This window comes from Cololabis saira, chromosome 16 (genome assembly GCF_033807715.1).
Source record: "Cololabis saira isolate AMF1-May2022 chromosome 16, fColSai1.1, whole genome shotgun sequence".
In the NCBI taxonomy this organism is placed as follows: Eukaryota; Metazoa; Chordata; class Actinopteri; order Beloniformes; family Belonidae; genus Cololabis; species Cololabis saira.
Genome location: NC_084602.1, coordinates 39787518 through 39931696, shown reverse-complemented (window position 1 = coordinate 39931696; position 144179 = coordinate 39787518). Strand labels below are relative to the sequence as shown.

At 44.1% G+C, this 144179-nt stretch overlaps 5 protein-coding genes across 12 annotated transcripts in view; 3 read left to right on the top strand and 2 right to left on the bottom strand.

The window, feature by feature from the left end:
* Positions 1 to 37377, top strand: part of numb (NUMB endocytic adaptor protein) — an 80181-nt gene extending 42804 nt beyond the window's left edge. Inside the window, exons 2-11 of one of the 4 annotated variants that reach the window (XM_061744072.1) lie at positions 6555 to 6685; positions 11565 to 11639; positions 23307 to 23339; positions 25157 to 25231; positions 27110 to 27250; positions 29594 to 29798; positions 30762 to 31049; positions 33408 to 33548; positions 35063 to 35248; positions 36509 to 37377. In XM_061744072.1, the coding sequence (XP_061600056.1) occupies positions 6560 to 6685; positions 11565 to 11639; positions 23307 to 23339; positions 25157 to 25231; positions 27110 to 27250; positions 29594 to 29798; positions 30762 to 31049; positions 33408 to 33548; positions 35063 to 35248; positions 36509 to 37215 (1977 nt within the window). In that variant the 5' untranslated portion in view covers positions 6555 to 6559 and the 3' untranslated portion in view covers positions 37216 to 37377. The remainder of the gene's footprint in view (positions 1 to 6554; positions 6686 to 11564; positions 11640 to 23306; positions 23340 to 25156; positions 25232 to 27109; positions 27251 to 29593; positions 29799 to 30761; positions 31050 to 33407; positions 33549 to 35062; positions 35249 to 36508) is intronic. The other 3 variants (XM_061744073.1, XM_061744075.1, XM_061744076.1) reach the window with 3 other exon arrangements.
* Positions 37378 to 43141: 5764 nt separating this feature from the next.
* exd2 (exonuclease 3'-5' domain containing 2) lies at positions 43142 to 53586 on the top strand. The gene is made up of 8 exons (XM_061743221.1): positions 43142 to 43237; positions 44254 to 44697; positions 45209 to 45465; positions 46287 to 46413; positions 48167 to 48492; positions 49718 to 49824; positions 50010 to 50514; positions 52702 to 53586. Exons 2-8 carry the CDS (start codon positions 44281 to 44283, stop codon positions 52916 to 52918), a joined length of 1956 nt encoding a protein of 651 aa, XP_061599205.1. The 5' UTR covers positions 43142 to 43237; positions 44254 to 44280; the 3' UTR covers positions 52919 to 53586.
* Positions 53587 to 59191: 5605 nt separating this feature from the next.
* si:ch211-168d23.3 (BRD4-interacting chromatin-remodeling complex-associated protein) lies at positions 59192 to 81477 on the bottom strand. Its single transcript, XM_061743346.1, has 15 exons — positions 81399 to 81477; positions 78207 to 78379; positions 76623 to 76668; positions 76482 to 76524; positions 76279 to 76344; positions 74031 to 75497; positions 72355 to 72573; positions 66793 to 67004; positions 65919 to 66274; positions 64406 to 64509; positions 64263 to 64324; positions 63933 to 64081; positions 62910 to 63004; positions 62689 to 62791; positions 59192 to 60696 (listed from the first exon to the last, which is right to left on the bottom strand). Exons 3-15 carry the CDS (start codon positions 76661 to 76663, stop codon positions 59939 to 59941), a joined length of 3675 nt encoding a protein of 1224 aa, XP_061599330.1. The 5' UTR covers positions 76664 to 76668; positions 78207 to 78379; positions 81399 to 81477; the 3' UTR covers positions 59192 to 59938.
* A 5470-nt stretch (positions 81478 to 86947) lies between these two features.
* LOC133462519 (enhancer of rudimentary homolog) lies at positions 86948 to 93236 on the bottom strand. Its single transcript, XM_061743799.1, has 4 exons — positions 93134 to 93236; positions 90160 to 90247; positions 88213 to 88333; positions 86948 to 87089 (listed from the first exon to the last, which is right to left on the bottom strand). Exons 1-4 carry the CDS (start codon positions 93134 to 93136, stop codon positions 86984 to 86986), a joined length of 318 nt encoding a protein of 105 aa, XP_061599783.1. The 5' UTR covers positions 93137 to 93236; the 3' UTR covers positions 86948 to 86983.
* Positions 93237 to 95276: 2040 nt separating this feature from the next.
* Positions 95277 to 119217, top strand: psen1 (presenilin 1). Of its 5 annotated transcripts, none has more exons than XM_061743036.1 (11): positions 95277 to 95388; positions 97897 to 97982; positions 102721 to 103040; positions 107742 to 107883; positions 110250 to 110317; positions 110408 to 110628; positions 110707 to 110805; positions 113244 to 113336; positions 113415 to 113585; positions 117317 to 117435; positions 118978 to 119217. In XM_061743036.1, exons 2-11 carry the CDS (start codon positions 97947 to 97949, stop codon positions 119131 to 119133), a joined length of 1425 nt encoding a protein of 474 aa, XP_061599020.1. In that variant the 5' UTR covers positions 95277 to 95388; positions 97897 to 97946; the 3' UTR covers positions 119134 to 119217. The 5 variants fall into 5 exon arrangements, with proteins under 5 accessions (XP_061599020.1, XP_061599017.1, XP_061599019.1 ...); XM_061743033.1 differs by having other exon boundaries at positions 102718 to 103040; XM_061743035.1 differs by having other exon boundaries at positions 95357 to 95384; positions 102718 to 103040.
* Positions 119218 to 144179: the final 24962 nt, after the last annotated feature.

Genomic DNA, 144179 nt, shown 5'->3' with positions numbered 1-144179 from the left:
GCTGCGGATCACCAGCCCGGTGAAGCTGCAGGCCCAGTCCCCCCCTGGTCCAGTCCCCCCCCCCCCCCCCCCCGGTCATGTGACCCGGTCTGGAGCTGGAACCACCGCTGGTTCTCACCGTAGTCCGACCCGTTTCCAGGGTTTAAAGTTTGAAGATGAAAAAGTTCATCTTTGTTTATCACCCGTGTGTATAAGAAGAACTGGAGCCCGTGATGTCATCACGTAGCCCCGCCCCCCGAACATCAGTGGTTTGATCCCGTTCAGGACCGGCAGATAAGAGCTTCACCTCAGGAACATTAGCCGCTACACTTTCGCCGCTCGGGTCATCGGCGTGTTTGATGCAGCTAAGTGGCAGCATATGTACGGCGGCGAGGGTGCAGTGCATGCTGGGAAATGGCTCTCTCCAGGATTAGAGACTTTTTAATCCCCCAGATCCTCCTCAGCTCAGAAGTTGCCGGTTCGAGGAGCCGGTCACGTGGTCGGGGTCAGAGGTCAGCGGGTCCTGGTCCTGGTCCTGGTTCCCGGTCCTGGTCCTGGTTCCCGGTCCAGAGTCCCGGGCAGACCTGACACCGGGCAGGGGGGGGGGGGGTAAACCCACCGCTCACTTCTGGTTTCCATCAGCAGCTTTTAATTGGCTGTTTTTCTTTAATCCTCCGCCGAAGCCGAGACGCCGCGGTGCTGCTGCAGATCTGGAGCTCCGGTGTTTCAGATAAACGTCTTTAAAACTCAAACACAACATTTGAAAAGAACAGCTCTGATCTTTATCCCGCTTAGATCCCAGAAACGATAGATATTGAGACGACTATGAGGACTAGACCTCAGATGTTTTATCGTGCAGCAGGACCAGGATGATGGTTAATTCTCTGGTGTTTCTTCCTTTTATCAGCTGGAGTTGGTTTTGGACCTGAAGGTTCTGGTGTCCTGGCAGGTCGGCGGCAGAATCTGAGCGTTTCTTAAACTAATCAGGTCACAACAGATTTAATTCAGGCTCGACTTTAAACTGAGATGAGATGAGAGGAGCAGTACCTGCCAATCACCGATCACAGCCTGAAATCCATAAATTCGTCAACTTTGTTCTCTCATGTACAACACTGACGTCTTATTATTAGGTGTTAAAATTAGGAGATGAGAAAGTATCATGAATTGACTGTTTTGTTGCAGACTGATATTTCACTCTAGAGATTCTTAGAGACGACTTGGACTCAGCAAGTTGTAAACTAAACCCTAGTTTTCCTGTGGAAAAAGGTTTTAAATCTTAAAATACTATAAAAATAAAACTGAATTATGAAAGCTTTAGTGATGTGACCCAGGAAACTCTTGTGAGTGAAATAGGGCTGGGCGATACGGACCAAAAGTCATATCTCGATATTTTCTAGCTGAATGTTGATACTCGATATATATCGATATTTTTTCTGTGCCATAATTGGGGTTTCCCCCAAAGCATTATAGCATAGCATCTCTGTTAGCATCTCTGTTAGCTTCTCTGTTAGCATCTCTGTTAGCATCTCTGTTAGCTTCATTTTTTCTGAGGCAAACCCTTAAAAAAACAGTCAGTTTTAATACAAAGCCTCGTGCCAAATGTCACACAGGTTCCTTTATTAACAGAGGTCTGCACAATATCAACATGTATAAAACAAATGAAATAAAAATAAACTGCCTGCATATATAGAATAAAAATGCTTCTTGAATAAAATAAAACAAATATCCCTTTCCTGCATAACAATTAGATTAAAATACACTGTAATTAATACAATGTAGACAGTAACAGGCAGACTTTTCCACTGAGGTTGACAGTTGTGCAAATAACAAAACATTTGTGCAAATCTCAAATAAAACATTCAAGTCAATTTGTCACAAAATAAGCTATATCAAAATCATAAAAAAAAAAATTACATTTTTTTAAATCGATATAAACGATATTGTCTCGTACCATATCGTGTTTGAAAATATATCGATATATATTAAAATCTCGATATATCGCCCAGCCCTAGAGTGAAACTCTTCACACCAGAACTCCAGATGTCCCTGGTGAAGCGACTGATAAGGCTGTCGTTCTGGTGAGGGTTAGTGAGGGTTAGTGAGGGTTAGTGAGGGTTAGTGAGGGTTAGTGACGGTTAGTGAGGGTTAGTGAGGGTTAGTGAGGGTTAGTGAGGGTTAGTGACGGTTAGTGAGGGTTAGTGAGGGTTAGTGAGGGTTAGTGAGGGTTAGTGAGGGTTAGTGAGGGTTAGTGAGGGTTAGTGAGGGTTAGTGAGGGTTAGTGAGAGTTAGTGAGGGTTAGTGAGGGTTAGTGAGGGTTAGTGAGGGTTAGTGAGGGTTAGTGAGGGTTAGTGAGGGTTAGTGAGGGTTAGTGAGAGTTAGTGAGGGTTAGTGAGGGTTAGTGAGGGTTAGTGAGGGTTAGTGAGGGTTAGTGAGGGTTAGTGAGAGTTAGTGAGGGTTAGTGAGAGTTAGTGAGAGTTAGTGAGGGTTAGTGAGGGTTAGTGAGAGTTAGTGAGAGTTAGTGAGGGTTAGTGAGGGTTAGTGAGGGTTAGTGAGGGTTAGTGAGGGTTAGTGAGGGTTAGTGAGAGTTAGTGAGGGTTAGTGAGAGTTAGTGAGGGTTAGTGAGGGTTAGTGAGGGTTAGTGAGAGTTAGTGAGGGTTAGTGAGAGTTAGTGAGGGTTAGTGAGGGTTAGTGAGGGTTAGTGAGGGTTAGTGAGGGTTAGTGAGGGTTAGTGAGGGTTAGTGAGGGTTAGTGAGGGTTAGTGAGGGTTAGTGAGAGTTAGTGAGAGTTAGTGAGGGTTAGTGAGGGTTAGTGAGGGTTAGTGAGGGTTAGTGAGGGTTAGTGAGGGTTAGTGAGGGTTAGTGAGGGTTAGTGAGGGTTAGTGAGGGTTAGTGAGGGTTAGTGAGAGTTAGTGAGGGTTAGTGAGAGTTAGTGAGGGTTAGTGAGGGTTAGTGAGAGTTAGTGAGGGTTAGTGAGAGTTAGTGAGGGTTAGTGAGAGTTAGTGAGGGTTAGTGAGGGTTAGTGAGGGTTAGTGAGGGTTAGTGAGGGTTAGTGAGGGTTAGTGAGGGTTAGTGAGGGTTAGTGAGGGTTAGTGAGAGTTAGTGAGAGTTAGTGAGGGTTAGTGAGGGTTAGTGAGAGTTAGTGAGGGTTAGTGAGAGGGTTAGTGAGGGTTAGTGAGGGTTAGTGAGGGTTAGTGAGGGTTAGTGAGGGTTAGTGAGAGGGTTAGTGAGGGTTAGTGAGGGTTAGTGAGGGTTAGTGAGGGTTAGTGAGGGTTAGTGAGGGTTAGTGAGGGTTAGTGAGGGTTAGTGAGAGTTAGTGAGGGTTAGTGAGGGTTAGTGAGGGTTAGTGAGGGTTAGTGAGGGTTAGTGAGGGTTAGTGAGGGTTAGTGAGGGTTAGTGAGGGTTAGTGAGGGTTAGTGAGGGTTAGTGAGAGTTAGTGAGGGTTAGTGAGGGTTAGTGAGGGTTAGTGAGGGTTAGTGAGGGTTAGTGAGGGTTAGTGACGGTTAGTGACGGTTAGTGAGGGTTAGTGAGGGTTAGTGAGGGTTAGTGAGGGTTAGTGAGGGTTAGTGAGGGTTAGTGAGGGTTAGTGAGGGTTAGTGAGGGTTAGTGACGGTTAGTGACGGTTAGTGAGGGTTAGTGAGGGTTGGATGTGACTGTAAATCAGGGGCCACACATCCTGGTCCTCCAGGGCCGCTGTCCTGCATGTTTTACAGGTTTCGCTGCTTCATTGCACCGTGATAAAAGTGACTGTGTCGTTAACAGAATTGTGCAGACCTGGATGACGAGCTGATGACGATGATTAATTAGAATCAGGTGTGTTAAAGCAGAGAAAACACGCAGGACACCGGTCCAGGGCCAGGGTCGGTGACCCCTGGTCTGGTCTGGCTCTGATTTCATCAGTGACATATTTACCACTCGGCGGCTGATGATCAAGGCTTATGAATCCATTACCTCAGCATGTAGTTCTGTAGTTTTCCTGCTGTTGCTGCTGTCGTTTCTAGGTCTCTGTTACAGCTGAGTTAGTGCTGATGCTGCAGCTCCTGCTCTTTCTTTGAAAACTCAATATTCTCCTTTGAGTGAGAAACTTTCAAATGTCTTATCAGCTTCGTTGTGTTGAAATTCTTTAGTAACATTCCTCCTCCAGGAATCTGCTTTGCAAACTGCAAGTTTGTTGTCCTATTTGGACGTTGTAAAACTTCAGTGTTGATACTCTGTAGAGTCTGCCTGCTAGAGACCCGGGTCTGGGATGTGGGAATTGATTGATTTTTGATTGAATTGTTCATTTTGAACACATAAGGAAAAAAATATAAAATTTTAAAACAAATTCAAAACATACAGAAAAAAAGCAACAACAACAAAAACGTAATACAAACAGGGAAAAAAAGTTAAAACGTATTTAACCCTGCCCCTTTGTTACCTCTATTATAAATTAAACATCAATATTAATAATAAATAGCTGCTAATTTACCTATTAGGCTACAGATTTTCCCATTGGTTGAGCCTTTGCACCTAACCAGCTAACAAACACAATCTTTCCTTAACATAACTCCTCAATCAAATAACTGCCCAGAACTTCCTTTTTGTACCGTTTTTTAAATGGGTTTATATTTGTACATATATGTATATATTTGCTTCAACCCATCACCCAACCCATTCCATAGATCCACTCCAACAACTGAGATACACACGCTTTTCCTTTTAGAATAAACACATTGTTTTTTTAAATTACATTTTCCTCTTAAATTATAACCCCCTCCTGTCACAAAACATTTTCTGTAAATTGCCTGGAAGTGAATCAGTTCTCGCTTTGAATATGATTTGTAAAGTTTTTAGTTTGACAATGTCCCAGAATTTCAACACATGCGACTTTAAAAACAGTGTGTTTGTGTGATCCTTATAACCTTATAATTATTATATCCTTATAACCACATTGTGAAGTATCCTGATTGCTTTTATATATATAATTGCTTATATATGTGTTGCCCCAAACTTCCACACAATAATCCAGATATGGAAATACTAGTGATCAATACAGAATGTTAATGTTAATTAACGCGCCGGCGGTGGTTTGTTATAAATGTCATCAGATCGAGCTGCTCTGAACTATTTTGAGCATTATCGGCCGATCCTGATCGGTTAATTGATCGGTGAAGGACCGGCAGGACCGGCGGTGGATCGGTTGGTGGTTTGGTCGGCCGCAGGTCCGAGCTGTCGTCCTCTCAGAGGCTAGATCCTTCAGCAGGTTGATGTGGAGGTGATGGGAGATTCACTCACTTTTTAAAAGATTTCTGTGGCCTTTATTGGTGAAGTAGGGGACGTTCGGGGGTGTGGGGGGGGCAGACCGGGACTTGAACCTGCGCCGCCTGTACGAGGACTCCAGTCTCTGTTCAAATGTGTTAAGATGTCCTGCAGGTCTGGGATCAGGTCTGGGATCAGGTCTGGGATCAGGTCTGGGATCAGGTCTGGGATCAGGTCTGGGATCAGGTCTGGGATCAGGTCTGGGATCAGGTCTGGACTTGAAAAGAGCCGTCACAGTTTGACCCGTCTCTAGACTTGTAGTTCTCCAGACCACTTTGTTGTGGTCCTGGTCTTGTCTCGGGTTTCTGGGTCTCGGACTCTGATAACTGAGAGTCCGTTTCATCAAGGTGACAGAATCTGGTGATCAGCAGTTCTTCCTCTGGTTAATGAACAGTTTTGTAAACTATTTGTATTTTGCATCTGATTTAATGTTTTGGTGCGTCTGCATGTGTCTGTATTTAATTACAGTTTTGTGTTTATAACGGCCTCGTTTGAATAAATATATGAATAATATTTGCACATCGTTGTGATTGATTAAGCATCAGGTTCCTTTCAATGATGCTCATATACGGTGTAATCTGATTACTATAATGGTAAATAGTCAGTTCGTTTACAAGCAGCAGTTCAATCGGATTCCTGATCGTATAAGACATCGTTCGGACTTTTAAACTGCATGTAAACACCTCAATCCGATCTACTTCGGACATTTAATGATCGGATAGCAACACCTAGATAACTCGTTCACAGTTGGAATGTTAACGCCATGTATACGGAGACATCGGATATTGCACTCTGAGCAGCTGGAGAATTTACTCTGGGGCGTTTCCTTCCTTCCTTCATTCCTTCACCCGGAAGTGAAAGGAGACGGCGCATGTTCAATAGTTGTTTAAACACCTTTTAAAAGGTTGTGAAAGAGATGCAGAAGCTTCATCAGGAACTGGAGTCAGATCAAAATAAAGTGGAAAAATATACGGAAGGCGTAACGTTGGTGCCAAACAAAACAGGTCAACCGGAAGTGGCTCTTTGTTGAAATGGTTACCATGGTTACAGCGCCACATAGCGTCACAGAGTCAGCCATGCTCTGGACATTTATCCCATTCTCTGAACAGCAGGTAAACTCAGACAAGTGATTGGGTTCTGGATGTTTATCTGATACAATCAGAAATACGATGTCTTTGCTGCATGTAAACGTACTGAATGTCTCTCTCCCTGGTCTGGTCTGGGTTTAGGGGGTCTGGACTAGTCCTGGTCCTGGTAATAACCGGTTCTTCTCTCCTACAGCGATCATGAACAAGCTCCGGCAGAGCTTCCGGAGGAAGAAGGACATCTACGTCCCCGAGTCCAGCCGGCCGCACCAGTGGCAGACGGACGAGGAGGCGGTGAGGGCCGGCAAGTGCAGCTTCGCCGTCAAGGTGAGAGTCGCTCCTGCACCGCATGATCAGGTAGACCGGCCAGGTTCTGGGGAAAGCAGAACTTCTCCTGGTTTTGGCAACAACAACCTCCAGTTGTGCAAACAGAAGTGCAACGGTCCGCTTCCTCTCAACACCCGGGTCCAAGGCCCGGCTCTCTCCGGGGGGGTCCACTAGTCCCTCCACCTAGGTGCGTTTTCCACCAGTGGGGGATTCTGGTTAGTTTTTAGGACCCGGATCCGGATTTTTGGACCACATCCAATTGTGGGCGTGGACTTTTGATTGGCAGCTGGGTGACTTTGATTGACAGGAGTTAGTTAGTTCCTCTTTATTTCGGTCAATCACAAGCATAAAAATCAACAAGCAAGATAACAAACATTTACAGATTTTTCTTTGGTCAACATGGTGATTATTTTGACCAAAAAGGTCTGGGCTTGAAGCATAAAGCTTATACTGCCCACCTTTTAACATAATAGAATATACAAAAAGAACAAAAGAAGTATCATGAGGTTACACAAAATAATAATAATAGTAATCAGTGTTTCCCCTACCATTATATAGGCCTGGCGGGGCCGCCAGGCCAACGAGACCCCCTGCCAGGCCTAAAAAAAAAATCAATGATCATTTACGTTTAGGAGCCTCTGCAGCTGTTTTGTTCTGCAACGTGAGTCAACCTGCTTCGTTGCCTAGTAACGATGCTAGTAACGCTGCTGAGAGCGCGGGAATATTATTATACATTATGGGATGTATAGAGTTTGTAGCTAGCTAACTATGGCGCCGGCCAAAAAAAGAAAAAAATATCGCGGGCAACAGACAACATGATATAAAGAAATGTTTCTGCAGGTACGTGTTTGTGTTTGCATGAGACGCTGCAGGGAAGCGTGAAGGAAAACACAGCCCGACCACACACCAGGCGTCCGCGGGGTCCTAGCGCCAGCCATGTATGAGCGTCTAGGCTGATTTATGGTTCTGTGTTACACCAACGCAGACTTACGGCGTAGGGTACGCGGCGACACGCACTGTATGTTGCGCGTCGCCGCGTACCCTACGCCGTAGGGTACGGCGTAGGGTACGCGGAACCATAAATCAGCCTTTACCGTCGCTGACAACGGTCCGACTGGTGACCCAGTAAAAAACAACGCATTTAAACATCTGGCTGGGATCCCGAATCGCTTAATAACCATAAATACAGCCCTTGGTTGTAAGCAATAATGATGAAAATAACACAGACAGTAGATTGTCTTTCCACTAGAACCACTAAAGGTTCATTTTTTCCCCAGTCAAATGCATGTAACTCTGTTATAACAAAACGGGAAAAAAAAAACTTCTACAATGTTTAAATTATTTACAACTGATATGATACTGATAATCTCATTGTGAATAGGGTTGTTTTGTGGCATATGTCGTCAGCACAAGCAGCCGTTAAAAGAGGACCAGAGGGTTTTCATAGAGATCCCTCTGAAATATCTAGAAAAGATGTGCTCAATGCTCATATGGGTCAGACCTTTCAGGCCCATGACACTCTGGTTAAAGGTTAGATTAAGCCTAATTATTTCATTGAAGTGATATCATTCAGCAATATAGGCCTACAATGATTTTTAGTGTAAACTTTGTTATATTGCTACATGTCCAATATGCCGTCCCACGCGCCTCGTCTGGTTAGGATTTTTTTGGTGGTACCACCGGGCCTGAAAAAAATTCTAGGGGAAACACTGATAATAATAATAATAGCTGTAATAATAGTAATAATAAGGATAATAATAAGGAGGTGGGCGTGTTCAAGCCAGTACCAGGAAGAAGAGACCACGTGGTTCCTGAAGTCCCGCCCTGCTGCTCCAGAAGGACACGCCCACCTCCTGTCAATCAAAGTTAGATGGTTAGATCACGGAGGAGGAAGTGATGACACAGAGTACAGTACCTGTCCACATCCGTGGACAGAATGTCAGGCAGGGGCCCACCGTTGCAGGGGTTGCAGGCAGGACCTGGTGCTTCGGGGGATCGACCTGGGACGGTCAGGAGGAGTGAGGTGCTGCCCCTGGTGGTGACCCGCTATGCCACATCCCAGCCTGTTGTTGGGCTCATTCTGGAGCGGTAGTCAGAAACTGGGTTCTAGACGGGTCCAAGATCCAGATCTGGTTCTGATGTGTCTGGTCTCGGCTGTGAGGTTAAGCTGTTTATGAAGTTTGTAAACGAGTCCTCTGTCTCTCCTCCACCTCCTCCACCTCCTCCACTTCCTCCTCCTGACCTCCTGCTTAGTTCCTGCTTCCTCTCATGAACCACAAGCGTTAGTTCACCAGTTTTCAGCATCTTCCTAAATAAAGTTTAAAGTTTCCAGGCCCGGTACCTGTAAAGGTTCTGGTTCTGGTCCGTGAGAGACCTGCAGCTGCAGCTTCATTGTGAGACTGCAACCTACCATGCTGCCTAAGACGCTGCTGCAGTGAGACGTCTGTCCTGCATCTGCTCGTCTCGCCTCTTCCTCGCCACCACCGCTGCTGCTGCTGCTTCTGCTTCCATGTCGTTGCCGCCGGCAACGTCTCCTCCCGTCTCCTCTCGTCTCCTCTCATCTCCTCAGATTGTCTCACATCGTCTCACGTCTCCTCAGATCCGTCTCCCTGGGAATCCCAGGGTTCCGTGCGTGTGCACAAGGGGAGTGTATTGTGATTCCACTGACTGATGTTTCGTCACGCTCTATAAATAGCTGGGGGGTGACGGCGTCTGCAAGGAAAAGGCAAGGACTTCCTGTCCGGCACGGCCTGGACAATAGATTCTGAGGAGGTCAAGAGAGGGAGAGGGGGAAGAGAGAGAGAGGGAGAGAGAAGGAGGGAGAGAGAGTTACGGCGTGAATCTTGGACCAGATGAATCCATCACCGCCGGCGTCTCCGTCACTCGTCAAGGTCGTCACCGCGTCACCGCGGCGTCGCGCCAGCAGGAATTACATCATCCCCAAAGACTCTGAAAGTCATGGTTTCCTGCTTTACCTCAGAACTGAACCGGTCTGAACTGGTCGGGACGTAAACGCCAACTCGTCGTCTTAGATTTGACCCACAAACTTTGAATTCTCCTCCCCCGGTTTCTTGGTTTACGGCGAGGTCGGCGCCGCGTGTCCCGGACGGGTCGTCCCGACCCCCCCGGCGTGCGAGCTTCCTGACCGTCGTGGGGAGATAGAGAGAGACCCTGAGAGGACGAGGACGTAAACACAAACTTCTGGGGAGGGAGGGGCTGGAGGGGGCGTGGCCTCGTCATGAGGGGGCGGGGCCTGGAGGAGCTCAGGTGTCGGGGAGCCGGAGGAACCAGTTGAGCCGATCAGGAACAATCCAGGGGTGAACGCCCCAGAGGAGGAGGAGGCCCGGGCCCCGGGGGGGTCAGGCGCCGGTCACAGCCCCCCTCATCACTACTACCCCACCATCCTCCCTTTGGCCCTTGAACTGAGTGATAAGATGCAGCAGGGGGGAGTTCTGCATCATCAGCAGTCGGTTCATGAACCTGTTTTAAAGTCGGTTTGTTTTCAGGTTTAAAGGCACAAAGTTCTGCTTTCACACCTGAACCCCCCCAACCTGCGGGTTTCCTCCGGTCAGGGAGGGACAGAATACACCAGTGGTTCTCAACCTTTTTGGGGTCCCTGCAAATTTTGTGATATATTCTTCTTTGTAAAGTCTCTTTTTTTTAATTTGATGTAAAACAGGTAACAATACAAATGCGCAAAACAAAAACGCATACAGGTACAGGACAAGAGGGGACACTAGAAAACGTAAGGGCGCTATATAAATCCAAGTCATTATCATTATTATTATTAAAACAAATGAAACAAACAGACAAACGAAACAGTACAAAAAAACAAAGTCAATGTTTTTGGTCCAGTTTCTTCTATGTGGCCGTGTATGTGTCTCTCTTCGTGTTTGTTTTCTTTTTCTTTTCCGAAGGCTGAGTCGTCTATGTCCTGAACAAGCTGCCTTTTTATTTTATACAAATCGTCGTCTACTTCTTTTCTACTTCTTTTCTACTTCTTCTTTGTGTTACTGTTTGTCGTGTTCATCTTTGTTTGTTTTTATTTTTAACATTATTTCAATTTGTAGCGCTAACTTGAACTTTGCAGGTTAATGAGTTTCCCCTGACAGCTTGCTGCAAATATTTCATAATAAAAGCATTTTGAAGAAATTAAGGGGGCTTATAATTAGACGGATGCAGATGGTGTTACATTTGTATGACCTTCAACGACGCAAACTTTAAGATTTAAGATTTCTTATTAAAATACAACGAATTCCACTTGTGAATCAGAATCATGTTTATTTGTCCAGGTCAGGTCAGACAAGACATGGAATTTGATTCAGTTGTTATCGCTCACTCTAGTTTACCTAGTTTTACCTCTCAGTAAATAGGTAAATGGGTAATAAACAATGGCAGCTCTTATTAACATATATACAATTTTTAAAAAGTGAAAGGTGCAGCAGAATGAGGTAGATATGATTATTGGAAGGAGAAGAGAAAAAGAGAAAAAAGTCATGTGACGCTCTGTAGTTTAAGTAGATAAAGGTCTCTATCACATTTTTAAAATCTATTTCTATAAATGTCAGAGGATCTTTTTTATACATTTTATTATCATGGACCTTCTGCAGTTCCACCACGGACCACTAGGGGTCTGCAGACCCCCGGTTTAGAACCAGTGGACTGAACCGTCGGGTTAGTCACAGCTGAACTTCTCTCTCTCCTGATTGCTGATTGGTCCGTTAACGGCACCGGGGTCTCAGACCTCGACCTGGTACCGGGTCCTGGTCTCTCTAACGTCCCTCTCTTCTCTGCAGTACCTGGTCCAGTTCTGGGTCTCAGACCTGGACCTGGACCCGGGTCATGTGTTCCGGTTCTAACCTCCCTCTCTTCTCACCAGTACCTGGGCCACGTGGAGGTGGAGGAGTCCAGGGGGATGCACATCTGTGAGGACGCCGTGAAGCGGCTCAAGACGGTAGGTGGAGACTAGAACTAGAACCCTGACTCTCCAGGAACTAAACCCCCCTCTCTCTCTCTCACCCCGCGGGGCCACGCCTCCTCATCCCTCATCCCTCTACATCCTTCCTTCCTTCCTCATGGAACGTCATGTTTCCTGGTTGCTGCCAGTTATCAGTGAGGGGCTCCAGCCAAACCGGCCCTGACACGTACCGGGTCCAGGTCCTGGGTGGGCGGGGCCGGGCAGGAGTGGGTGGGGCTAGTCCTGGGTGGGCGGGGCATGTCATTAGTGGCGGGGCCAGAGTCTGAGGCTCCCTGAGCCACCAAAGGTGGTGGAACCGCCGACAGGTTTCAGTTCCACCTGGAACTCTGACGGGAACTGATGAGATCTTTAGGATTCCACTTCCTGTTTCTAATCTTTTTCTAAAGCTTAACGACTCGGTTCTGTATTGATTCTCATTTGAAAAGAAAAAAAGGACAACAAAAGGTCGATTAGCTTCACCAATATATATATATATATATATACACGTTTTTAATAATAGTGAATTAAATATTTTATCTGTAGGAATTAACAAAATACAACATAAATGATTCTGTGGCAATTCCACCAGAATGTACAACATTTTGCACAAGCTTTCATTGTGAGACTGCAACCTACCATGCTGGACCAGCATGCACCTTTTTAAAATGAACTGATCACTCAAAGATAAAATTATGTCAGCCAACACAGTCAAGTCAAATCCAATCAAACTGTATTTTACAAATCTGCGACCCCTAAACCTGACGAAATATCCACTTCCCTGTTATCTTTCTAACTGAAATGTAACCAGACTTTCAGGCGTTTGTGTCGCTCGGTCGCCGTGGTTACGGTCGACTGCTACGTGCATCATTAGAGCCAACTGGACCCGAAAAGGGAATCAAATGATTCCAAGGGATTGAAACACTGGGAACCGGTTCTGAACAAGAACCGGTTCAAGATTGCCATCCCTAGATGAATGTGACTGTGGAAAACCGCATCCAGAACACAGAAATAATAAAACATGAACACATACTGATCAATACTAAGAACCTCCTGATGTAGGATTTAAAAGTGCTGCACTTGATGAACTGATGAGGATTAACTTGATTAACTGTTCAGGCCTCCGGTCATGAAACCAGATGTTCTGGTCTGGATACAGCTGTGTGCAATGCCATGAGGGAAAGACATAAACGTAGAGAAGTGAAACGTTATAAAGCATTTCCTGGATTATTCTGGGTCTTCAGCTGAAAACGTTGAACCTTCAAGTCCACGACAGCCCAGTTGGGACGAGACCGGAGCAGGACGGTCTGTTTTTGAAGGGTCCAGAACCAGGTTTGGAGGAAATCAGAAGACCCACTATCAAGCACGGTGGTGGAGGTGTGATGATGTGGGGTCGTTCTGCAGCGACATTGATATGAGACGCATTAGCGGGACCTTCAGGGACTACAGCTATGAACTGAAGCTCCGCCATACAGGTCACATCTGGATCTACAGGCTGGTTTTCGGTGCCGGTGTTCTGTCCATCCATGCTACCCGTCCAGATCTGCTACTTTGTGGTTCTGTGCAGTCGATTTTCAAAGTTTGATTGCCACGCCCATAATTTCTCGCATCCCTTCGTTCCATGCTGCTTTTAACGGTGAGGAACATCCTCAAAATCCCTAAGAAGATATATATTTATATATATACAAGCCAGCAGAGATCATTCTAGATGCTTCCCGTGCCCGGATTTCTCCTTTTCTCTCAAAAAATCTGTCTTACCTGAATGCATTAAGTGACAGGAGCATTATTTGATAGGATGTTACTGGACTATCAAATGATGCTACCCCTGAAATATTGATTTAAAATAGATAATACTGGATGTTGAGTATTTAATCCTTCAAAATAAACTACCCATGACATGAATTGCATTACACTTTTTGAACATTACACGATAAAGAGAAAAAAAAACAATTCTATCGCTTTATTTGATATTCATTCAGTCATTCACCTTTATTTAACCAGGCAGGTCATTAATAACATTCTTATTTACAATGACGGCCTGGCAAGAGACAAGGAAGTGGTTTAGGGAGTAAAACACAGTAAAATTGAAGCTCTTACAAAAGTAGAAAACCATTAGGTAGCATTTTTTATGTATTTTTATTTATTTTCATTTACATTTACATTTAAAAGTAAAGTACATTTAGGTAGCATTTTTTATATAGGGTAGCAAAAATCTATAGACACTATCGGTTTATGCGGCAGAAACATTTTTCGACGAAGCAGCAGAAATGGACAGAACACCGAGACTCGGTTTGACCTGAATGAGGGAGGCGTGTTTGTTAGGCTGGATGTTTGTTGATTGATGGTTTCTACACTAAACCTGGGATAAACAGCAAACGTGCACAGCGTCATTCATCTACATCTAACACCGTAGCTTCCTCTGGGCCGGTCCTACGAGGCCACCGGCACCGGCGCCGCCTCCTCCCCCCTTGGCAGCGAAGGGAGGAAACCTGTGAAGGTTTTACAAAGACGAGGAGAAACGGAGGATATAAATATCCTGGAGATGAGACGGGGGCGGGACACGGATGAGTCACGGCTCGATGCTCATCAGCTCCGTCGGCTTCTTCCTCTCCGTCACCGTCGGTGCTGCGATCAGGCGTCCTCGGACCACGATGGACCCCCACCATCCCCACACCGGGACGTCCCCCTGAACAGATCCCAGTTCTGCTGGATCCCAGTTCATCCTCACTGAGTCTTTAACAGGATGACTGGCTTAAATTAGCGTCAGTACAGTTATCCCAAGAACCAGTGGTCCATGGACATTAATATTTGGTACAGTTACCAAGAACCAGTGGTCCATGGACATTAATATTTGGTACAGTTACCCCAAGAACCAGTGGTCCATGGACATTAATATTTGGTACAGTTACCAAGAACCAGTGGTCCATGGACATTAATATTTGGTACAGTTACCAAGAACCAGTGGTCCATGGACATTAATATTTGGTACAGTTACCCCAAGAACCAGTGGTCCATGGACATTAATATTTGGTACAGTTACCAAGAACCAGTGGTCCATGGACATTAATATTTGGTACAGTTACCCCAAGAACCAGTGGTCCATGGACATTAATATTTGGTACAGTTACCAAGAACCAGTGGTCCATGGACATTAATATTTGGTACAGTTACCAAGAACCAGTGGTCCATGGACATTAATATTTGGTACAGTTACCAAGAACCAGTGGTCCATGGACATTAATATTTGGTACAGTTACCAAGAACCAGTGGTCCATGGACATTAATATTTGGTACAGTTACCAAGAACCAGTGGTCCATGGACATTAATATTTGGTACAGTTACCAAGAACCAGTGGTCCATGGACATTAATATTTGGTACAGAAGAACCTGTGGTCCATGGACATTAATATTTGGTACAGTTACCCCAAGAACCAGTGGTCCATGGACATTAATATTTGGTACAGTTACCCCAAGAACCAGTGGTCCATGGACATTAATATTTGGTACAGTTACCCCAAGAACCAGTGGTCCATGGACATTAATATTTGGTACAGTTACCAAGAACCAGTGGTCCATGGACATTAATATTTGGTACAGTTACCAAGAACCAGTGGTCCATGGACATTAATATTTGGTACAGTTACCAAGAACCAGTGGTCCATGGACATTAATATTTGGTACAGTTACCAAGAACCAGTGGTCCATGGACATTAATATTTGGTACAGTTACCCCAAGAACCAGTGGTCCATGGACATTAATATTTGGTACAGTTACCCCAAGAACCAGTGGTCCATGGACATTAATATTTGGTACAGTTACCAAGAACCAGTGGTCCATGGACATTAATATTTGGTACAGTTACCAAGAACCAGTGGTCCATGGACATTAATATTTGGTACAGTTACCAAGAACCAGTGGTCCATGGACATTAATATTTGGTACAGAAGAACCTGTGGTCCATGGACATTAATATTTGGTACAGTTACCCCAAGAACCAGTGGTCCATGGACATTAATATTTGGTACAGTTACCAAGAACCAGTGGTCCATGGACATTAATATTTGGTACAGTTACCAAGAACCAGTGGTCCATGGACATTAATATTTGGTACAGTTACCAAGAACCAGTGGTCCATGGACATTAATATTTGGTACTTTACCCCAAGAACCAGTGGTCCATGGACATTAATATTTGGTACAGTTACCCCAAGAACCAGTGGTCCATGGACATTTATATTTGGTACAGTTACCCCAAGAACCAGTGGTCCATGGACATTAATATTTGGTACAGTTACCAAGAACCAGTGGTCCATGGACATTAATATTTGGTACAGTTACCAAGAACCAGTGGTCCATGAACATTAATATTTGGTACAGTTACCAAGAACCAGTGGTCCATGGACATTAATATTTGGTACAGTTACCAAGAACCAGTGGTCCATGGACATTAATATTTGGTACAGTTACCAAGAACCAGTGGTCCATGAACATTAATATTTGGTACAGTTACCAAGAACCAGTGGTCCATGGACATTAATATTTGGTACAGTTACCAAGAACCAGTGGTCCATGGATATTAATATTTGGTACAGTTACCAAGAACCAGTGGTCCATGAACATTAATATTTGGTACAGTTACCAAGAACCAGTGGTCCATGGACATTAATATTTGGTACAGTTACCAAGAACCAGTGGTCCATGGACATTAATATTTGGTACAGTTACCAAGAACCAGTGGTCCATGGACATTAATATTTGGTACAGTTACCAAGAACCAGTGGTCCATGGACATTAATATTTGGTACAGTTACCAAGAACCAGTGGTCCATGGACATTAATATTTGGTACAGTTACCAAGAACCAGTGGTCCATGGACATTAATATTTGGACATCAATCCAGTTTCCTGATATTTATATGTACTTAATTTCTACGCCGGGGAAATACACGAAGCAAAGCTTGAAGGGATACAAAAGTCTTGACGCTTGGTCCGACTTCAAGGCAGGATTTGTTGGTGAAATTAAAGTGATGAGGACACCAAACTTTATGATTTGACTGTTTAACGTTAGCTACCCAAAAATCCAACATTACCTGATACAAAATGGGAACCACAAATCCACGTTTTGGTGCTGGAATCCAGTTGTTTCTGCGAATTGCAGCGATCCATTTGTCTTTCTTGAGCCCCAGATATACTTGCAGTTGGTGCTTGCGTTCACGTCCGTTCGCTGCACCACCAACTGCAACGTCGCTCGCATAGTACGTGAGGAGACCACGTCGTACTGGCGGTCTCCGATAGGGGGCAGTAGGCAGAGCAACAGTTGGAAAAATGATTAAATATTTAGTAGCAGCGGTAGTAGGAGTAGCAGATTAGAACAATGAACAAGTTTACATGACACCATTGGATGATGTAGGAGATTATAACGTTGCTTTGGTTGCATCTCGGCAAAGGAAACGGCGCCAGCGACCTCCGCGTCGTCACTAGCTGGTATCTGACCGGGACCAGCGGCGAGAGCCAGAACTGCAGGTGTCTTCAGTGTCTTTTTGAGAACGTGCACGTTGACGCGTCAAATGAACGCAGGATATACGCGTGGCGGCCATGACGCGCACGCGTTCTGAACTGCAAGTATATCCCAGGCTGTTTCTTAAGCTTATTTTTTTGCAGTCTGTAAAACGATAACTCCGATTTCTTGCTAAATCTATGAGTACAGTCGATCGCACAACAGCTCTTTCCCATTTTAGATGTTTTCCAGTTGCTCAAACTGAAAGTTTACGCTGCCACTAAGTCTTTCTGCCACTCAGTCTTTCTGACACTCAGTCTTTCTGCCACTCAGTCTTTCTGACACTCAGTCTTTCTGACACTCAGTCTTTCTGACACTCAGTCTTTCTGACACTCAGTCTTTCTGACGCTCAGTCTTTCTGACACTCAGTCTTTCTGCCACTCAGTCTTTTCTGCCACTCAGTCTTTCTGACACTCAGTCTTTCTGCCACTCAGTCTTTCTGACACTCAGTCTTTCTGACACTCAGTGGGCGCAACCCGCTGTGAAGTTGCATCTGAGACGTCATGAACATTCCCTCTATATCTGGGCCCGGCTCCACCCCTGATCCGCCGGGCCTCCGGAGGGTAATGATTGCTGTTCTCACAGCTCTGAGACCCGTGACTCATAGGGGAGGAAGAGGAGGAGAACGTAAAGGAGGACGAGGCTGCACTGCGGCACCGCCAACCTCCAAGCTGCCCTTCTGCTGCTTGTCGTCATGGACGCGGCTTCCTGCCGCCGGCTGGCCGCCGGCCAGAGCAATAGGAGCGTTTCCACGGTTACTCGTGCTGACGGGGGCCTGGAGTCCGTCCCGTACACAAACCTCCACCCGAAGGGTTGTGGGGTAAACGCCGGAGGCTGAGAGACGTTGTTTGGTGGAGATGATGCAAGCCACGAGCCGCCGCCCGCGGCGCTAACAGCCGTTGTGTAACACTCAGCCGTGTTGTAGCACATCCTGCTCCCGGCTGCTCTGTTGCAGCAACACAGCGGGCCTTGTTGTTGTTGTTGTTGACGAAGGAGGAGTCATTCACAGCCGGGAACAAAGTGCAGCTTTTATCTCTCCGGACGGAGGCAAAAAATATAAAAATATGAAGTAAAACTCCAGATAAACGAGGTGTGATGCAACACCTTCCTGAACACGGCATCATTATTTATTCAGTGAGACGCAGAAACGGTCTGGTAGAACCTGAGGACTCGTGGAAAGTCGTGTTCAGAAGAAGAGAGCAGCTCTGTAGAAGCTGTTCTGGTGTCTGTTAACACAACACCAAGAAGGAAAGACATCAACAATGATCTTAGAGAAGCGTCATGTGGTCATTTCCATCGATCGACAGCAGCAACATGTCAGAATCCAGGCCTCATCTGACTCGCCAGAACACACCAGGGTAATGAGACCTTATAACACAGGCCTTTACTGCTGTGCAGAAAAAATATGGGCATCATGCCTTGATCTAATTTCCTGCAGCATGATGTCAATATGTCAATAATAGTTTGGTGGTTCAGTCATGGATCTGAAACAAAACAAAAGACCAACGCATGAACAGAGCAGGCGATTTAGAGATGAAATAAAGCAACAACCCGTCCCGTTATAGATATAAATCCTTCTCTGGACGTCCCAGGAAGTTCAGCTAGACTTTCCCAGGAAGTTCCAGGATGTAGTCAGATCATTAGAGGTGGTTTGAGACACTTGTGTCCACATTATCTCTATAGACTGAGCCCAGATGCATCCTGGGACGGCGTCAACGGGGTGTCCAGTGAGCTAAAGTGGTTTCTACGTCTCACTGAAGAACCCTACGTTGTACAAGTACCTCCCCAGGATTGTAGCTACGCGTTGGGTCGACGAGGAACTCACGATACGATACACATCACGATACGATACACATCACGATACGATACACATCACGATACGATACACATCACGATACACATCACGATACTTGGGTCACGATACACACCACGATACGATACACATCACGATACGATACACATCACGATACGATACACCTCACGATACACATCACGATACTTGAGTCACAATACGATACACGTCACGATACTTGAGTCGAGATACGATACACATCATAATATGATACACATCACAATACTTGAGTCACGATACGATACACACCACGATACGATACACGTCACGATACTTTAGTTATGATACATGATACGATACACACCACGGTACGATACACATCACGATGCTTGAGTTACAATATGATACTTGAGTCACGATACGATACAATACTTGATCACGATACAATACTTGATCACGATACTTGAGTCACAATACGATGCACATCACGATACTTGAGTCACAATACGATACACCTCACAATACTTGAGTCACGATACGATACACCTCACAATACTTGAGTCACAATACGATACACATCATGATACTTGAGTCACGATACGATACACATCATGATATGATACACATCACGATACTTGAGTCACGATACGATACACACCACGATACGATACACGTCACGATACTTTAGTCACGATACGATACATGATACGATACACACCACGGTACGACACACATCACGATGCTTGAGTTACAATATGATACTTGAGTCATGATACGATACACGTCACGATACAGTACTTGATCACGATACTTGAGTCACAATACGATTCACATCACGATACGATACACCTCACAATACTTGAGTCACGATACGATACACCTCACGATACTTGAGTCACAATAAGATACACAACACAATACTTGTGTCACGATACATGTCACGATACAATACATGTCACGATACTTGAGTCACGATACGATACACATCACAATACATTACACGTCACAATACGATACTTGATCACGATCCTTGAGTCACAATATGATAATGCCATATCCAAATTTAGCTGTCCCTCGGTTCCTTTAAATCCAGGTCAAACTCATTTGACTTTGATGAATCATCTAAACCGTAACTCGAGTTAAGTCGTTAAGTCTGACTTTTCTTCATCATGCCACTGCGTAACTAACAAGCTTTTTCTCCCTTTACTTATCCTGTTTCTATTACGTAAAGCACCTTGGATTGGCTTGTTGCTGAGACGTGCCGCACAGATAGCCTTGCCTAACCTAGCCTTGCCTAGCCTAGCCTAGCAGTAGATCTAAAGTTATGCCTTTCCAAACGAAGCTAATCTAATCTTCCCCATGCGGTACATAAACAGTGTTGCTCCTCGACGTTGTCATCTGTAACCATGACGACAGTAAGATGACGCTTCTGTAAAGCAGATTTAGTTTTAGATTGTCTACATATTTAAGTCCACTTCCTCCATGAAAGGTGTTTTTCTTTGTCTCCAAAACTGGTTTAAAACATCTTTGGGAGACAAGTCGTCATCGTAAAAATGTAAACAGCGCTGATTCGTGGAGGTAGCAACGGTAACTAAGGTGGGCGGGGCTTATCAGCAGCATCTTCACTCCCGCATCAGAACTTGTGATGCAGGAATTTCCCAGAAACATTTGCAGTGATAGATATTACAGGAAGTGGCAATCAATACTAAGGTGTGTCTGACTTCCTGCTACTCGTCCTCTTTGAAAGTGCGGTTAGTCGTCCAGGCGCCGCTTTGGACTCTTCTTAGGCTCCATCTTGTCCATCTTGCTGGCTCCGCCTTCATCCATCAGATCCCCCCCCCCTCCCGCCGAGAGACTCCTCCCACACCTCCAATACTTGAATGTTGTTACTTTTTTTGTTGGTTTTTATTCTTTTTGTCTTTTTTAAGCAGGTTTTTATTGCAGAGAAAAGCTCCCCCAACCCCCACCCCCTTCCCCGCCTCTTCCCAGTTAACTCAGCTGTTTAGTGACGGGTTCCTCTAACCGTAGGTTACTAATCCCAGCAGCCCCTGCATATGTGTGCCCACCCCCACCCCCGGGTGCTGGTTACCGTGGTGACGGTAGTGCCGTCCCCTCCCTGGACGAGGGACGGGGGGGCAGCTTCTGGGAATGAATCACGGGGAAGGATTGTGGGTGATTCCTCCAGGTCTGGTTGTGGTTCTCTACGTGTTCTAAACTTGACCTTTGACCCCCACTAACCCGGGATTGACTCCGTCAGTGGGAGTCTGGGTAGCAGCCGGGGGCGGGCGAGCTGCAGTTGTGGGTAAAAGGTTCGTGCTCTCTCTCTCTCTTAGTCCACCGGGGGTTTGTGTGGAAACATGGAAATCATCTGAGGCGGTTCAGCAAATACTTCTGACGTCGTTTACACCGCCTTTACTCTTCAAACGAAAGAGAAGAAGAAACACAAGTGGGTGTAACTAAGTACCCCCTGATCCAAACAGCTCGTAGCTGTCGTTACTGTTAGAGATGGCTTTGGTTCATTGGGATTTTTGGACGTACGCTTGTTGTCCAGGAGCGTCCTCAGTGTCCAGGAGGATCCTTAGTGTCCAGGAGGGTCCTCAGTGTCCAGGAGGGTCCTCAGTGTCCAGGAGGGTCCTCAGTGTCCAGAAGGGTCGTCAGTGTCCAGGAGGGTCGTCAGTGTCCAGGAGGGTCCTCAGTGTCCAGGAGCGTCCTCAGTGTCCAGGAGGGTCCTCGGTGTCCAGGATCGTCCTTAGTGTCCAGGAGCGCCCTTAGCGTCCAGGAGGGTCCTTATGGCCCTTTTGCACTAGTACCTAATCAGCCCGGTGCGGCTCGTCGCGGCTCACCCCGTTCTGTCCCCGTTTTGTTTTTCCACAGCCAGGGGAGAAGCGGGCAGGTTGGGGTGAAGCTGCTGTGACGTACTCCATTGCGCAACCGCTTTGTTCATGCAAAAACAGGCAGCCTCAGTAATTTTCCGTCTGCCTTCAGTCTCTGGTTCATCAATGGCGACTCCAATCAGACAAATTTGTGATCAATTTCCGCCAAGCCGAGCTTCCAACTCCTCCAAGGTCTTATCCATCTTGCCAACGAGCTCAAAGACCGCCGCCAGCCTGCGATTCTGTTCGAGAATCGCATCCAGCTTACGGCTCTGCTCTCCCAACGTTAAAGTCTGAGCGTTGATCACCTTGCTTGACCCTTCAGCCACGTCCGGCAGCTCTGAAAGAGCCAAAACAGCTGTCGACGACTTACGCGTTTGTCGGTACACCAGGAATCCCCCTCCTCCGATCAAGAGGAATCCTGCTATCATAAATCCAATTATGAAGCATCTTCAACGTCCTCGACAGACAGAATCGCCAAACACAACGGTTTCCAGTATTTGTAGGAATCCATTGTGTATCCAGCAAAAAATGTCCCATCGGAGCAAGAGAGCTCCCTTACCCCCTGGCTTCTTGTCGCAAACATTTGGTCAATTGTGCTGAGAGACCAGTTAATCAATTCCATGATTGTAGAGTTTCGGAGGAGTGAAAAGAAGAGACTCTGAAGACGAGACAAACAAAAGCAGTAGCAGGGCAGATAGATAAGAGAGAGGAGCAGAAAAAGCGTCCGCCTTCGCCGAGAGCCGGAAGAAGAAATGTATTTGTTTGTGTTCCTTTACTTTTATTTCTTATTATTTTATACTTATTATCAATCCAAAAATAGGGTTAACAAAATTGGCAGTGAGTTGATTAGTAGTGAGTTGATGTCCAGGAGGGTCCTCAGTCCGTCCACGTTGAATGTAGTCAAACATTGCTGAACTGAATTGTGGGTATCGTGCAGAGAGGCAGCAGCTATTGCGTCCGTTGACAGTCTGTAGTCGGCTAAAGCTAGCCTGGCCACACGTAAATGTGGGCGGGGCTTTGGTGTGGGCGGGGCTGTGTCAGTTAACGCCACTTTAATACGTAGCGAACAACAGAAGATACACAGGCCACCGTCCCTCCACCGCCGTGCTTCACAGTGGATCTGAGCTTGTTTGCTGAAACCTCCAATCAGATGATGTCCAGGATGTTTTTACACAAACAACCGTGTGATTAGGGGGCGGAGCCACAGGGAAGTGTGAAGCCCCGCCCCCTCTTGGGGGCGGAGCCACGGGTTTCTCCTCCGTCGGTACTAACAGGGTCCTCACTCACCCATAACCCGGCCCACTCGGCCCCGGCCCGGCCCCTGGGCCCCGGACGGCCTCCCAACACTTCCTGGGTAACATTGTCCTGCCTTGTGTCCCCCCGACCCCCCCATGTCCTCCACCGCTCTCACCCCCCCTCTCTCTGACCACACCCACTTCCAGGACAGGAAGTTCTTCAAGGGATTCTTTTCCAAAGTAAGTGGTTTGTTTTTGAGCACCGTTGTTGTTTTCCCCCCCCCCTCACTCTCTCACCCTCTCACCCCCTCACCCCCACCATGGAACACCTGTCTGGATGCATGTGGGGCGGGGTTTATTAACAGGTGGGGGGCGGGGTTTATTAACAGGTGGGGGGCGGGGTTTATTAACAGGTGGGGGGCGGGGTTCATTAACAGGTGGGGGGGCGGGGTTTATTAACAGGTGGGAGGGCGGGGTTTATTAACAGGTGTGGCTTCTCTCCTTCTGGTTGGTGGGGGGTCGTCCTAACGGGGGGGGTCAGGGGTCACCACCGTCTATCAGAGCACCTTCATCTCACCTGTGTGTGTGTGTGTGTGTGTGTGTGTGTGTGTGTGTGTGTGTGTGTGTGTGTGTGTGTGTGTGTGTGTGTGTGTGTGTGTGTGTGTATTGTTTCCTTCACAGGTGTGTGTGTGTGTGTGTGTGTATTGTTTCCTTCACAGGTGTGTGTGTGTGTGTGTATTGTTTCCTTCACAGGTGTGTGTGTGTGTGTGTGTGTATTGTTTCCTTCACAGGTGTGTGTGTGTGTGTGTGTGTATTGTTTCCTTCACAGGTGTGTGTGTGTGTGTGTGTGTGTGTGTGTGTGTGTGTGTGTGTGTGTGTGTGTGTGTGTGTGTGTGTGTGTGTGTGTGTGTGTGTGTGTGTGTGTGTGTGTGTGTGTGTGTGTGTGTGTGTGTGTGTGTGTGTTCTTTCCTTCACAGGTGTTGTGCCACAAAGGGAGTGCTGGTTCAGTTATTAAAGAGTTATTAATTTTATTTTTTTTAAATGATATTATACATTATTATTATTATTATTTTATATTTGATTTTTTTATTTTATTTTTATAAATTTTTTTATTTTATTTTTTGAGAATTGGAATTTTTAATGAGACCTTTTAAAAGCGCTCTATAAATAAAATTGATTATTATTATTATTAATAATAATAATAATTGTCTTACGATAGTTATTAATAAAGAAGATTGATCAAAACAGGGCTAATTATTATTATATATTTTATTATTTTTATTAATTTTATTTTTATTTTTTATTTTATTTAAGCGTCTTTGAGATCTAAATAAAATGGATTATTAATATTATTATTATTATTATTATTATTATTATTAATTGTATTACGATAGTTAATAATTAATGACAAAATAATGACAAAATGAATCAATCTAAACGGGGCACCACCTGACTTATCAGCAAATAATAACTAAACAGAAAAATCAGTCTCAAAGTAGCTGTTATTCCATACTTGTCTGTCACCGGGGGAGGGGGCTATAGAGTCATACGTGCCTGTATGGGGGGATGTTACAGAATAATCTGAGCTCAGACCTTTGCAACCAGCAGCTGTGACAAATATAAAATAAACACAAACAACTGTGTGTGTGTGTGTGTGTGTTTCCTTCACAGGTGTGTGTGTGTGTTGTTTCCTTCACAGGTGTGTGTGTTGTTTCCTTCACAGGTGTGTGTGTGTCGTTTCCTTCACAGGTGTGTGTGTGTGTGTTGTTTCCTTCACAGGTGTGTGTGTGTTGTTTCCTTCACAGGTGTGTGTGTGGTTTTCATGAACAGGTGTGTGTGTTCTTTCCTTCACAGGTGTGTGTTGTTTCCTGCACAGGTGTGTGTGTTCTTCACAGGTGTGTGTTGTGTGTGTGGTTTTCATGAACAGGTGTGTGTGTGGTTTTCATGACCAGGTGTGGGGCAGGTACAGAGGGAGGTAAAGGTGGAGGTAAAGGTGCAGGTGAAGGCGTGGGAATCTTTTCTTCTTTACCTGATTCCAGTGTGTTCTGTGTCTGCAGGCGGGGAAGAAGGCGGTCCGAGCCGTGTTGTGGGTTTCAGCAGACGGGCTCCGCGTCGTGGACGACAAGACAAAGGTACAAACAAACACCCCTAGACCTGGTCCCGGGACCAGGACTACTCTAGACCTGGTCCCGGGACCAGGTCTAGAGTAGACCTGGTCCCGGGACCAGGACCCTCTGGGGAGTCCTGGACCTGCAGGGGGAACAGCCTGACAGTAAAGGGAACACTGCCCTCTGCTGGACACCTCCGGTACTGCAGGTCCACTAGTGTTTCTGTCAGCCTGTTTCAGTTTGAGTTTTACTCTAGTCTTTGGGTCTAACTATCATTCTAGTTTTTATTAGTTTCAGTCACGTTCATTCTCCTTTTAGTCGTGTCAAGTTTCAGTCGACTAAAAGTCTGAGCATTTTAGTCAGAATTGGCCATTTTTATCGATTGTATTCAGCCAAACCCATTTTACAATTCAAACAAGGTTATCTTATTATTATATTATTGTTACCTTATAGACTCAAGAATACATTAATTCCAGATACAGAAGACTCTCATTTGAGTTTACAACATATTTATTTTTCCGCATTTCTCCCAGTCTTTTTCTTTTTCGACGACACCTTGGGTTTTCTATGTAGGAAAGTGGATTCAAAGATCTAAAGACTAAACCAGAGGAAACTACTGAAAACATGGACATTAAGCATATTTGTTAGAACATTTCGTCTCGTTTTGGTAAACGAAAATGAAGACACATTTTAGCAGAGTTTTTATTTTGTAATCTCCATTTTAGTCGACAATATTGCATTATATATTTAAAGGAGCTGTATGTAAGAGCAATAATAAAACAAATCATAAAATGACCCTGATATGTCAACAGACATTTAAAAATCATGTTCATTTCAAATACTTATGTCACTGACAACAGCACTCAAGCCAGGATATTCCAGTTTAAAAAGAGGAGTTGCAGCCCTCAACTGATGTTTATGTTGAAGCTCCACCCTCCACCTATCTCCCAATCACCAAGTCAGTAATGTTTCTGAAGCTCCACCCTCCACCTATCTCCCAATCACCAAGTCAGTATTGTTTCTGAAGCTCCACCCTCCACCTATCTCCCAATCACCAAGTCAGTATTGTTTCTGAAGCTCCACCCTCCACCTATCTCCCAATCACCAAGTCAGTATTGTTTCTGAAGCTCCACCCTCCACCTATCTCCCAATCACCAAGTCAGTATTGTTTCTGAAGCTCCACCCTCCACCTATCTCCCAATCACCAAGTCAGTATTGTTTCTGAAGCTCCACCCTCCACCTATCTCCCAATCACCAAGTCAGTATTGTTTCTGAAGCTCCACCCTCCACCTATCTCCCAATCACCAAGTCAGTATTGTTTCTGAAGCTCCACCCTCCACCTATCTCCCAATCACCAAGTCAGTATTGTTTCTGAAGCTCCACCCTCCACCTATCTCCCAATCACCAAGTCAGTATTGTTTCAGCATCCGGGTTGCCAGCTCGGCTCTAATTATCGCAGCCATGGCAGCCTACGTTCCTGCTGCATTCTGCAGCCTACCTGGCAACCTCTGGTCGGGGGGAGGGGGGGGAGGGTACACGCCGCTCAACAATATTTGGAAAGTGACTGCAGTACCAGTTTTGGACATTTCTTACAGACAGCTCCTTTAATCATCGTTATCGTCACATGACCAGTTTTTTCGTTGCGTCTCGTTTTCCTCAGGTGATAAAGGTTCGTTGACGACGATGTTTAGTCATAATTTTTGTTGACGACAGCAACTTTAGCTCAGTGTGAGGTCGAACCCTGACCGAGGGGTCGGGGATAAGCTCCGCCCCTCCAGCATAGTAAATGAGACATGAAGATGATTTTTCTTTGAAATGTTTTAAGTTTAGAAGCAGAACCGAGTCTCATGTAAAGGTTTCCGGGTCTCTAAGAGGTTTCTGAAACGTTCCTCTTCCCTGCAGGACCTGATCCTGGACCAGACGATAGAGAAGGTTTCGTTCTGCGCCCCGGACAGGAACTTTGAGAGAGCCTTCTCCTACATCTGCCGGGATGGAACCACCAGACGCTGGATCTGCCACTGCTTCATGGCCGTCAAGGACTCGGTGAGAACAGAACCAGAACCCGCTGGGTCCGGTCCCGGTTCTGGACCCTAACCCTGACTATTATTACGGCCCGAGCACTGACAATGCGAAGGCCCTATTGTATCTGTAGGAATTTTTATTTTTCTCGTTTTTCTTCAGATGAAATGAGGGCCTTTTTGCCCCCCTAAACGTGCCCCAAAAGTCACCAAATTTTGCACCAAGCCAGGCCTGGAGAAAAATGTGATATTTAATGGTTTGCATTAATGGGCGTGGCCTAACGGCTCAACAGCGCCCCCTAGAAAACTTTGTGCCTCAAGCCCCACAATACGGTTTGACGTACATGCACGAAAATCGGTACACACCTGTATCATGCCACAACTTAAAGAAAAGTCTCTTGGCGCCATGGCCCAAACCAAACAGGAAGTCGGCCATTTTTAATTAATCGTGTAATTTTGGTGCAATTTATGCCATTCCTTCGGCCTGAACCATAACGTGCAACCAGGTGTGTTATACATCAAAATGTGCGTCTCCATCCTGCGACGATGCGCATTACTTTTCTCAGTCAAAAGCGTTACCGCGGCGACGATAGACGCCAAAAAGCGCACCCTCCCATCATCTGATTGGTCCATATTTGATAGTTCCTACTTTCTGCTGGTGCTGGGCGGTATACCGGTCCATACCGAATACCGGTGTTTATTTTTCTTATGATATGAATTTTTCATATACCGTAATACCGGTGATTATGTACAATAGCGTACACAACGTTGGGAATGCCGCGCGGCGCGGCGGAACGTAGCGCCGCTGGACAGTGTTTCCCCTACCACTGTATGGGCCTGGCGGGGCCACCAGGCCAACGAGACCCCCCGCCAGGCCTAAAAAAAAAAAAAATCAATGATCATTTACGTTTAGGAGCCTCTGCAGCTGTTCTGCAACGGGAGTCAACCTGCTTAGTTGCCTAGTAAAGCCTGAATTATGGTTCGGCGTTAAATCGACGTAGAGCCTACGCCGTAGGGTACGGGGTGACGTGCACCGTACGGCCGCTCGCTGCGTACCCTACCCTACGCAGGGCCTGCGTTGGTGTAACGCGGAACCATAAATCAGCCTTAACGATGCGAGTACCGCTGCTGAGAGCGCAGCCTTATTATTATACATTATGGGATGTATAGAGTTTGTAGCTAGCCAACTATGGCGCCGGCCAAAAAAAGAAAAAATATCGCGGGCGACAGACAACATGGTATAAAGAAATCTTTCTGCCAGGTACGTGTGTTTGTGTTTGCATGAGACGCTGCAGGGAAGCATGAAGGAAAACACAGCCCAACGACGCACCATGCGTCTGCGGGGTCCTAGCGCCAGGCACACGTGAGGCCATGCAAACCTGTATTTATACTAGTGTGGACATTAATGTTTTTCTACAATATTTCCTCCTCATGACAGTAAAATAGGCCATTCTAAGCCAATTTACTGCAGCAATTCCTTTCCAAATCATTAGAAAATGTGGTTAACACCCAGTTGTGCATGAAAAAAAAAACACCGTGATATACCGTGAAACCGATATAATTTTGAAAAAAAACGCGATATACATTTTTGGTCATACCGCCCAGCACTACTCTCTGCTATAACTTTTGAATGGTTTAACATAAAGACTCGTGGGTGGTGTCAGCGGACTCTGTTTTGAGTCCTTGACCTTAATTGGTGAAAATTGCTCGCGCCAGGGCCCGTTCATCGCTGCTTGGAGCTGTAATTATTATTATTGTTATTATTATTATAATTATTATTATTATTGATTATAAATGTGTGCATTATTATGAGTGAGACTATATTATTATTAGATTATTATTGATTATAAGTATTATATTAATATTACTGTTATTATTGCTATGACAACTGTAATTGCGATTATTATAATTGTTAGAATATTACTTTTATTACCAGTTATTATTATTATTATATGAATGGATTATTAATCATATCATAATTTTTTTTTCCTGAATGAATGTGTATTTTTTTTATAGCTCGCCATTATCACTGCTTTTTATGTTCAGAGAGGATTGTGATATTGATGACGATAGATATTTATTATTATACTTTATATTACTTATTTAATTGATCGATTGCCCCCTTCTTTTAGTTAATTTATTAGTTATTCAATTAATTAATTAATTTTATGGGACTCTGACGTCCCTGGTTCCGTTCCGTTCCCGGCTCCAGACCCTGCTCTGGTTCCGGGACCCTGACCTCTGACCTCCCCTCTCTTCCAGGGCGAGCGGCTCAGCCACGCCGTGGGCTGAGGCGTTGCCCTGGTCCTGGTCCTGGTCCTGGTCTTGGTCTTGGTTCTGGGACTCTAACGTCTCCCCTCTCTTCCAGGGTGAGCGGCTCAGCCACGCCGTGGGCTGTGCGTTCGCCGCCTGCCTGGAGCGGAAGCAGAAGCGGGAGAAGGAGTGCGGCGTGACCGCGACCTTCGACGCCAACCGGACAACCTTCACCCGCGAGGGATCCTTCCGCGTCACCACGGCAACGGAGGCGGCCGAGCGGGAGGAGGTCATGAGGCAGCTGCAGGAGGCCAAGAAGGGTCGGTGTTTAACAAAAACATTTAAATGGATCACACTGTATACTTTAGTAAATGTTTATGGGTTCAATAATAGGACCAACCTAAAACTCCTGATTGTTTCAGGTGACTTTAATGTTGCACCAGATGAAAAACAGGACAGATTTCCATCTCAATATAATTCTCATCACTTATCAATACATTACAGATTTTTCTATTGATATTTGTCGTAAACCTAATCCTGAAAAACGTTATTATACCTGGAACAACCCTCTTCCTGACCACTGTGATATCACATTTTCAGTGTTTCCTGATAATAGATTACCAGAATTAAGTAGATTACACTGGAAATTTAATAGTAACCTTTTAAAAAACACACATTTTTGCGATAAAATCAAATCACTTATCACTGAAATAAAGATTATGAATGACTCAACTACAACTAGTAAAAAGGAATGGTTCCAATTTGGTTAAAAATGGTTCAAAAATTGCCATTGAAGGAGAACTAATGGCGTGGAACCAGTCTGGAACCGGTGTCCGTTGGTCGTGGCAATGGGGACAAAAAATTCTACATCCTTTTTTAATTTAGAAAAAAATAGACAAATAAAAAAGAAATATATAAACAAGTTGCACATTGATGATACTTTAGTTGAGGATCAAAATGCTTTAAGCAATTATTTCACTGACTTTTATAAAACTTGTTATACTTCCCACTATTCCAACCATGAAACATTTTTCAGCTCTATTCAAGATAAAATACCCAAAATAAATTCATATTTTAAAGAATCTGACATCACTTTGGCCCAAACGGCCTAAATCAGCCGGTCCTGATGAGATTGCAGCTCAATTTTACAGATTTATTTGATATCGATATTAGAAAAATTTGTATTTAATGAATTAATTAAATACTAATGAATTAATGAAAGGAGTGTTTTAATGAATGAATGGATAAACAGATGTTTAACGTCTCTTCTCTTCTCTTCTCAGACTGTGAGCGAGTCTCCGGCACCGCCTCCACCGGTATGGTGAATCCCTCGGCCCTCCACCAGAGCGGCTCCTCCCCCTCGTCCTCCCCGCCCCCCGGCGGGGCCCTGGGCCCCCAGGCCATCCCCCGCCGCCACGCCCCGGCCGAGGCGCTGGCCCGCCAGGGCTCCTTCAGGGGCTTCCCCGCCCTCAGCCAGAAAACCTCGCCCTTCAAGCGGCAGCTGTCGCTGCGCATGAACGAGCTGCCGTCCACCGTGCAGCGCAAGTCCCACTTCCCCCTCCGGAACCCAGGTGAGTTCTCAGTCCACACTAGTCCCACTTCCCCCTCCGGAACCCAGGTGAGTTCTCAGTCCACACTAGTCCCACTTCCCCCTCCGGAACCCAGGTGAGTTCTGCCGTCCAAAGATGGACTTTCTTCTCGACATTTCGATTTTTTTCTGCATAAAAAAAAAATGTTCTCCTGCATGGCCCTAATACTCTTCTGTAGTTTTAGATGCTTTCCATGCCCGGATTTCATTGTGTAAATATTTAGTGAAATCACCAATAGTCATCCTTACAATATCGTTGCAATATCAATATGGAGGTATTTTGCAAAATATATTGTGATGTTAGATTTCTCCCTCTGTTCATCTACTGTTTTAAATGTTTTTTGAAACGAGAAATTGAGACAATTTCAGAATCAGAATCAGAAAAAGCTTTATTGCCAAGTCAGACATAAAACAGACGAGAGAACTTGACTCCGGTTCACACCGATGGCTCCATTAATACGGACGCCATTTTTTAGAGGAAGGATGACACTGGGATGGAGGAGGAGGGAAAAAAAAAGGCATCTTCACACTGTGTATTAATACCTAGTATCAAGGTGCAAAAAAACACCTCAGCACATAAAAGCAACATACACACAACAAAACTTCATAACTTGGATAAGGGGGGAGCCAGGAGTTTGAGTTTGAGTTTATTTTATTTATAACAGGGACAATACATATTAATGAACATATACATGTAAATATGCAAGATTATAGCCAACGGCTAATTTTCATCTTTAGTCCCTTAGGCAGGTTAATGTCAACAACATAAAATAAAGGAAAGGAAAGGCGTTGAAGATGAGGGGGGTGTGGTTATCAGTAAGTAAGTATGTGTGTGTGTGAGCGGTAAGTCTGTGAAAACTTCGCCCCAGAGCTGCTCCTCAGCCATTGTCCTTGATGTTATCAGACGGCTCGGTACAGTTCTGAAAACAAGTCCACAGATGTTTTTGAGAGAGGGGGAGGGCTAGTGGGGGCAGAGCCACTTGTTTACATTCCACCAGGGAGATTGTGACTGGAACAGCCGGCCAAGCTGCCCTGTCAAGGTCAAATTATAGAATCAACAATTGTATTGAAAGAAAGGAAACAGGCAGGCTGCCGTTAAGTCTCTGGTTCATCAATGGCGACTCCAAACAGACGAATTTGTGATCAATTCCCGCCAAGCCGAGCTTCCAACTTCTCCAAGGTCTTATCCATCTTGCCAATGAGCTCAAAGACCGCCGCCAGCCTGCAATTCTGTTCAAGAATCGCATCCAGCTTGCGGCTTTGCTCCCCCAACGTTAAAGTTTGAGTGCTGATCCCCGTGCTCATTCCTTCAGCCATGTCGGGGAGCTCAGAAAGGGCCAAAGCAGCTGTCGACGACCTACGCGTTTGTCGATAGGCCAGGAAAGTCCCCACTCCAATTAAAGAAATCCTGCTATCATAAATCCAATTATGAAGCATCTTCAACGTCCTCGACAGACAGAATCACCAAGCACAACGGTTTCCACTGCTTCCAGAAATCCATTGTGTATCCAGCAAAAAATGTCCCATCGGGGCAGGAGGGCTCCCTTACCCCCTGACTTCTCGTCGCAAAAATTTGGTCAATTGTGCTGAGAGGCCAGTTAATCAATTCCATGATTGTAGAGTTTCGGAGGAGTGAAAAGAAGAGACTCTGAAGACGAGACAGGACAAAAGCAGTAGCAGGGCAGATAGGGAGGGAGAGGAGCAGAAAAAGCGTCCGCCTTCGCCAAGAGCCGGAAAAAGAAATGTATTTGTTTGTGTACCTTTACTTTTATTTTTTATTATTTTATACTTATTATCAATCCAAAAATAGGGATTACAAAATTGGCAGTGACTTGATTAGTATCTTACCTGAATGTATTACATTATTTGATAGGATGTTACTGAACTATCAAATGATGCTACCCCTGAAATAGTGATTTAAAATTGATAATATGGGATGTTGAGTATTTGAGCCTTCAAAATACACGACCCGTGACATGAATTGCATTACACTTTGTGAACATTATACGATAAAGAGAAAAAAAAAACAATTCTATCGCTTTATTTGATATTCATTCAGTCATTGGCCTTTATTTAACCAGCAGGTCATTAAGAACATTCTTATTTACAATGACGGCCTGGCAAGTGACAAGGAAGTGGTTTAGGGAGTAAAACACAGTAAAACTGTAGCTCTACAAAGGTAGAAAACCATTAGGGAGCATTTTTTGATATAGGGTAGCAAAAATCGATAGACAGACACTATTGGTTTATGTGTAGCATTTCTTGACGAAGCAGCAGCCGCGGACGCCTCGGCCTGCTAGCGTCCCGCTAACGTCCCGCTGACGTCTCCGTGTCCCCACAGTCCCGGAGCTGGAGGGCGAGAGCGACAGCATCAGCTCCCTCTGCACTCAGATCACCAGCGCCTTCAGCGGCCCGGAGGACCCGTTCTCCTCGGCGCCGATGCCCCGACCCTCCTCGTCCCCGCAGTCGCCCGGGGCCCCAGGTGAGACTCCGCCTCCAACATGCTAGCTCTGGTAGTGGGGGGGTCGGGTTACCCAGAAACCCCTGGGACGGGGGGGGTCGACATGTTACCCGGCCGAGAGATTTACTACTTTAAGATGTGTGTCGTGATGGAAATCTGCCGTTTCCATGGAGACGGTTTATATTAGTTCTGATGTCAGACGAGAAGCAAACAGACAAACAAATGTTGGAAGAAATGACAGAAGAACGGAAACCTGGAAGATCAACAGTTTCAGTTTCACGGCTACTAACAGACTCAGCACCAGCGATCATAAACCTTCCCCTCTTGGGTCGGGAGAACCAGTTTGGAACCGGTCTGGAACCGGTTTGGAACCAGACGGGAACCAGCCTGGTTCCTGCTTTGCTGCCTATGAACCCAGACTGTACTGGTCAAACCCTCTGTGATGTCACCCGCAGGTTTTCTGGACGGCTTTTAAAGCCAGCGATGCGTTGGACCCGCCCTCCTAACGTCAATCACAGTTAGCTATTTTAGCTCGGTTGACTTAGCCTAAGCTAACCTGTGATGCTAGTAAACTTTACTTTACCTTAATTCTGGTCAGGTCTCATTTCAAGGGTCACTACCGAAACATCTAGCGCCAGGACCGGCAGGGCCAGAACCAGGACCAGCAGAGGTCCAGTGGGACCCGTAGCGGTCATGCTAACCTGCCATGACGAGGTTCCACTTGGAAACGCCCCCCGTGGCTCCAGAGCACCGGTCCCAGCTCCTATCAGAGTCACTTCAGTGGTATCAGAAACGACCCACTGAGGGACTGTGGGTCCGCCGGTCCTGGCGCTGTACAGCGGCGGCTAGCATCCTCTAGTGGTATCTACCGTCCTCTAGCGGTGGCTGGCGTCCTCTAGCATCCTTAAGCGGCGTCTAGCAACGTCAAGCGTCCTCTAGCGGCACCTAGCGTCCACTAACGGTGGCTAGCGTCCCCTGACATCCTCTAGCGTCCTCTAGCCGCGTCTACCGTCCTCTAGCGTCGTTTAGCATCCTCTAGGGGCCATTAGCAGTTATTAGCATCCTCTATAAGTGTCTAGCAAGGTCTAGCTGCCTTTAGCGGCCCTGGTTCCTTGTTCCTGGTCCTGGTTCCGGCCCTGGCAGCAGTTCTACGGATGTAGTTCCAGTAGTGACGTTGATGTGAGGACGTTTGGGTGGATTAGCATCATATATTAGCATTAGCTAGTCAGCCGAGCTAAGATGCTAGCTGTGGTTGACGCTAGGTGGGCGTGGTCCAGCCGGGTTTCCAGGTGTGTTAGCTCCTCTAATTTACAACACGTGGTCTGCAGTTCAAGGAAACCCTCTAGAAACTGGTGTTGGAGTCTCTGGGGGGTCCGGTACTCGTGAAAGTTCTGTCCTGGTTCTGAGTGATCCGGGTCACAGACCCGCCCATCTGCTTGCCCCTGCTCCCGTAACGTAGCATGTTAGCTGCTAACGACTCGCTGCTGCATGTCTTTGTCCTGCATGAGCTTCAGCTTCTGTCTCCTCTGCTTCAGTGAACGGCTCGGCACCGGCCAGCTCTGCTCCCGCTAACACGCCGGTGCCGGTACCACTCCAAGTCCCGGTCCCGTTACCAGTCCCGGTACCAGTCCAGGTCCCGGTCCCGTTACCAGTCCCAGCCCTCCCTGCCCGGGACACGAACCCCTGGGCCAAGAACCCGGCGGGGCCGCCGGCCCACACAGGTACAGTAGACTCCTCCCCCAGGTTCACCCGGGTTCTGGTGCTGGAACCGGACCAGGACCAGGACCCGTGACACGTGTTGGTACCGTCTCCCACCGGGTCCCTGAAGTAACCTGAACCTGAACCGGACCCGAGTGAAGAAGTTCACTGAACTTTGACCTCTGAGGCTCCAAGTGACCTTGGGTTCCTTGAAAGGTGCTATATACAGGACTGTCTCAGAAAATTTGAATATTGTGATAAAATTCTTTATTTTCTGTAAGCATATTACAAAAACAAAAATGTCATACATTCTGGATTCATTACAAATCAACTGAAATATTACAAGCCTTTTATTATTTTAATATTGCTGATTATGGCTTACAGGTTAAGAAAACTCAAATATACTATCTCAAAAAATTTGAATATTCTGGGAATCTTAATCTTAAACTGTAAACCATAATCAGCAATATTAAAATAATAAAAGGCTTGCAATATTTCAGTTGATTTGTAATGAATCCAGAATGTATGACATTTTTGTTTTTTCAATTGCATTAGAGAAAATAAAGAACTTTATCACAATATTCTAATTTTCTGAGACAGTCCTGTAAGTGCAAGGAATTATTATTAGTGCCAAGGGGCATCTATTGTTATCCTGCGTGTTTATTTGTGCCACGGCTGCGCCAAGAAGCATGCCTCCTCCATAGCTATGCAATAGCAATGGATTTATTTTTCTTATACATTTTCCGGACAGATTTCGGTTCGCTACTCCTCCTACAGATTTCAGAGGACCCAGGCGCATCATATATCAAAAAGTGCGTCTCGATTGGGAATAGTGTGCTATGACTTTTGGTGTTGAAATTCCCATTTTTCCCAAAGTTATTCCCAAAAAAAACGGCCAAAAAAAACCCATTCAAAATGTATGGGAAGAGGTAAAAAAAAAAGAGCCAAAATTTCACCTAGAGCGGCGCGAATTCCTGCCTCGGTCTCCATTGACTGTAATGTAATCAAACGTTTTCTTCAAAAGAATCTCACTCTGTCTTCGCACTGAGCTTACTCAATCATTTTAAGGAATATCTGAATAAAATTAAGATTGTCAGAATCTGCCGGCTTCTGTGTGTCTTTCGTTTTTTGGCTAAGAACTACGGTTCCATCACAAATCGGAGTGATTTGAGAGCTTGTCAGAAGCCAAAATCTGTTTTTTTCCTCACAGCCAAACCGTAAGGTTCTGAGCAGCGTCTATAACGTCGGTGACACCAACTGATTCCGTCTCTCTCTCCCAACAGGAAGTGAGTGGCCGTCGGCGGCGCCGGTGCTGGTCGTCCCCGCCCCGTCGTCTCCGCTCGTCTCGGCCCACAGACGGACGCCATCGGAGGCCGATCGCTGGCTGGACGAAGTCTCCAAGTCGGTGCGTCCGGCGCAGCCCAGCCCGGTCGCCATGGGAACCACGCCGCCCCCCCAGCTCTTCGCCCCCCCACCGGCGGCCATGTCGTCCGTAGCCGCCGCCCCGGCGGCCTTCCTGCCCTCACTGCCGCCCCCCGTCCCCCTGCTGCCCCCCCGCCAGCCCGCGTTCCACCCCGCGGTGGCTAACGGGCTGCCCCCTCCCGCGGCGGCCCCGCCCCTGGGGCTGCCCCCTCCCGCCGGGCCCGCCGGGGCCCCCGTGTTCGGCATCACGCCGTCGCAGATGGTCGCTAACGTGTTCGGCTCGGCCGCCGCGCCGCCGCCGTTCCCCGTCCCGGCGGTGGCCCCGCCCCCCCTGGCCCCGCCCCCCCACATCAAGCCCCCCCCCGCCAACGGCTGGGCCGGCCCTGTAGGCCACGCCCCGCCCGTTCCAAGCCCCGCCCCCCTCGGCCCCGCCCCCTCCGGCCCGCCGGACGACGCCTTCGAGGCCCAGTGGGCGGCGCTGGAGACCCGGTCCCACCAGCGGACCACGCCCTCGCCCACTAACCCCTTCTCCTCCGAGCTGCACAAAACCTTCGAGATCCAGCTCTGAGGCCGGAGGTTCTGGACTCTAAAGACTCGGGGCCCGGTGGAACTGGGATGAACCGGGATGAACCGGACTGAACCGGACCGGCGGCCAGCAGCAGAACTCAGCAGAACCAGAACACCACAGATCCACCAACGGGGAGCCGCCTGGAACCGGTTTGGAAGCAGTTTTGAAACCGGACTCGAACCGGTTTGGAACCAGTTTGAAACTGGACTCGAACCGGTTTGGAACCAGTTTGAAACTGGACTCAAACCGGTTTGGAACCAGTTTGAAACCGGACTGGAACCAGTTTGAAACCGGACTGGAACCAGTTTGAAACCGGACTGGAACCGGTTTGAAACCGGACTGGAACCGGTTTGGAACCGGTTTGGAACCAGTTTGAAACTGGACTGGAACCGGTTTGAAACCGGACTGGAACCGGTTTGGAACCGGTTTGGAACCAGTTTGAAACCGGACTGAAACCGGTTTGGAACCAGTTTGAAACCGGACTGAAACCGGACTGAAACCGGTTTGGAACCAGTTTTAACCGGACTGAAACCGGTTTGGAACCAGTTTGAAACCGGACTGAAACCGGTTTGAAACCGGACTCAAACGGGTTTGAAACCGGACTCAAACCGGTTTGAAACCGGACTCAAACCGCTTTGAAACCGGACTCAAACCGGACTCAAACCCAGTTTCAAATCGGACTGAAACCGGTTTGAAACCGGACTGGAACCGTTCTGAACCGGATTGGAACTGGTTCTCTGAGCATCTCATTAGCGTGGTCGTTAGCGCTGCTGCGCGTTGGCCACGCCCCCTCCTCACAGGCCACGCCCCCTCCTCACAGGCCCCGCCCCCGAGTCTCCAGCAGAACCGGACGATGCCAAAATGTTTATTTTTATGCATTAAGTATATTTTAAATAGCTTTGAAGTCTAACAGAAGAGTTGTAAAGTAATCTTTGCCAAAGGCAGCGGCGCGTTGTCGCCGCGACGACGGCGGCTCGTAACCGCGGAGACGAGAGAAGAAGACGTATATATTATAAATATATCTATACAGAGTCTAAACGCGGCAGTTGCTACTTTAATGTGACGTGAAGAGATTCGTGAAGGACGGCTGCTTTGTGTCGCGTTTCCATGGAAACCTGTTCTTTTTTCTTCCTTTTTTCACCTGTTTCAGGTGTTTTTTGCAGCAACAATCAGAGGAATCTGTTTCCTCACCTGTGCTTCAGTTTTAACCGTCTAGTACAAATCACTTCTTAACTTTTTTTGTGTGGTAACAATCCTGTTTTTATATAATTCTCTTTATTTAACACGGTTTTTAAATTAGTTTGTTTTTATTTGTCTTTTTCCTGTTTTGCACAAGCACTAACGTTGATTTGATCAGCTGATGGAGCTGCGGTTCCTGCAGGGAGATAAAACTCATCTCTCTCTTCTCCGTCATCTTTTTATTTTCTAATCAAAACCTGTGAATGATCTGTTTGATCGATTTGTTTTTTGTTTGTTTTTTTTTCCATTTTGTAATTATTTCATGTCTTTATTCCAGTTTTGGAGAAATCCTGAAGCTAAAAGATTGAATAAATTTTAACGGTGGTAGAGGAAATAGGCTCTTTGTTGATTTAATTCACCGTCGACACTTTGATCTGTTCAGATATTTATAGATTCATCCGAATAAAAAGTGGTTTCAGATTCTTCAGCTGAAAATCTGCTTCACGTTTTGTTTTCTGAGTTTTTCTGAGCATCGATCCCGGATCGGGACCCGGTTCTGGTCGGTCCGGGCGGGTCCCGGGTCTCTGAGGGGGAGGTTGGATTTTCCCACAGTTTCAAGAACAAGTGAACGCAGCATTCGTGGACCCGCGGCAGCAGCGGTTCCTGGTACCGGACCCACAACCCCCCCCTGGACTCAAGGAGGAATAAAAGTTCATACACAAACCAGAAAATAAAAAATACATAAACTTACTGAATGTTTTCACAATTATGACAATAATCATTTAGAAAATGTTGAATACACTTTTCGTCGTTCTGGTTTCCTGCAGCCGATGAACCCAGAAGAGCTGCAGAGCTGCCAGCCGCCCCGCTGCAAATCTGTTTTTCTTATTATTATAATTATTTATTAATAATAATAGTAATATTAATAGTAATTATAATACACTTTTATTTTGACTGTTTTAACTAGTTTTTTATCTTGTAAGCGCTCTGAATTTCCCTGAATGAAGAGTACTCTATAAATAAAATCTATTCTTTTTTTTAATTAGTTTTAATCAGTTATTTTGTTTTATGTTGTGTGTAAATATTTTATATCGGTAATATAATTATCTATTTTTTAGCACTGATTGATGGCACTTTTAATTATGTTGTTCTATAACAATCACAATAAAGATTTAATATAATCTAATCTATTTAATCAGGCAAACAATTTAAGAACAGGTTCTTATTTACAAATGTGGCCTGAGGTCAAAGAGCAAAGGTTCTGTGAGGCGGAAAGGGGGGGTCTTACATAAAACAAGTTACAATTAAAAGTAAATACATTACATTTAAGCGTATTTTAAAAGCGCTCTATAAATAAAATGGATTATTATTACAATAAAACATGTTTGGTCTTTCTTCACAACTCAGAAGTCATGACGGTTCTAAGCAGCAGTGATGCTTATTGGTTGTTCCAGCTGCCAATCAAGAGACCACGCCCCTAATTCCATTCAAAAATACCTTTATCATTGAAAGGAATTAAACGGTTGCAGAAGTCATGATTTAAGTCTCTTTGACATAAATATTTTCCTTAATATAATTTAAAGATATAGGATATGAAATCTAGCAATGTAGACCAACACGGAGATCCTTGGAGAATGAGCTTTTGACGCCCCCCAGCGGTCAGTAGAGGAACTTTTCTTTTACACAAAACTTTATTAAAGATAAAGAACAAAAACAGCAGATGTGCTCAGCTATTGAGATATATATATATATATATATATATATATATATATATATATATATATATATATATATATATGTATAATGTGCAGTAAATGTTATAACAATAGCAAAGGTAAAAAACATACATCAACAAAACCAATAAATAAGTAAATGTGTATATATATATATATATATATATATATATATATATATATATATATATATATATATATATATATATATACTGCATTAAATAATGTGTTTTTTCAGGACTTGATTATTTACTTTATTATTCATTTACTCCAGTATTGTTATGCATATATGAAAAGAAGCTAAATGATTTTGAATGATGTCATGTATTGATCATATTTTTATTTTTTTTTATGTTTTCTTTCTTATTATTATTATTTATTTATTTGTGTTTAATTATTGTTATGAAAAGTTAAAAAAGGGGAAAATATTGATATTTCTATTGTTATTGTAAATCTTTTTTTTATTGCCCTCAATAAATATATCTATTAAAAAAATAATAATAATCAATTTTATTTATATAGCCCTTTTAAAAGATCTCAAAGACGCTTAGAATAAATAATTTAGAATAATTGACCATCGTCATTCAATAGTTGACTAGTCTTCAATGTTGTTGTAGTTCCTTCTTCCGTCCGCCAGGCGGCAGCAGGTCTGTTGTAATTCCCCCTCCCGGCCGCTGCAGCGGCGGCAGCAGGTCTGTTGTTGTAATTCTTCCTCCGTCCGCCAGGCGGCGCCTCCTCCCGCAGCAGCGGCTTGTCCGGGTATGTTGTTGTAATCCCCACCCCGTCCACCGGGCGGCAGCAGCGGCGTCGCAGCGCTTATAACCGCGGCCGCGTCTCTGTCCGCAGAAACCGGAGCAGACGCGGGTGAACCGTCCCGATCCTGGAGCAGGTGGAGGTGAGATTGCCGGGGTTAGAGCACCAAAACCCCGCACAGGGTTTGGGGTTGTTGCAGCAGCTTCAGCCGCTGCAGCAGGAGGAGAAGTTAGCAGCTTTAGCCGCTAATGGCTGCGCTGAGAAAGTTCCTCCGGGACATTAAACCTCGTTCGCGTTTGTGTTTCACTCTGGGGTTAAAGCAGGTGACAGACAACTAATAAAACCTGCTCACGGGGCGTTTAGATTGACACGAAACGGTGAAAGAAGCGTTTAATCAGCGTTTTTGTGGCGGGGTTAATTTTGGAAGGGTCACCAAACACAGCGCGACACCTGAGGTGTCGCGCTGTGTTTGGTGACCCTTCCAAAATCATCCCCAAACTTCCACCTAACGGACTTTAATCACATCACTTTGTGTTTTTATCAACGTTTTGATGGAGGTTTATACACCAGAATGATGGAAATGAGTCCCGTCTCTAGGTTTCTGGTGGTTAATCTTTAGTCTCGAAGCTTAATGTCACCAAAAATCACCGTCCAGGTAAAAGCAGTAAATCAGTCTCACCTGCCGTAAATCAGTCAATCACAGGTGAGACGCGCAGCTATTGAACGATAGAAGGTAAACTGACACCGTTTTTCTTTGTTAAAGATACCCAACTCTTTTAGAAAAGCTTATCTTTGATTATTAACTGTTTAATTTTTTTTATTTTACTGCCCATATGTTTGGTTAATATTAATTTAACCTTCCCATCTTTACGATAAAATATTACGGTTAAAAAATGTACATGGTTCACAAATTTCCTTAACTTGTATTAATATTTATTATGTAAGAAAGTAACTTTTCTAGCTATTTTAATTAAAATCTATTTTGTCATTAATTTAAAAAAAAATCAATAAAATAAAAACCCAATAATAGGAACAAATTACATGTACAAAGAATTGCAAATGTAATATTGAAAAAAAATGTACTAAAGAATTTTAAATCAAATTCACAAAAACATTCAAACACAAAATGTAAAACTTAAAAATAGGTAAATGCATATTTTTAAAAGATGTAAAGGGAAAGTTATAATTTAGGAAAACTGAGTAAAAAATAAAGTAAGAAATAACTTTAAAGAGAGTTTATACATCAGAATGATGGAAATGAGTCCCGTCTCTAGGTTTCTGGTGGTTAATCTTTAGTCTCGAAGCTTAATGTCACCAAAAATCACCGTCCAGGTAAAAGCAGTAAATCAGTCTCCCCTGCCGTAAATCAGTCAATCACAGGTGAGACGCGCAACTACTGAACAATAGAAGGTAAACTGACAACAGTTTTCTTATTAAAGATGCCCAACTCTTTTAGAAACTGCTTATCTGTGATTCTTTACTGTTTTAATTTTATTATATATATATTCATTCATTTTTCTTTTTTTTACTGACCATTTGTTTGACCTATATTCATTTAACCTTCCCATCTTTAGGATAACGGATGACGGTAAAAATTGTACATGATGCACAAATGTCCATAACTTGTATAAATATTTATGTAAAAAAGTAAATGTTCTAACTATTTTAATTAAGATTTAATTTGTCATTTTTGTAATTTGTCATCAAAAAATAGAATAAAATAAAAACGCAATAATTAGAAAAAAACTTACATTTACAAAGTAATTGCAAGTGTAAACTTTTAAAAGTAAAGCCAGATTCACCAAAAAATGTAAGGATAAAATGTAAAACAGCTAAATGTGTATTTTGAAAAAAAAATAATCACAAATTAGTTATAAGGAAAAGTTTTAATTGAAGAAAATTGGGTAAAAACACATTTTTATGTACTTGATAATTCAGAAAAACACCAAAAATAATTTTAGAGAAACTATTTAGAAACGGTCATTTTATTAAAGAAAAATACATTTCTGAATAAAAACTGCAAAATTACTGTCAGAAAAACAGGTTTGTTTTATTTTAATTTAATTTATTTAAACTATTTAGTTGGAGCTGAGCAGGAAAATAAACCCAGAGCAACAAAGGCTGGAGTTAATTTTCCTCTTTTACTCTGGATCCAACATTTTCTTCATTCTTTGATCAACTTAAGAGTAACAGACCTTTTTTTTTTTTTATCCTGTTTCATCCTGACTGTCACGCTGTGTTTATTTGATGTATCTGTTGTCAGGAGGCAGAAATGGAAGCTGCAGCTGCTTTATGACGTACCAGAAATGTGCAGACGCCCCACATCCCACAGACGGAGCTGCGCTTGCACAGGAAAGGTAAGACGCCTCAGATGCCCCGCCCACCGGCTCTTGGCCCCGCCCCCTAACTCCTCAGCTCCGCCCCCTAACACCCTGTCCACACTGCATGCGACGCGAGCGAGCGTCGGCGTCAAAAACAGTTCCATTGCTTTATTTTTTTTATTACACTGTCTATACTGGTTGCGAGCGACGCGGCACAACGTTTTGAGCTGGACTTTTTTTTTTTCTTCCTGTTGCTCGCGTTGAAAGCCGGTTGAAAGTTGGAAAAAAAAAAAAAAAAAAGTTTAAAGCGCTGTAGGTGATTTCAATACAAGAACCTCAATAAAGTGGCAGCTGCTGGAGGGAGATGGACAGAGAGCTGGAAGGTTCTGATAAGATAATAAGAATCTTATCTTAATCTTATTAGGGCTTAATTTGTGCCGGATCCTGCCAGATTTCTCGTGTCCTCTGCTTTTCCCCACATCCCAGTAATGATCTGACATGCTGACATGTTTGCTGCATTAACACCACACGCCCCTGACTCCACGCTGTTTGATTCGCGTCACCACACGCCGTTATTAATTGTTCGGTTTTTTCCCCACTTATTCCACCGAATAATAAGCTTCTTTTCTGTTTAGAAAGTACAAACGTAGGAAGATTAGAAGTAATCACCCATCTTTTACTGTCCCTTTACTCTTTTAGGAGTTATTTTAGGAGTTTCTTTCAGGAGCGCGCAGGTGAATAACGGCTGATTTATGGTTCAGCGTAACGACGGCGTAGCCTACGGCGTAAGGTACACGGCGACGCGCACCGTTTGGTGAGTGCGCCGCGTACCCTACGCCGTAGGGTCTGCGTTGGTAACGCGGAACCATAAATCAGCCTTTTAAAAGGCGAGTCTCAGCTGTCAATCAAAAGAACGTGGTAGAACGTGGGGCCGATAACGCGTTCAGTGTGGACAGAGCGCGTCCGATGCCACGCAGTGCGACGCGACAGTTGGACGCTCGCATGCAGTTAGCACAGGCTGTAACGCCTCAGCTCCGCCCCCTCTCCCCCAGGTTTGAGGTTCTGGGTCCGACACCACCATGTCTCAGCGCGGGTCTCTGACGGCGGTGGTGACGGCGCTGCTCGGCGCCGCCCTGGGCGGCCTGGTGGCCTGGCGGGCGTACCGGGCCAGAAGGAAGAAGCTGCCTCCCGGCCAGGAGGCGGAGCTCCCCGCGGAGGCCCCGCCCCCCTCAGAAGAAGAGGAGGAAATCACAGCGGTGGCGGCGGATCAGGACGTCCAGCCGCTGCCAGATCCAGCACAGGAGTCCGTGGAGACTCCGCCCCCTCTGCAGGCCCCGCCCCCTCTACCAATCCCGTCGCTCTGCCAGCTGATGGGGGCGGAGCCTGTGACCGTCAGCTCGGAGGAGGAGTGGCGGCGGTTCCTGCCGCGGCTGCAGCACGACCTGGATCTCTTCCCCGCGCTCGGCCTGGACTGTGAATGGGTAAAGACCGGCGGCGTAAGACTCACCTGCATGATTTTAATACAACCGTCCCTCCTCCGTTCCGTCCTTTCTTCCATCGTTCCGTCTGTCCTTCCATCCTGCATGATTTTAATCCAACTGTCCATCGTCTGTTCTGTCCATCTGTCCTTTCTTCCGTCCGTACGTCCCTTCTTCCATTCATCCTTTTTCTTCCGTCCATTCCTTCTTCCATCTGTCCCTCCCTTCTTTCTTTCTTCCGTCCCTCCTTCCATCCTTCAGTCTGTCCGTCCGTTCTTCCGTCCATCCATCCCTTCTTTCATTCATCCTTTTTATTCCGTCCCTCCCTCCCTCCCTCCCTTCCTTCCTTCCGTCCGTCCCTTCTTCCATCCATCCCTCTATCCATCCTTCCTTTCTTCCATCCATCCAAGACCCCCCTGCATGATTTTAATCATTTAAAAAAAGGGAAACTCCACCCAAAGGTCAGGATGGATGGAGTTTCCCCCGAGGTCACATGACCGTTGACTAACGCCCCCTCTCCCCCCTGTAGGTGTCGGTGAAGGGCCGCGTCTCCTCCGTGTCTCTGGTGCAGATGTCCTCCTACTCCGGGCTCTGCGTGCTAGTGAGGCTGCTGGCCTTCCGGGGGGGGCAGCACCCGCTCCCCCCCAGCCTGGCCCAGGTGCTCCGGGACCCCAGGGTGCTCAAGGTCGGGGTCGGCTGCCACGAGGACGGGAAGAGGCTGGCGAGAGACTTCGGCCTGGTGGTGACGAGTACGGTGGACCTGCGGTACCTGGCGCTGAGGCAGAGGTACCGGGGGGGTTTAATTAGAAAATGTCTTGTTTTATTTAATTGGAAATATAGCTTACTGTATGTTTGCAAGTGCTGATTTGCTGATTTTTTTTTTTTCTTTTTTTTTTTTTTTTTTTTTCCAAGAGATAAAACTTTATATTTTATTATATTTTCTAAAACTTTTTCAACTTATTTTACAGAGTTTTGCACTTTATTCATTCATTTTTGGTTTAATAAGAGCAAAGTTTGCACTTAAAGCCCAATGGGGCAAATGTTCAATAAAAAAACAGCATATTTGAAATCATTTCTTTGCCTTTTGTCAATTCACAAAATAATCGTAATCGGATTTTGAGAGAAAAAAATCAAGATTTTATTTTTGGGCAAAATCGAACAGCCCTAATATAAAGTAATGAAATATGGACAATTTATGCAATTATAACTGAAAACTTTAATGTTTTCATACCTTTTAAACAGATTTAACCAGCCACCAGTTATTCTTGTGTCAACAAAACATTCATTTTTTGGGCATAAACAAAACGATAGTGGAAAGGGGGTGGGATTAAATAAATGTATACTTCCTCTCACTCCTTTTTGAACATGTAACTTGAAATATGTGTTGATGTTGGTTTTTTCTTTGTGGTGGAATGCCCACCTGTATTTCTTATCTTTTTTCTTGTTGTTGTTTTTTTATGCATGTTCGAAATAAACGAACGAAGATACCAAAAATTGTAATGATGAAAAAATCTATCTTTAGACATATGACTTGATTTTTAGGAATTGATATGAGAATCGATTTTAGAATTATTTTTTTCATGAACCTGTCAATCCCGTTTCCCCAGGGAGGCGTCTGTGAGCAACGGCCTGAGCCTGAAGTCTCTGGCGGCCGACCTGCTGGACGTGTCGCTGGACAAGTCTCTGTCGCTGAGATGCAGCGACTGGGAGGCCGATCAGCTGACGCTGGAGCAGGTGAGACCCCCTAACCCCCCTTACCAAGTACTCATAATACAATTACAGTTCTTAAATAATAATTTCTAGCTATCATCATGAAAATATTCGATTTTATTATCTATGTATTAGGGGTGTAACAATATATCGTGCCACGAAATTTCGTGATACAAAAACGTCACGAAACGTGTCGTGGAGGTGACAAACTGTATCGCGATATTGGGTTATTAATAATCTATTGTGTTGACTAGAAACGCGCATCTGACCGCGACCACAGCCGCGACCGCGTGGACCAAAATCTTCCTCCGCTCAGAAGAAACTAGTCCCATTTTGCAGTCCTGTTTTGAGCTCTGAACTTTTACTGATGTAAGGCTGGTGTAGAGTTAAGCCTTACCTTATTAAATTAAACCTTTTTGGGGTGGTGAGTAGGATAAACACGGGGAAACTTCTGCTGAGTTCCAGTGTACTTTAATGTCCCTCAACAGTGTAGGATTTTAGAACATCAACACAGCACCTAGTGCCGTACTGTGACGTATCACTCCGCCCAATCTAAAACAGACTAATCACTACAGATAAACTGACTAGTGTCATTATAGTCCCTGATTTACATCACAATATAAAGAATATATTTATAAAATAATGAACCCTGAATTACCAAAATAACCTTCTTAACAAAAATAAATCTCCTCTTACACTTATAATGTGAGCATAAATCAATCTTTTGTATGATGTAAAATTTTATGTATTTATTTACTTTTATTTATTTATTTAATTTTACTTTTTAAATTTCTGGAAAAGAAAAAAGTCAAATCAAACCTGAGAGAAACTATTCAGTTTGTGTCTAAATATTTGTACTTGTATGAAACTGAAGATGCATAATGCAAACCTGACATTTACTTTTAGTTCAGTTTGTGGAAAATGGTTGGCCTGGCTTTCTCTTTAAAACTTAAACAGTTATAAAACATTATAAACTGTAACAATAGTGCAAACGCACAGTATTGTTTTGTATTTTGTGTCTTTCAAATAAAAGACAATTTTTTTCCAGTCATATGTTCCTCATTCAAGGTTGATAAAAAAATACTGCTATAATATCATATCGTTATCGTGACCTCAATATCGTGTATCGTGAGATTAGTGTCGTTACACCCCTACTATGTATGTATTTGATAAAGGTGGTGCAGACGTCTCAAAACTGTGACACAAATGTGATACATTTATCCTTATAGGGTCACACAGAACCCCAAGCTAATCTGGTCAAACACCTACAGTTCATCTGAAATTGTTGTTTTTAGCTTTTTATACATCAAACAATATAAATTGTCTATTCATAAAGTGATTTCTGACCGTACATATTTAAATCCAAACTGAAAACTAGTGGTAGAGGAAATTGCAAGACGACAACAGCCTTACTTTTGCTTTTTTTCCCCTGAAGACATTATGAACCCAATATCATGTTATTATACGTCCTAGGTTGCTTTTTGGGGGGCTAATTTAAATTTGTTGATATGCATACATTTCTGCAAATCAGGCTTGCAACATGTTGTAAAAAGGGGGACATTTAGGGCTAGTGATCAGGAAAAAGAAGTAATAATGGTGTTATGTAGTTGATCAGTTTAGTAAGGTGCAACTGTCGTGTGAAACATCCTAGCTGTGGCATCGGTGTTTGTCTGGACGGCCATCCGAGACCTCGTGCTTCAGTCAGAATCATGTCTTTGTCTCTATATCATTCTATTCTAAATCTTAACTCATGATTCTGACCGTCTGTTCCGTCCAGGTGACGTACGCCGCCAGGGACGCCCAAGTCTCCATGGCTCTGTTCCTGCGGCTCCTGGGCCTGCAGGCGGACTCTGACCCCCCCAGCGATGCCGCCCTGCCCGGCACCGCCCCCGCCCTCTCCTCCTACACCGAGCTGGCCTCCCGCTGCCAGGGCCTGGTGGACGTCCCGTTCCGGGGCCGGGGGGGCAGCGAGGACCCGGAGAAGCGGCGGAGGAACCGTAAACCGGCGGCGGCCGAGACTCCCGAGTCTGGAGATCAGCAAGTCCCAGACCCGCGGAGGAACGGCAGGAACCGGAAACCGCTGGGCGTCGGATACTCCGCCAGGTGAGGCCGGCGGGACCGGAATAATGAAGGCAATATATTAGTATGCAGAAAAGTTTTTCTTATCCGTCCGTTAATGCGGCCCGAACCGCAACATGCACCCATGCATGGCATACATCGTTAGATGCGTCTCCATCGTGCCTCGATGGGCATTACTATTCTCAGTAATAGGGGTTACCGTGGCAACGCTAGATGCAAAAAGCAAAAAAAAAATGGCGAAAATTGCGTTGCTTATTGCTCGGCAGAACTTTATTGTAGAGACATCGTTCAAACTTTCAAACCCTCGGCCCGATTGGCACTAACGGACCGTACAACCTCATCATGTGAATTGTTACGGTTTTTGCGATATTAAAAAAATAATTTCCATTTGACTTTGGACGCTTGTTGCTCGGCAACAGTTTATCGTACAGAAGTCATTACAACATCGACAAACTCGGGACGCGCTTTTTGAGATATTTAACAATTCTAATTTTCAAGCTAAAAGAAATTTGGATGCTTGTTGCTCGGCAACGCGATATCGCAGAGACTTTGATCCAACGTTAAAAGACTCGGGACGATGTGGATGGACTACAACATACATTAGGATCGAATCCAAATTGTCCCATTCTGTCCTGTGCGGCTTGTTACCATGGCAACAAAAACCAATGCATTTTTATGGGGTAGCATGTGAATAAACCATCCGTTCCACCGAAACAACCTTAAACACAACCACTACAGCCCCAAACCAAAGCAGCGAGAGGGGACGAATGGGCAGTAGGGCATGCCCAAATCAAAATTTCCTGAAATTTTCTAGTTAAATACATAATGCCGTAGAGGAATAAAAACTGGACTAAAATGATCCTGGACATTTCTGACTAAAATAAGACAGAAATCTCAGACTTTTAGTCGACTGAAACTTGACACGACTAAAAGGAGAATGAACGTGAATAAAATGATAGCTGGACCCAAAGACTAGACTCAAACTACAATTGACAAAAACAACACAACTTCCTTTCTTCTGTCCTTCCGTCCATCCTTTCTTCCATCTACCAATCCTTCCTTCCTTTGTTCCATCCTTTCTTCTGTCCTTTCGTCCGTCCATCCTTCTGTCCGTCCTTTCTTCCATCCACCAATCCTTTCTTCCTTTCGTCCATCCTTCTGTCCTTTTGCCTGTCCTTTTTTTCGTCCATCATTCATCCGTCCTTTCTTCCTTCCATCCATCCAAGTAAACTTCTCTCCTCCTCCACAGGAAGTCTCCTCTGTACGACAACTGCTTCCTGTACGCTCCGGACGGCCAGCCGCTCTGCACCTGCGACAAGAAGAAGGCCAAGTGGTACCTGGACAAGGGTATTGGAGGTAAGCCCCGCCCCTTTCCTGCTGGCCCCGCCCCTTCACCCCCCAGGTCTAACCCAGGTCTCTCTCTCTCTCAGAGCTGCAGATTCTAACCGTGGTCTCTCTCCCTCTCAGAGCTGCAGATTCTAACCGTGGTCTCTCTCCCTCTCAGAGCTGCAGATTCTAACCGTGGTCTCTCTCCCTCTCAGAGCTGCAGAGCGCCGAACCCTTCGCCGTGCGGCTGCTGTTCGAGCCGTCGGGCCGGCCCGACTCCCAGCACGACTACTACCTGACGGCCAAGGAGAACCTGTGCGTCGTGTGCGGCAAGGCCGACTCCTACATCCGCAAGAACATCGTCCCTCACGAGTACCGGCGCCACTTCCCGGCGCAGATGAAGGACCACAACTCCCACGACATCCTGCTGCTGTGCACGTGCTGCCACGCCGCCTCCAACGTGCACGACGGCCTGCTGAAGGCGCGGCTGGCCGAGGAGTTCGCCGCGCCGCAGGGCTGCGAGGACGGCGTGCGGCTGCTGGAGGACTCGGACCGGCGCCGGCTGCGCTCGGCCGCCCGGGCGCTGCTCGGCGCCGGCGCGGCGCTGCCGGAGAGACGGAGGGACGAACTGCAGGCCGTCGTCAGGGACGCCCTGGACATGAACGAGGACGACGAGATCAGCAGCAACACGCTGCAGGAGGCCGCCAACATGGAGACCAGGTGAGGAGACGGTAACCATGGTAACGGGGAGGGGAGGAGGGGGCCAACATGGAGACCAGGTGAGATGGTAACCACGGTAACGGGGAGGGGAGGAGGCCGCCAACATGGAGACCAGGTGAGGTGGTGGTGGTGGTAACGGGGAGGAGGGGGCCAACATGGAGACCAGGTGAGGAGGTAACCACGGTAACGGGGAGGGGAGGAGGGGGCCAACATGGAGACCAGGTGAGGAGGTAACCACGGTAACGGGGAGGGGAGGAGGGGGCCAACATGGAGACCAGGTGAGGAGGTAACCACGGTAACGGGGAGGGGAGGAGGGGGCCAACATGGAGACCAGGTGAGGAGGTAACCACGGTAACGGGGAGGGGAGGAGGGGGCCAACATGGAGACCAGGTGAGGAGGTAACCACGGTAACGGGGAGGGGAGGAGGGGGCCAACATGGAGACCAGGTGAGGAGGTAACCATGGTAACGGGGAGGAGGGGGCCAACATGGAGACCAGGTGAGGAGGTAACCACGGTAACGGGGAGGGGAGGAGGGGGGCCAACATGGAGACCAGGTGAGGAGGTAACCACGGTAACGGGGAGGGGAGGAGGGGGCCAACATGGAGACCAGGTGAGGAGGTAACCACGGTAACGGGGAGGGGAGGAGGGGGCCAACATGGAGACCAGGTGAGGAGGTAACCACGGTAACGGGGAGGGGAGGAGGGGGCCAACATGGAGACCAGGTGAGGAGGTAACCACGGTAACGGGGAGGGGAGGAGGGGGCCAACATGGAGACCAGGTGAGGAGGTAACCATGGTAACGGGGAGGAGGGGGCCAACATGGAGACCAGGTGAGGAGGAGGAGGAGTAGTAGTTTGGTTAGAGATAAGTTTACTTGGATGGAAGGATGGATGAATGGTGATTGATGGATGGAAGGATGAAGGTGGTGGTAACCATGGTAACGGGTCGGGCAGGGTCTTGGAGAGAGAAGTTTACTTGTGTTAGGTTTAAATCAACATCAAACCCAGCTCGTAACAAAGAAAGAACACCAGAGACTTTGTCAGAACTATTTTTAAATGCGCTTCTGCAGAAGGGGAAGCGAAGTCAGAGCTTCAGAGCAACGGAGGCTCATCTCTTGTGAATGCTGCTGACGGAATGCTTCGGTAGCTCCTCTTTATGCATCAGCTTTTTATTGATAATTTTAGACAGATACTGACCGTTTGTACACAGTGTGTGTGTGTGGGAGAAAACAGACATTGGGGCTAAAAGGTGAATCATGACATTTTTAGTTAAAGAGGAACTGAGAATTTCCATGTCTGGTGGACAGAAACGTAAAGTTTTAAAAGGACAATGAGGCCCCAGACACAAACGGGACGTCTTGAACAGCTGCACCAGGCTAACCTTTAGTTAACCTTACACTTGGATGGAAGAAAGGAAGGATGAATGGAAGAAAAGATGAATGGTGATGGATGAATGGTGGGTGGGAGGATGGAAGGAAGGATTGATGGATGGATGATAATGATGGAAGGAAGGATGAATGATGATGGAAGGAGTGTTGTTGGCAGCCTGTTCCAGTTTTAGTCTAGTCTTTGGGTCCAGCTATCATTGTAGTTTTTATTAGTTTTAGTCACGTTCATTCTCCTTTTATTGGTGTCAAGTTTCAGTCGACTAAAATTCTGAGCATTTTAATCTTATTTTAGTCAGAATTGTCCATTTTGGTCTAGTTTTAGTCAAAGATTGTATTTATCCAAACCCATTTTACAATTCAAACAAGGTTATCTTATTATTATATTATTGTTACCTTATAGACTCAAGAATACATTAATTTCCAGATACAGAAGACTCTCATTTGAGTTTACAACATATTTATTTTTCCACATTTCTCCCCATCTTTTTCTTTTCCGACGACACATTGGGTTTTCGTTTCCACGTCTATGTAGGAAAGTGGATCCAGAGATGGTTCTTCTTCTTCTTCTCCAGCCCCAGAGAAGAAAATGAAGACACATTTTACCAGAGTTTTTATTTTGTAATGTACATTTTAGTCTCAATTTTTTCGTTGACAATATTGCATTATATATTTAATTACCGTTATCATAACATGACCAGCATTTTAGTTTTCCTCAGGTGATAAATGTTTGTTGACGACGATATTTAGTCCTAATTTTCCTTGACTTTAGCATCTTTACTCACTGCTGTGTTTCCTCCTCAGGCTGTTCAACGAGGCGTACGTCCCCCACGGCCTGAAGGTGGTGCAGGCTCACGCCGAGCGGGGTCTCCGGGGCCTCATGGAGCTGGAGCGCCGCTGGAGGCAGCACTTCCTGTCCGCCATGACGCCGCGGCACCTGCCGCCGCTCTGGGCCGTCGACCACAACCACGGCAAGTTCCTGCGCAAGTACGGCGAGGACCTGCCCGTCAAGCTCAAGTGACGGCCCGGGTTCCCGGACGGGCCCGTCGGGACTGGACTATTTTTAACCTTTAAAGAGAATCTAATTATTTATGAGAAGAAAAGTTAACGAGATGAACTGAAGCGTTTTTTTACGTGGAAGAGCTGCAGCCTGCTCTTAGGCCCCGCCCCCTTGACCCCTGACCCCCGTCACCTGCAGGTCGCAGCTCGCCGGCCCGGTTTCCCAGAAAACACCTCGGCATCAAACTTCCTCTTTTTTTTGCCCTATTTCCTTAAAAGAAAAGAGGTTTTGGTGCCGAGGTTCGTTTGGACGTGAACGTTTCCCGCTCCGGTGGTTCTTATCAAGAAACTGATCCCCGCTGGTAGATGTCGGCACCTTTGACCCGGTCACTTCCTCCCCGGATGTCCCGTCACCGTGTCAATGCCCCGGTGGGCGGGGACTCCCCCATGGCCCGTGTTTTAACGGGCCTCTTAACCCCCCCAGCCCGGCCGGACCCGCGTCGCCGCAGCGGGTCGTGACATCACTTCCTCTTAAACCTCCGCTCCGTCACGACGTCGTTGAACAGAATTCAGACTCTGCAGAGAAAAAGGTGCCGAACCCCAAACCGAATCTGGACCGTGGCCCGATCCTGAACCGATCCCGGGCCAAATCTGGGCCGACATTTCCCTTGACCCCGAGCTGCCTCTGGGCCGACCTCCGGGCCGACACTGGGCTGAATCTGAGACGACTCCAGGCCGACTGTGGGCCAGCGTTTCCCTCGACTCTGGGCCGACCCGTGGCCCGACCCCGGGCCGGCATTTCCCTTGACCCCGAGCTGCCCCTGGACTGACCTGGGCCGAATGTGGTCCGACATTTCCCTCAATCCTGGGCCGTATCTGGGCCAACCCCCGGGCCAACAATTCCCCCGACCCAGGGCCGAACGTGGCCGAATTTGAGACGACTCCAGGCCAGCATTTCCCTCGACCCAGGGCTGACTCTGGGCCGACATTTCCCTTCACCCCGAGCTGCCTCTGGCCCGTGTCCCAGTACTGGCCCGACCCTGAGCCGAATCTGGGTCTACTCCGAACCGATGTTTCTCCCTCCTTTGACCCCGAGCTGCCTCTGGGCCGACCTGGGCCGATCCCCGGCCGAATTTTGGTCGACTCCGAAGCAACGTCCCCCCCCAACCCAGAGCCTACTCTGGGCCGACACTAGGCCGACATTTCCCCTTATTTATCAGGCTTTGTCCCTTGATCCCGAGCTGCCGCTGGACCGACCTCCGGGCGGGCATTTCCCTTGACCCAGGGCCGATCCCGGGCTGAATCACAGATGACTCCAGGTTGACAGTGGGCCAGCGTTTCCCCTCGATTCTGGGCCGACTGTGGCCCGACACTGGGCCGATCCCGGGCTGAATCTGGGCCGACATTTCCCTTTACCCCTAGCTGCCGCTGGACCGATCCCGAACCGACCGTGGTCCGACACTGGGCCGATACCTGGCCGAATCTGAGTTGACTATGGGCCGACTCCCAGGCCAGTTTATCCCTCGACCCCTGAGCCGACATTTGTCTTTACCCCAGCCCGACCGTGGCCCGACCCGGGCCCAGCGGTTCCCCCGACCCCTCCCTGGCCAGGAAGAGCGTCTCACTACGACTGTAAAACCGGCTGCTTTTTGTTCGTTTGTCTCCCTTAAACCTAAAAGAATTAAAAGATATATAAATAAACATTTGTAATAACTTCCTGTCGACTCGTCTCTGAATCTGCAGAAAAGAAAACGCAGCCACATTCACATTATTTTAACTTTTTATTTCTTACAAAATCACAGTTTAATAAATAGTCTGTAAAAAATGAGTACAAAAGTGTTTTTCATAACATTTCATATACGAACGACTCAATCTCGGGTCGAAAGTCTTCGGTTCGGACTTTTTTCTTCTTTTACAATCTGGTTCTGCTGGATTTAAGGCCTCTTGATTTTGGCATCGGAACAATCTGTCAGTCGAATGTTTGTGTCTGGAGTCGGACTCTGGAGCTCTGAGCTCTGGTTTCACAGTTCAGCGAGGAAAAAGAAATAAAGCACATTGAGAATAAATAAATAAAATGGCTCAAACATGCAGAATCCCTTTTTGTCCTAAAACTAAAGCGCGTTTCCGTCTTGGACCTCTAACTCATAAACATGGGAACGCTTTGGGAAACGCTTTAAATAAAGGTTTTGGTGGAGTTCCCCTCTTTTTCTAAGAAGTTTGGTGCAACTCTGCGTCGTTAAAAGACGATGACATCTTTACTGCATCACGCTGAACTAAATTACTGCATATTAAACCTTCGGCTCGTGTGACAAACATTTGTTTTTATCTCAACACGTACAATCAGAAGACTAAAATGTTTGTTCAGCCCCAAATCAGGAGATTTTCTCCTGAAAACAATATAATTTAGTCGTAATTACCCCCCACAAGTCTTTTAGTTTAGCTAAATAAAGGCACAGAAGACGATCCATCAGCACATTTTGAATTCCTTGCGAATATTCTCCAACGTGACTTTTCAAAGTAAAATCCCTCCAGAAATATTTTGCACTTTTTCTTTCCTTCCTCCCCCAAGAGATCGGATAAAAGTTGTATTTTTATACACAGATTGTCACGTTAACGTAAAATGTTGTAGAACTATAAGCTGCTCCACAAAATAAACCTCCAGCGAGTCGGAGTAGTAGGGCCATGCAGGAGAAAAAATACTTGAGGGGAAGATTTTTTTTTTTTTTTATTGTGCACTTTGAGAAAAAAGTCAAAATGTAAAATGTTAAAATACAATTTCGAGAGTCTAAATGTTGAAATGCAATTTCGAGAAAGTCGAAGTTGAGAGAAAAATGTCAATGTCGAGAATAATCTTGAAATACAATTTCGATAGTCGAAATGTTGAGAATAATGTTGAAATACAATTTCGAGAAAAAAGTCAATGTCGATTTTAATGTTGAAATACTATTTGAAAAAAAGTCGAAATGTCGAGAAAAAAATCGAAATGTCGACATTAATGTTGAAATACAATTTTGTGAATAAAGTTGAAATACATTTTGACTTTTCTCAACATTTTGACATTTTCAACTTTTTCTCAAAGTTCATAATGGAAAAAAAAAATCTTCCTCCTCCTAAAATATTTTTATTTTTCTCCTGCCTGGCCCTAATACTCTTCCGTAGAAACGAATAAAGACTAAATGAAGCGGATGATTCCTCGAGTGTTTTTGGTCAAAGGCTGTTTGACGCGGCGGCGGCGACTATTAGCAGTACCGCTAACGACCACATGGGGGCAGTGACGTGGGGGCGGGGCTTCACCAGGGGGGCGGGGCTCCACCAGGAAGTGGACCGTTAGGGGCTGGATTTGGTCTCCATAGTTACGCTAAACAATAAAGCTAGATTCAAAAATAAATTAAGAAAAGCAGAACTTAGAAAGGAAGTCCGTTTTAGTTAGTTGGTTTATTCTGAGATTCTAAGGCCACGTTTACACGTAGCCGGGTATTTACAAAAACGGATATTTTCCCCTCTACGTTTTCAAAAAAATCCTCGTTTACACGGACCCGCATGAAAACGCTGTTAACGTCATGCCAGCCAATCAGAATCCTGGAAAAACATCAACAAATGACACGTGTGTAACTTCCAGTTAAGGCTGATTTATGGTTCCGCGTTACACCAACGCAGAGCCTACGGCGTAAGGTACGCGGCGACGCGCACGTACGATGCGCGTCGCCGCGTACCTTACGCCGTCGATTTAACGCGGAACCATAATTCAGGCTTCATGCTGCTGGCTGACGCGCTCACAGGCTTGAATGAGCAGGAGGCTGGACGGGGGGGGGGGGGTTACTTTTAAGTGTGACTTTAGAATATAAAACAGGTAAAATACAAGAAAATATTGACGGTGGCCAAACTAATTGTAAACACAGGTCGCACACATGACGCTGGTGAGTTTCTGGTGCATAATGTGACGTTCTGAAGCTTAAATCTCCGTTTTCCTCCGTTTTCCTCCGTTTAGACGCAAACGTGAAAACGGAGTTTTTGAAAATCTCCACTTTGGCCGGAGTTTTCAGAAATGATCGTTTTTGGGGGCTTTGAGCTGCGTTTACGTGTAAACGAACGGCCAAAACGCATGAAAACGCCTCAGTTTTTGCCCCGTGTAAACGGGGCCTTAGTGTGTAAAATTGAATATTTTTGGTTTGGTTCTGGCTGGTTTCAACAATTTAAGGGTTGAATTCCATTACATCTCTACGGAGGAGTATTAGGGCCATGCAGGAGAAAAAATATGTGAGGGGAATTTTTTATTTTTTTTTATTGTGCACTTCGAGAAAAAAGTCGAAATGTCGAGATTAATGTTGAAATACAATTTCAAAAATAAAGTCGAAATTTCGTGAATAAAGTTGAAATTTCACCTTTTTTCTCAACATATCAACTTTATTTAACATTAATCTCAACATTTCGACTTTTTTCTCGACATTTCGACTTTTTTCTCGGAGTGCATAATGAAAAAAAAATCTTCCTCTAAAACATTATTTTTCTCCTGCCTGGCCCTAATACTCTTCCCTACATCTCAGATCATTTTTGTTTAGATTTAGTGATGTTTTAATTGTAAGGGTTGTATTTTATTGTTTTATGTGTGCAACGTTGGACCCTAAAAACAATAGTCTTCACTGCAGTGAGGACTAATGGGGATCCGTAATAAATAAAATAAAAACAAACAGGTACAGTGTATTCAGAATTAGGGGCGTGGTCTATTGAGTGACAGCCTATTGTGTCAAAGGGCTAGCTGTCACCAGCTCTTTACTGCCTCCATGTGGCCAGAAGCGGTACTGCTACGGCGAGTGGCGGCGTCGCCGCTGCTGCCAACAACCAGAACTTTTATTATTGCTTCCATGTTGACGCACAGTTTGGGGGAAACGTGTCACAGTTGGGCTCCAGCGGGGGCCCAAACCTCCGCGGCCCGTTTTTATGATCCGTGTCGCGATGCTAGCACCCACATGGGTTCTGCCCGCGAGCGAGGGGCCGCTAGCACGAGCCGACGCGTTGCTCTGCTGGTGTTCAGGATGAGTCGGAGTCTTTGGAGTTTTAAAGTCGTTAAGCCAAGGTGACGGAGCGGGCGGGGTTTACGTGGGCCATCCCGTCGCAGGATCTGACGGTTTTTGTTTCTCACACTCACACACACACTCGGTCTTTCTCAAAAACACAATTGGCACAGATTATCAAAATAAATACCCTGGAAGCTTGGCACTATGCAAAAAAAAAAAAACCTCATTGTTTCCAAAGAAAAGTTATAAAAACTATTGAATAGTCTGGTCTAGTCCACTGAATCTATATGCTGATGACGGTTATACCAGTGTCGGAGCTGCTGGATGGGTCAACTACCACTGAAACGATATCGCTCCTATTTTTTGTTCTTTTTTTCCCACAAACGTACATCAAAGTGAAGTATCTAACACCTATCAGGCTCTAGGTGGCGCTGTGGTCCGTTGCATCTCTTCGTAAGTGCCTCTCGCTTCACAATCAGTTCAACAAAAGTCTCTCAGGGTGCTTTCACACCTGTCCCGTTTGGAGCAGTTGTTCCGAAACAGGGAGCTTTTCCTCCTAAAGATCAATTAGTTTGGTACATGTGAACACAGCAATCGCGCTCGGATGCGGCACAAAACAACCGAGCCGGTATCCTAGGAGAGGTTAGTGTTAGGTTCTCGGCTCGATTCCATTCCAGACCTGGAGCGGTTCGTTTGCAGTGAGAACAGAATCGCAGGGGCGTCAATTGGGTATGGCAAGGCACGGCAGCTGCCACACCTTGAAAATGTAAATGTTTGTTTTTTAAATAAATTCATGGAATTACTCTGTGTCTATTTGTATTGATTATTCTATTATTTAATACATATAAAATAACTACAAATGCAAGTCAGAACAACATGATTGATTTCACTAGGTATTATCTTTCCCAACACTATCCCCCCCCCTCATATCTTTAAATATGATGTCCCAGCGTCCCTGACGACGGTGGTCACTATGTCAATCTCGTTTTTTGGCGTGCTTTGCAGTGTTACTAACTTACAAAAATGAAAAGGAAGCAGACAACCCTGTAACTTTCTTTTTCAAAAAAAGAAGGCAAGTGATGGGTCCAATGTTGCCCTGGCAACAGAGGGAGAAGGAACTGGTAGGGAAAGCGGGAGTGAGGCTATTAATGAGACTGTTAGCCACTCCATGTCCACGTGATATTGTTGCACTGACATAGTGAATGAAGTGAACAGAATGAGTTAAACTGCGTTTATCAGATACGCTTTTTCTGCTCTCTAACTCTGCCGCTTGATGTCCATGGTGCCGAAAACGGATGTGTATTGCGTAAAGGCGCATTGACTGAATTGATCAACACGTTATTAAAGTGTAGTGTTCCTAGTTATGTTGAGGCTGCATTTGAAAAAGTTCAAATTTTCTTGACCACGCAGATAAGCTACATAGCAGATTCTGTGATGAGTATACTGGGCATGTTGACTGATACTGTAGTTAAGTTCTGTGACTCGTAACCTTGCCGTACCTTAGCTTTGACTGAATTGACGCCACTGCATAATCGACACAGCAAACGACACAACTCCATTCATTGTGTACGTGCGACCGCGGCGCAAGGAGAAGAGTCGGCGCAAGGAGAAGACTCCACCACCTACATCCTATTGGACATGCCGAGATGTCGTCACAGCGCGGCACGGTGAAATTAAAAAATGTTCAATTCGGGCAGGCGGGCGCTGCGCAAACGCCGGTAGCACATACACAATGAATGGGATCGCCGGCGGCGGTCTGCGCTTTGCGCCCTCTCTGTGAAAGGGGCTGGTTGTTTTTCCCGGGGTACGGAAGAGGAAACTCTTCCGCGTTCATTTTCTGACCAATCAGAGAACAGTTGGTTCTCATGGCATTTGTTAACAGCTTTGAACCACTACAGACGGTTGCCTTGTGGACACAAACGAGAAACGAAACAACTGTATCGATTTAGCCCCTGAATCGGAACAAAACAAACGGGCCACAGGTCTGAAAGCACCCTTAACCACCTCGGACGGGTGTTGCTGCACCTCTACAGCTGTCCCTCCAGGATGCTGGTGACGGCCTGGTCCAGTGACGGGCCCGGCGCGGGCCTGGCCGGCCCCGCGGGCCTCCCCGGTGCCGTTAGCGGGCCCTGTAGCCGCTGCAGCTCCAGGATGCTGTCGATGGCGCTCTGTAAGTGTTCGCTGAGCACGTGGTCCTCCTGGAGCGGCGGCGTCAACGCCTCCCGCCGGTAACACCTCAGTTTGGGGGCGCTGGCGTCCCGCGGTGGCGCGCCGAAGCAGCCGTCCCTACGGGGCGGGTCCGGGGGTCTGGTTTTGGACCCGGGACTCAGGTCCGGGGAGCTGCCGTTCAGAGCGCCGTTGGAGACCTCGTCGTGCCGGGAGTGTCCGGGGTCTCCGTTAGGCGTGAGAGGGGGGCGCTGGTCCGCGGCGCCGCCGCCGCCGTTGGTCAGCTGACCCGTGTGGTCCCTCTTGAGTCCCGGGTCGCAGGCCGAGTTATGGACGACCTTGCGGGAGCCGGACTCCTGCTTGATGGTGAGTCTGAGAGCACCGCGGGAGCTGGAGCGGTACGTCCTGAGCCCCGGCGGCCGGGAGGACAGACGAGTCCAGGCCGGGGGGGACGAGGGGCTGTGGGAGGGGCCAGAGGGGCAGTGGGCGGGGCCACCGGGGTGGGTGGGGCCTGATGGGTGGGCGGGGCCAGACGGGCATGGGGCGGGGCCAGAGGGGTGGGTGGGGTCACACAGGTGGGGGGGCGGGGCCGACGACGTCAACGCTGCGTGGAAGGTTTCTGAAAAGTAAGAAAAGAAGGACTGAAGGCCATCAACGAAAGATGTAAACATAAACACCGGGTTAAAACGAAACCTTCCTGAATATATAACTAAATAATTTTATAAAAGTTTATAACAGAGATGCACCGATCAGGATTTTGAGGGCTGATCACCAAAATCAGTATCTGCAGATCACCAAATTCTTCAATAGTGTTGTCTCATGTACAACACTGACATCGTATTATTAGGTAGGCTATCACAATTAGGAGATGAGAAAATATCATGAATTCACCACTGTTTTATTGCAGGCTGATGTGCAATATTTCACCCTCTAGAGATGATTTAGACTCATGTAGCTTATTAACTTAAGCTTTCCTGTGGTAATAAATGTGTGTACAACACAACATGTGCAGCAACACAGACAACAGTAGACATGTCACTCTCTTAGAGTTGATACGAGTTGTAAACTATAAACCTTAGTTTTCCTGAATCTTACAATCAAAAAGGAATTATGAATTATTAAGCTTTGCTAAAGCTTTAGCGATAGCATCTGATGCGTGTGACGAAACTATTGTAGTGAAACACAAGTCTTCACACTAGAACTCCGAATGTCCCTCATGAAGCGACTGACACGACTGTCGTCCTGCGTGAGGCTTTGGATGTAAATAGTCTGGTTTAACTCCGGCGGTCATTCATCAGTGAAATATTTACAACGCAGCAGCGCGTACCGGGATCCAAACCCGATGTCTGCTACAACGACAAACGGCTGATGATCAAGGCTTATGAATTCATTACCTTACGATGTAGTTCTTTATTAATGCCTCTGGCTTCTATTGTTATCCTGCATGTTTTTTATTATTATTCATTTTCTGGCCAAATTTCGGTTTGCTACTCAGTTTGCTACAGATTTCAGAGAACCCCGGCGAATCATATATCAAAACGTGCGTCTTGATCGGAAATAGTGTGCTATGACTTTTGGTGTTGAAATTCCCATTTTTCCCAAAGTCATTCCCAAGAAACTGGCCAAGAATAAACGGGAAATAGCGGAGCAGTGCTGCTACTGCTGCTGTTACCATGGTTACAGGAGTTGTTACCATGGTAACAGCTGCTACTGCTGCTGTGACACGTCACTTCCTCCCAACGGCAGGAAGTGACAAATGCGCTCTTAATAGTACGTCCGAATTAATGTATACTACTGATATTTACTCAAAAGTGTGTCGAACTTAAATATACTTTTTAGTATGGCATTTCGGACGCACCGATTGCCTCAACCAGAACTGGTCAACTGGTAAAGTCCTGAAAGCTGGAGACGCCTAAAGAATTCTGGGAAGCTGGGATCTAAAAATGCAGCAATGTATACAAATGGGCAACAGCCCCCCGTGGCACTCTCGAAATTTCTGCGAGGAAATGTTCTAGTTTTTCTTGCTGTTGATGCTGTCGTTTATAGGTCTCTGTTACAGGTGAGTTAGCGGTGTTGCTGCACCTCCTGTTCTTTTCTATTCTCCTTGACTTGAGAAACTTTCAAACGTCTTATCAGTTTCGTTGTGTTGAAACATTCCTCCTCGCAGAATTTCCTTTGCACACAGCTTGCAAACTGCAAATTTGTTGTCCTTTTCGGACATTATAAAACTCCCGTACGGTGAGGCTGGACACCTGGGTCTGAGATGTGGGAACGCAGCGCGGGCGGCGGTTTGTTGTTGTAAACGTCATCGGATCGGCTGCTTTGAACTATTATTTTGAGAACGCTGATCGAAACCGATAGGGGCATTATCGGCCGATATCGATCGGTTGCCAATCGATCGGTGCATCTCTAGTTTATAAAAGTTATAAACATCCTTTATGTGGCACTAATATAAATGTTCCTCAGTCCCTCCCCATCAACAACAGCTTAAAGAAGGCACCGCCGTCCTGACGTGTACGTCATCGTTGTCACCAGGCGCCATCGTCCACCGCATCATCATCATCACAGGTGAACCTGGGAGCTGCTTCAGGCTCGGCCCCCGGACACTGACCTGGGTCTCTGCGAGCTCGCCGTCGCTCCTCCGCCAGAGTGTAGCGCTCCGCCTGGAGGAAGAGACGCTCCAGCATCACCATCTCCGCTGACGGACTCTCCTGCTGCGAGGGCGGGTCCAGGTCCAGGTCCAGCGGCCCCAGCAGGGACAGAGGAAATGCTTTCAGTTAGTCCGGAGCTCAACATTTCACGGACGGCGGCGGATCAGGGCGAGCGTCTCACCTGCGTCTCCCTCACTAGTAGCTGCCGGTACTTGTTGACCATGTCCTTGGTCCGCTTCAGCAGGAACCCGGACACGGTGTCAAACTCCTGGTCCACTGAGGGGGGAGACAGGAAAAGGTTCAGGTGAGGCTGGAGCTGGACTAGCTAGTGCCCTGCTCTAGCGGGACTGTTTTCTTCATCCCGCTCCCGCTGAATTTCTGAACATTACCGCCCGCACCCGCAAAACTCTGAAAATTCATGCCCAATAATAGGGATGCATTGATCTTGTGTCTTCTCCCGTCCCGCAAGAGAAATGTCCCAGACAAATCTATCTGATTTAATGTTAACGCGATAATTTTGGAGGTTGATTGTAAATTGACAGTTCATAGGCACCTCACTGAAAGTTAGATATTTCGCCTTTCGCACAGGTATCAATTATGTGATTGAGGTTATAGCAACAAGAGTAGGCTGTGAGTGGCTCAAATAACACTAATAAATAACAAAATAAACAAAGTTAACGAATGAAATGAATAAGGCCACGTTTCCACATAGCCGGGTATTTACAAAAACGGATATTTCCCCCATCTACGTTTTGAAAAATACCATCATTTCCAGGAACCTGCATAAATAGCTGTTAAGGTGCTATGAGCAGCCAAACCTACAGGGGGCAGTGTAACGAGAAGATAAAGTCATGCTAGCCAACCACTGCTTTGCTACGTGGAAACGGGGCATTAATTTAACAAATAAATCACTTTTGTATTGCTGTGGACGAAGAGAATGTTGCTGACCGACTGCGGTCCGAATCCCCTCGTCTCTCTTCCAAGATGCTCCATAGACACTAAACGCAGTTTCTCCAAATATCTGACTGGCCTTGCTTTGTCTTTGTTTTGTAAAGACCTTGTTTGAGGTTCTTTTCTACGTCATTGATTTCCATCTTGTCGCTAGACTACATCCCGATCCCGCAGTATTTGTCTTTAGCCGCCTGCAGCAAAGGTCAAACAGCCCACTCCCGCGGGACCCAATCCCAATGATCCCAATCCCAACCTGAGGTGAAGTGGTCCTGCGTGGGCAGGTGTCCGGCGCAGGTGTGGAACGGCAGCAGGTGTCTGACGGCATCCTTCAGGGTGGCGAAGGCCGGGCTGGTGATCGGGTTCTGCACGGCTGCGTGGTCCGAACAGAACTGCTGCTGGAATCTGGAAAACACGACACTCATGAGCTCACAGTCACATGACCTCATAAAAACACTTTGAATACTGAGATTTTAGATATCAGAACGTGTCTTTAGTTATTATTCTTATTATAATAAGAATAATAACTAAAGTTGCACCGTTAGCAGCTAGACTACAACTATTTATTTGTGGACGACGGTCCTACCTGTGACGGCGTGCTGCTGGTGTCGGCTTCTCCTCGCTCTGGATGTCCAGACGACCTGCCGGCTGACAGACGTACAACACTTTGGGTCAGTCTGAAGGAGACAGGGTTGTTTGTTACTCTCACCGAAAGTGCTGCGGTCTCACCTCGGTGTCGGCCCGCGGGCCCGTCTGGAGGGACGCGGCAGGAGACGGGGGGAGGACGGCGAGAGCAAAGGCTTCGTCCTCCACGACCAAGGCAGCTGCTGGCTCTGCTGAGTCAACCAAGACAAGGTTCTGGTGAGGACGCTCCAAACATTCTTTACTGGTCACTAGTTCTTCCATATTTCACTTACTGTGTAGAAATTTGGGGCAATAACTATAAAACTAGGTTACACTAATTACTCCTACTTCAAAAGAGAGCAATACGATACATTCATAAGGCTGGATATCGAGTTTAGTTGTGGAAAGGGGGTGGGATTAAATGAGTTTAAACTTCCTCCCCCTCCTTTTTGAAAATGTAACTCAAAATATGTGTTTTGATGTTTTTTGTTTTTTTTCTTTATGTGGTGGAATGCCCACCTGTATTTGTTTTCTTATCTTTTTTCTTGTTTTTTATACATGTTTGAAATAGGGCTTGGTCGCCGAGTTGCATTCTGGGACGCGGCGGCCATTTTGGCAGCGTTGTGAGTGTAAACAAACAGGAGTGTGGTAGTACCAAGTGAACAGACGGAAGGCAAAAAAAAAGGTTAAAATGCCGGAAAGCAACTGGAATTTACCGGGATACCTTTAAACAAGGAAGCCAGGGACCGGAATATGGAGAAAATAATGATTATTAACGGTTTGGGTTCATATGAAATCCCTATCAAAGCATGGAGCTCCGATGAGGATTTACTGCCGCAGTTTTGCACAACCCACGTCTTAGGCTACCTTGTTTAGGAGTGTTTGGCAGCTGCTTTGGTAAATGTTTGACTCGCCATGTGTTTCAATAAATTAGTATAATAGTACAACATACGATACATGTTTTGTATTACTCTTACTTTTCTTTTTTTTGACAGCTATATTATGCTGAAGAGGCTCCGAGGCGTGAGCAATATTTTAGTTTTCCTCGTGAGATATTTTTTTTCCTCTGCAGCTACAAATAGAGTTAATATTTTTTCCTCAACAAACTAGTTTTATCTGAAGATTGGGGTTAATCGTACCGCAGAGAGCTGGCCAGCAACTGCGTTTAGCTGGCGAAGTGGGAATAAAACCCATGTGAATGATCCGATCCCGGTCTGTGTGAGTGTTTGTTTGGTTAAACCATTAGCGATCTTTTCCCCACGTCTTTTATGTGTGGAGCTGCTGCAGCTACAACACAGCAACGGGTTACCATGGTAACAGAATAACGGAAAGTAACGATTACAAGTACCGGTAGGCTAAGATATTTATACATGTTTTTATATTTGATGTAGTGTATGTTGTTGTCTTTATACCCTGTGGGACATTTGAGCCTGTAATAAAGTTTATATATATAAAAAGAAAAGGGAGCACGTCTGTACACAGTGCAGTGGTCCGAAGAGCAGCTAAGTTAGCTTCCAAAATGGCGGCTCCGCCAAGTGATGACGTCAAGACGACCAAGCCCTATAAACAAAAATAAAGAAACATGACGGAGGTTGTGTTCTGGTGGGACAGAACTCACGGTTGTGTGTGTGCTGCTGGGCGGCGGACTCGTCTCCTCCCGTGGAAACGAGGACGGCCGCGGGGTCGAGCTGCTGCTGCAGGGGAGGCACCGAGGGGCTGCTGTGGGCCGGGCCGAGGCTCGAGGGCCGAGGCGGGGAAACCTGGAACTGGACCGGCGTCGCAGCCTGGGACTGGTCACAGGTCTGGGAGGGTTGGAGCTCAGGAGAGACGTGGAACTTGACCTGAGGCTGGACGCAGGACGGCGGCGGCGGCGGCGAGCACTCGGGTCCGAGCAGAGCCGTTGGAGGCCCGGCTGGAGGGGAGAACGTCACCGATGCCGGTGTCGACTCTGCAGCATCCTGAATCCGGGCAGGATTGAATGAATGAATGAAAAAAGTGTATTGGTCACCACCAAGCATGTACACTTACATCACAACCAAAGGGTCAGGGCTGAAGTCTCGGCTTGTGAATGCCCCTCCTTCTTACATTTCAAAATGTTCTTTTGTCTGACATATTTGAGACATTTTCCTTATATGAAATACAACAAACGAATAATAGCTAACAACAACAAAGAGCATATGCACATATACATGCATACCTATCTGCTTATGATGTACCTACACCTATGTCTTGCCGCTTTTAATGTTGATGTAAAGCACTTTGAATTACCTTGTGTTGAATTGTGCTATATAAATAAACTTGCCTTGCCTTACACATATACATGTAGATATATATACAAACACATTACATACCCACATACATATGTACACTACACATGCTTACACTTACATACATGCATGTATCTGTACACACATATGTTAAAAAAGGATTACTTAAGTGTTTATCATAATAATACTCAATGTACCCATCCTTTTGTTTCTTGGGGGGCAGGAGAGCAGATCAGCGGCTCGTCCTCGGGGTCGGAGCGAGGAGGAGAAACTTCAACGCGCCGGTCTGACGGTGAGGCGACGGCGTCCTGAGCGTCGGCCGCAACATCCGTAGGCTGGCTCTCCCCATCGCTGAGGCCCGGGGACATGAGCGGCTCCATCGGCACCGCCGGCAGCGTTCCCACCAGCAGCTCCGAGGGAAGGGGACTAAGAGCTTCCTGCGGCCCGAGAACAAGAAATGGCAGTTAGATGTTGTCAAAGATAAAAGCTGCTCTTCCTCTTAAAACCTCTTAAAACGCTTTTACGTCCAAAGTCGGTGATCAGGACACGACTTTCGGGTTAATTCTGGTACAAATACAACCGCACTTTTCAAATAAATGTACAAAAAGGGGAAAAACATGAAATGAACATATCAGAATGTGTCTTCAGGTGCTTCTTATTATTCTTATTATAATAAGAATAATAACTAAAGAATCTGTGAGGTTAATCAACCTTTAAACTTGTTTTTGTCCTTCGAAACTGTCACATGCTTTGTTAACAGATGTCAGAACTGCCACTTCCTGATCTACTCAGGGTTTTGGACTGTTCTGTTGACATCTGTCTACTGTAGTGTCATGATTTCAATCACACGTTATCACTTCCACCCATTGTCTACTGTTCACTGTCCTTATATGGTCATTTCCTGTCAAGTTTCTTAATAAAAGCATAATGCAGGAGGAGGGTACTTTGGGGAAGCTCAGGAGTTCTCAATGAGAGACTTGTTACGCTGCACTCCTCTGCTCCCCCCTCCTGCAGGAGTGCGTTAAAACTATTCCAAGCAGTCTCTGTGTCTTTCCTCGTTACGAATTTATATAATGTTGATTTAGATCTAACATTTTCTGGTGCCGAAACCCGGGATCCCCAACATCTGTGGCGTCGGGGCAACGTAGGATCAAGCAGCCGTTCCGATTTCAGCGACAAGGCCATGGTCCTGCACCGATCAGAGGCCCGGTGACGGGTTCCCCGAGCCAGGAAGGGCACCTGAGACTGGGTAAGAGACACTCCTCTCGATAAATACCTGGGGTATTAAATGTGTTACTTTAAAGGTATTGTGACATGAAAAACACATTTTTCTTGATTTTTTGTGTTTTGTTGGGTGTCTTGACATCAATTACACCCAAAAAACAACGAACTTTTAACATTCAGTGTATTGTGTGCTTTCTGGGATTTTCTGCATAACTGTGCAAAAACGGCGCATCTGGTTTGGTGGCGGGCCGTGACGTCAGGGCCCGCTAAATCACCGCCCCCTCCACCCAGCTCCTGCCTCCTCTCGTCTCCAGCAACCCATAAAGGCTGATTTATGGTTCCGCGTTAAACCAACGCAGAGCCTACGGCGTAGGGTTACGCGGCGACGCGCACCGTACGCTGAACCCTACGGCGTAGGCTCTGCGTCGATTTAACGTGGAACCATAAATCAGGCTTAACACGGAGCTGTTTAGAGCCTGTTTTGTTCTCGTCACCGGAGGAAAACTGCTAAGAAGACCCGCGGCCACTGACTGGACTTAAGATAAGGAGACACTGCTGCTTGCATGCCTTTATTTTTATGATTGTTTGCTGTGGTTCGCCCTCCTGCTTTTCCGTGCATGCTTCGCCTGTCGCTCCGACGCCACTGTGAGCGTATGGCTGGAGGAGGACGAGGTTTGGAGGAGGAGCGGAGCAATGATTGACAGGAAAGGGGGGAAAGGAAGCATTTTTCACGGCGCAAAAAAACACTGTAATAAAAAGCCAGGAAAAGAGTACTAGAGTGAAGTTTTTCTTGTTACACTCTTTTAGACACATTTGAGGGATGTTGGCCAAGACTTTTAATAGTGTTAAAAGCATGTTAAAAATGATGTCACAATACCTTTAATAGATGCTAGCCTGGGGTTAGCCTGCGGTCTGGGACCTACTAAAAGTCAGGGACTTAAAAGTAATGTTATGTAAAAAACAAGAGGAGGTTTCTATTCTATCTTCATGACTGAAACTGTTTATTGACAATGTTGGGGTTTCCAAATTGTGAAGCAAAGTTTCAATTTTTCACTAAATTGATCAGCGCTAAAACCAAACTGTCAAAACGGAAGCTTATGAGCTCAAAGAAACTTAAAGCTAAAAAGAGGCTAAAATGACAGATGCGTGGTTAAACTGAAACTTATTCCTAAAATAATTTCCAAAGACGCCTAGTCGACGAAAGACGTCCCTAAAACTAAGATAAAAAAGATTGTGACAAAATCTTGTGCGAAATAATATACGGGAACTTAAAAGATTAGAAATATAACTAATTTAAGGCTAAAAGCAAAACTGATCAAAACGTTCAAAATGGGACAAGGTTCCAGCAAGAGGAAAAGAAAGTTGCGAACCTGTAATAAAGAATAGCATAAAGAGATGTGATTTGATGGGAAATGGGAAAGTGGAGAAAAGGGGGCTGCTGCAAAGCTGCAGCAGGGCCAAAGGTCATGTTGTGTGTGTGAAACAGCTGCAGAGCAGTGTGTGTAAGCTCCACATTGCCTGTTTGCTTGCACGTTCACAGGAAGCTGCGTGGATGAGAGGCTTGGTGAAAAGAGTGAGGTGTCCTCTCATTTTGGGACTAGATGTCCGTGAGTTGAGTGTTACATTTTCTATGGGGAAGTTTTTTTAAAAATGATACAAATAACTGGCTTCTTTAGATGGTGTGATCTGTGTCTGACGAGGGAGACTTTTTGTCTGCTGGACAACACAAGAACTTCAGAGAACGTTTTGGCTAGTGTTTCAAGTGAGAAACTCCCCTCTTGAAGAGGCGTAGAAATGGAATAATATAGTCTTTTTGAATCATTCTAAGCCCTGAATGCAGGCATAGTGATGTAGAATTGTCAAATTGGGTTTGATTCACCATTCGAATGGTTGCAGATTACTTTTGTAATACTGTATTTGACCCGGATCGTACAGAAATGTAATTCTTGCCTTTGTGAGTACGAGATGTGCATGATTGGGTTGACGGTTACATGAGCGTGAAACATATCAATCATTTTTCTTTATTTTATCCTGTCGTAGAGTCACGCACTGATGATTGACAGCTTCATCAGGTTGGGTTTCGTCCCGTGGAATGAGCGCCGCTGTATTTTGGATACAGTGGAGGGGCGTGTTCATGAGCTTACTGTCAATTGCATGTCAGTGACATTTACAATGAGTTATTGTTTATATATACAAAGTATATAGGTTCACTAAGGACTATTGTTTTACGTTGCAGGAGAGTTGCTGCACGGACAGTTTTATGTGTGAGGCATCAGAATCAGAATCAGAAAAAGCGTTATTGCCAGGTCAGACAGACGAGAGAACTTGACTCCGGTTTACACCGATGGCACCATTAATACGGGCGCCATCTGAGCATGAATGGCCAGGACTGTTATGTGACTAACCGTTTTGTCTGTGGACCGTTATATTATTAACTTGTGTGTTGTTACTTTCATGAAACCATAACCCTCTTGGGTTGAAATAAGAAAATTTTGAAATAAGACATTTCTGTAGTCCTTGACTCAGGTAGGAGAAAGAATTTAACATCTAATCTATGTGATGGGCGGGGGGATCTGAAGGACATAGAGATTAGTTAATCATTAAGTCAGACTGCTTAACAGACTGCTTCTAGTTGGCATGCGAAACAATGCTGTGATGCAAACCAGTACTTCCAAAAAACCTGTTCCCCTGGTGGCTAAATTGAGCCATGTGAAGTCTCATGCCTCAAACAGGAGGGAGGCAGAGTATAGTACACAAAATATAAGTATTCAAATACCTACTTTAACATTTTTTGTCACACCCCTTTGGGGTAGTGCATGGTTCCAACTCCCTCTATGGGAAGGGGAACCGTGGCAAGAGAAAGCCGAAGAAGAGATCCACTCTCGATGTGGATGAGTGAATTGTTTGCTGAAAAGATGTTTTAAGTTCTTGTAAGCTACCGCTTTCTCCTCTCTCTCCTAAGCAGGAATCCTGTCAAGGAAAACCAGGTGACCAGATCCTGATTGGTGAAACGAAAATCGTGGTCCAGATTGCGACCCCGACAGCAGTAAAGGTGGCTGAACGATCTACGTGGGTCCACCAGTCACAGTGCAAGCTAGTAGAAAAATGTCCATACCTTGAGTAGGCCGGAAGTCGGGCGGTATCAAAACCTTTGTCCGCTGAAGAACTCATCTGACGCCTACTCACCAGCCACGGGTCAGTGCCCCCTTGCACTGCCATCATGAGAGTCCCACTCATCATCATGGCCATTGTGGCCCTCCTGACCACAATCTGGTTCCCAGTGGAACAGACTGGAGAGGAGCCCCGAGAGATGGAAGAAGCTTTTCCACTAATGAGTCATGCTGACATGTTAGGAATTGTTCCTCAAAACTCTTTACTTACAGTGTTGCTGTAATTTAGGAGCACTGCTGTACGTTCATTCCTGATGAAACTGGTGCTGAAATTAATGTTACCAAAGCCATAGCCGAATTACGTCAGTTGGCCAAAGTAGTGTCAGAAGACAGACGCTCAGCAGGCACCACTTTTTGGCTGACCTCAGGTCACTGGACTGACATAATGACAAATTATGATTCTGATTATTACTGTCCTTGTACTGTTCTGTGTTTTCATTACCTGTATCATTCCGTGTCTAAGTGCAATAGTCCAAAGAATGATGACACTGAATTGTAGACTGTTTCATTTTGTTTACTGTGAAATGTTTTAAGCCTGTATGTGTCTTGACCATGGGATTGCTCACTAGGAGGGTCGGAGAGGAATTTCGCCCCATATAGCCTGAGGTTTTCGCCTCTCCCTTGACATATAATTACTTGTTAACAAGCTTACATTAAGTGTGTTATAAGCTCCCCTTGCTATTTCTTAAATGTTTGACCTTAATGTTTGATGCTACTATTCTAAGCCTAATGGACGGATATTAGTTGAAGTTTCAAAAGGACAACAGGAGAGAATTGTGAGGTTAATCAACCTTTAAACTTGTTTTTGTCCTTCGAAACTGTCACATGCTTTGTTAACAGATGTCAGAACTGCCACTTCCTGATCTACTCAGGTTTTGGACTGTTCTGGTGACATCTGTCTACTGTAGTGTCAGTATTCAATCACACGTTATCACTTCCACCCATTGTCTACTGTTCATTGTCCTTATATGGTCATTTCCTGTCAAGTACGGCTGCACATCTAGGACCTGGATTTACTTGCCGGCAGTAAGCCCCCCCCCCCCAGTGGAGGCAAATGTAAAAAAAAAACCTCAGCTTCATGTGAGGTGCTTTAAAGGTCTGGTTCTACGTTTTAGCTCCACGATGCGTTCAAGGAGGACAACGGGTGGCAGGAATGACGATTTCGCCTTAAAAGCAGCGTCTGTGAAAGTCCTCGAGACGGAAGATTTTCACTTCCTCAAATCATTGAAATGTTCCGAAACCTCCAGGATGCATTTGCCGTGGTGGACCAAGATCACCGGGGACCAGGATCACCGTGGACTAAGATGCATCATCGCATGTCAAAGCTCCCGCCCCCACGCCGTTCTGCCCGACAGGGACGAATATTCAGCTCATCTCCAAACCAAAGACTCACCTGTTGCAGGTGTTGCATAAAGGCCTGGTTCCGACCCCTGGACCGGGTCACCTCCTCCACCGCCGGGCTGAGGTCTGCTGGGGGCAGCAGCAGTTTGGGCATCTCCACGGCCGGCAGCTCGGGGGGGCGCTGGAGGACGGAGACCACCGGGGGGGCCGAGGACTGGGGCCCGGTGGGGACGGGCCGGACCGGGACCTGCTGGACCACCTGACCAAAGGGCTGCAGAGGGACACGGCAAGAACATGACAGTGTGGCAGTTGTTCCAAAACAGGGAGCGTTTCCCCCTAAAGATCGGTTTGTTTGGTATATGTGAACACAGCAATCGCGCTCGGATGCGGGACAAAACAAGCGAACCGAGATCTCCTAAGAGAGGTTAGGGTTAGGTTCTCGGCCCGATTCCATTCCAGACCTGGAGCGGTTCGTTTGCAGTGAAAACATAATCGACACAGCACACAGAAACAAACTAGCCACACTCGCTTACGATGCTCCATAGTTGTTGTTTTTCCCGCGGTACGGGAGAGGAAACTCCTTCCGCGTTCATTTTCTGACCAATGAGAGAACAGTTACAAACGCCACAAACGAAAAACGAAACAACTGTAAAAACAAAACAAACGGGCCACAGGTCTGAAAGCACCCTTAGTCTAGTCTTTGGGTTGAACTGTCATTTTAGTTTTTATTAGTTTTCAGACCTGTGGCCCGTTTGTTTTGTTGACTCGTTTGTTTGTTTGTTTGTTTGTTTGTTTGGTTGCCTCCACAAAGTAAGGTCCTTATGCAATGGACACAGTGTTGATTCTCCAGTAACTAGGACGGACCTTAGATACGACTTAGCAATGGGAGATATTCTAGTCCGCTCAGCTCCGCTCGGCTATGCTGCAGTAACAAACAGTACATATATTTGTTCCAAAGAATCAAAGTCCACAGATAGTTTCCTAAATCGTTTTATTAGGCTACATATATGATCAACCATTCAAAAAAATAAACGTTTCATTAAGCTACAAATATTAGGCTATCGATCATTCAAGTAGCCGGCTCTTCTTCTCTGAATCTCCGTTGCCGTGGTTTCCACCTGGCAGTTGATCCAGCGCAATGATATTAAAGTTATCAGGCAATTTGACCAGACTTGTTTTCTAGGTGTCCATTAACACTTTTATTGGACACCTGCCAGACAATCAGAATTGAGTTTTCACACAGACCTTGGTATAAGTATCTTTATCGTCACATGACCAGCGTTTTCCTTCCTTTCCTTCCGTCTCGTCTCGTTTTCCTCAGGTGATAAAGGTTCGTTGACGACGATATTCAGTCATAATTTTCGTTGACGAAAGCAACTTTACAGTGTTGAGCGCCGCGGTCTGAGTGGTGTTTTATGATTAAAGCCAGTTCCCTCATTCTAATAATAATAATAATAATAATAATAATAATAATAATAATAATGATAATTAAAAAGACATAAATAAACGCAGTAAAGACGCTAAAGCTGCAGTCATCCGCTAAGCTTCATTTGATCGTCGTGGGTCTTATTTTTAGACAAAAACAACCTTGAACGATCAAACAAACCATTTGGAGTTCAGAGTTAAGTCTGGTTCTGCCCCAGATGAGACCACATGCCTGATTACTAAAAGAACCTGAACCACGGACGAGACCGAGTCGAGGCGTTGGGTTGCTAGGCGACGGCTCACCTGCTGAAGCTGCTGGAACGTTTCCTCCGAGCTGGTCGTCTCCTCCTGGGCGGCCCGGTCCGGGAGCAGAACCACGGAGGCCTGCTGGAGGCTCAGCGCTCCTTCTGGGACCACCGCCGGAGGGGGCGGGGCCGGAGGCGGGGGCGGGGCCTGGGCTGCGAAGGGCAGCCCCTGCACCACCGGTGGGCCGTTGACGATGGAGATGGAGGTGAGATCCGGGGGCAGCACCCCCGAGCTGTTGATCAGGGTGATGTGGTTGGCGAGGGCGGGGCCGTGGACCAGTGTGGCCCGCGGGCCGGGGCCTCCCGCGGCGTACGCACCCATCTGGAAGACGGCGGCGGGGGCCGACTGCAGCTGCAGCGGCCCCGACAGGACGGTGGCCTGGCGGAGGGCGAGCTGCCCGGCCGGCGTGGTGAACACCGGGCCGAAGTTCAGCTGCCGCTGGGGGACGGTCAGGATCTGGGGGCCGTCCACCAGCTGCCCCCGGTGGAAGGCGGCGCCGTGGTGACTCTGGGCCGCCCTGGCGGGCTGGGAGATGGTGACGGGGGACTGGCCCGGGAGCAGGAACTGGTTCTGGCCCTGGAAGAGTCCCTGAGGCTGCAGCAGGAAGGAGCCGCCCTGGTTTACCAGCTGCAGGCTGACCGGCTTCGGTAGCGGCGCCGCCCCCGGAGCCGCCGCCCCTGCCGCCTTCTGGCCCGGCCCCGGGGGGAGTAGGAGGTTTGACGAGGCGGTCCGGGGCACAAACGTGAGACCGGCGGGGGGCTTCTGCCCGGGGGGTTTGGGGCTGATCTGAACCAGTCGGGGAAGCTTGGGCTGGATGGGGAGGGGGCCGCGCTGCAGGACGAGGCCGGGCGGCGCCGCCGCCGCCATCCTCAGGGTCTGGGTGATGACGGGGCGTCCGCCGGCGCCGGGCACGGCCTTGTGGATAATCATGCTGGAGCCCTGGGAGAAGGAGGCGTCCGGGGGGGCGGCGGGAAACACGTTCCCGGGCAGGAGGCCCATCAGCTGTGGGGGGGCCGCCGGCTTCAGGGAGGGGCACCCGGGTCCGACGGCCAGCAGCGAGGGCTGGGGGGGCTCCACCGCCGCCTGGGTGGGTAAGGTCACGGGTTTGGGTAAGAACGGCGCCGGGGCCGGCGGGGGGGGCAGCAGGGGGGCGGGCGAGTACAGCGACAGGCTGTCCTCCGGCTGCGTCAGCCCCGCCTCCAGGGCCATGGTCTGCTCGGTGATCTCCGCCTCCTGCAGGCTCTGCTGCAGTATGTCGCAGGCCACCGCCGCCGCCGCCTCCTCCTCCTCCTCCGCCTCCCCCACCCCTCCCTCGGCAGGGGCCCCGGCCCGCCCGGCCCCCGGCTCCTCCGCGGCCTCCGGGGACGACAGCAGGGCCTCCTCCAGGAAGGACAGGTCCACGCAGCCGGGCGGGGGCGTGTCCGGGGAGTCCCCGCCGGCGCCGCCCAGCAGGGAGACGGGACTCTGGAGGAGGGAGGGGGAGACGGGGTGATTAATGAGGGTTGGCAGGAGGCCATTTCACAGAAAAACATCCTCATCTATACATGTATGTATATGTGTATGTATATATGTTTGGGTATATATATATATATATATATATATATATATATATATATATATATATATATATATACATATATATACATGTATGTATATATATGTGTATGTATATATGTAGGTGTTGATGAGGCATTGTGACACCGTGGCTGACATGAAACTCCAGCTTCCTCCCCCCTGCAGGGCCGACAGCTTTGAACAGACTTGAACCACGGGAATGCCATATGAAAAAGTTCCCGACTGACTGATATTCATGCCGAATGCCCGAGGACTGCATTTGGCCACAGATCACATCTGACTGTAAATACCCTCTAATTGCTTTTTGTCTTTCACCTTTGGCTTGTTGATTCTTGCCTTTTGTGCTTTGAACTTACTGTATAAAGAATCACGATTTCAACCATTCTTGGTCAGCACACCAACCCAGACACGCTCTGCGTAGGTCTGCTCACCGCCGGCTTACTGGATAAAACTCACTACACCACAGCAGACTTCTGAACTGGATTTTATATTATTCTTCGACAGTGTATATATATATATATATATATATGTATTTGTGTATATCTATGTGTGTATATATATATGTATATGTACGTGTATATATATATGTACATGTGTATATATATACATATATGTATGTCATGGCGTTGCCGTGGTGCTGCCGGCGGCGGCGGCGGAGCCAGACACTCACCGCGGCATCAGGGAAGAGGGAGGTTTCCCCGGAGGAGGAGGAGATGAGCAGGTCCTCGGGCTGCAGCTGGGGGGATAAAAACATTCTTAGCTGGGCCCGGCTCGGTGCCTACGGCGTCACGTTACAACCCTCCGTCACGCCGTCCGCCCTCAGCCACGCCGAGGGTTTCCACCTCAGAATATCTGATTAAGACGCCTCCTCACCTCACTGGTCCCATGAAGGAAGTCGTTCAGGGCTTGGGGGTCGCTGGGGGACGAGAGGACACAGTGAGACCAGGAAGAAGACGCCGGACGGCGCCGGAGTGAACCGAACATGTGGAAGTCAATTTAGAAAAATCTACTCACCACAAAACGTCAAGTAAACAAGTCCCATCTTCATCCTCCATGTCAGCTGAGAGGAAAAGGACACATGTTACATCCTACATCAGAGTTATTTATATATATGTATATATATATATATATATATATATATATATATATATATATATATATATATATATATATATATACATATACATATATATATATATATATATATATATATATATATATATATATATGTATATGTATACATGATTGTTAACTGTGGTATAATGAGCTTATACCACGGCTTCTATTCTAAAGTCTCATCCCAGCAGATCATTCCGCGTCAGGGAAGCAACAATGTATCTGTAAGCGCCATGTATAGCTTATAATTTACTTTATAGTTAACTCTTTTATTGCATGATATGCCTTGTTGTTCACAGAGAAGGAATATATTTCAGTTTAAGTTTTGAGAGTTATTATTTTATAGTTTAGTGATTAAGACCTAAATTTCACTACTAATATTTGTTTTGCCTTAATGGTTTCGGTAGTTTGGGCCAGTGGGGCTTCCGTAGCAGCTGATGGTTTGTTTTGATGCTTATGTCAGTTAAAAGAATAAACGAGTGACGGTGGAGCAACACAGCGTTTTACCGTTCTGTTGACGGTTCTGTTGCCGTACTCAACGCGTAAAAAATCTCCTGTCGTCATTACCATTCATGAAGTGAGTAAGATGTTTGGTCAAAAGAAGAAAGAGTCTAAAGTCTAAAGATAGTCACTACAGTATCCATGACAACAACCAACTGGTACAGATTTTTTGACGGTTGCAGCAGGTAGCAAAAAGTAGCTGGTGTTAAATTTAAATTTTTTATTTTCGTTAACAATTAATTAGGCATGTTGACGGTAAACTTTGATCTCTGGGGAGGAGCTAACGGTGGATGAATGGATTGAGGAGTTCCTGTCTCCGGAAAAAAAGACGAGCAAAAGAAGACATGTGGAGCTATTTTTACTGGATAATATGTATTTCTGATTAATTCAAAACTACATAAAATAGATTGTGTATTCCTCTTTCATATTTACATTATTGGTAACCGTTTTATAAAAGCAATACATCACTTGGCGTCGGGCCGGAGAAAACGTGCCTCAGCTGTGATATAATGAGTGTATACCACGGCCTGTCGTGATGTATTGCTTAAATATTAATATTTAATTTATATTATATATATTAAACTCTCCCACTCTGTGTTCATCTTCATATTTTTGTTTTTTCCCTGTCATTTTGAGAGTGGATTTTTTTCCCTCCAAGTTATTTCCGTCACAAACACAAGCGCGCCCGTATAGTTCAACGGGTTGAGCTGGCGACTATGAACACGTACAGCGACGCGGGTTCGATTCCAGTCGTGGCATATTTGGCCCCCACTTCCTACATATTTGGCCCCCACTTCCTACTTGTCTTTCACTGCAGCTATCAAATAAAGTCGCAAGCTCGCGAGCCGCGGTTTGGCCACCCCTGACTTAGACCCACAAAGAGTGTGTGTGTGTGTGTGTGTGTGTGTGTGTGTGTGTGTGTGTGTGTGTGTGTGTGTGTGTGTGTGTGTGTGTGTGTGTGTGTGTGTGTGTGTGTCCCACCTCACATGTGCTGGGCCCCATACAGAGCGGGCGACCCTGGTTCTGCTAGGTGCATCATGGGTAATCGGGGCGGGGCTTCAGCGTCTGCGGGGGGGTGGAGTCCTGGCCGGGGGGGCGGGGCTTACCGGACACCTCCCTCCGCTGGTGCATCGCTGCTCCTGGGGGTGGAGAGGCTGGGGGGGAGGGGGAGGTGGAAATGGAGGTACAAACACACCAGCACATGCTGTCAGTCACCTGATGTTACCTGTCATCCATCCATCATCCTCCCATCTTCTACCCGTCATCCACCCGTCATCCATCATCCGCCTGTCATCCACCCAATCATTCATCCCTCATATCCCATCATCCTTCCACCATCCTCCCGTCCTCCAATCATCCACCCGTCATCCTCCCGTCCTCCCGTCATCCACCCGATATCCTCCCGTCATCCAACTGTCATCCTCCCGTCATCCAACTGTCATCCACCCATCATCCACCGGTCATCCTCCCATCATCCTCTCATCATCCACCCGTCATCCTCCCATCATCCTCCCGTCATCCACCCGTCATCCTCCCATCATCCACCCGTCATCCTCCCGTCATCCACCCGTCATCCTCCCATCATCCTCCCATCATCCTCCCGTCATCCTCCCATCATCCTCCCGTCATCCATCCGTCATCCTCCCGTCATCCTCCCATCATCCTCCCATCATCCACCCATCATCCTCCCGTCATCCACCCGTCATCCTCCCGTCATCCTCCCATCATGTTCCCGTCATCCTCCCATCATCCTCTCATCATCCTCCCATCATCCACCCATCATCCTCTCATCATCCACCCGTCATCCTCCCGTCATCCACCCGTCATCCACCCGTCATCCTCTCATCATCCTCCCGTCATCCTCCCATCATCCTCCCGTCATCCACCCGTCATCCACCCATCATCCACCCATCATCCACCCGTCATCCTCCCGTCATCCACCCATCATCCACCCGTCATCCTCCCATCATCCTCCCATCAATCTCTCATCATCCACCCATCATCCACCCATCATCCACCCATCATCCACCCATCATCCACCCGTCATCCACCCATCATCCACCCGTCATCCTCCCATCATCCTCCCGTCATCCACCCGTCATCCACCCGTCATCCACCCGTCATCCTCCCATCATCCACCCATCATCCACCCGTCATCCTCCCATCATCCTCCCGTCATCCACCCGTCATCCACCTGTCATCCTTCCATCATCCTCCCGTCATCCACCCGTCATCCATCCATCATCCTCCCGTCATCCACCCGTCATCCACCCGTCATCCTTCCATCATCCACCCGTCATCCTCCCCTCATCCACCCGTCATCCACCTGTCATCCTCCCGTCATCCTCCCGTCATCCTCCCATCATCCTCCCGTCATCCACCCGTCATCCTTCCATCATCCACCCGTCATCCTCCCATCATCCTCTCATCATCCACCCGTCATCCACCTGTCATCCTTCCATCATCCTCCCGTCATCCACCCGTCATCCTTCCATCATCCTTCCATCATCCTCCCATCATCCACCCGTCATCCACCCGTCATCCACCTGTCATCCTTCCATCATCCTCCCGTCATCCACCCATCATCCTCCCATCATCCACCCGTCATCCACCCGTCATCCTCCCATCATCCACCCGTCATCCACCCGTCATCCACCTGTCATCCTTCCATCATCCTCCCGTCATCCACCCATCATCCTCCCATCATCCTCCCATCATCCTCCCGTCATCCACCTGTTATCCTCCCGTCATCCAACCTTCATCCACCCATCATCCACCCATCATCCTTCCATCATCCACCCGTCATCCTTCCATCATCCACCCGTCATCCTTCCATCATCCACCCATCATCCTTCCATCATCCACCCGTCATCCTTCCATCATCCACCCGTCATCCACCCGTCATCCACCCGTCATCCTCCCATCATCCACCCGTCATCCACCCGTCATCCACCCATCATCCTCCCGTCATCCACCTGTCATCCACCTGTCATCCTCCCATCATCCACCCATCATCCTCCCGTCATCCTCCCGTCATCCACCTGTCATCCACCTGTCATCCACCTGTCATCCTCCCATCATCCACCCGTCATCCACCCGTCATCCTCCCGTCATCCTCATCATCCACCCATCATCCACCTGTCATCCTCCCATCATCCACCCGTCATCCACCCGTCATCCTCCCGTCATCCTCCCGTCATCCTTCCGTCATCCACCCGTCATCCACCCGTCATCCACCCATCATCCTCCCGTCATCCACCTGTCATCCACCTGTCATCCTCCCATCATCCACCCATCATCCTCCCATCATCCACCCATCATCCACCCATCATCCACCCATCATCCTCCCATCATCCACCCGTCATCCTCCCGTCATCCAACCATCATCCACCCGTCATCCTCCCGTCATCCTCCCGTCATCCACCCATCATCCACCCGTCATCCTCCCGTCATCCACCCGTCATCCTCCCGTCATCCACCCTGTCATCCTCCCATCATCCACCCATCATCCTCCCGTCATCCACCCGTCATCCTCCCATCATCCTCCCGTCATCCACCCATTTTTGGATATTGATACCCCCTCTCATCCACCCATCATCCTCCCATCATCTCAGCGCTGGGATCAATATCTGACCCCGCCCCCCTCCCGTTCCGACTATAATTGCAGGTATCGATTAAGTCCCGGGGGCTGATGGGCAACATGGTGGCTATTGTTACGGCTCAGCTGTAAACAGACGTGAGTCCCCCCCCCCCCTCCCTCATATCCATGTTTACTACCAGACCTCCGCATTAAAGCCTCCAGGCACCGCGGCAGCAGCCGACCCTCACGCCGCCCACCGGCGCTCCCCGGCCGGGGTGATGCAGCCCGGGGTGTCGGTGAGGTGAACCGGGGCTCCCTGCTACATCTCATCCTCTCATCCTCCCATCCTCTCATCCTCTCATCCGCCTCCGCTACGGAGGCGGATGAGAGGATGAGAGGATGGGAGGATGAGCAGCAGCAGCTGCTGCAAATCATATCGCGGTAACAAAAGATGCCTCCTTGTGGTAAATATCTCCTCCGCGCCCCTGATCTCCCCTCGTGTCGTGAGAGCCAGGAATCCCTCCATTTAAAAAGGAAAAACACAGAAGAAAGAAAAGGGAGAAAGGAGCCCCAAGAAAGGGAGAGAAACTCACCCCTTGTTTCGTGGGTTTATTGTCCTGTCAAGCTGCGGGCCGCTGCGCCATCGATTCCCACTCACTTGGTCCTTTCAGATGCTAAAAAGGAGGAGAGGGGGAGGTGGAGGTGGTGATGGGGGGGGCCGGAGTGGGTGTGAGAAACACACTGCGATCACCACACAAAAGGTGGAGGGGAAGGAAAAAAAAAAAAACCCACTCATGATGAGAGGAGAGGGGCTCCGGGCGGCAGCAGCGGGGCGCCGCGAGGAGAGAGGCCGCCTCACGAGCACCATCCGCCGGCCTCGGTGGCCTCGGTGTCCCCGCTCTGCGCCCTGGAGCTCCGTGGTCCAGCTTTAATTGATCCTCCTCATTAATGCCAAAGGAAATACATTTTAATACTTCATATTTTTGGAAAGGAGGGATCAATATCCAATCACCACCAACTGTGGCAACAATAAATTAAAGAAAACTGTTTTGAAGAACTTTAGTTTACGCTCAAGAAAAGCAAAATGAGCAATGATTAAAATAAATAATAATCAATTTTATTTATAGAGCGCTTTTAAAAATATCAAAGACGCTTCAGACACAAAGATAAAACATCGAGATCAAGAAAATTAAAAAAGATAAGAGATAAAAGATGAGAAACAAATCAAAAGCTGTTCTGAAGAAGTGAGTTTTGAGATGCGATTTGAGGAAGAAGTAAAAGAAGTAAAGAAGAAGTAAAAGATGCAAAACAAAACAAAAATGAATTTCAAAAGATACAGACTTCTTCTACTTTTATTAAAGTTGCCCAGTAATGTTAGTTTGGGATAAATATGATCAAATATCGGATAAAGTATCAGAGGATGATCACAAGAAGTGGAAGGGAAAGGTATGAACCCCTTGATTTTTTTTTCCAGGTACATCAGGATAAGTTTACTATAATAAAGTGCTGTGGCAATAATAAATTAAAGAAAACTGTTTTGAAGAACTTATTTAGTTTATACGCTCAAGAAAAGCAAAGGGAGCAGTGATTAAGTAAAACAAAACAAAAGTGCATTTCAAAAGATAGACTCCTACTAGTATTAAAGTTGCCCATATGTTAGTTTGGGATAAATATTATCAAATATCGGATCAAGTATCAGAGAATCACAAGAAGTGGAAAGAAAAAGTATGTGAACCCCTTGAATTTTTTAGGTACATCAGGTAAAGTTTACTATAATAAAGTGCTGTGGCAACAACAAATTAAAGAAAACATGCAGTTAATTGTATTAAAGTGGCCCAGTAATGTTAGTTTAGGATAAATATTAACATCAAATATTGGATAAAGTATCAGAGGATGATCACAAGAAGTGGAAAGAAAAAGTATGGTACCGTATGTCCCTTGATTTTTTTCAGGTACATCAAGTAAAGTAAAGTCTATTATTGAAGTAATAATAGACTGGAGTGGAATGTCTGTTTTTGTTGAAATTATTTCATGCCGTTTATTTGGGGGAAGAAATGTAATTGTTGGAGGTATTTACAGACCACCCAATACAGATATTGATCTCTTCAATCAATGGCTTTTGAACCTTCTTGAACTTATATCCAAAGAGGATAAAGTTTGTTATCTTATAGGTGATTTTAATATAAATTTGTTTAAGAAAGAGAATCATCCACAAACTGCAGAATTTCTAAACACTATGTATTCCAATTATTTTTATCCTTTAATTCATATGGCAACTAGAATTTCTGACACATCTGCAACCCTTATTGATAATATTTTTACAAATTTCTTTGACTGGGATTACAATAGTGGTATATTATATACTGATATCTCTGATCATTTACCTATCTTTAGTATGACTAAAACAAATAATGCAATGAATAATTCTTCTATCAACTATTATCATCGAGTATATAATAAGAACAATAAGGACAATTTTAGATCTAAGATGGCAAATATCTCATGGGAAAATGTTCTTTGTGAGAACAATACTGAATTAGCCTATTCAAATTTCATGAATTTATTTGGTAGTTTATTTAATCAGTGTTTTCCACTTAAAAAAACAAGAAAAAAGAAGAATGATGATTTTCATAAGCCTTGGTTTACTTTAGATCTCAAAAAAATGTCTTTGAAAAAGAATAAGTTTTACAAAAAATATATTTTGAATCCAACCCCTCTAAACTTAAAAGAATATAAAACATATAAAAATAAATATGTGAATATTTTACGTTCAACAAAAAAAACATATTTCTCAAAGAAACTGAAGGAATCAACAAATAACATAAAATCAACATGGAATGTTATTAATCAATTACTAAATAAAAGAAAGAAAACATCATCAGGTCTGGCTTCTCAGTTTCAAAATGGAGATATTTTAATTAGTGATCCATATGAAATCGCATGTGGTTTTAATACTTTTTTTGCAAATGTGGGTGCTTCTCTTTCTAATAAGATTGATAACACTGTGGGTAGTCCTTTGGATTTCTTAGAACAACAATATCCAGATAAGCTACAATTTGAACCACCACAAATAAATGAAGTAAGGGATATCATAAAAAATTTAAAAAACACCTCTGCTGGCCATGATGAAATTAGTAGTTCACTGGTAAAAGAGATATCTAGTTTCATACTCGAACCTCTCACTCATGTTTTAGGTCTATCCATGGAAACTGGTATTGTTCCAAAGGATTTTAAAAAAGCAAAAATTACACCTTTATTTAAAACTGGTGATTCAGGAAATTTTACAAATTATCGTCCTGTGTCTATCTTACCTTGTTTTTCTAAAATTTTGGAGAAATTAATTTATAATAGAATTTTAAAACATCTAGATGAGCACAACATACTATACGAGCATCAGTATGGATTTAGAAAAGGTCACTCCACCTATATGGCATTATTGCAACTCACAGACAAAGTACATACAGCTATAAATGACAACAAATTTGCACTTGGTATTTTTTTAGATCTCAGTAAAGCATTTGACACAGTTAATTATGACATTTTGTTAGCTAAAATGAAACATTATGGCTTCCAAGGAAATATACTCAAATGGTTTGCAAATTATATGAGTGAGAGGGAACAATATGTAGTTATAAATGGTTGTGCCTCAAATATAACTCAGATATCATGCGGTGTTCCGCAAGGATCTATCTTAGGACCCTTATTATTTCTTATTTACATAAATGATTTTTCATCAGTTTGTAAATTTTCTTTTCCCATTTTATTTGCTGATGATACCAATATGATTTTATCACATACTGATTTACATACTCTAATTAATAATACAAATGAAAAAAATGATGATAATCTCAAAATGGTTCCAACTCAACAAGCTTGCATTAAATATCAAAAAATCAAATTTTATCATATTTGCAGGTAGGGGTAGGAAATATCTTAAAGATTATATTAGAGTAGCAGTAAATGGAAATGAAATTTCCCAAGTCTCACATACTCGATTTTTGGGTATTTTGGTTGATGAGAAATTGAATTGGAAAAAACATATAAATTTCATTCATAATAAAACTGTGAAGTCATTGGGAATCATCAGCAAACTGCAGAATCTCGTTAATATTTCTTGCTTATTAACTCTGTATTATTCTATGATTCATCCTTATTTGATTTATGGTAATATTGTTTGGGCAAATACATACCCTTCCAGTCTTCGTCAACTTTATTTAATGCAAAAACGATTTGTAAGACTGGCAACTTTTTCTAACTCTACGGAACCCTCTACTCCTTTGTTCAGAAAACTCAAACTTCTTTCAGTATTTGACATAAATATTCATCAGATATGTGTGTTTTTATACAAACATATGTTTTTGCCTTTTTCTTTACCACTATCGTTTTGTAATTTTTTCACTTATAATTCTCAAATACATTCATATAAAACTAGACAGGTTAATCATTTTCATCTTCCTTTTTATAAAACTAAACACGGCCAGTTTTCCCTCAGATATCGCGGTGTGCAGATATGGAACTCCAAATCTCACATTATCAAAAGCTCTGCTTCTCTAGAGATTTTTAAAAGAAATTTATCATCTCATTTAATTCACATTTAAAAAATGGCAAGTTTTCTTTGGTTTTTTTTGTTGTTTTTTTTTTTTGTTTGTTTTTTTTTTTTTGTGTGTGTTGATGATCTGTAACCATGTAGTCAAACCTTCTTTGTTTTTGTTTATGGTCTTCGTCTTGTTGTTTTTGTTTTTTGATTTTTTGTAATTACTGTTTTACTTCCTAAATTGAGGGGAGGTCCGTTGCATAAGCCTGTTGGCTTTTTGACCTCTCCTGTCACATTTGTTTTACTATTTTGATTGCAAGTGTTAATTTTATTGTGTGCAAACTAATAAAAAAAAAAAAAAAAAAAAAAAAAAGTAATATAAACTGAATTTATGGCTCAAAGAATTAATGCAGTTCTGAAGGCTAAAGGTTCCAAACCCAATTATATATATATATATATATATATATATATATATATATATATATATATATATATATATATATATATTCCAATACTTCATATTTTTTTGGGGGGTGATCAATATCCAATCACCACCAACTGCTGTGACAATAAATTAAAGAAAATTATTTTGAAGAACTTTAGTTTTTACACTCAAGAAAAGCAAAGGGAGCAATGACTTAAAAGTAAAAAAAGTAAAACAAAAAGTAAATTTCAAAATAGGGGGAAGGATTGGGGTATCATGCATTATCTTCTGCTGTGTTTTGTTTTTGCTGTTTGTTTCATTTTTTTGTCTGTTTTATTATTGTTGCTGTAGTTTCTCTGTTTTGTTGTGTTTTATTTTTATTTCTATCTTTTTTTTTTAGTATAAGAGAATCTCTGACCGTACTGCTTCCATTCTCTATGCCATTTATGACAGTATACTATGATCATCTTGTTACCATAAGATTAATAAAGAATTGATCACAAAAAAAGTAAATTTCAAGATGCAGATTCTTGTACTTTTATTTAAGTTGCCCAGTAATGTTAGTTTAGGATAAATATTAACATCAAATTTCAGAGGAAGATCACAAGTGGAAAGAAAAAGTATGTGAACCCCTTGATTTTTTTCCAGGTATGTACATCAGGTAAAGTAAAGTTTACTATAATAAAGGAATAAAAACTGAATTTATGGCTCAAATAATTAAGGCGGTTCTGACAGTTTAAGGGTCAAAACCAAGTTAACTGTGGTGCATTTATGTATATTTATACATATGACAACTGTTTAAAGACTTCATAATGTATATATATTTATATTTCCTGTTTTTTTTTTTTTTTAGTCTTTACATGGGTGCACTTTTATGGAGCTGCTGCCTAATCTCATTGTACCATTATAATGACAATAAAGGCTTTCTATTCTAGTCTATTGAGACAAAAATAGATAAATAAGAAAAAAGGCAAAACTGGGGAAAGTAATGTAAGTGAGGGAAGATAAATGGACTGAAATAAACTTGGAAGGATAAAAGGGAGGCACAAAAATGAGTTATTTAACAAGAATCTTTATTAATAAGTCAAACATCAAAATACAAAATACAAGTCTGGCTGAAAAGAACAGTAAACATGTAAAACTCGTTGAAAAAAGTTAGAGGTCTGTCGCCACTGCTGCCTTCCTCCTCCTCCTCGTCTTCTTCTTCGTCTTCCTCCTCCTCACAACTTGGCCGCCTGCTGGGCCTGGCGACGGAGCAGCACGTAGATCTTCTCCTTGATCCAGTCCTTGTTGTACGGCTGGTACGTCTGCGTGTCGGCGCGGTACCTGGAGCAGAAACACCTGAGGTCAGATTCACCTGGACACTTTAACCACAAACACGGAATCTTTCTGCCGTTAATCTTTCTGCCGTCAGACCTGGAAGCATCAAGAGATCTGCTGCAAACGGACAGAGCTCTCCGTCGCTGACGCTCCACATTATTAATAAAACAACTAAAGCATGAATACACAAGTTCACATCCACCCGTTTCTGGATGTGACAGAAACGCTGGAGGCAAACAAACAAAACATTTACTAAAAACCAGATGTGGGTAGTAACGAGTTACATTTACTCCATTACATTTACTTGAGTAAATTTGGGGACATTTTTTACTTTTAAGAGTAGTTTTGAATCATTTTTTATGATGAAAACTCGGAGGCCTCGCTTCTTCTCCATCAGCGTGTTCAAGAACTTTATCAGTCTGCTGATTGTGTCCTGATCACTCGTGTCCACACAGAGCCTCGCTCTGGCGCCCCCTAGTGGCCACCGTGGAGAATTGTGTTTCAGTTTGTCTGTAAGCCTCATATTTCACAAACTCTCTCTAAAACATCCTTCATTATACTTTTATTCAAACATCTATTTTATCTCCAAAGTCTAACACAGACAACTAATTTCCTCTTAATATAACCTATATTTGTACTGTATAATCTCTTAAACTGTTTAAAAAAAAATCTTAAAATGTTTAGATTTAAAGTAAATCCTTGAGGAGAAAGAAGAAGGTGGAGTTGACTTTCATAGCAACGCACGACCGGTGGAAACGAGGGCTTAAACTTTTAGTTCTGCTCTGATTTAGGAAATTAAATTAAATAAACTCCATCGTTTTGGCTCAAACTCCCTAAAACAGATGAGATTCCGGTGTTTTTCTGTGGAGCTGAAAGCTACAGATGTCCGAGTCGTGGTCCTTGTGGAACTGTGTTTGAGGGGCGGGGCTTACCAAACACGTAATTAGTTACCACGGAAACAGAAAACAGGCGTTATTGATCGTTATAGATCGTCCCGGTACATTCTGTACCGGGGAATGGCTGAATGGGAGCGAGTTCACCAGTGTTTGTGAGGTGAACAAGTACGGACGACCAGGTTTATCTTCTACAGGATATCAGCAGCAGAGAGACGTTTTAACGTGAAACTTACACCAAACAGCTGAGGTCGGCCAGGTCGTCGATGAAATCAAACAGCTGGCTGATGTCGTACGTTATCGACGGGCTGTTGGGGTTCATCCTCTTTAAATGCTCCTCGTACATTTTGCAGACGCCTGAGAAAGGAAACAACATGTTAGACTCTTTACTTTTAAACTGATACAGACGGTTGAAAAGACAAATTCTAAATCGATTCTCTTATTAATTCCTAAAAATCGATTTTTTTTTTCATCATTAAAACTTTTGGTATTTTTTTTGTTTATGCCCAAAAAATATGCTTTAACATTAAAGTTTTCAGTTATAATTGCATACATTTTCTATTTAATTATTTTATATACTGTCTTGGAGTTACATTTGCTTAAAATGCTAAAAACCAAATTCTCAAAAATTAGAAAACTGAAATAGACCGAAAATGGAGAAAAATTGAAATGGAATAAAACCGATTTCATCCGTCTCTGTTTCCTCCCTGGATCTGTTTGGTAATTCTGACCCACGATGTTTCTGAAAGCAGTTCTATCAGCATTCTGGGAGCTGATTGGTCCTTACAGCATCATTAGCTGCCAGTACTTGCTGTTGAATCTCAATATAATACTAGTATTAATATGTTGCAGAACTACAGTCATATAATTCATGCAACAGCTCAAAAAACTGTTTTAATAACACTAACCCAAATCAATATCGGAATCAAATCAAATCTTGATAATCGATTCTGACTCTTAAGAATCGGAATCGAATCTGGACATTTGAATCGATCACCAGATTTATATTATATATATATATATATATATATATATATATATATACACACATACATACCATATTTTCTGCACTATAAGGCCTTAAAATCCTTAAATTTTTCTTAAAAATCGTCATTGCTCCTATAATCTGGCCCCTTATCTATGAATGTTGTTGTTCTTACTGACCTAGAGCCAGTTTTATGTCACTGAGTTCAGAAATCTGTCAACATGTTTTAGTGACTCTGGTATTGACGAAGCTGCTCCTTGATTGATTGTCATTCAAACATGTTAAAGTCGGTCCCTGGTTGGATACGGGTTGTAACGTCTGACATTGTAAGATAACATCTAGTCCACATTACCTTACTGTAATTAGACGTCAGGTTTTTAGATTAAACACAGTTTTCAAATATGTATCATAATAATAATCAAAAATTGGAATACAACGTTGTTCCAACCTCAGACTAACTTCAGGTGTCCGCTATCGCTGGGAACGATGAACCAATCAGAGAACAGAACTCTTACTTCCTCCACTTTTTATTGGTGGATTAGTGGAAGACGAATGATTTAAAATATGAGTTTAGTTTTCTGTTTTAGTTACAATTGAATGACTTACCAGACTGTTTTGTTTCACTTTATAAATGTTATATATGATCTCTGAACACTAACTTTATATCAGTCTGTCTCAGTTTCTCCACCAGATTCTTCAACGTTTACAGCTTCTATTAAAACATATCTCTCTAGATACTGAGGAAAGGTTATGTGATATTTTGGGAAGCGTGCATGCATGATAACAAAAATAATAATAATCATAATAATATTATTAATGATAATATTGTGGTGTCAAAAAAGGAAAAGAATCAAACTATTCACTCAAAACATTATACAATTCTTCAATTTTCTGATTAATTTATGAAAAAGGACCATCGTCCTAAAAGAAAACGATCAATCCAGCACCGGCTCTACGGAGGAATCTGAGCTGCAGAAACATTGATCATGTTTTTACTGAATCTTACAACAGAACCTTAAATCAGCAGCGAGGCTTGGCGAGTTGCTCGGAGCCAAACGTCGTCCATCGCTGAACAACTTAAACAAGTTCAACATGAATCTGATTTTCCCAGCAGGCTAAAGAGACGAGCACAGAACCGGGAGCAGAACCGGGACCAGAACCGGGACCAGAACCGGGACCAGAACCGGGAGCAGCTTACCCTCCATGCACTCGTTGACCGACTCGTAGTCGGCGTACGTCCGTCCCTCGGGCCTCTTGGTGGGCTGGACCAGCAGGATGGTGTGAGACTGGAACCAGAACCAGACAACAGATCAATTAATTAATTAATCATTCATCTGATCAGCATTCGCTGGCCAGAGCCAAGAGTTAGAGCTGGGATCACTAAAGTTTAAACAGCTTACCATCCATTCAACTCTGAAAAGTATCTGTTCGTGGTGTAAAATTGAGGAACAAACTAAATGAGGACATGAAAATGTTCATTACCTCAAAACAATTTAAAATAAGTATAAACAAACACTCTTGGCAGCTACAAAGGACTGGACAGGTATTTTTTAGACAGGATTTTATTTAGTTAGCATGTTTTTAATGTGGGTTTTATTTATATTCATTCATATTAAAGTTAAATGTTCTGAATTTTTTAGATTGCATTGATTTATGGATTATGAATATTCTTATGGAATTGAATTTTGTATGAATGTGTGTGTGTGTGTATATATATATATATATATATATATATATATATATATATATATATATATAAAATTGTATTTTATATATAATTGTATTATATACTATATGACAATATAAGGGGGGGCTGAACTAGATAAGCTTTGTTTCCTTCAGCTCCTTCTCAAACTTGCACTTCATCGTAATGTGCTATTTTTCTAATATTATTATATATACCGTTTGTTTTATGCTTGTTTGAGACAAATAAAAATCAATAAAAATCAAAGTTTATCACTAAATCTGCCTATTACCACCTGAAAAACATTGCTAGAATTAAGGGTATTCTGTCTAAACAAGACATGGAAAAACGTATTCATGCATTCATTTTCAGTAGGTTGGATTATTGCAACGGCATCTTTACATGCCTTAACAAGAAATCAATTAACCCGGCCATGAAATCACTGGTTTCCAGAGTTTAAAATCTTCCTGCTGGTTCTACAAAGACCTGAATGGTCCTGGACCAGAATCCTGCTGGATCTGTTAGTTCCTATGAAGCTCCTTTAAATCAGGGCTAAAAACATTACTGTTTAATTAAATACTGACCTGCTGTACTCTACTCTACTGCCCTTACTGCCTAACAACTTTTTATTATTGTACCTCTTTTCTTATCATTTTATTCCTTATTTACTCTTTAATTGTGCCTTGCTGCTTTTAATGTTGATGTAAAGTTTGGCACATAGGATATTTATATATGAATGAATGGTCTTTATTTCGACAAGTACAAGTTATTTTACAAAACAAAATGAAAAAAGTAAAATAAACATTGCTTTTGACGAAAAGGTGTAGCTGAAGCTTCTACCCTTTTATCTTGTGATCAACTTAAATCAGAAACACTAGCATTAATCCGTGGAAACAAACAATGCATAAATAAGACAAAATATAAATAAGACAAAATATAAAATTGACATTTCACATTCTAGAATGTTTTTGATAATATACTTTATAGTGTTTTATATTTATTTACAATATTTTCTTTAAACATTTTCTTAAACTTGTAGATAGAACTGCACATTTTTAGGTCGTTGTCACAACTATTCCATATTTCTCTAGCTTTAATTGATGTACATCTCCTTTTAATATTAGTTCTTACTGTCGTCATCTCTCTCTCTCATATATTCAGTACTGGAGATGAGGTGGGACGGCATCCCCCCCTGAAATAAAAACTGTCCAAATCATCCCCCCCTGAAATAAAAACGGTCCAAATCATCCCCCTGTAAAACTGCCATCCCTCCTTTCCATCCCTTATGTCATTTCATCAATGAATGTGGTTTTACTGCTATTTCAACATTTAGAGTCATCACCAGAAAAATAACACCAGAAAAATAACTTAATTGACTATTTTCACCTGTTTAGAGTACATTTTCACTTGAAATAAGAAAATCTGCCAGTGGAACAAGATTTATCTTCTCATTACAAGCAAAAAAATCTTGTTCCACTGGCAGATTTTTCTACTTATTTTAAGTGAAAATCTACTTGAAACAGTTTTAAAATGAGACATTTTAACTAGAAATAAGACAAATATTCTTGTTAAGATTGTGAGTTTTTGCAGTGATCCATGTTACTTATCCTGTGAAGGACAGAGTCATATTGATAAGTTCAGAAAAGTGTTTTTTATTGTTGTGTTTTGATGTATTTGATGTAAGTCCAGTGGATATTTAAAGCTTACAGAAGGCTGCATTTAACTGCTGCTATGTCATTCCTGCAGTATTGCTGCAGGTGTTTTGGTCACTGCTATTATTTGTAATATATTATATTATTTGTAATCAGCACAAATTATCTGTCCCCATATGATAAAATCCACCATCCCCCTGATTTTTTTTTTTACAACTCGAGTATTGGTTATATATATATATACACACATACACATACACATACACATACACACACACACACACACACACACACACACACACACATACATATACACATATATATGGACATTTGTTTCCCCATTTGTTTGAATGAGAAGGGGGGTGTCCAAACTTGTGGTCTGCATAAACCCATGTGGTTCATTCTGGTACTGTTACATGCACTGGCTTTAATCAGTAATATGATTCCTTTTTAAACTAAATTGTTTCATATTTGGGGCCAAAAGTTCATTCATGTACTGGGGAAAAAAAATAAAATAAATATTGTTAATTTTAACTAATTTAAACTGACTCCTTCATCAGATTCATCTAAAACCTTCCTCCTTTATCTCCCGGAGCCGACATTAATTTAAAATGAACATTAGTGGGATTTTAACACATTAACAGCTGCCCAAAGCTGATTAAATGTGGTTAAATGTAGTTTATTGATCAGATATTGTTACATTTGCTCCGCTGGCTGCGATTAGCATGTGCTAGCTCCGTTTTCCTGGAGATTAAACCGTAAAACTGACATTATGCTTACGGTTTAAATAAACATTCACAAAACTAAACGTAAAGCGTGTGAAAGACAGTACTAACCATGGTTTTGGTGTTTTTCTTGGGTCGTTTTAGGCGAGTTTATGGCTCTGGTTCTGCAGCTTTCACACCGGAAGTACCACCTGACTGGCTCTTTCAGAGTAAAGCTGTATTTTAAATATTCCGGTTTCTTTAATTATTTATTTTTATTATTTAAAAAAAACAACATCAGATTGAATTAGAAACGTATAATATAAAATGAAATATATTAAAAAAAAATATTTTGGCAAGAGACATAACCTTTTGTGCCTTGAAAGGTCCCATGAACGTCATGTAAATATTTAATAACCGCCACAAAAATTAGAAAACCTTTATTACATTTCTTATCCAATAAGGTTATTGGCATTTCTTACCCAATAACCTATAATCCTCAATAACTAACACAGGAAGTTATTCTTTAAACGTTTACTAGTCATGTTTCCAGAAATAACAAGGGGGGAAATCACGTCAAAAGTCAAATTTCCGGTGGTTCTGCTGGTTCCTGAACACACCTTTGTTTTGCCTGTACTGAGTGGACAAATTAATGAAATAGGAAATAGAAAATAAGGAACAAAAAAACTTAAATTAAATTAAATAAATACATTTTGTAAATATCATAATTATTATAACAAAATAATGACAAATAAAATAAATAAATGTAACTTAAATTAAAAAGAAAATGATAAAATAAATGTTGCAGTTATAATTTCCTTCTGGTTGGGTTATACATCATTTCAATCAGAATCTATTCATTTAGAACACTGAATGTAATTCAGCAGTTTGTTCACAGATTTGAAGTTCATATACTTGAGGGATTTACAGTACAACTTAAATTCGTTATAAAAGGCATTAAAGATAGGTGCGGTTTTCATGAATTCCGATTTGTGAGTGTAGAATTTGGCCATTATGAGGATTGTGTTAGTCGGCAAAGGATCTTGTCTCTTTTCCATCACTACTCTATACATTTTATTATATAATAATAATGTTATCTACATGTGATCTGAGTTCAACAGATACATTATTTTGTCTAAACCATTCTTCCACTTGGTTCCAGAATCTTTGGGAGAAAATATGTTCCGTGGTTTCAATTTCATAGTTGCAAAATGAGCATACATTACTTTCAAAATTAAATCTTAATCTAAGGAATTCCTGAGAAGGATAGATATCATTAAATAGTTTAAAATGTAATTCTTTAGCTTTGGGTGGTAAAGGATAATATAAGAATTCTGTTTTTAACTGTAATACTTTGTCAGGATCCATATCTCTGAAATCAAGTACTCTATTTATCTGTTTTGGGTAAAAGTCATTTGTCAAATTATGTCTGATTAAAAGGTTGTTGCATTTTTTTTTGTCAAAGAATTGTATATCACCAATAAATAGGTTTGGTAAAGTTAACAGTGGCATGGTGTGTAAAACAACCTCTTTCGCCAAGAGTAAGAATTCTTTTGGAATAGCATTAATGAGGGAGCAGAATTGCTTAGGGTGACAGAAAGAAATTTAGCACAAAAAATATTATACGATAACAGTTCTCCATCCATATCTTACGGAAGAGTATTAGGGCCAGGCAGGAGAAAAATAAAAATAATATTTTAGAGGAGGAAGATTTTTTTTCATTATGCACTTCGAGAAAGAAGTCGAAATGTCGAGAAAAAAGTCGAAATTTTAAGAAAAAAGTCAAAATCTCGTGAAAAAAATCGAAATGTCGAGAAAAAAGTCAAAATTTCGTCAATAAAGTCGAAATGTTGAGAAAAAGGTCAAAATTTCGTTAATAAAGTCGAAATGTTGAGAAAAAAGTCGAAATGTCGAGAAAAAAGTCGAAATGTCGAGAAAAAAAAGTCGAAAAGTCGAGATTAATGTTGAAGTACAATTTGGAGAAAAAAGTCAAAATGTCGAGAAAAAAGGCGAAATTTCGACTTTATTCTCGACATTTCGACTTTTTTCTCGAAGTGCACAATAAAAAAAATCTTCCCCTCTCAAATATTTTTTCTCCTGCCTGGCCCCTGATACTTTTCAGTAATATCTAGAATGTCATCCACTGACCAGATATTTCTATCCATCCACATTTTATAACACAGAGATTTGTTTCTATGTAGAATGAAGTTTTGAACTAGGACAGATTTTTTTAAGGTTCCTGAACGCACCACCGAGCCGCCCGTCCCGGAAGTGACATCGCCCCTTAGCCGGAAGTCCTGCAGGCTTTACAGGAACAACAAAAGAAGGGCAGAGCGCTCCGTGTTAAAGCTGCACAGCGCAAAGAAAGTGTCTCCCGGGTGTTGTAGGTAGGTTTGACTCTTTTAAGCTGTTCTGTACCTGAGTTTAGACCAAACCTCGCGAGGTTTGCGGCTCTTTGATGTTTGGGCTGCAGCAGCGTGGTGGCGGTGACGTCACCGGCTAACTAGCTCCATTCTCTGACAAAAACAACAATAAAACACTCCCAGAGGCGTCCAACTGCTCCAGCAGAGCACGTTTAGGACTTATCTCCTCCCCGGGCTGTAAATAACTGTGAGTAGCGTCAACACATCTGCGTTTTGGTCCAGATTTGTGTTTATTTCGGTCAAACTGCGCTGCAGAAACTCCACTTTTCATCCTTTTTGCAGCTGAAAACACCTGTTTTCCTGCACCTGCCCGGCTGGAATAACCTTTTCTAGAAGATGCATATTAATCATTAACGTTTCCCCTGGCAGCTCACCTGTTTGTTTGTTTAAAGCCAGGTGATTTTAAAGGTTTGGGTTTTCCAGCTGTTTAATCAGGACAATGAACGCATCACCATTAATCCTTTAATTAAAGATAAAAGTGATTTATGTTTTCATAAACCTCTTAAAGTCGTTCTTACCATCAACTGTCCTATGTGCAATACTCCACCACTTCACTACTCAGCATTTTAAGTGATCTGTTTTTATTTTGGTTGTTGTTATTAAGTGTTGAATGTATGAATGAAAAACGCAACTTAATTTCCTGCAAAGGATTAATAAAGTATCTAATCCAATCTAATTAAATCACCCTAGCTAAAGCAGAATTAAATGTTTTTTTTTATTAATGTTTTTGCAATAGAACAAATTTATCATCACAAATGTTTTTAATTAATTACATTTTTTTTAATTTAATAACATGTAGCACATTACAAAAGGCCTGTACTGAGTGGAAAAATGAATGAAATAGAAAATAAGGAACAAAAAAACTTGATAAATGTGATAAATGAAATTAAATAAATACATTTTGTAAACATCATAAATATTATAACAAAATAATGACAAATAAAATAAATAAATGTAGCTTAAATTAAAAAGAAAAGGATAAAAGAAATGTTGCAGTTATAATTTCTTTCTGGTAGGGTTATACATCATTTCAATCAGAATCTATTCATTTATAACACTGAATTCAGCAGTTTGTTGGCAGATTTGAAGTTCATATACTTGAGAGATTTACAGTACAACTTAAATTCGTTATAAAAGGCATATAAGATACAGAAGGTGCGGTTTTCATGAATTTCGATTTGTGAATGTAGAATTTGGCCATTATGAGGATTGTGTTAGTCGGCAAATGATCTTGTCTCTTTTCCATCACTACTCCAGCATGTAATTATATAATAATAATGTTATCTACATGTGATTTGAGTTCAACAGATACATTCTTTTGTCTAAAAACCATTCTTCCACTTGGTTCCAGAATCTTTGGGAGAAAATATGTTCCGTGGTTTCAATTTCAGAGTTGCAAAATGAGCATACATTACTTTCAAAATTGAATGGCTGCATCATCACAAAATTATAAACATACATGATGTTCACTGTCCTCTTTAAAAAAAAATATATATATATATATGCAACAACAGAACACATCGCACATAGTAAAAGAAACAAAAAAATTTATTTGTTTTCCAGCTGTTTAATCAGGACAGTGAATGCATCACCATTAATCCTTTAATTAAAGAAAAAAGTGATTTATGTTTTCATGAACCCCTTAAAATCGTTCTTACCATCACTGTAGCTAAAGCAGAAACAAGTGTTTTTTTAAATGTTTTTTTTTTTATTAATGTTTTTCCGACAGAAAAAATATATCATCACAAAATGATAAACATACTGTCCTCTTTTAACATATGCAACAAGAGAACACATGGCACATAAGAATAAAAAGAAACAAAAAAACTAACAAACAAACATGTGCCTTACATTTAATGTACATTTGACCCTTAAATCTATCAGTTCTATCAGGTGCCACATAATTACTCAGACATCCCTTCTGTTAAGAACTAAATGTTTAAACAGTTACCATAGATAAGTAAAAAAAAAAAATTAACGCACAAAAAATAAGTTTAGTTAAATAAATTGGATAAGAAGCCGCTATAATGTATAGAACCTTTTATGAAAACATTTCATTTTATTCTTTATTTCATTCAAAAAAAATAAAACAAGCAATTCAATACAAACACAAATGTTCATAAATTGTGAATGAAAAGGGATCTGAAAGAAGAAGAATCTTGTCTAATCTGCCCCTTTTTCCCAAAAAATAAATTCACATATCAACATAAATTAAAAATTTTAAAAACAACTAAGTAAATAAAAAAATAAACAAAAATAAACATTAAATCTGTTTGTATGAACCTTAACATCAGATAAGATTCTTAGTCAGAGCTCAATAAGGATGTTGAAGCCTGATATTGTTTATCACACTCGTCACACCCAGTAATAAATCTGAGTCACCGGTCGAGGTTTAAGACGTTTCTGGATGACACAGATATTGTGATGAAATAAAGCTGGATTTATTCCTGATTTGTTTTCTTGTTTAAACAGGTTAGCAGACTTTGGAGTGCATGTGAGGACCAGCGTGAGCCGAGCCGACCATGGCGAACAATGTGGGAGACGTTGAGAACAACATGGTGAGTAGCAGGGCGTGTTTACGCCTGTTTAGGGCGAGTTTAGGGCGTGTTTACCCCCCAACACCCGCGTTGTGATTACCCAACAAACTCTGAGGTTCGCTGGCGACAGAGCGGAAAGTTTCTCAGTCAGGTGGTGACGACATCCTCTCTTTTACGGTTGCTCCACACGACTGATAGAAAAGTCAGTTCTCTTTTACTGCCCTGTAAGACCGTGAAAAACTGGACCGGTGTTCTGTCAATTTTTGCTACCCTATCGAAAAATGCTCCCTAATGGTTTTCTACCTTTTGTATAGCTACAATTTTCCTGTGTTTTACTCCCTAAACCACTTCCTTTACCCCCAAATGGTCCTTGTCGCTTGCCAGGCCGTCATTGGCCACGTTTACATGATGTTTTTTAATTCGTAATTACTTATTCCGAATTAAATAATTCCGAATTAAACCATTTTTCTTTGAGTTTACATGGAAATAGTAATTCTGAATTGAGGTTTACATGGAAAACACGTTTGATCGGCTTTATCCAATCCCTCTCCAGGTCTGGGGGTTGGGAAGGTTCTGATTGGATAGGGGGGGGACCGGAAGTTAAACTACCGGAAGAAAAACTAACTTAGTTAGCGCACCATTTTTATGTTTCCTGTTTCAATCTGTTCTTTTAATGATTTCTATTTCTTAAATAAATGTTCTCTGCTCTTGACCAGCGTTTACTGCTGCTGCATCTGGAAACTTTGTTTGGAAAACCAGCCCAGTGGAATATAAGGTCATGGAGACAGACGGGAGAGGGAACGAGCAGAAAGAAAGACCGGAATTCATTTAAAGAAGAATGAGTGAATACATGATCGCAGAATTATTCTATTAGGATTTAAAATCAGAATAAACCAGCCACTTATTTCGGAATTAAGTTTAATTCGGAATGGTCATTTTCATTCGGAATTAGGTGTTTACATGGTAATTTTTAATCGATTTAAATCAGATTTAATTTTAATTCTAAATTAAAGAGGAATTAAACTTCCCATGTAAACGCACTCATTGTAAATAAGAATGTTCTTAATGACCTGCCAGGTTAAATAAAGGCGAATGACTGAATGAATATCAAATAAAGCGATAGAATCGGTTTTATTTCTTTTTATCGTATAATGTTCACAAAGTGTAATGCAATTCATGTCATGGGTCGTGTATTTTGAAGGATCAAATACTCAACATCCAATATTATCCATTTTAAATAAATATTTCAGGGGTAGCATCATTTGATAGTCCAGTAACGTCCTATCAGATAATTTAATACATTCAGGTAAGATACTAATCACCTCACTGCCACTGCAGGAGGAATGTCAGCATCAATTTATCCATTTTGTGATTACTATTTTTGGATTGATAAGTATAAATAATAAGAAATAAAAGTAGAGGCAAACACAAATAAACAAATTGTCTCAATTTCTTCTTTCAAAAAACATTTAAAACAGTAGATGAACAGAGTGCAAACTCTAACATCACACTATGTTTCAGCGTGGACTGAAAGGATGCAAGAAATGATGGGCGTGGCAATCAAACTTTGAAAATGCACTGTGAGCAGAACCAGAAAGCAGCAGTTCTGCACGGGGAGCATGGACTAACAGAACACCGGCGGCTGAACGGGTCCGGCCAGAAAAGTCCCCGAACAAACGCGTGGATCTACTGTTTCAGCGCTGCAGAACCGCTGGTTAATCTGCCCTCGTGCCCTTGGGCAGCGCCGCTGGCTCGATTCCCAGGTCCGGGAACAAAGCAGCGCGTTCCAGAAGCCAGTCAGCGTTCTGCTGACGCTTCTCCCTGGAGACGGATCCACCTGATCCCTGACTCAGGTCTGCAGCGTCCCGGTCTCCCGGGACCTGCACATTTATTTCCCCGCTGGGGCGGGGCTTTTTGTTTCTGCCAAACAAACTGAAGCCGTGAAACTTGACTCCGACTTTAGTCTCTAGGATAAAGTGGAACTCCGTCACGCCCAACGAGGAATAATCCGGGGGGAACGGGAGGAGAACAGAAATATTCAATAATGCAACAGTTTCCTCACATGCAGTCATTTAAAACCTCAAATTAACAACACTTCGATCCATTCATCCATTCATGCATGTATGCATGCATGCATGCATGCATCCATCCATTTGTCCATCCATCCATCCATTCATGCATCCATTCATCCATTCATTAATGCATCCATTCATCCATTCATTAATGCATCCATCCATCCATTCATGCATCCATTCATTAATCCATCCATCCATCCATTCATTCATCCATTCATCCATCCATTCATCCATCCATCCATGCATCCATTCATCCATCCATTCATCCATCCATGCATCCATCCATCCATGCATCCATTCATCCATCCATCCATCCATCCATCCTCTCTCTCTTTAGCTCATACTTCATAAATAATAAAACTGCATCATGTGACTGTTATTATTTATTTAGTGTAAGTTCAGTCGCGTGAGTAAAAACCAAATCAGCCCCGTTTCCTTCCAGCAGAGTTAAAGTTGCAGCAGGTTCTGCAGATCCTCGTGTCTCGATGAACAGATCATCAGAAGATGACGTTTACGGCTTTGTGAAACACTGATGACATCACGCAGAGGCCGGTTCGAGTGGGAGGGGCTTAGTCAAAGGGCGTGGTCAGCTGCTTCTGGATAGAGGGAATGTGCATGACGTCACAGATGCAACTTCACAGCGGGTTACAACCACTGAGTGTCCGAAAGACTGAGTGTCCGAAAGACTGAGTGTCCGAAAGACTGAGTGTCCGAAAGACTGAGTGTCCGAAAGACTGAGTGTCCGAAAGACTGGGTGTCCGAAAGACTGGGTGTCCGAAAGACTGGGTGTCCGAAAGACTGGGTGTCCGAAAGACTGGGTGTCCGAAAGACTGGGTGTCCGAAAGACTGGGTGTCCGAAAGACTGGGTGTCCGAAAGACTGGGTGTCCGAAAGACTGGGTGTCCGAAAGACTGGGTGTCCGAAGGACTGGGTGTCAGAAGGACTGAGTGTCAGAAGGACTGAGTGTCAGAAGGACTGAGTGTCAGAAGGACTGAGTGTCAGAAGGACTGAGTGTCAGAAGGACTGAGTGTCAGAAGGACTGAGTGTCAGAAGGACTGAGTGTCAGAAGGACTGAGTGTCAGAAGGACTGAGTGTCAGCGTAAACTTTCAGTTTGAGCAACTGGAAAACATCTAAAATGGGAAAGAGCTGTTGTGCGATCGACTGTACTCATAGATTTAGCAAGAAATCTGAGTTATCGTTTTACAGACTGATGAAAAATAAGCTTAAGAAAGACAAATGGATCGCTGTAATTCACAGAAACAACTGGATTCCAGGCACCGAAACGTGGATTTGTGGTTCCCATTTTGTATCAGGTAATGTTGGATTTTTGGGTAGCTAACATTAAACGGTCAAATCATAAAGTTCGGTGTCCTCATCACTTTAAAATCTACAACAAATCCTGCCTTGAAGTCGGACCAAGCATCAAGACTTTTGTAAGCCTTCAAGCTTTGCTTCGTGTATTTCCCCGGCGTAGAAATTAAGTTCATATAAATATCAGGAAACTGGATTCGTGGTCAAATATTAATGTCCATGGACCACTGGTTCTTGGGGTAACTGTACCAAATATTAATGTCCATGGACCACTGGTTCTTGGTAACTGTACCAAATATTAATGTCCATGGACCACTGGTTCTTGGTAACTGTACCAAATATTAATGTCCATGGACCACTGGTTCTTGGTAACTGTACCAAATATTAATGTCCATGGACCACTGGTTCTTGGTAACTGTACCAAATATTAATGTCCATGGACCACTGGTTCTTGGTAACTGTACCAAATATTAATGTCCATGGACCACTGGTTCTTGGGGAAACTACCAAATATTAATGTCCATGGACCACTGGTTCTTGGGGTAACTGTACCAAATATTAATGTCCATGGACCACTGGTTCTTGGTAACTGTACCAAATATTAATGTCCATGGACCACTGGTTCTTGGGGTAACTGTACCAAATATTAATGTCCATGGACCACTGGTTCTTGGTAACTGTACCAAATATTAATGTCCATGGACCACTGGTTCTTGGTAACTGTACCAAATATTAATGTCCATGGACCACTGGTTCTTGGGGTAACTGTACCAAATATTAATGTCCATGGACCACTGGTTCTTGGTAACTGTACCAAATATTAATGTCCATGGACCACTGGTTCTTGGTAACTGTACCAAATATTAATGTCCATGGACCACTGGTTCTTGGGGTAACTGTACCAAATATTAATGTCCATGGACCACTGGTTCTTGGGGTAACTGTACCAAATATTAATGTCCATGGACCACTGGTTCTTGGTAACTGTACCAAATATTAATGTCCATGGACCACTGGTTCTTAGTAACTGTACGGGTCACTGTCAAGTCCAACTGACGCTAATTTAAGCCGATAATCGTCTGTTTTCCCGTCTTCTCCACTAGTTGCAGCTGTTTTTGCTGATGTTTTGCCACTCAGTGTGAGTAAGGGGGTCCGGTGGGGAAGTGACGTCAAAGCATACCCTCTATTGGTTTTTACTGATTACGACCGGCCCGAGTAAACTGGCTTCCACCCGCACCGAAATGTCATTTCTGCAGAGCTTTTATGCATATTTATTGGACCCTGGCAGTGATTGGTCCGTTGTTGCTCCGCCCTCTTTGCTCGAGTATCTTTTCTAAACGTCTAAAGGAACTAACTTTGTGTCTCTGCAGCAGAACCAGCAGGAGGCCCCCGCCGGCCCCGAGTCCACCCAGCAGCGGCAGGAGGCCCCGGGGCCCCGGGCCCGGTCCAGGGGCGGCTCCGGGGGCGGGTCTGGGTCCGGGGGGGGCGGGAGCCCCGAGCAGAACGGCCAGCCCCCCGCCCCCCGACCCCGGGTCGTGGTGGAGGACGACGAGGACGAGGACGAGGAGCTGACCCTCAAATACGGGGCCAAACACGTCATCATGCTCTTCGTCCCCGTCACGCTCTGCATGGTGGTCGTCGTGACGACCATCAAGTCCGTCAGCTTCTACACCCAGAACGATGGACAGAGACTGTGAGTATTGAGATGCTGGGGGGGGTTTGGGTCTCTGGACCAAGTCAGAACCTGCGATAAGATCTGATCAAAGTGGTTCTGAACCATTATTGATGTATTGATTAGGCCAGAGAAGGAGGAAAACATTCCATTACCCCCATAAACATATCTTATTCACTTGTAAACCCACCGTCTCTCAGTAGATCTTTCCTTCAATTGAACCTCAACCTTCTGATTGGTCCCTGACTGACCAATCAGAAGCATCCTCCTCCGTTGCTACATCCGGTTTATCCGGTTGGACCAAACAGTCGTCTCTCTCGTTCACATCAGTGGAAAAAGCGTTGTTTTTACTTTATCTTGTATCAAAATTTAAATCACTGGATTACTTTTGCAAACTTTGTATTAGTAATTTAAATCACTGGAGATTTTTTGCAAACTTTGTATTGGTAAAAGGATCAATTAGTAATTGACCCTTTTGTCAAGCCCCGTCCCCGTTGCTAGGTCGACAAAACTCATCTCTCCCGTCCACTTCCGTTGTAAAAACAGGGTTTAACATCACTTTATTTCTAATTATTGGACAAAGAAAACCAACAGCAACTAGATATAAATAAAAAGGAACACTTCAGGTACAGCAGAGTTTAAAGGTATTGTGACATAATTTTTAACATGCTTTTAACACTATTAAAAGTCTTGGCCAACATCCCTCAAATGTGTCTAAAAGGGTGTAACAAGAAAAACTTCACTCCAGTACTCCATGCCTGGCTTTTTTTATGACGGTGTTTTTTGCCTGTGAATCATTGCCCCGCTCCTCCTCCCAACCCGCCCCCCATCCTCCACTCCTCCTCTCCCCCAAACTCCCCGCACAAAGCAGACAGTGGATCAATGGTATGTGATTTTGTCTTGCACACCGTCCACGGGCTGACCCCTCGTTCACACTGAAAGAGTCACGGGCGTCCCGACGCCAGCATCTCGCCGCTTGGTGCATTCACACACAAAGCGTCAGTGCCTGCAGCGGGGCGGGGGTGGGCGGGGCTAAAGCTGCGCTGCAGAACTGAAGGGAACAGCCTGCACATATAGTGTACACATCTTAATTTTCCTATTTCACCATAGATCACACTTTGGGACGCCTTCTTTATATTTTAGCGTTATTTCCTCATAGATAAGAGTGAGTTTGATGCTCCTTAACCAGGTCGGTCCTGGATCAACATCAACCATCATCGTTGGTCCCGGTGAAGCTGCAGTCTGTCTGCGGTGAAAACTGACACACTGGGTCGGAGCGGATTTGGTCATGATGTTTAACCTGTGTTTTGTGATGAATAAGCACGGGTTTTAATTATTTTTCGTTTGATCAATGTAGCAAATAAAATCGTTGGGACCATCCAGCTCCTCACCCATCAGATACGTGTTTCACATGAGCAGTTCAGGTAAAACGACAGTCAAACCAGCAAAAATGTCATTTTGCTGGATGAAATATATTTATTCCTGATAAAATAAGTTTGTTAGTGACAGCTCTGCTCCTGTACGCATGTGAATCAGTGTACGTTTGTGTCTACATGAAAGTACAATCTGCATTGAGGCTTCTCGCTTCGGGAATCCCGGTGTGTGATTGGACGACGCCTCGGCGTCGCCGCTGCTCATTTGCATAAAGTTCAGATTTTTCAACTTTTAAATTGACCCGACGCTCCCGCCGCCTCTCGACGCCCGTTTTTCATAGACAATGAATGGCAGCCAGACGCCTATGACGCCCGTGACGCTTTCAGTGTGAATGCAGGGTGAGCCTCGATCAGACTCAGGCACTCAGGACTCAGGCACCCGACCGCAAGCGGTCTTCCGTACGCCACATTTCCCATGCCCGCCGCTCGGACGGGGATTCAGCGCTGAGCTCTTCCCTCTTCGCTCGCCGCTACTGAGCTGAGTTTCTTTTCCTCCGCTTAGTAATATGCTTATGCAGCGGGTTGTCTCGTCTGATCTGAGGTCGTAGGCGAAAAAAAAAGCAGAGCGCGGGTAGAGAGGAGAGACTTAAACGTCTCTCTCCCTCCAGCCCGCGGCTCAGTGCTGATGGACAGGGGGCTGGGTGGAGGGGGCGGTGATTTAGCGGGCCGTGACGTCATGGCCCGCCACCAAACCAGATGCGCCGTTTTTGCATAATGATGCGGAAAATCCCAGAAAGCACACAATACACTGAATGTTAAAAGTTCGTTTTTTTTTGGGTGTAATTGATGTCAAGACACCCAACAAAACACAAAAAATCAAGAAAAATGTGTTTTTCATGTCACAATACCTTTAAAAAAACGTAGGTTTTTGGCAAAAGCATGGTGGAATGTGTGGTCGTCCACGTAGATTTATCGTAGTTTACGGTTGGTTTTGGGATGAAATGTTTTCCTGTGATTCTCTCGGCGTAGCGGGTGTCACTTTTACGCACCACTTAACCATTTTAAGATAAATAAATAAAACGCTTCCACGGTTGTAGCTATGGGTTGTAGCTGCTGCCGAGCGACTTTGTTTTGGAAGTACGGATCGGATTTCTGCCAGTTTGGGGATAAAAGATACGCTGTTCCCTCACGACACTCTGCAGTGTGTTCCCAAGTACTAATGGCCCTTTTCCACTAGTACCTACAACCCATAGCCACAACCGTGGAAGCATTTTATTTATCTTAAAATGGTTAAGTGGTGCGTAAAAGTTGTAAAAGTGACACCCGCCACCCAGAGAAAACCACAGGAATACATTTCATCCCTTTTTTATTCCATTCATCCCATTAATTAGAAATAAAGTGATGTAAAACCCCGTTTTTACAACGGAAGTGGGCGGGAAAGATAGCAACCGCCTAGCAACGGGGGAGCAGCTTGACAAAGGGTCAATTATATGCTTCAAAAACAATGACTTCTTTAAGCCCATGTCTGATGTCTTTCCTTCTTGGCATTGTGTTAACACACACTTGCTGGTGATTGGTTCATCAGTGATGGAGATCAGCAGCACCGGGCTGAAACACACCCTGGATATTCATGGGAACCTGCTGTTGATCACATGACTTTCTGGGCTGTAATTTTCTGTCCCTAAAGAACCACAACGGCGGTCTGCTTTCCTGGAAGTAAAGACGTTCTGTTCTGAGTAAAGAACTTTGCAGAGAGGACATTCGAAAAAAGGGTAGAAGAGGTTTTAATTTCAAATTTAAATGCAAAAACCAGTGGAAACTAGGAACGTCTGTTTTTATCTGCAGCTAATGGACAGACTCGTTGGCTGGAGTTCGGAGACGCAGGCAGCAGGAAACAGATTCAGGTCCTTAAAACAGACCTGGAGGTCTGGAGCGGATCAATACCAGACCATCATCCGGAGCCAGAGAATCAGAAACGTCTCCAAACCCGGGTTCTGCTCCCAAAACGACATTAGTGAGGTTTCATAACGTTGCTATTTCAGCAGATTACACAAGGCTCGAGTATCCAGTTAGATAAAAACTATATTTCATTTTAAGAGAAGTGGTCAGGAGCAAAAAAAAAAAAAAGGTTACATTTCTTGTGCAATAATTTGGTTTCCAGTTCAGCATGTTCTGGCTTAAATAACTCTGTAAACATGTTTATGGGGTGTACAAAGTGTACTTGAGGTGCACACATTCCCCCACCGCACATTCCTGCCTCCAAAATAGCCGTTTGTGTGCAGAAGCGGAGCTGCGCGGTTTCAGTGTGTCGTCCGTGCTGCTGCCCCCCTGCTGCGGGACGAGGCTGCAGTTCTGCAGCTCCGCCACTAGATGGAGCCATAGCGACGCGGTTCAAGCCTGCAGTTCTGTAGCGTCGCCACTAGATGGAGCCAGAGCAAATCGGCCAGAGCCGGCGTTGCTGAGCAGAACCGCGATTTTACTGCAATCTGAATCAGTGACAGCCGTGTTTATATTTGTCTTCCACGGTGATTTAAAATCCACAAATGACAGTTTTCTTAAACACCACACTGGTCAGATTTAGGGCACTTACATAAATGATCTCTCGCTTGTTCTTACTTGTACTTTCTAGTAGGCCTGTGTTGGAAAAAATTGATTTTCCGATTCTAAATTGATTCGTTTATCTAAAGATCGATTTTTTTTTTTCATCATTACATTACAACTTTTGGTATTTTTTTATTTATGCCCAAAAAAAGGAATGTTTTGTTGGACACAAGAATAACTGGTGCCATGTTTTTTGCCTTTAAATATGTTTTAAAGGTATGAAAACATTTAAGTTTTCTGTTATAATTGCAAAAATTGTCTATATTTCATTACTTTATATACAGTCTTGAGGTTACATTTGCATAAAATGCTGAAAAAAACAAATTCTCAAAAATTAAAAACCGAAATAGACCAAAAATGGAAAAAATAAAACTGATTTCATCCATCTCTGTTTCCTCCCTGGATCTGTTTGGTAATTCTGCCCCACGATGTTTCTGTTTCAGTTCTATCAGCATTCTGGGAGCTGATTGGTCCTTACAGCATCATTAGCTGCAATACTTGCTGTTGAATCTCAATATAATACTAGTATTAATATGTTGCAGAACAGTCATATAATTCATGCAACATCTTAAAAAAAGTTTTAATAACACTAACCCAAATCAATATCGGAATCGGATCAAATCTTGATAATAGAGTCTGAATCTTAAGAATTGGAATCAATTCTTGACATTTGAATCAATCCCCAGGTCTACTTTCTAGTCTTGACTGTTGCACTCACGACTTTGTGTCTCTGCGGTTTCTCCTGCAGGATCTACACGCCGTTCCCGGAGGAGACGGACACGGTGGCGCAGAGGGCCGTCAACTCCATCCTGAACGCCACCATCATGATCACCGTCATCATCGTCATGACGTTGGTGCTGGTGCTGCTGTACAAATACCGCTGCTACAGGGTAATAATAATAATAATAATAATAATGCCTGTGGTCCTGGGGGCCAAAGAACATCACGGATAATGTAGGTCATGGCTTCTGTCTCCTCCTTATATGCTCATGATTTGGTTACACCTGGGTGGTTCTAGAAAAGTACCGTATTTTCGCGACCATTCGGCGCACCGTGTGGAAAGGCGCACCCTCATTTTTGTGTGTAATTTTTAGATTTAAAACATACATATGGCGCACCGACCCAAAAGGCGCAGTCTACAGAGCAGAGCTGCACACACGCGTGCCGCAAAACACGCCGGCCGGAAAACACACACACCCGCTGCAGAACGCACACACATGCAGAACGCACACACAAGCACACAAGCGCTTATTTAAAAAATAGAGCGGGAGCAAAACCTCTGTTTCTGCATTAAAGAGCTCCGCTAATTCAGCTGCGCCAGTCCGAATTTCCTCTGTGTCAGTCACTTTCTGCACAACAGTAAATAAACTTTTCATACCCCGTTGTGCGGATCCTCCACCGCGCAGAGCCCGTCTCTCCCCAGCGGGGTGGAGCAGCGCGCGTCACAGCGGCTTTAACCGGGAATGTGACCTGTTCGGACCGGCTGGGACCGAACAGCTGGTCCCGGGTCCGCTCCCCGTCTGCTCCCCCGCGCTGGACCCGCTCACACACGCGCTGTCGGGGAGCCGGTACCGGGGTTTGTATCCGACAGGAGCTCCAGTCCGAATTTCCAGACCTGTCTCAGCCACCTGATCATCATCATCCCTTCATCCAGCCCCCCCTTTCCATTCGTCCTTATAATGACTCCGGCTGGAAACGTCTTATGCAAAGTTTTTCTTTTAAAAATCACCATAGGTTTCTGTCCATCAGCTGCGCCAGTCCAGCGCTACATGAATGAGAATCTGTGTGTGTCGCCGCGAATACACACCCGCGCATGTCGGGGTCCGGTACCGGGTTTGTAACCGACAGATTTGGCTGCAAATTTCGGAGGGTGAAGCTGATCAGACCTGAGACAGACCCCAGAAATCTCTGCTCGCAAAGCGGCCAGGAACCAGGTCGATTGGACCGCTTGGGGAACCAGGAAGTCGGGTTGCAGCAGCGCCCATCACCGCGCTGCTCCAGCCGCTGCTTTAACCGGGGAAAGTCACCGGTTCCGACATGCAAAACACACGCGCGCTGCAGAACAAGTGTGCTTATTTAAATAGAGCGGGAGCAAAACTTAGTTTGATTGTATTTTATTTCACTTTACACATCAAGCAAATCCTTAAAAGTTTTCATCTTCTGTTTCGCATTAAACAGCTCAGTGGATGGTCTCATTCAGCTTCACCCGCCCCCTTCTCCCTTTACCGTTCTCATGGCCGGCCTTACATTACCGTAATTCAGGTAATAGACACGGCGCACCGTTTCTTAAGGCGCCCGGCACATTTAAAAAAAAAAAAAAAAAAAAAAAAAAGTTGCGCCTTATGGTCGCGAAAATACGGTAACTTGATAATAGAAATGTTTTCTCGATCTGTAAACATGAAAAATGTTGCCCTGAGTACGAGATGCGTTTAAAATCAATCTCTGCGTGTAATACCGACTAAAATTCTTCGATTATTACATTATGATCAACAGAATTGGTCCTTGTTTTGCTAAGTGAGGCTAAGTTGATGCTTTTTGTTCTTGTGTGTTTTAAATTGTCGCGTTTTCAGTTGTTTAGATTTCACACTTAAGAGTTTGGACCCGTGAAGTAGAGATGAGTGAATATAATATTGAAGGACGTTCATTGGGTTGTTTTATTTTGTAGGAGACAGCAAAGAAATCAGTTATGATGTGCTTTTATTTTATTAAAATGCTGATCCTTTTGGTTTTGGTAAACATTTACGAACTAATAAAATATAAGTAAATCATTTTTTTTCTTTAAGGTCAAGTAAAGGAGTTCGACCTTTTATTTTTACATCTTTTACCACATCCCACCTGACGAGGTTTCGATAGTCCCGAACTCGTGACCCAAGAGGTTGCCATAGTCCCCCCTTCTGACGGACGGGATTGCTATAGTCTCTAACCTTGAGGTTGTGATAGTGCCAAACTTAAAGGTTGCGAATGTCTTGACCATCGAAGTTGCGTTAGTCCAGACCTACCGACCTCTTCTATCTTGACTTCCTTTGATGAAACCCGTATTGTAAATGTTGACCCAGGTAAAGACACTTGTTGATCGGAGCGCCTCACTGTTGGGGCCAATGGTGGGATGACATTAACGGGTATTCACATTCCTCTCTGTGGTTAATGATAATTATGGGAGTGTTTGATGTAAAGTGCTCAGAAGCAGCGAGTCCCTACAGGAAGGTCTGTGGTGGACCAGCTGCTCATCGGTGACTCTCATCCTTTACTTCCTCAGGTGATCCAGGGCTGGCTCTTCCTCTCCTCCCTCCTGCTGCTCTTCTTCTTTTCCTACATCTACCTCAAGTACGTCACACACCCCCACCCCCTCTTTTTGTTGTACGTCCCGGTCCTCCAGTCCTCCAGTCCTTCATCCGTGGTGTTTCTTCTCAACAGAGAGGTTTTCAAGACCTACAACGTGGCCATGGACTACTTCACCCTGGCCGTGATCATCTGGAACTTCGGCGTGGTGGGAATGATGTGCATCCATTGGAAGGGCCCTCTGCGGCTCCAGCAGGCCTACCTCATCATGATCAGCGCCCTCATGGCCCTGGTCTTCATCAAGTACCTGCCCGAGTGGACGGCCTGGCTCATCCTGGCCGTCATCTCCGTCTACGGTGGGTGGTCAGAGGTCAGGGGTCAGAGGTCACGCCTGAGAGCCGGTGTTTGACCCTGGTCTTCTCCTCTTCCTCCAGATCTGCTGGCGGTTCTTTGTCCCAAAGGGCCTTTGAGGATCCTGGTGGAAACGGCTCAGGAGAGGAACGAGCCCATCTTCCCCGCTCTCATCTACTCCTGTAAGGATCATCCATCCATCCATCATTCATTCATTCATCCACCAACTCATCCATCCACCCATCCATCCATCCATCATCCATCCATCATCCATCCATCCATCCATCCACCAACTCATCCATCCATCCATCCATCATCCATCCATCCATCCATCCACCAACTCATCCATCCAACCACCAACTCATCCATCCATTCACCAACTCATCCATCCAACCCCCAACTCATCCATCCATCCATCCATCCACCAACTTATCCATCATCCATCCATCCATCCCTCATCCATCCCTCATCCATCCATCCATCCATCCATCCATCCACCAACTTATCCATCCATCCATCCATCCACCAACTCATCCATCCATCCATCATCCATCCACCAACTCATCCATCCATCCATCCAATCATCCATTCATCCATTCATCATCCATCCATCCATCCATCCACCCATCCACCAACTCATCCATCCATCCATCCATCCATCCATCCACCAACTCATCCATCCATCCATCCAATCATCCATTCATCCATTCATCATCCATCCATCCATCCATCCATCCACCAACTCATCCATCCATCCATCCAATCATCCATTCATCCATTCATCATCCATCCATCCATCCATCCACCCATCCACCAACTCATCCATCCATCCATCCATCCATCCATCCACCAACTCATCCATCCATCCATCATCCATCCATCCATCCATCATCCATCCATCCATCCACCAACTCATCCATCCATCCATCCATCCATCCACCAAGTCATCCATCCATCCATCATCCATCCATCCATCCACCAAGTCATCCATCCATCCATCATCCATCATCCATCCATCCACCAACTCATCCATCCATCCATCCATCCATCATCCATCCATCATCCATCCATCCATCCATCCATCCACCAACTCATCCATCCATCCATCATCCATCCACCAACTCATCCATCATCCATCCATCCACCAACTCATCCATCATCCATCCATCAATCATCCATCCATCCATCCATCCATCCATCCACCAACTCATCCATCCATCCATCCATCCATCATCCATCCATCATCCATCCATCCATCCATCCATCCACCAACTCATCCATCCATCCATCCATCCACCAACTCATCCATCCATCCATCCATCCATCCATCCATCCATCCATCCATCATCCATCCATCATCCATCCACCAACTCATCCATCATCCATCCATCCACCAACTCATCCATCATCCATCCATCAATCATCCACCAACTCATCCATCCATCCATCCATCCATCCACCAACTCATCCATCATCCATCCATCCACCAACTCATCCATCATCCATCCACCAACTCATCCATCCACCCATCCATCAGTCCATCCATCCATCATCCATCCATCCATCCATCCATCCATCCATCCATCATCCATCCACCAACTCATCCATCATCCATCCACCAACTCATCCATCCATCAATCCATCCATCCATCCATCCATCCATCATCCATCCACCAACTCATCCATCCATCCATCCATCCATCCATCATCCATCCACCAACTCATCCATCCATCCATCATCCATCCACCAACTCATCCATCCATCCATCCATCCATCATCCATCCACCAACTCATCCATCCATCCATCCATCCATCCACCAACTCATCCATCCATCCATCATTTTATCCATCCATCCATCCATCCATCATTTTATCCATCCATCCATCCATCCATCCATCCATCCATCCATCCATCCATCCATCAGTCCATCCATCCATCCATCCATCCACCAACTCATCCATCCATCCATCCGTCAGTCCATCCATCCATCCATCCATCCATCCACCAACTCATCCATCCATCCATCCATCCATCCATCCATCCATCCATCATCCATCCATCCACCAACTCATCCATCCATCCATCCATCATCCATCATCCATCCACCAACTCATCCATCCATCCATCCATCCATCCATCCATCATCCATCCATCCACCAACTCATCCATCATCCATCCATCCATCCATCCATTCATCATCCATCCATCCATCCATCCATCCATCCATCCATTCATCATCCATCCATTCATCATCCATCATCCATTCATCATCCATCCATCATCCATCCATCCATCCATCATCCATCCATCATCCATTCATCCATCCATCCGTCCGTCCATCCATCCATCCTCCATCCATCCTCCATCCATCATCCATCCATCCATCCATCCATCCATCCATCCATCCATCCATCCATCCATCCATCATCCATCCATCCATCCATCCATCCATCCATCCATCCATCCATCCATCCATCCATCCATCCATCCATCCATCCATCCATCCATCCATCCATCCATCCATCCATCCATCCATCAACCAATTCATCAGCTGTCAGATCTTGAATCAGAGCAGGGTTAAAGGGCGTCTGCGATGTTTTTGTCTCGTTTTTCTGCAGCTACGATGGTTTGGCTCGTCAACATGGCCGACACCGACGGGGTGAACCGGAACTCGACGGGGGCCGCGTCGTCCCGACCAGAAGCTCCGGAAGGTGAGACAGAGTTCAGAGTTCAGAGATGCTCGACTGATCGGACTGTGACTCAAACTGACTTCCTTCCTCCTCCTCCAGCGGAGCCGGATCCGTCCCTCGCCCCCTCCAGTCCCTCCGACGGAGGCTTCAGCTCCTCCTGGGTCAGCCAGCAGGAGCACCGGCTCGGCCCGCTCCAGTCCACCGAGGACTCGCGGCGGGAGATCCAGGACATGCCCTCGGCCCGGCCCGTGGACGACGACGACGAGGAACGTGAGTTAAATCCAGCCAACACACCAGTAGAGCTGCCGTCGTCAACGAGAAATATGACTAAATATAGTCGACAATGAACCTTTATCACCGAGTAAAACCAGACGAAAGGCAACGAAAATGCTGGTCATGTGACGATAACCATAATTAAATGTAGTTTATTTAGCACATACAATAAAAAATAACATCACACAAATAAGTGCAATTAAAGAAACTGTGCAGGGAGGAGCGAGCAAGCCAGGAGGCTTATGAGGAGCCCCCACCTAATAACATTTAACAATATAGTTATGAGGATACAAAATAGAAAATAAAATAAATAATAATACATCATAAAAGTTGCATGCAGAACATGAATGAAAATAGATAATTACTGTAGACCTATAAAGACATGATCATGAAAATATGAATATTATGATGAACAAATGGCAACACAGAATATGAAGTACAAAAGAAACATTAACAGTGGGAAAAGCAAGAGCTTTCTTGGCTACACTGTTGAATTAAATGTTCTCTTGAGCGACTTTTGAAAATGGATAGGGACCTACAATTGTTTGCAATCTGGTACCAACTATTCCAGACTTTGACACCTCTATACCTTAACAAAAATTGGCTTCTAGATTCCAGACATTTCGGCGGAATCTAGAAGCCAATTTTTGTTTAGGTTTAGAGGTGTCAAAGTCTGGAATAGTTGGTACCAGATTAAATTATTAACTAATATAGTATTTATTATTATTATTTATTAATTAAATTAAATATATAATGCAATATTGTAGAGGAATAAAAATGAGACTAAAATGTAGATTACAAAATAAAAAAAGGATCCTAATCATGAGAGTTCAACGTAGATCTGGGAATCATCTGCATAAGCTGTGACTAGAGACCCCAGAACTGGTCCCTGTGGGACTACGGTTGTCTTGGAGCCCCAGAACTGGTCCCTGTGGGACTACGGTTGTCTTGGTGTTTCTCACCTGAGGAAAATGAGATGAGACGCAACAAAAGTGCTGGTCATGTGCTGATAACGATAATTAAATATACAAGGCAATATCGTCGACGAATAAAAACGAGACTAAATTGTAGATTACAAAATAAAAACTCTGCTAAAATGTGTCTTCATTTTCGTTGACCAAAACGAGACAAAATGTTCTAACAAAGATCCTTAATGTCCATTTTTTTAAGTAGTTTAGATCTTTGGATCCACTTTCGTACATAGACGTGGAAAAGAAAACCCAATGTGTCGTCGAAAAAGAAAAAGATGGGGAGAAATGCGGAAAAATAAATATTGTTGTAAACTCAAATTAGAGTCTTCTGTATCTGGAATGAATGAATTCTTGAGTCTATAAGGTAACAATAATATAATAATAAGATAACCTTGTTTGAATTGTAAAATGGGTTTGGCTAAATACAATCTTTGACTAAAACTAGACTAAAGTAAAATGCTCAGACTTTTAGTCGACTGAAACTTGACACGACTAAAAGGAGAATGAACGTGACTAAAACTAATAAAAACTAAAATGATAGCTGGACCCAAAGACTAGACTGAAACTAAAAGCTTGAATTTAGAACCTGGACAGAGCAACATTTCAGACTTTAGAGGATCTTTATGCTCTTTTCTCCAAAAGTAGATGCAGAGATGCAGCACATGGAGAGATGCGCCGTTTTCAGTCCCGCCTGCTCGTTTTCTGGTCACGGCGGCTGCTTTTCAGGATCCCTGGGACGTCCCAGCGCCTCAAAACCTGAAACCTAAAACCCAAATGACAGTTTTTCAGACCCAAGTTTCCCCAAAGTGGCGAGTTTTTGTTGTTTTTGGACTTCAGACACCCAAATATCGGCTTTCAAACATGTTTTTTTTTCATATTTCTCATCTGTCTTAATCGTCGCTGCGTTACAAAAACAGGAATTGACAGTTTTCCTGTCTTTGTTGCCAGTTTAGTTTATTTTGTGGATTTTTCTTTAATTACATGTAGTTTTAGAAATCAGAGTCAAAACAGCCAGTTGCTGGGTGATTTGTTAGTTTGGGATTTTATTTATTTTATGCGTCACGTATCGAGGAGGAAGACTGGTTTTCAGGATCTCTGAGTAAAGATGTCACAGCGCCTCAAAACCTTAAACCGTATGACAGATTTTTTGTTGTCTTTTAATAATAATAGATTTTATTTATAGAGCACTTTTCATTTTTGACCTCAGAAGCCAAAATATCGGCTTTCAAACACGTTTTTCTTCCATTTTTCGCATCCGTCTTAATCGTCGGCGCGAGACACAAACAGGAAGTGACAGTTTTTCTGTCTTTTGGCGCTTTTACACCAGCACCTACTCAGCCCGACTCCACTCGCCTCGCCCTCGTTTCTTTTCAACACCCAGATCAGAAGTAGGAGGTTGGAGAAGCTGCTGTGACGTATTTGATTGTGTATCTAAATGAAGAAGACAACAACACTAAAGATGTAGAACCTGGAGTAGATGATAAATAAAGATGTAGAACCTGGAGGAGATGATAGATGTGCTGCTGGGTCTGTGGCTCGTGTTTTATATCAAGTTATAAAATGAGAGTGAGAGAGAAGCTTCAAGCAGTGACGCTTTTTAATTTTTTTTAGTTTGTCTCTGTGCTGCTGAAAAGTGCGTTGGGAGCCGCGAGCAGCTATGAAGTGACAGAGCTCCTGGTAGATCTGGTCGTTCCTTATTAGGGCTGGGCGATATGGACCAAAAGTCATGGCGATACCCGATATATCTCGATATTTTTTCTGTGCCATAATTGGGGTTTCCCCCAAAGCATTATAGCATAGCATCTCTGTTAGCATCTCTGTTAGCATCTCTGTTAGCATCTCTGTTAGCTTAATTTTTTTCTGAGGCAAACCCTTAAAAAAACAGTCGGTTTTAATATAAAGCCTCGTGCCAAATGTCACACAGGTTCCTTTATTAACAGAGGTCTGCACAATATCAAAAGGTATAAAATAAACTGCCTGCATATATAGAATAAAAATGCTTCTTGAATAAAATAAAACAAATATCCCTTTCCTGCATAACAATTAAATTAAAATACACTGTGCAATTAATACAATGTAGACAGTAACAGACAGACTTTTCCACTGAGGTTGACAGTTGTACAAATAACAAAACATTTGTGCAAATCTCAAATAAAACATTCAATTCAATTTGTCACAAAATAAGCTATATCAAAATCATTAAAAAATTAAAAAAATTTAAAAATCAATATAAACGATATTGTCTCGTACCATATCGCGTTTGAAAATATATCGATATATATTAAAATCTCGATATATCGCCCAGCCCTAGTAGGTACTAGTGTAAAAACGCCATTTGTTGCCAGTTTAGTTTATTTTGTGGATTTTTCTATATTTACATGTCGTTTTACAAATCAGAGTCAATTAAATTAAAAGCAGTACGGAGTGGTGTTTTCCTTCCTTCAAAAAAAAATGTAAGTAAAAAGTAGAATAAGTATAAAACAGTACAAAATAAAATTAATTTCCATCCCCGTCCTGGTCCCGGGGTGTAACCACCACCGTCTCCCCTGAGGAATGTGTTCCAGGCGTGAAGGTGGCGTGTCGCGGACGCCGCCGTTTTTAGTCTTAGTGATTCTGGGGGAACGGCTGGGTTTCCCGCCGCGCCCCCCCCGCGACTAAGTACGGGGTCGGAGCGCCGGCGTTGCCGGTAATTACAGCCTGGCAGCGCTGCGTTGGTGCCGGCTCCACCCTGAACGCGGCCACCTCCCGTGTTCCCAGGCGGCGTGAAGCTGGGCCTCGGAGACTTCATCTTCTACAGCATGTTGGTGGGAAAGGCGTCGGCCGCCGCCAGCGGCGACTGGAACACCACGCTGGCCTGCTTCGTGGCCATCCTCATCGTGAGTATCCGCCCCCCGCCTCACCCCCCCGCCTAGCCGCCCGGCTCTCTGCTCTGTTTTAAACATAGACATATAAACGTAGAGGCCCCATGGAGCTGCTGTGATACGTCAACGACGCCGCCATATTGGATGTTCAAGACTGTAAACTAATACAAGTAAATGGACTTATTTTCACAAAGCGCCTTTCTACAAAGAAATGTACGTTTTACGTCTCATTTATTCATTCAGACACGCACTAATATACTTGGGAAACAGTTAGGCACCAAATATATTTATTTCTTTTTTTCTCCTTTTTCTCCTTTTTTCCTCTTTTTAAAAAAAAAAAATATTTTCATCTTTTTTTAATCTTTTTTCCCCTCCCTTTTTCCTCTTTTTCCATATTTTTTTCCTCTTTTTCCCTATTTTTTTTTCCTCTTTTTTTCCTCTTATTTTTTTTATCTTTTTCATCTTTCTTTCTCTTTTTTCATCTTTTTTTCCTTATTTTCATAAAGCGCCTTTCTACAAAGAAATTTTTGTTTTACGTCTCATTTATTCATTCACACACGCACTAATATACTTGGGAAACAGTTAGGCACCAAAAATATATTATTTCTTTTTTTCTCATTTTTTCATCTTTTTGTCCTTTTTTTCATCTTTTTAAAAAAAAATTTCCCCTCCTTTTTTCCTCTTTTTCCCTCATCTTTTTTTCCTCTTTTTAAAATTTTTTTTTTAATCTTTTTCCTCTTTTTTCATCTTTCTTGCTCTTTTTTTCATCTTTTTTCCTTATTTTCATAAAGCGCCTTTCTACAAAGAAATGCTTGAGAAACAGTTAGGCACCAAATATAAAGCATATTTTACATAAACATATTTAACATTTTTCAAGTAACAAAATAACATTATCTAGTCAAAAAAGGGAGTCCAAGGCACTCTTCTTGTGGAAAAATATTAAAAAGCCTTTATTGAAACATGGCTAATACATATAAAAACATGGGAGCAGAGACCCACACGTTTCGGCGCAAGCCTTCTTCAGGGTAACAAAATAACATATTTGAACCATTTTTCAGATTTTTTCAGTTATTTTATTGTCTGAAAAATGGTTCAAATTATTTTGTTATTTGAAAATTTTTAAATTTGTTTTGTTGATGAGAAAATATGTTTCTCTATTTTTCTTATTTTTGTGAGGGGGATATATATTGTTTTTCGTTACTACCTTGTTCTCTATAGCTGATATAACATGAATTACTCCTATGTGGGATCAATAACGTTCTTATTTTTACCATCTGAGAAAATTAAATATATTATATTTTGTGCCTAACTGTTTCCCAAGTATATTAGTACGTGTGTGATGAATAAATGAGACGTAAAACGTACATTTCTTTGTAGAAAGGTGCTTTATGAAAATAAGTCCATTTACTTGTATTAGTTTACAGCGCAGTCTTGAACATCCAATATGGCGGCGACGTTGACGTATCACAGCAGCTCCATGGGGCGGATACGTTTATATGTCTATGGTTTTAAGCATCAGTTCTGGGTCTGATTGCGCGTTGGTCTGGTTTGTTGCAGGGCCTGTGCCTGACGCTGCTCCTCCTCGCCATCTTCAAGAAGGCTCTGCCGGCGCTGCCCATCTCCATCTTCTTCGGCCTCGTCTTCTACTTCGCCACCGACAACCTGGTGCGGCCGTTCATGGACAAGCTGGCGCTGCACCAGTTCTACATCTAGCAGGACGCCGCCGTTCCTGCTCCGCCTTCTTCTTCTTCTGTGGTGCCGGGAGCGAGCAGCGAGCAACACCCCCCCCCTAAAGCCCCCCACGCAGCAGCAGCAGCCGCTCTTTAATGTTTTATTTCACCTGTAAATCCGGGACATTTCTCACTCCACGTGACCTCGTTTAGTTTGTGGGGGCTCGCCGCTCCGACCCCTCTGCCCCCCCCTCATCTTCACCCCCTCCGATCACCTTCACACCCCTGGGGGGGTCGGGGTCCCGGCCGGTGCCTTGCTCAGGGACACCGCAGCGCTAGCTGTTCACAGAAGAAGACTTTGACCACGCATTTGTCCCTCGATGGCGCCGGCCACCGCAGCGCGCTAACCTCGCAAAAAAACGGATGGATGGATGGATGGATGGATGGATGGATGGATGGATGGATGGATGGATGGATGGATGGATGGATGGATGGATGGATGGATGGATGAATGAATGAATGAATGAATGAAGGGATAGACGATGGATGGATGGATGGATGATTGATTGGTGGATGGATGGATGGATGATTGATTGGTGGATGGATGGATGGATGATTGATTGGTGGATGGATGGATGGATGATTGATTGGTGGATGGATGATTGGATGGATGAATGAATGAATGATTTATGGATAGATGATGGATTGGTTGGTTGGAATCAAGTCCGATCCGGAGCGATCCGCCCGGCTCTCCGGAGGCGGCGCCGCGGCAGCGTCTTCTGGCGGGAACTGAATCCCGGGCCGGTGGGGCTGTGGGTTCTGCTGCAGGTTCAGTGCCTTGCTCCAGGGCTCCAGGGCAGTTCTGCGTGGCAGGAATTCATTGGTTTCCCAGAGACTTCACCCCCGTCGCTTTGTCCGAGGATTGTAACCCGTGACCGTCGGTCACGAACTCTCAACCTTTTAGGCAGCTGCCCTCACGACGCTAGCCTGGTGCTGTTTGCTACTATGCTACATCTGCGCCCGCAGACACCGCTGGGTTCGTTCCAGCAACGCTCAACGCGCTAGCCTGCGCCGCTAGCTCTAGCCTGCGCCGCTAGTGCTAGCCTGCGCCGCTAGCCGGCTCAACGAGGACGCGGCTCGAGCCAAACTTGAAAACCTGAGGAGTTGTGATTTAAAATACGGACAAACCAAAAAAATCAAACTAGGACGAAGTGAACCGATGCTGCACCTGCAGGACGACCGGCTGCACCTGCACCTGCAGGACGACCGGCTGCACCTGCACCTGCAGGAGGAGCGGCTGCACCTGCACCTGCAGGACGACCGGCTGCACCTGCACCTGCAGGGAGGACCAGCTGCACCTGCAGGGAGGACCGGCTGCACCTGCACCTGCAGGAGGACCGGCTGCACCTGCACCTGCAGGGAGGAGCGGCTGCTCCGCGGCCGTCGCGCTCGGCGCTAACGCGGAAAACAAACTCCAGAGGGAACAAAAAAGTTCTGAAACTGCTTTTTCTTTTGTTGTTTTTAGGGAAGTTTTTTTTTCTTCTGTTTCACATGAATTATGTGTTTATGCAAAGTTATACATTTAATTTTGTTTCCTTTTTTAAAATAAAAAACTGAAAATATACTTGAAATGTTTAGGGTTTTTCTTTTTTGATGATAAGACTTGGAAACCTGCCAGACGTGGAACTGTTTTCATAACGGCTGCAAGGAGACGAGTGACGATCAATATGTATATTATAAACAACACCGTTGTCATTTATTGATCCAGAACTAAAAGAAAAGGCAGAACCGGTGCGTGAACTCCCTCGTTTCAAATGTCGTTCCCCTAGCAACACTTGAAAGGACCATGTTAAAGTAATTGATTTGCTTCTCTTATACCAGGGGTCGGCAACCCGTGGCTCTAGAGCCGCCCTAGTGGCTCCTGGAGCTTTTTCAAAAATGTTTAACCTTTTTTTTCTTTTTCCTTTATTTCTTCTTTTTCTCTTTTTTTCCTTTTTTTTTCTTCTTTTTTTTCTTATGACTTCTTTCTCGACATTTTAACTTTTTTTCTCAACATTTTGACTTTTTTCTCAACATTTCGTCTTTTTTCTCAACATTTCGACTTTTTTCTCGACGTTGTACTCCAACATTAATCTCGACATTTCGTCTTTTTTTCTCGAAATTTCGACTTTTTTCTCAACATTTCGACTTTTTTCTCAACATTTCGACTTTTTTCTCAACATTTTGACTTTTTTTCTCAACATTTCGACTTTTTTCTCGAGATTGTACTTCAACATTAATCTCGACATTTCGACTTTTTTCTCGACATTTTGACTTTTTTCTCGGAGTGCATAATGAAAAAGAAAAGTCTTCCCCCAGTTCTAACTAATATAGATACATGCAGCATGTGTTGCCTTCTAAGGCTGATACAAGACTTTTAATTTTTTGCGGCTCCAGACATATTTGTTTTTTGTGTTTTTTGTCCAATATGGCTCTCAAACATTTTGGGTTGGTGACCCCTGTCTTAGACAGTTGCTGATGTCTGTTCTCCGTGGCGTTGTGTTACACGCCTGAACTTTTATAACGGTATAAATACTCCAAAGTCCCAGTTTTGCCTCCGTTGGGGGAACCTTCTGGACGGGTCGCCCCCCCGGAGGTCGGCCGGGGTCACACCTGCTGTCGGGTTACCGGCGGTAACGAGGCGGCGCCGCCGTCACGGCGGACGGTCCTGGATCCGGCCCCCCCTCCGGCCGGGACATTGTGGGAATTCCTCGGCGCGCCGGCGCTTTGGCGTCCCGCGGCGTCCCACGATGCCAGCTGGCTGGCAGGCCGGCGGCGTTGGCCCGCCGCCCGGAGCGCCGGTCCACACGGGCCGTCGCCATGGAGACGGCCCGGCCTCATTGGGGGGGACAGAGGCCCAGTGTGGCGGTTCACCCCGGAGATTAGCTTCTGCTGCGGCTCCCCCGGGTCGGGAACAAGCCCCCCAGAACCTGGTCTGGTCTGGTCCTGGACTAGGGATGGGAATTGATAGGATTATTCAGATTCCAATTCCATTTTTGATTCTGTTTAACGATTCGATTCTTTATCAATTCTCATTTGGAAAAAAGGAGAACAAACAGGTCGATTAGCATCAACTTTGTTTTATATCTTTGAACAAAAAAATATAAGTGAGGTCTTAAGACGCCCCCAGCCTTGGGCTCCTCCATGGTGCCATGGGGTCCCCACAAAATTATTTGTAATATAAAATATGTATTTAATATAAAATAATAATAAATAATCTTCTGTAAAAAATTAACTAGTGATGCACCAAATTGAAAATTTGTGGCGGAAACCGAAAATAATAATAAAAACTTACCGAACAATACCGAACATGGTTCTTCAGCAGTTTTTCATTTATTTTGCCAATTTTTTCACCATTGCATAAATCAAATACATTTGAATTAGGCTTTTCAAAGAAAAAAATCTTTTACAAAATTACAAGGTAGAAAATATTTATTGAACATAAAAATTTTAAATTTTTTTAATTTCCCAGCATTATGTTGTTTTGGTTCCACCTCCTGGTGAATGTTAGGTAAAATTCTTATGTGGTTACTTTTTGGTTGGCCAACGATTTATGTAGTGCGCAACGTTACGGGACGGAGCGGACAGTCTATTTCCTTATTTTACAACACCGTTATTAATCGTTCGTTTTTTTTCCCCACTTATTCCACCGAACACCGAAAGTGTTTTTTTGCCATTTTCGGCCGAACAATTTCGGTTACCGAACAATCGGTGCATCACTAAAATTAACTAAATGCAACAAATTATTCTCTGGCAATTACACAAGAATGTCCAGTAACATGTTCAACACCACAAACTTAGTCACTGCTTGGTGACATTCATCTATTCTGGCCTGATACTCTTCCCTGCTGGTGAAAGGAGAATCTAGCGGTAGATGCTCTTTAACTTCTCCATAGATGAGCTGACGAGCTGCAGCTCCGCCGGAGCCCGGCTCGTGCTCGTGGCCGAGCGTGCGGCTCTTCCTGCCGCACGCCGGCCGACTCCGCGCTCCCAGCGCGACCGGGTTGGGTTGGAAAGTCCAGCCGGCCGAGCCCTGACAGTTTCCTCCCTTTGTTGAAATGTCCACGTTGCAAGTATTGTCGCCCCGTTGTCATCCTTTTTGGTAAAATGTCACCAAACTTTCGAGCGTTTATGCCGCTTTGTCCCCGTGCGAATGCGCAACGTGCGTGGTGACGTCATTCGCGCCCACTGGAATCGATAAGGGAATCGTTTGCAAAAAAGGCAAATCCAAAGAATTGAAACACTGGGAACCAGTTCTCAACAAGAACCGGTTCTCGATTCCCATCCCTATCCCAGACCAGGGCCCCCAGAACCGCCTTGGTCCCGGACTGAGGCCCCGTCCTCTCAGTCCCCCGAAACTGCCCTGGTCCCAGAGATCTTTATTCTCGCTTTATAGCATCGTACATCCGTAACGGGGATAATTTTTCTTCTCAAGTCTCCATTGGATGCATCGTTGGTAGCAGAGCCGCCTGGGAGATTTGCGAGGCCCTGTGCGAAATGGCCGGGGGGCGAAATTTTTTGGGTTTTTCGGGTCGGATTGGGTGTCTATATGCGCAATTTTAACTCTCCAATTAGCAAAATACTGGATACCTTCCCCTGCCTCATCATCATCTCTTGCCTCGACGCGGGGCCCCACGGCTGCTTGAGACCCGGTCGGATCGGTGATTTTTGTAACAAATTTATTAAACGAGCCTTTCAGAGAGGCATTAAACTCTTCCATTTTCTTTAGTTTTTTTCTTTTTTTAATCCCCTGATGGAAATTTCCTGAATCTGTCTCGTTCTCTCGACATTGTGTGACAGTTTGTTCCAACTCCACCCGTCTGGATCAGAGCAGCTTGTGTCTGCGCTTGGTCTGATCAGTTGTATTGAACAGACACGCATATCATTGCACATATATTTATTGATATGCACAGACTAGTACACATTTAGGTCTGTAATGGAACGTGACTGTTGATATTTATAAGGGAAAAAATGAAAAAAAAAAAAAAAAAACGGCCCATAGCGCGAGGCCCCATGCGGTCGCACGGTTCGCACACCCCTTGCGGCGGCCCTCGTTGGTAGAATAGGTGGAGCTGCACCTGCAGGGAGGACCAGCTGCACTTGCAGGAGGCTTTGTTGCTTTAAGATGATCTGAAAACATCTGAGCAGACGTCTGGTTTCCTCACTTGCCTTTAAGCCGCCTACAGCGTGACCCCAGGTGACCTGTCACTCACGTGCGTGGGAGGTTTTCCAGGGATAACTCCTCCTAAGGGGATTACTGGACCGGGAGGGGAAGTGGGATTAGACCTCACCGATCCCCGTCAGCGCAGACAGACACTCAGCGACACTCGGCCGGCCGCGACGCGTCTCAAAACACGAGCAGACGGGATAATAAACGAACCCCCCGGGAGAAAAAGATGTCCAAGGATAAGCTGGAGAGCCTGGTGAAGCACATGGAGGAGACTCTGTCGGAGATGGAGCAGCTGAAGCTGCACTGCGGCCGGCAGAGCGAGGAGCTGAGCCAGCTGGTGGTGGAGCTCCGGCGGGAGAACCAGGAGCTGCTGGAGAAGTTCCACCAGCTGGCGGCCGAGATGAAGGAGGCCAAGGAGGTGATCGACACGCTGCAGGACACCAAGCACGCCTTCAACGCCAAGGAGCGCCAGGCGCAGAAGCTGAGCCGGCAGCTCTGAGGGGCCGGCGGCCCCCGGGTCCCGGACGGGACCCCGGCGGGACTCGGAGGACAAACCGGTTCCAGCTGCTTCCCTATACGACACTTTCCCGGGGCGTAAAGCGTAGTAATCTAAAAGTAATTTAAAAGTCCTAACGACCCAGAACTGGAGGCCCCCTGGGAAGTGTGGTGGGGGACGCCGGCGCTCGTTAAGATCCTCTAATTATAACGGGACTCCTGGCATCTCGGAGGCAAGAGCCCCGTAAAGATTTCACTGAACGGTTTCCCTCTGAAGTGGGTGGTCATCTATTTCAAGTCGCGAGCTAAAAATACCCGATTTGTGAGTTTCGTACCGTCGGCTTGGGCTCGAGCCGCCAGAAAGAGAGTAGAGTACGTGTTTGTCGGTTTTGGGTGTTAATAAAATGTTGGAGGTGTTTCTCTGCATCGTGTCCGACTCTGTGGCGTCTTAAGAACCACATCCAGGTATTAAAAGGTTCCACGTGTCTTAAACGAGACCGACTCCTGCAGCCGGAGCTCGTTTAGGGAGGGGTTTCTTGTTACTGATGACACCACTGAGTGTATTTGCATCCTGTTTATCCTTAATGTTTCCTAATTAACCTCCTGAACGGAGACATGGTGCAAAAACGCATAAAACATTTTAAATTCCATGTTTCAATGTGGGTTTGGAGCTACGATGCCGACATGAATAATAGGTTCATGTCATCAGCAAATGTCATCACCTCATGTTTGACCTTTTAATGACCCGTTTAACCTTGTACTGTCTTTGGGTCAAAATGACCTAATTCTCCTGTCCTTCTTTCCTCCTGCTCTCTCCTTCCTTCCTTCCTTTTTTCCTTCCTTCCTTTTCCCTTCCTTCCTTCCTTCTTTCCTTCTTTTCTCCCCTCGTACATTCTTTCCTTGTTTTCTCCTTTCCTTCCTTCATTCTTTTTTCCCTTCCTTCCTTCTTTACTCCTTTCCTTCTTTTCTCCCCTCGTACATTTATTCCTTGTTTTCTCCTTTCCTTCATTCATTCTTTTTTCCCTCCCTTCCTTCCTTCCTTCCTTCCTTCCTTCTTTCCTTCCTTTTTTCCCTTCCTTCCTTTTTTCCTTCCTTCTTTCCTTCCTTCCTTTTTTCCTTCCTTCTTTCCTTCCTTTTTTCCCTTCCTTCCTTCTTTCCTCCCTTCTTTCCTTCCTCCTTTTCCCCTTCTTTCCTTCCTTCCTTTCTTCCTTCCTTCCTTCCTTCCTTCCTTCCTTTTTTCCTTCCTTCTTTCCTTCCTTTTTTCCCTTCCTTCCTTCTTTCCTCCCTTCTTTCCTTCCTCCTTTTCCCCTTCTTTCCTTCCTTCCTTTTTTCCTTCCTTCTTTCCTTCCTTTTTTCCCTTCCTTCCTTCTTTCCTCCCTTCTTTCCTTCCTCCTTTTCCCCTTCTTTCCTTCCTTCCTTTTTTCCCTTCCTTCCTTCTTTCCTCCCTTTTTTCCTTCCTCCTTTTCCCCTTCTTTCCTTCCTTCCTTTTTTCCCTTCCTTCCTTCTTTCTTCCCTTCCTCCTTCCTTGATCTGAAGACAGCACAAGTGTTAAGAGAAACGAGCCAAAACAGAAACATCCAACACCCCATGATAGTTCCTCCTTCAGCAGAACTCTCAGTAAATGTTTCTTCAGCAGGAACTCCAGGTTTTTTGACGGAAAAGTTTTTTTTTCCTGAAACTTTCTTCTAATTATGCAGCTTCAGCATTTAAGGAGGATTTCCAGTCGTGGAGTAAATTTGCCTCCACATCTTTTTCTGGCTTTTAACTTTACAGACTCTTCCGTTAGTAAATCTAATTAGTGCCACATGCTGGAAATTCAGTTCCTAAACATCGGGACCAGGAAAGACCAAACAACCGCAGGCGTCTGTAGCAAAAAACCCGCAACAAAACTGCAGTTTCCTAATGAGAGAAGCCGCCAGCTTTACGCTCCTTTAACAATCCCTCGTCTTCCACCCCAAAGGAATCCACAGGAGAGTTCACAACCTTTCAGGAAAAAAGAAAAGTATCAGTGTTTCTTTTTTTGTGATCAACTGTTTTTTATTATTTTGTTGATGCATACAATTAAATCCAACCATTATGCACGCAATTGTATTGCAAAAACCTTTAAATCACCCGTCCCCCCCACCCACCCTGTAGTGATCCAACAAGACAGCAATAACACAACAGGACAAAACAAGGAAAAAATAGATCAATGTTCAGTCAATGTTCAGTTTTTTCAGTTTTTCAGTGGCATGTGTCCATATTTTTAATGTCCTGGGTCCCACACCAGGAATTCTTGCCACTGAAATGTCCGTTAACAGATTAAACCAGTGACATGTTGGTAGATGATGTGGTGGTTTCCATCAAAGAGCAAGTATCTTTTTAGCGGCTGTTAATCGGTACCCAGAGACACCAGGTACGGAACCTTTTCTTTTTAATATAATTTTAACTGAGAGTCGTCATTAATCAAGAGTATCAAGTATCAGTGTTTCTGTAAACGAGGAATGATTAATCCACTAAACTGCACAACGGAATAAATAGAAAGTGCTCAAAAAACTGTATGGCTCAATCTCTCTTTCCTTCCAACTCTGGAATTCCGAAAATTCAGAAACTCAGAGACTCCGGGACTATGAAACTCTGGGACTCCGAAACTCAGAGACCGCGAGACTCCAGGACTCCGAGACTCCGGAATTCAGAAACTCTGGGACTCTGAGACCCCGTCCACACGTAGCCGGATATCTGCGGATATCTGCTAAACCGGAGATATTTTCCTACGTTTGGACCTGTCATCCACACGAAAACGCAAATAAACGAAGGTTTAAAAAAACTCCGGGCAAAGTGAAGATTTTTGAAAACTCCGTTTATGTAGATGCGTGTAGACAGAGACAACCTGAGTTTTGCGTTTTCGAACGTCACATTATGAGCCAAAACAACAACAAATCTGCTCTGACATGCGACTTTTGTTTACTATAGAACTACAGATGATCCAGCATCTGTTCTCTATTTATTAAATAAATGGTCTCTGGTCTTGACCACTGCTTACTGGGTTACACCGACACAGAGCCTACGCCGTAGGGTACGCAGCGACGCGCACCGTACGGTGTAGGGCCCGCGGAGCCGCCGCGGAGCCCGCAGAGGTGCAGCTTCCACGGGAGCCGCAGATGATCTACAGGTTAGAATGCTTATGAAGTGGTCGAAAACGCAGATCTTCGGTTATGTGTGGATGCAAATTTTTTTATAAACGGAGGGGGGAAATATTCGTTTTTAAAAATACCCGGCTACGTGTGGACGGGGTCTGAGACTCAGGGATTCCAGGACTCCGAAACTCTGGGACTCCGAAATTCAGAGACTTCAGGACCCAGAGACTCAGGGATTCCGGAAGTCCAAAACTCTGGGACTCCGAAACTCAGAGTCCGCGAGACTCCAGGACTCCGAGACTCTGGAACTCCAGCACCCCACTGCTGAGCAACAAATCAACTCCTATCGTTATTCTTGTAGTTTTTACACATTTACAACCAAATAGAAAAATTACATTTACGTTAACGTGAACTTAAACACTCTACGTCAGGTTCTAAGTTCTGTTTATGAATTCCAAAATGTATTAATAAATGAACATTAAACATCAGTTACTTTTGACGAGACGACTTAAATAACTAATTATTGTTTGACCAAATATCAACAGCCTCCATCTCGACGTATTTAGGTAAGTATAAAAACATTTTCTGTATGCCGCAGCTCGATGAGTGAACTCAAAAAGCTGACACGTGAACATTAAGACGCTCTTATCCAAATGGACTTAAGGTCAGGAACGAGGTCCAAGCTCCTGCACTAAAAGAAACCTGCTTGACTTCTAATCTATTAATCTATTTAAAAGACAGTTAAAATAGAGCATGTCCTGAAGTGTGAGTTTGAGTCTGAGGGTGTTAGAAGTGTTAGGGAACGAGGGCGTCAACGCTCTTCTAATTGAACCTTTGTCAAGCCCCGTCCCCGTTGCTATGCGGTTGCTACCTCCCCGTCCACTTCCATTGTAAAAACAGGGTTTTACATCACTTTATTCATCATTAATTTACCAAATAAAATCAACAACAACTAGACATAAGTAAAAAGGAACACTTCAGGTACCGTGGAGTGATTTAAAAAACAGGTTTTTGCCGAAAACGAGATGTTTTGACGAGTTTAGCTGATAGCACGGTGGAAGGTGCGGCCGTCCACATAGCTTCATCCAAAGCAGACATTTTTTGTAATTTACCATTGGTTTTGGGATGAAATGTATTCCTGTGATTCTCTCTGGGTAGCGGGTGTCACGAGCACACCGCTTAACCATTTTAAGGTAATTTAATAAAATGGTTCCGCCGTTGTAGCTATGGGTTGTAGCTGCTGCCGAGGCGACTTTGTTTTGGAAGTGCGGATCGGATTTCTGCCAGTTTGGGGATAAAAATATGCTGCACCCTCACTAAACTACAAGAGTGCCTCTTTACTAATACAAAGTTTAAAAAAATAATCCAGTGGTTTAAATGTTTATACAAGGCAAGTAAAAACTATGCTGTTTCCATTGATGTGAACGAGAGAGACGACTGTTTTGTCCAACCGGATATTCTGACCCGGATGCTGACAAAGAGTTATTAATAATTGTCTTACGATAGTTATTAATAATTAATAAAGAAGATGACTTACCAAAATTAATTAGTCAGGCAATACACAAAACGCATCTGATGTATGCTTATGTTTCAGAGAAGTTGGGATATCAATCTACCAAAAACAAAAAAATTCAGACTCCTAGCTAAAAGCGTTAGTGAACTATGCAAAAAAAGACACAAAATAGGCCCTGTTCCATTAGTCAGGAGGCTCTCAGAGCTATACGTGTCTACACCCTCCTAACCAGCCAGGACGTTTTGGAGGAAACACTGTTGCAGAAGTGATAGAAGTCTGAATTTTTTATATGTTGTTTGGGGGCAACCCCTGATCAAACAGACGTTAGTTTGGTGCAGATCGGACCTGTACTTTTCGATGGGCGGGGCTTTGAAACTTCACCTTTTCCAACATTCGAACGGACGCCGTTGCAACAACATTTGACCAAACCAAGTAAAACTTGAGCTGTGGCCTCCATATGGGGCCTAGATTGGGCTTGCCAAGTCTCAACTCTGTGAACCCTCTGCAACGCCAACTAGCTCTGTGGAAGTCGTACAGCCACGGGACCAAAGGATCCTAGCAAAGGGCCTTCTGCATTGCAACATAGTCAAAAATCAGCCTCCCAGCTCAAAGCGTTAGTGAATTATTCAAAAAACACACAAAAAAGGCCCGAAAAAGGCACCACACACGGTGACCTTTGGCACTTCCGAAGGTCGCACGGGTCTGGACCTCGGCACAGTGGATGAGAGTCACCTCCTGATAGAGAGTCTACAATTTCAGCCTCCTAGCTTAAAGCGTTAGTGAACTGTGCAAAAATAGACACGAAATAGGCCTCATAGGCAAACCTATAACAATACATAACAAACCTCCTGTGCCTACTGAGCATTAATAACATGTCATAATCGAAGGAGAACTAATTAAAACGGATGCCTTTAACATGAACCTATTGTATTATTGAATTATCAAGGACACTTTTGTGTTTTTGTGTTTAGAAATGTTAAAGATATTAAAAGAAAACCATAACACAATGAGTCGTGCCCAGAGTGTGTCTCGAACCACAGTCTCCCAGACCACAGTCAACTGCACTAACCAGTCAGCCAAATGCTGATATGTTGCCCAGGCGGGCAAGGCCTTATCTTATCTGTGGTCGTTACACTATGTTCCAAAAAGTATTGTTTTTAATAAACAAGATCCGGCATTTTACCTTGAATTCTATTGTTCAGGTTTTAAAATTCTAGCTAAATACATAAAAAAGGGAGGTGAGGTGTGAGCTTCATAACAAAACTTCTGTGCCTACTGAGCATTAATAACATGGGGTTAGCCATAGAAAGGGGCGATAACAGCCTCCTGCGCCTACTAGTAGGTAGAGTAGGGCCCTACTGGCCCATATCTATGGGATGATTGTTATCGTTTTGTCCTTCATTCAATGGTATGACAGCAGTCAAATCAGGTGACGGATCCCATTGACTTTGCATAGTACTATATCCGTGGTGCTCCCATTAAAACCTCAATAAAACACTGCTAAAACAGCGTTAAAAACATGCTTTTACAAACTGACAGTAACAAACAGTACCTTGCGCGACAAAAACTCATAATTTAGCCACTATAACAAAGAATAATATATAAATAATAATAATAATGTCATAATCCGTGTATATATCACGACCATGGATTCCATTGACTTTGCATAGTATTATATCCATGGTGCTCCCATTAAAACCTCAATAAAACACTGCTACAACAGCGTTAAAAACATGCTTTTAAAAACTGACAGTAACAAACAGTACCTTGCGCATCAAAAACGTATAACTTAGCCACTATAATAAAGAATAATATATACATAATAATAATGTAATAATCCGTGTATATATCACGACCACGGATCCCATTGACTTCGCATAGTACTATATCCGTGGTGCTCCCATTAAAACCTCAATAAAATCCTGCTAAAACAGTGTTAAAAACATGCTTTTACAAACTGACAGTAACAAACAGTACCTTGCGCAACAAAAACTAATAATTTAGCCAAAATAACAAAGAATAATATATAAATAATAATAATGTCATAATCCGTGTATATATCACGACAACGGATCCCATTGACTTTGCATGACTTTGCATGCATCCGTGGTGCTCACACGGAATTATACCATTTTCCGTGTACATACCACGGAAAATAGTGGTGAGAGGTTGGGCATTTCACGGATTTTTGTGAGATCAGGTTGGCGAAATCAGTCTCAAAGAAGCTGTTATTCCATACATGCCAATCTGTTGCTGTGGGTTTCGTTACAGAATAACAGTGGAGCACAGACTTTTGCAACCAGCATCTGTGAGAGATATATATATATAAAATAAACACAGACAACTTCTCTCATTCAAATGAATCAGAATTTATTTACAAAAGTGTTAAAAGATAATGAAACAACACTTGGGATAAATTCCGATGCCTAAACTACACATAAACAACAACTAACTAAACTCTCTCTACGTGTGTGTGCATCAGGACAACACCACGTAACATGGACCAAAGGGAAAATGACGGAGAACGTCTCGTAAGACCTCAAAGGGAGGTAACAGACGGGCGCTTCTCAAAACTGCAGGGGGGAAGTTTCCTCCACCGAGTGGTAACTGAAAGAACTGAGAGGCTTTGTGGCCAAGATAAGAGTGTGCGGTTGTTTGTGGGGGGGTTAGCAGGAGACAATGAGAGGAATAGACAAGAAAGTAAAACCCAAGACACCAGAATAACTTTCACCACCAGAAAACCAAGCTCTTCTGATGTTTCCCTCACAGAGATGCATCAACGTGAAACTAACTTCACGTGCACTCTGGTCATTCAACTGGGAAATGAGGAAGGGCTTTGTTTTCTGTTGTGGAAGAACAAAGTCATCAAGATCCAGCAACGTGGATGCAGCGGTAGACAAACGATAAGATAAACAAACACACTTAAGCTAATAAACACAGTTGTGATGGGATCAGCGGTCCGGCTCACGACGTAAAACTAGATTAGTTAAATGTGTTAACTATGTTTCTCTGCCCAGACACAAAACAGCCTCTTACGTGGATCTTTGTAAGTGAAGAAAAAGGTGGTTTGGTCTAGAGAAAGGATTAGCAACCCGCGGCTCTGGATCCGCATGCGGCTCTTTAGCGCCGCCCTAGTGGCTCCTGGAGCTTTTTCAAAAATGTTTGACCATCTTTTTCCCTTTTTTCTTCTTTTTTCTCTTCTTTTTCTTTTTTCTTCTTTTTTCCTTTTTTTTCTCCTTTTTTCTCTTTTTTTCTTCCTTTTTCCTTTCCTTTTTAATCTCGATATTTCGACTTTTTTCTCGACTTTTCGACTTTTTTCTCGACTTTTCAACTGTTTTCTCGACATTTTGACTTTTTTTTCCAAATTTGGACTTTTTTCTCGACATTTCGACTTTTTTCTCGACATTTCGACTTTTCTCTCGAAATTTTGACTTTTTTCTCAACATTTTGACTTTTTTTCTCAACATTTCGACTTTTTTTCTCAACATTTCGACTTTTTTCTCGACATCTCGACTTTTTTCTCGACATTTCGACTTTTTTCTCGAAGGCCATAATAAAAAAAAATCTTCCCCCAGTTATAACTAATATAGAAACATGCAGCATGTGTTGCCTTCATTCTAAGGCTTATACAAGACTTTTAATTTTTTGCAGCTCCAGACATTTTTTTTTGTGTTTTTGGTCCAATATGGCTCTAAAACATTTTGGGTTGCCGACCCCTGGACTAGAGGGCTGCATTGTGATTGGGTCACGCTGAACCCAACGCAAATCTGGCGGTAGCGGACGGTTTGAACTTTGCTGCTAAAAAAAACACTGCGGGATCGGGATGTAGCCTAGCAACCAGATGGAAATAAATGACGTGGAAAATAAACCTCAAACAAGGTCTTTACAAAACAAAGACAAAGCAAGCCAGGTCAGATATTTGGAGAAACTGTACTTTATGCTATTTATTAGTGTTATTTGAGCCACTCACTGCCTACTCTCGTTGATATAACCCCAATCACAGATGCATGCGCGAAAGGTGAAATAGCTTGTGCGATGATGACAATGATGAATTTGTTTTTTCTAACTCTCGGTCAGGTGCCTATGAACTGTCAATCATCCATCAAGCTCCACAATGACCATATTAACATTAAATCAGATTTTGTCCGGACATTTATCTTGTGGGACGAGAGAAGACACAAAATCAATGCATCTCTATCATTGTGCGGGCATAAATTTTGCGGGAGCGGGCGGGAGTGGATATAAACACTGCGGGATGAAGAAAACAGTCCCGCGCAGGGCTGTAGTTTGGTCTGGCCGGCCAGCGTTCCTTGGTGAACAGCTGTATGGTTACACTCCTTGGTGAACAGCTGGATGGTTACGCTCCACAGGTGACCCTGGTGAAGAGCGTCTCGATCTTTCCTGCTCTCCTCGTCTCCGTGTGGATGAGTGGTGCATTATGGGTACTGCAGCTGGGCCTCCTTCAGCTGCAGGTCGGTCCAAAGGCGTTCACATCGTCGAGGCATGCAAGGGTCCCTCGTTCGGCTCATCTGGGGCTGGGGAACATTCGTGGGTCACTCGTTGCAGCGCTGCAGCCATTTCAAGGCAACCAGACGCTTCTTCAGGCACAATAATGGAGAAGGCCCATAGCTAGTAGCTCGTCATGCTAAAATAGGAGCCGTGGCTTCTTCATGGCTCACAGAGAACTCCAGCCGGGCCTGGGCTGCAATAAATCATCAGCGGCCCCTCCTGCATATTGGGGACCATGCCCAATGAGGGGGCTATTCCTTATCACCGAAGGGCCGTAAATCCAAAGCCTGCTGGCGCATTGAGTCATCTTGGCGGTTCCTTTTGTTTCAAACCATGAGGTCAACATTAAAAATTGAGGCAGGGTCAGAGTTTGGCCTCAGAATTGAAATTAAGTCTTCCCATGTTCAACACAGGACTGTGGCCAAACACCCACATCAGTTGTGTCAGAAACAAAAGAAATACTTGGTCAAAAACGCTGATATCGGCTTAACAATTAAATGAAATCTAAAATCTCTAAAAGAAAATACTTCATTAAAAAAAATCAGTAAAGTCAAGTTCAAGCGTCGCTACTGGAACTGCGTTGGCGCTGAGGCCACATGGGTCCAAATGTTCTTGTGAAAACCAAACCAAATCAGCTGTTAAATAAAACAAATCAGGTTTATTTGTCACTTCACGAAACTAAGATGGAAAATCTGAATTTGTTGAAAACCGCTGGATGAGATGACCCCACCGGGACGCCGTCCATCACTTCTTCATCGCGTAGCAGAGAAATCACACTTCTCTTTCGTTTCCCTCCCCATCAATAACAGATCAGTAGTATTGATCAGTAGTATCAGCATATCAAGTTGATATGAATGGAAATCAGTGAGAGAACAACGGCTCAATTTTGTTTGTTGTCGTCTATAATTTTGTTTTCTCGGTAATTAAAATCGCTCATCTGAACGAAAACCACATCACAAGAGTTTCTGACAACAGTTTAAGGCTTTAAAAGCCATATCAAGACAAACATGTTAAAACTAGATTGTAAGCAACATCATAAAGAAAAAAAGATTATTATGGGTTCTGAGGAGGAAACCGCACAAGCAGAGCTATGTTTAAACCTCTGCCAGCGTGCTTCCTCCTCCAGCGTGAGGTTTCTGAGACGTCCACCTCTGAAAACAAACGCCTCAATTATCTAAGCTTGTTATGATGGTACACGTTCTTGGGTGTTATGTGATACCCGTGTTCGGTCGGCGGAGTTCCATCGTCTTGGATTCCTGCAGGAAGGGCGTAGCAGAGGAGAGCCGCCGCCGCACCGCTAGCACATTAATGGACCCAGAACAGTGGGTTCTGACACCGAATGTCCCTCAAAAGACCTCAGTCAACAAGTGTGTCTGGACGCTGCCAGCGGGACGTCACTCCGCGGGTTTGAGGCTGAAAGATGCCAGAGATGTTTGATGCAAACATGAGGCCCTTCGTAGGCGGAGGGGCCTCCAACGGAGAGACGGGGGGACGACTCCTCCGTCTTCGCTCTTCCTCCTCCAACAGAGAGATGGGGGGACGACTCCTCCGTCTTCCATCTTCCTCGTGTCTCACAAACACATGTCTTTCTCTTCCATCTACGGAAGAGTATCAGGGCCATGCAGGAGAAACAAATCTTTGTGTTGTCTTTTTATTGTGCACCTCGAGAAAAAAGTCAAAATGTCGAGAAAAAAGTCAAAATGTTGAAATACAATTTCAAGAATAAAGTCAAAATTTTGCCTTTTTTCTCAACATTTCAACTTTATTCACGAAATTTTGACTTTTTTCTCGACATTTTGACTTTTTTATCGAAATTTTACTTTAATATTAATCTCGACATTTTGACTTTTTTCTCGACATTTCGACTTTTTTCTCAACATTTCGACTTTTTTCTCAACATTTCGACTTTTTTCTCGAAATTTTACTTTAATATTAATCTCGACATTTCGACTTTTTTCTCGACATTTCGACTTTTTTCTCGACATTTCGACTTTTTCTCAACATTTCGACTTTTTCCGGGGGACGAATCCTCCGTCTTCCTCCTCCAACGGAGAGACGGGGCGTCTCCCGTCTTCCTCCTGTCTCACAAACAGATTCTTTCTCTTCCATCTACGGAAGAGTATTTCAAGAATTTCAAGAATAAAGTCAAAATTTTTCCTTTTTTCTCGACATTTCGACTTTTTTCTCAACATTTCGAATTTTTTCTCGAAATTTTACTTTTATATTAATCTCAACATTTCGACTTTTTTCTCGACATTTCAACTTTTTTCTCAACATTTCGACTTTTTTCTCGAAATTTTGACTTTTTTCTCAACATTTCGACTTTTTCTCGAAATTTTGCCTTTTTTTTCGACATTTTGACTTTTTTTTTCGACATTTCGACTTTTTTCTCGAAATTGTACTTCAACATTGATCTCGACATTTCAACTTTTTTCTCAACATTTCGACTTTTTTCAGGGGACGAATCCTCCGTCTTCCTCCCATCTCACAAACACGTCTTTCTCTTCCATCACTTTCAGCATCTGATATGTTTTTGATTTGATTTGATTTTTTTATTTTGTACATGCAAAAGACAACAATTAAAAGAGAAGATAAGAAAACAAAGCAAACAAAAAAAACCCAACAAAACAAAGAATTTCATTTAATTTTTTTTCCTTCTTCCGACGACATGAGGGTCTTTTTCCCCCTAATCGTGCCCCAAAAGTCACCAAATTTTGCACCAAGCCAGTCCTGGTGAAAAATGTGATATTTAATGGTTTGCATTAATGGGCGTGGCCTAACGGCTCAACAGCGCCCCCTAGAAAACTTTGTGCCTCAAGCCCCACAATACGGTTTGACGTACATGCACGAAAATCGGTACACACCTGTATCATGTCACAACTTAAAGAAAAGTCTCTTGGCTCCATGGCCGAAATGAACAGGAAGTCGGCCATTTTTAATTAATCGTGTAATTTTGTCACAATTTATGCCATTCCTTCGGCAGTTAATACGGCCCGAACCGTAACGTGCACCCAGGTGTGTTGTACATCAAAATGATCCTGCGACGGTGGGCATTACTTTTCTCAGTCAAAAGCGTTACCGTGGCGACGATAGATGCCAAAAAGCGCGCCCACCCTTCATCTGGTTGGTCCATATTTGATAGTTCCTACTTTCTGCCATAACTTTTCTATGGTTTGACATAAAGACTCGTGGGTGGTGTCATCGGTCTCGGTTTTGAGTCCTTGAACATAATTGGTGCAAATTAGCCCCGCCCCTTAATCTGATTGGTCAATATCTGATAGTTCCTACTTTCTGCCATAACTTTTGAATAGTTTGATATAGAGAGTCGTGGCTGGTGTCATCCGCTAAATGTCCAGGCCTGAAGAATCTACATCAAGTCATACAAGCTTCCACTGCAGCCTGAACGTGCACAAGGGTGGAGGGCCTGTTCATCGCTGCTTGCAGCTTTAATTATATTTGTTTTTAAACTGGTTAATGTTTGGACATTGTTTTAATTCTGAATCCATTTTGTTCCATAGTTTAATTTCACTGACTGATAAAGAAAATATTTTCATTGCTGTTCGTGTTCTACGAGTCCTAAAATTTAGAGTACCCCTTAAATTATAAATATATACCTCCCCTCTCTGTCATAAAACATTTCTTGTACGTGAGATGATAATAAGTTGTTCCTAGCTTTATACATGAATTGTGCTGTTTGGAATTCCACTATGTCAAAAATGTGATTATTTTAGAATTGAAAAATGATGAATTGGTGTGTTCACGAAAACCGGCATTATGAATTATCCTTATGGCTCTTTTCTGCAGTATGAATAGTGGTTGCAGTGAACGTTTATATGTATTTCCCCAAACCTCTAAACAGTAACTTAAATAAGGCCAAAACCTTATTCTGTTCTTTTGGGAATGAAATGTGCTTTTATGAGATCTGAAAGCCGTTGCATTGGGTTTTTATTTACATTTCAGCTGGTTTTGTGTTCGGTACCAGCTTGTTCCCCGCAGCCGGGTTTCTGTCTCTGATCCGACCTCATCTCATTCCCAGTTTTCCTTCCTGTTCTGATTAGTGCCCTCAAGTCCTTTCCTGGTAAACCACGACCACAAAAATCAGCATTCAGTGTACGATAATAAACGTTTCATGTTTTCCACACAAGGCTTTGATTTCATAACAACAACGAAGTCGGGAAAAACTCAAATCTCAAATTAGTTTTTGGCGTAAACTCCATTAAACACATGTGGCTTCAGGTTTTCCAGGGGTTTTTTTTTTCTAGGAAGCTGAAAGCTGCAGATGTCCGAGTGCAGGTCCCTGTGGAACTTATACTCAACAGCCATTGGCTCATCTGCGTTTGTAAGGTACCGTTACATCTGTGCACAGGCCGTGCATCTAATGTGATGCTGGTCTAAGAAAGCGTAAGAGGAGACACAGGAACGCTTCGTTCATCCAGACCAGGGGTCGGCAACCCAAAATGTTGAAAGAGCCATATTGGACCAAAAACACAAAAAACAAATATGAGCCGCAAAAAATGAAAAGTCTTGTATAAGCCTTAAAATGAAGTCAACACATGCTGCATGTTTCTATATTAGTTAGAACTGGGGGAAGATTTTTTAATATAGATTATATATATAGATTATAGAAGATTTTTTTCATTATGCACTTCGAGAAAAAAGTCGAAATGTCGAGATTAATGTTGAAATGTTGAGAAAAAAGTTGAAATGTCGAGATTAAAAAGGAAAGGAAAAAGGAAGAAAAAAAGGAAAAGAAGAAAAAAAAAGAAAAAGAAAAAAAGAAGAAAAAAAGAGAAGAAGAAAAAAAGAGGAAAAAAATGAAAAAAGAGGAAAAAAGAAAAAAAAATAAGAAAAATAAGAAAAAAAGGAAAAAAAAAGGTCAAACATTTTTGAAAAAGCTCCAGGAGCCACTACGGCGGCTCTAGAGCGGTGGGTTGCCGACCCCTGATCCAGAGACCGGGTTTACTGAGACACAAACATCTCCAGGCAGCAGAAATCCTGTTACAAGAACATGTACCGACACCTTCTCCGGAGGGGAAACGAGGTCAAATGCTCGTGGCGTGATTAATCTGGTTTAAACAGTCTGTGGAGTCTGTACCAACTGGCAAGTGTCAAGAATTTAAAGCAAACAGGAAGTATAGTAACTGAATTAAAATGCGGATGTTTGGACTGATTCAGTGAGACAAAACGATTATTTAACATGAGTCAGCACAGCCAGGATGACTAAAACCTCCTTGTTCATAATTGCCTCTGGTCTAAAGGTGCAGAAGGTGACGTCGTGTCATGCTTCCGGCCGTTGTTTGCACCCACGTCCACCAGGGGGCAGTGATGAGTCAACCACAGTTTTTGTCTTAGGTTTATATGAGAATAATATCTGGTTCTATTGTGTTTACATTGCTCCATCTATAAAAGAAACAGCTGATTTTCATCCAAAACCCTCTAACGTCTGTCCCATCCTCATCTCATTTCACAGTTTGCATCACACAAACACACAGATATGCATTTATAAGTGCCGATCCGGGGACCGTGGAGGCGACAGTGAACTCGATGTTCAAGGTTTGCAGACACAGGAAATGAAAACAGCGGTGCGAATAACTGCTGGGGCGTGAGGCCAAAGTCTGACACGGGAGTAAGACGTGGGTGACACTGAATGCATTTACATGGGAAGTTTAATTCCTCTTTAATTCAGAATTCAAATTAAATCCGATTTAAAATGAGTAAAAATTACCATGTAAACACCTTATTCCGAATGAAAATGGCCATTCCGAATTAAACTTATTTCCGAAGTAAGTGGCTGGTTTATTCCGATTTTAAATCCGAATAGAATAATTCCGCGATCATGTTTACACTCATTCCTCTTTAAATTAATTCCGGTCTTTCTTTCTGCTCGTTCCCTCGCCCGTCTGTCTCCATGACGCTTATATTCCGCACTGGGCTGGTTTTCCAAACAAAGTTTCAAGATGGCAGCACGCAGTAAACGTTGGTCAAGAGAGACCATTTATTTAATAAATAGCTTGGAGGACCTGGAAATCATTAAAAGAACAGATGGCAGGAAACAGAAAAATGGTGAGCTTTTCAAAGTTGTAGTTGCTAAGTTAGTTTTTCTTCCGGTAGTTTAACTTCTGGTCCCCCCCCTATCCAATCAGAACCTTCCCAACCCCCAGACCTGGAGAGGAATTGGAGAAAGACCATCAAACCTGTTTTCCATGTAAACCTCAATTCAGAATTACTATTTCCATGTAAACTCGAAGGAAAATAGTTTAATTCGGAATTATTTAATTCGGAATTATTAATTCAGAATTAAAAAACATCATGTAACTGTGGCTATTGAGAATGAAACGTACTATTTAGTTCTTTCGTCTGTCTGTCAAACGGCGATGAAATGGTGATGACCTGGGTAAATTACAATCACCAACATCTATGGACCTCAACGATCTCATTATTGACAATACAGTCTGATTAAAGTGTTCAAAAGGGAACTAATAGCATTCCCAGCTCAGTGGAGCCCCCTAGAAGTGTGGAGGTGTAAAACCAGGTAGAGTTCAGGCTTTAATTAATCTGTTGGTTCCAAACGTGGCAAAAATGGCTGCAACTAGTAGGGGAGACTGTGGAGAAGGTGGGATAACAGCTGATTATGGGCTTAAATTAACGTCAGTTGGACTTGACAGTGACCCGTACAGTTACCCCAAGACCCAGTGGTCCATGGACATTAATATTTGGTACAGTTACCCCAAGAACCAGTGGTCCATGGACATTAATATTTGGTACAGTTACCAAGAACCAGTGGTCCATGGACATTAATATTTGGTACAGTTACCAAGAACCAGTGGTCCATGGACATTAATATTTGGTACAGTTACCAAGAACCAGTGGTCCATGGACATTAATATTTGGTACAGTTACCAAGAACCAGTGGTCCATGGACATTAATATTTGGTACAGTTACCAAGAACCAGTGGTCCATGGACATTAATATTTGGTACAGTTACCCCAAGAACCAGTGGTCCATGGACATTAATATTTGGTACAGTTACCAAGAACCAGTGGTCCATGGACATTAATATTTGGTACAGTTACCAAGAACCAGTGGTCCATGGACATTAATATTTGGTACAGTTACCAAGAACCAGTGGTTCATGGACATTAATATTTGGTACAGTTACCAAGAACCAGTGGTCCATGGACATTAATATTTGGTACAGTTACCAAGATCCAGTGGTCCATGGACATTAATATTTGGTACAGTTACCAAGAACCAGTGGTCCATGGACATTAATATTTGGTACAGTTACCAAGAACCAGTGGTCCATGGACATTAATATTTGGTACAGTTACCAAGAACCAGTGGTCCATGGACATTAATATTTGGTACAGTTACCAAGAACCAGTGGTCCATGGACATTAATATTTGGTACAGTTACCAAGAACCAGTGGTCCATGGACATTAATATCTGGTACAGTTACCAAGAACCAGTGGTCCATGGACATTAATATTTGGCCACAAATCCAGTTTCCTGATATTTATATGGACTTAATTTCTACGCCGGGGAAATACACGAAGCAAAGCTTGAAGGAATACAAAAGTCTTGACGCTTGGTCCGACTTCAAGGCAGGATTTGTTGTAGAAATTAAAGTGATGAGGACACCGAACTTTATGATTTGACCGTTTAACGTTAGCTACCCAAAAATCCAACATTACCTGATACAAAATGGGAACCTGCAATTCCACGTTTCGGTGTCTGGAATCCAGTTATTTCTGTGAATTGCAGCGATCCATTTGTCTCTCTAAAGCTTATTTTTCAGAATTCTGTAAAATAATAACTCAGATTTCTTGCTAAATCTATGAGTACAGTCGATTGCACAACAGCTCTTTCCCATTTGAGATGTTTTCCAGTTACTCAAACTGAAAGTTTACGCTGCCACTCAGTTTTTCTGACACTAAGTCTTTCTGCCACTCAGTCTTTCTGACACTCAGTGGGCGAAACCCGCTGTGAAGTCGCATCTGTGACGTCATGTGCATTCACTCTATACAAGGGCCACAAGGGCGACAAATGGCACCTTAATAATAATAATAACTAGAAAATTTCAGGAAATTTTGATATGGGCATGCCCTACTGCCCATTCGTCCCCTCTCGCTGCTTTTGTTTCGGGCTGTATTGGTTGTGTTTAAGGTGGTACTGGTTGTGTTTAAGGTGGTACTGGTTGTGTTTAAGGTGGTACTGGTTGTGTTTAAGGTGGTACTGGTTGTGTTTAAGGTGGTACTGGTTGTATTTAAGGTGGTACTGGTTGTGTTTAAGGTGGTACTGGTTGTGTTTAAGGTTGTTTTGGTTGTGTTTAAGGTGGTACTGGTTGTGTTTAAGGTGGTACTGGTTGTGTTTAAGGTTGTTTTGGTTGTGTTTAAGGTGGTACTGGTTGTGTTTAAGGTGGTACTGGTTGTGTTTAAGGTGGTACTGGTTGTGTTTAAGGTGGTTCTGGTTGTGTTTAAGGTTGTTTTGGTTGTGTTTAAGGTGGTACTGGTTGTGTTTAAGGTGGTACTGGTTGTGTTTAAGGTGGTACTGGTTGTGTTTAAGGTGGTACTGGTTGTGTTTAAGGTGGTACTGGTTGTGTTTAAGGTGGTACTGGTTGTGTTTAAGGTTGTTTTGGTTGTGTTTAAGGTGGTACTGGTTGTGTTTAAGGTGGTACTGGTGTGTTTAAGGTTGTACTGGTTGTGTTTAAGGTTGTTTTGATTGTGTTTAAGGTTGTTTTGATTGTGTTTAAGGTGGTTCTTGCCATGTTTGTGGTTATTAATAATGGCCAATAAACCAAACCAAGGCCTGGATGCACGTTGTGGTTCGGGCCACATTTACGGATGATTTATTCCTATTCTTCCCCATAAAAATGCATATGTTTTGTTGCCATGGTAACAAGCGCTATAGGATAGAATGGGACAATTGGGCTTCAATATCTCAAACAGCAGCCTAATGAAACCTCAGTATGTTGTAGTCCACATCGTCCCAAGTCTTTTAACGTTGGATCGATGTCTCTGCGATATCGTGTTGCCGAGCAACAAGCGTCCAAATTTCCGTTGGCATCAAAATTAGAATAATTAAATATCTAATAGCTAGCATGATGAGACTGAAATATGTTGTAGTACAACGCGTCCCGGGTTTGTCAATGTTGTAATGATGTCTGTACGATAAACCATTGCCTAGCAACAAGAGTCCAAAATAAAATGGAATTTTTTTTAATTTTAAAGTTTAATATCGCAAAAACAGTAATAATTAGCATTATGAGGTTGTACGGTCCTTTAGTGCCAATCGCGCCGAGTGTTTGTAAATTTGAACGATGTCTCTACGATAAAGTTGGGCGTTCAATAAGCGTCCGAATTTTTCCCTTTTTTTTGCTTTTTGGCATCTAGAGTTGCCACGGTAACACTTTTGACTGAGAAAAGTAATGCCCATCGAGGCATGATGGAGACGCATGTAACGATGTATGCCATGCATGGGTGCACGTTGCGGTTTGGGCCGCATTAACGGACAAAAAAGCGTGCGGAATAATAAGAAGAAGACGAAAAGGGAAACCTTTTGTGTATACTATTATAGTGCCTTCATTTTCATTTCTTGTTTTTTCGGCCGTGTTTTATTTTTTGGGGATTTTTTTCCCACATCAGAGCGGGGTCATGCTGTACACCCGCTGATGCGCAGTGGGACTTTTGCGATTTTAGCTTGTTAGCAAAATGCTAGCAACATTACCCAACATGCCCATAATAATAATAATCTTGGGACATGCGTCTTTACGATGATCGCGGATGACGCCTGTGATATATTTCCCTCCGAGAGCGGCGTGTCTGGGATTCGGGGATGTGCAGCCGGAATTTAAATGAAAAGAAAATACTGTTGCTGGTGATGAACAGTCCTGTCGTGACCCGTTACTGTATGATTACATACATTTAGTAAGTATGCAAATGTACAATGGTACATACATAATTACAAATATGTATGCTATAATGCCAACTTGTGCAATAACATCAGCACACACATGTCAGTGTGTGCCAGAAAAATGCAATAAGGCAAATGTGAAATATGCATCAGCACTTTACAAACTAGCACTTAAGCACCTAACACTTTTACTTACACTTTTACTTAATTACTGGTTTATCAATGGTAACATGTTTTATTGATTCATGTTTTTTATCTAGCTCAGTTGTGTTTTTTAATGTTTTTTTTTTTGTTGGATGTCCTTGATGTTTTGTTTGTCTGCTGGTGTCCAGT

Excerpts from the sequence above, each read along its gene's own strand:
- psen1 (XM_061743033.1), top strand. The coding sequence starts at position 97,947 with ATGGCGAACAATGTGGGAGACGTTGAGAACAACATG. Across the intron at positions 113,586-117,316 it reads GGACGACGACGACGAGGAAC|GCGGCGTGAAGCTGGGCCTC; the intron begins GTGAGTTAAATC and ends CCGTGTTCCCAG. Across the intron at positions 117,436-118,977 it reads GCTTCGTGGCCATCCTCATC|GGCCTGTGCCTGACGCTGCT; the intron begins GTGAGTATCCGC and ends GGTTTGTTGCAG.
- exd2 (XM_061743221.1), top strand. The coding sequence starts at position 44,281 with ATGTCTCAGCGCGGGTCTCTGACGGCGGTGGTGACGGCGCTGCTCGGC. Across the intron at positions 46,414-48,166 it reads ATCAGCTGACGCTGGAGCAG|GTGACGTACGCCGCCAGGGA; the intron begins GTGAGACCCCCT and ends TGTTCCGTCCAG. Across the intron at positions 48,493-49,717 it reads GGCGTCGGATACTCCGCCAG|GAAGTCTCCTCTGTACGACA; the intron begins GTGAGGCCGGCG and ends CCTCCTCCACAG.
- si:ch211-168d23.3 (XM_061743346.1), bottom strand. The coding sequence starts at position 76,663 with ATGGAGGATGAAGATGGGACTTGTTTACTTGACGTTTTGTG. Across the intron at positions 64,510-65,918 it reads CCAGCAGCACACACACAACC|AGCCAGCAGCTGCCTTGGTC; the intron begins GTGAGTTCTGTC and ends TTGACTCAGCAG. Across the intron at positions 60,697-62,688 it reads GCGAGCTCGCAGAGACCCAG|AAACCTTCCACGCAGCGTTG; the intron begins GTCAGTGTCCGG and ends CTTACTTTTCAG.
- LOC133462519 (XM_061743799.1), bottom strand. Across the intron at positions 88,334-90,159 it reads GGTCAACGAGTGCATGGAGG|GCGTCTGCAAAATGTACGAG; the intron begins GTAAGCTGCTCC and ends TTCCTTTCTCAG. Across the intron at positions 87,090-88,212 it reads GCCGACCTCAGCTGTTTGGT|GTACCGCGCCGACACGCAGA; the intron begins GTAAGTTTCACG and ends TTTCTGCTCCAG.